At 38.6% G+C, this 113,429-nt stretch overlaps 2 protein-coding genes across 2 annotated transcripts; both read right to left on the minus strand.

Annotated features, from left to right (window-relative positions):
* Positions 1–1,794: 1,794 nt before the first annotated feature.
* Positions 1,795–10,895, minus strand: cidea (cell death inducing DFFA like effector a). The gene is made up of 5 exons (XM_033992355.3): positions 10,698–10,895; positions 7,125–7,269; positions 6,700–6,852; positions 5,580–5,752; positions 1,795–2,739 (listed from the first exon to the last, which is right to left on the minus strand). Exons 1-5 carry the CDS (start codon positions 10,748–10,750, stop codon positions 2,598–2,600), a joined length of 666 nt encoding a protein of 221 aa, XP_033848246.2. The 5' UTR covers positions 10,751–10,895; the 3' UTR covers positions 1,795–2,597.
* A 3,315-nt stretch (positions 10,896–14,210) lies between these two features.
* Positions 14,211–111,313, minus strand: LOC117435610 (collectin-12-like). The gene is made up of 10 exons (XM_034058931.3): positions 110,792–111,313; positions 96,310–96,360; positions 47,245–47,367; positions 24,931–25,029; positions 23,783–24,829; positions 21,949–22,425; positions 21,334–21,470; positions 20,567–20,676; positions 19,810–19,955; positions 14,211–15,151 (listed from the first exon to the last, which is right to left on the minus strand). The coding sequence occupies exons 1-10, from the start codon at positions 110,796–110,798 to the stop codon at positions 15,132–15,134; spliced, it is 2,217 nt and encodes a 738-aa protein (XP_033914822.1). The 5' UTR covers positions 110,799–111,313; the 3' UTR covers positions 14,211–15,131.
* Between the last annotated feature and the right edge of the window lie 2,116 nt (positions 111,314–113,429).

The raw sequence follows: 113,429 nt of genomic DNA on the forward strand, positions 1-113,429 counted from the left end.
GAGGTTGTAACATTTTGACAAATTGTATCATTATGGTATAACTAAAATACACTGGTAATCTGTTGAAAAAATTGACAACATTAAATTAATTTCTGCTATAGAATTGTATTTATTGTCCGGCTTTTTTTTAAAGGCTATTACCAGTTCTGGTGATGTAAAGCTTCATTCATGCAGGGAATGTGACAGGTCAGTGAGACCTGCTGCCAGCAAGCCGCCCCCACTGTCTGCCCACAAAGAATCAGCCGTTTTCATGGACCATTTGGTGAGGCTGCAGCAAAAAGAGGCTGGGCAATGAGGGATTACTCAATGCTGCCCACACAATAAAACTCATTGCTATGTAAAAACATTTTTCTACAGCTTAATATATTTAAATGTTTCACAGTTTACAACAGGACCTGGACTTCAATCTGAACAAAAGTGTACAGCTATTTTCAGAATGTCTTGCTTAAGTTCTTGTAGCCTTACAAAAAAGGGAACAAATTGCATTAGAACACCAGTGTAATATTCTGAAGAAACGCTGGCAGAACCACTAGCACACCTCAGCTTTATTTGTAATTGCAACACAATTGCTGTTATGGATTTAATGTTCCTGATATGGTACTGCAGTGTGATACTATTTGTATGTTAGAATATGTAAATGTTACCCCTAACTATACCACAACCGGACACTGCTCTCCCATGGCTTTCTATGGAAAGATGTGACAGGAGGCTGTGTGGTCCAGTGGTTAAAGAAAAGGGCTTGTAACCAGGAGGTCCCCAGTTCAAATCCCACCTCAGCCACTGACTCATTGTGTAACCCTGAGCAAGTCACTTAACCTCCTTGTGCTTCATCTTTCAGGTGAGACGTAGTTGTAAGTGACTCTGCAGCTGATGCATTGTTCACACACCCTAGTAATAAACAAATAATAATAATTAATGATGCCTTAATACAGATGAACTACAATGATTATTTCAGACAAAACCATGGTAAATAACTTAAAAAAATGATGGGGCTCCCTCATTCAAATAATTATTTATTCAGTTGATGGTTCCGACTTTTACCTAGCAACACACCACAGTAATGCCATTAACCCTTAAGTACAGAACTATTACATTGTTTCACTCTACCTTATTAGAAAGAAGAACTGTTTGTTTATATTGACAAGGCAGGACACAAGCTGCTACTGTGTAGTATCGCTCATATATAATCTCTAAGATAACATTGGAAAATAATGTGTTCACATGGCTTGCAAGTACAGTTTACATTTGACAAGGAGGAGGGGGGATATTTCCTTGGGTGTTTAGATTGAACTGCCCAGGTGTCGCCCAGCTGTCATGGCCAAATGGGAGCGAGGCACAGTGTCCCTGCCCAACGCCGAGATTAAGGTTCTACAACGCTCTCTATGATCTATTGAGAGAGCGTTGTCGCAGGCATGAGCCATTGTAGCTTGTTAGTTAGAGATGCTAATCTGAGTCTCATGATGCATCTGCTATATTATTTACTCTCATGATGTAAAGATGCAATGAAAAAGTCTTACTAGCTTTAAAAAACAAAAATGCGATGGTAGAAGTGGTCTGTATTTAATACCTAGAGATAAAATATTTAAATAAGACTCAAAATGACTGTACCTCTAGTCCTACTCAACAGTAATAATATTGTTTCATATATTCTTCATCCCAAAGTAAGTGAAAAATGAAACTTTATAGTACATGGTTCTGTGCATACCAATTGATTGAAATCACACTCACCCACAAATACAGTTTTGTTTCTTCACAGAAACTACCCAATTGAAATATACTTAAGCAAACCAGAAACAAAATAAAAACTGCTTGTTTTATTGGTAAGCATTTTTCTATACAGAATGGCACAGTACAACAGTTAAACATGGATTCTAACATACTTTTTCAATGATTATTTTATACACACAGCTTTTACTATGAAGTTTACATTGTTATTTTTTTACATTATGATAATCATTCTTTCCATATGAATGCACAAAAGACAGTTTGCAATCATAGTGCATTGTAATTGAAGACTGATATCCATGCAAAAGGAATGGGTATTAACTAATGAGGTAGTGTACATTCATAGATATTCAAGTAATGTCAAGATCAGTCTTGCTTGACTTGTTTTAAATTACTTTTGTAAAATTTTCTACAGATGGTCGTAGAAACACTAAATGTGCTAATAAAAGGGCTAAAAATGACCCCTTCAAACAAAATTAGAGATCTGAAATACCGATTTGTTTGTTAAATAAAAACAGAGCAGCTCCAGAAGGTAAACAAGATGCCAGCCTAAAATGAATGAGAAAACCTGATTGTCACAGCACAAGAACAGACTAATGGGCAGAGTAAAAAAAGGATTTCAGTTCAATAATACATGTCTATATATAATAATTGAATTCCTTTAGATCCAAAAGATAAATACAATCATGGCTAAAAACAGTTATCATGAACATGTTTACTGACTGAAAAAAATTTACCAAAGGCTATAAAGTTACTTTCTAAGTACAGTAGATATTGTGCTAACCCAGTATCATCAAGGGTACACCACTGGACCAACCTATTCACAATGTAGCATACTAGAGAAGGTTCCAGGCACTGGTCCCGTCAGGGATTCAGTCATCAGCAGGGTGCCGTGGGTTTCGGAACGAGCCAGCTTCCTCACCTTCCCCGGTATAATGCAGCACGCAAGTGGAACCATACAGAAGGAACTGGCCAGCAACCTGGGCAGCATATGAGAGGCAACGAAGCATCTTCCTAGAAAACCAAAACGCAAAATAAGAGGTGCAAGGAAGTTACCGTTACACTCTCATGACCCTGCTAACTGTCTCTATTCAACATTTTATTTAGGGGAGAGATTTTGCCCCAGAATATAAGCCAATACATCATGTGTAGGGTGTATCTTATTATTTAGGGGATGTCATCTCATGCAGTTTGGGCGAGAGGACGGCAAAGCTGTGCTCACTGTGTGAAATGATGCATCTTACACAATAACCTTATACACAGTGTATTAACTTATTATAAATCACACAAATGAAGAATGTAGTCAGTAAGAGTGTTAAAATGGTGGTTCAGGCTCTATTACAGTGCATTCATTGTTAAACTAACACACCAACAGATAGCAATGCAAATCCATCCGTCTTAAAATAATCCTGTTTATAAGTCTGAAGAAATAATTTAAAAAGGCCTTCTTTATTAAACAGTCATGTAATGGTATTTTGCATATTTAATAAAATAGAAGTTCCCTACAACATGTATTTTATTTATGGATACCAATGGCTCATTCCACAACAAATGGACCAATGGTCCCCACCTCACCATCTCAGATTCTTTTGAAATTGCACATGGAAGTACTTGGAAGTGTTTTAGGATGAATCCTAAAATTTGAGCTCAACTCTCATTACTTTAAGTTGTGGGCCAATAACAACAGGGTGCCTGTGACTGTGAAAATTATTATTATTATTATTTATTTATTTCTTAGCTGACGCCCTTATCCAGGGCGACTTACAATTGTTACAAGATATCACATTATTTTTACATACAATTACCCATTTATACAGTTGGGTTTTTACTGGAGCAATCTAGGTAAAGTACCTTGCTCAAGGGTACAGCAGCAGTGTCCCCACCGGGATTTGAACCCACGACCCTCCGGTCAAGAGTCCAGAGCCCTAACCACTACTCCACACTGCTGCAGCAGAAAATGAGCACTGAGCATCCACATGCGATATCAAAAGAATCTGAGACGATGAGGTGGGGAAGATCCAGAAGCAACTACTCCCTAGTTTTTGATAACCGTACCCCAGAGCATGCAGCATTGTTCTTAAAATAAAACTCTGTTTCAGTCACTAGCTTGCTTGTGTGTGTGTGTGTGTGGTGTCAGGTGTCTGTGTGTGTGTGCATGTGCATGTGGTTTAAGTGTCAGACCACAATCCCCACATTCAGCCTCCAACAGCAGCTGCACAGGCTAGGCCAGGCTGACTGGGAGTGTCAGGAAGGACGGTGCCGCGGAGATTTGGGGATTTTGGAATGCCATCTGATATTGCCTGGCTTTGTGAACTTGCTAGAACTAGTTGTGGGTTTATTACACACACACACACACACACACACACACACACACATAATTAAACAATATTTCTCATATCATATGTTGTGTATATCCGTATGTTGATGTGTGTGTGTGTGTGTGTGTGTGTGTGTGTGTGTGTGTGTGTGTGTGTGTGTGTGTGTGTCTACGTTCCCTACATAGTGTTTCTACGACCATGTATAGTTTACATTATGGGGAAAGCCCGAAAACCACATGAACCATTATTCTTTGGGTTCAGGTTGGATCCAGGTCTATTATGAGATTTACTTTGGTCCGGGTCTGGTAAAAACGATGATGGTTCTGGTTCGGATCGGGTTTGTTATTTTGGACCCGTGAAGACCTCTAGATCCTGAGCCAAACTGTCTAATAAGTTTATAATAAATGTTATACTATATTCTATAATAAATGTTATACTAATTCTATCAATGTTGTGCTTCAATCATTGAATGATGCTATTGTGTGCTACGCATTATGATCAAACTTGGCTCACGATTGAAAAAACAAAAACGTTAAGTTATTAAATGAGAAGGATTTTGTCTATACTACCAGATATGCAGCAGTGTGCCCAGTAAAAGTAATTTTGCCATAAATAGTTTTCTTCTGAAAACTGCAATACAATCGTTATTATAAGGCACACCATCCAAGACTATGAATACTGACGACCTCTCAAGCCAGTTTAGCCTTCCTGTCACACGACACCCTCCCTAACCAACCCCAAGGGCTGTCACCACTACTTTGAAAAAAAAAAAAAAAAAAACTAGAAATACCAGAGAATCAAGAGGAGCTTGTCAGGAACTGAAGTAAACTAGAAATGGGACTGCAGTGGATTTGCAAAGTCATACAAGCTCCACTTACAGGAATGCTTAACAAGCATAGTAATTACATTCACATATACAGACGAGTGAAAAATAAAACGATTAACGACAACACTGAAAAGTTTCATTAAAGCATGATGGTCCATTTCAGATATGGTCAATAACCCTTAAAGCTGTGTGAATAGGGCCCATATTGTCCAGAGGAAAATAAATGGCCAGACAGATTAAGAACCTATATATATATATAGTTCCCGTTCATCCCAAATATGTTCAATTGGATTGGGATCTGGGGATTTTGCAAGCCAAGGAAGAAGGACTAAAGTCTGACTCATGTGCCTCATGGACAATACCATCAGGGATGGCTGTCTCATCATCTTGAAAGGTGCCCAATTGAATAAGGTAGACATTATTCAAGGGAGTCAAAGGACCCAGCCCAGCTTGCATATGCAAAAATGTGTTAGAGGTCAAATTTGTTTTAATTGTTTAATTGATTTATAACTGACTGGGTGCTACTGTCTTGGCTCAGAATCCTGCTCAGCTTAAATTAGTAAAACTGAGAATTTATTCTTTTACTTTTTTCTGTCCTCCAATTTTAACAATGTGACATCCATGTGAAATATTTCTACTGTTTCTAATATTTCTACTGTTACTATTTCTACCTTACTACTGTATCGGATTCAAACCAGACAAATACTTACTTCAGCACATGTTTTGCTCCCATACATTTAATGTCGTAGGACATTGTATACATCTCGTAAAATGTTGCTTTGATGCTGAGGCACCCAATGAAGTCCTTGGGGTTCAATTTGTACAGGTCAAATGTGACTTTGGCTACTCCTTTTTTGTTAGAACGTCTAACACCCGAGACACCCTAGGTGAAAAAACACAAAAAAATATTTTGCACAAAATTTAATTAGTGTTACATTTAAATGTAATACTCCATAACACCTACAGAAATTGAGACACCTGCATCAAATTTGGATACCAATATCAACTTTTGATTTATTCAAGAACTATACAGAATATTTATTCCAATTTCCACATGGTTTATAAAACTTTTGTTTAAATATGTTATATTTTCACAAGTTGTAAACAGCACACAGGGTGTGTGTAATTACACAATATAACCTGACAAAACTACAGCAGTGAAACATATAAACCTCTAACATTACCTTCATAATAACCAGAACAAATGCACAGAAAACCCCCCAAAATAAAACATAGTAAAACTGTTCAGGCTTTAGTTGAGGATGAAGTTAGTATGGACAGGTCACCAAGGCTCTTAGGTCAACTTAAATGGACCTGCTTGCTTCAGAAGTTGTACTTTCAAATTACATAGCCAAGGCTTTAAGTTAGGCTTGCTGAAGACCAGTCCACCCCAGGCCTCTGTTTTATGTGTATCATTTGCAGTGCTTTATTTATGTATTTATTTTTTAAACATGATGTAATATACAACTCAGGAGCCATTCCTATACTAACTATTAATTTGGCATCTCAACATGAATCTCGGAAAATTGTGTAAAATCTGCTACACCAGAGTGTTGTAACTTTGTATGCACAATGGGAAAGCATTGGCTAAGCTTTCAAATGCGTCGCGAATGCATTAACATACAGGAATTGTAGTCATCTGGAGCCTCCAAGTGGACAAGTTGCACAATGCAACTGATACAAACTCAACAGATGGTGGCTGGTCCATCCTCCCTGCAATGTTAAAACCATTCACTGTTGTTTTGGTTTCATAGAATGAAACATAAGGTTAACAGTACAATAGCTCAACATGAAAAGACGATTACAAGATACACTTAAATCTTGAAATACCTTAGCTTGTGTCCATCTTTGCCCTTCTTCAAGCACCATAAACTGAGTGTTGGTTTCCAGAGACTGAAAGAATTCCTCGTTTTCAACCACAGTGCCATCCTCTTCCAACACCAGTGTGACTACTTCTGAAGCAAGCGAAAGAGCATGCCATGCCTGGGAAAGGACAGCAGACCCCAAAATTGCTCATATGTATTTCAAATAAAGAATGTCCTTAGCAAGTTTCACCTATCCAATTGAGATGTTAAAATGTAAGTGAAACATACAGAGCAACAGACAGACTGACAGGGCGTGCCCGTTGAATGATTTTGATCCTTGGCATATGTTAGTATAAAATTAAGATCAATATCTGAAAAAGTGTTGCACTTCCAGTTTTGGTCCTCATCTGAAAAGTACTGTTTTTTAACTTCACCTAAACAGAGACTTACCTTAGTAAAGAGATCATCCAAAGTCCTGGCCACCACTCCTTTCCTGCTGCTGCGATTGTGGGTACACACCCTGAAGGGGCGCAGCGGCGCTTCAGCAGGGAAGAGGACCCGTCTGCTGATTGAGGAACCCACTGATGAAACGGACCTGGAAAAAAATGGATTGGAAGAAGTGAGTAGGAAAGGGATACAGGGCGCAAGTAGTTGGCCTGGAGTCCAGGAGTGAGGAGCAAAGGTCCGAGTCAGATAGAGGTGTGCAAGTTCAGAATGGGGTGGAGGGAGGGGGGCAGGTGGTCTGGAGAATAGCTTCTGAATGTCATCTACTTTGGAGCAGAAGGAGGAGGCAAAGTCATCAGGTGTAAAGGAGGAGGACGGGAGGGATGGGGGTTTGAGGAGGGAGGAAAAGGGGGAGAAAAGTTGGTTGTTAGTGGAGGACAGTATAGGTTCAGTGGGGATGCCTAATGACACCCAACACAAATAGTAGAAAAGGTCAGGAGGTCACCAATCAACCACATTTTTAACCCTCTAGCTTTTGAACACTTGACCATATCTGGCTGAAAATGTCAACCTGTGCTGGAAACCTGTACATCTCAGCTTTACGTTGCTTTTAAAATGTTATGTTTACAGCAAATTTGTACAAATGTATCTCTTGCCCAGTGCAGGGTTTCTGGTCACATGATAACTTATTTGTAAAACAACTCAGCAACCACAGCCAAAAGCCCATCAATAATTCAGATAAAAACTCTCAATTCGATAATTTTATAGTTTTTATTACATTAATTGGTTGATTCAATAAAGTGGTAAGGAATATTTGATTACAATATGTGGTTGATTAATTTAACCAGTGATTCTATTAGGTGTTTATACTGTACTGAATGTCAATAAAACATTTTAAAAAATCTGATCATAACATTTCATGTGCATAAATACAGCTAAGTTACAGTAAAGGAGTCAGTATCAAATGTTGCCAGTCAAACATTGCTGTAATGCAACAAAACATTACCGGTAGTTTAATTTTGAAATAAATGGCTCTCCATGTGTTACTAATTACTGTAGACTGGCTTGGTCATTCATTTACAAGAAAAACAATGATTTCTTGAAGTGAATTGCCTTTGATACACGAGTCATTCAAAGTGGTCATTACATATGCATTGAATGAGTAGGGGGAGGGAGGAGGCATTGTAGTTGTTGTTGATCTCTTGTTGTATTAGGGGTTAAAGGAAAACATATCAGCAGGGAGACAATCAACACTAGAGGGAGGAATAAAGCCAATACTGCAGATAAACAATAGCATCTGTGAATCAGACACAATCAGCAGGTATACAGGTAGGAAAGTCTTTCACAATAACAATTAGGCACTTAAAAGGGGAATAGTGCTTAGGCAAAGGCATATTTCCTGAAAGTAAAACAAACAAAAAAAAAAAAGTATTGGTATAGGTACAAAACTAAAAAAAGACACATGTTAGTTGCAGGAATTAAACTAATCTTTTAATGTCCTTACCTGTTCTTCCTAGATATATGGTAATTTTGTTGAATTCCTTTGAGAACATGTGCCTTTGCACAGATTTTAAAATCGGGCATGTTGTAACTAAACTATTTCATTGAACAAATCAAACGACAAATCAATACTTAAAATCATAATTCACACAGCAGAAGGTTAAAACTAAGACAGAATCTCAGCCAGTTCAAATTGGGAAGCGATGATTTAATGCTAAAGAAAACACAAATAGAACCATTCAGAAACAGGAAATGTCATTGGAATGGAATAAAAGTCAACTTTTAATGACAAGAAGAGTGAAAACACATACTGTGCTGTGTCATTGAGAGAGAAGCAGACGACAGGTTGTAAATGAGAATGCATTATATGGTTTTCACTAAACCATTTTTTAACACTTAAACAGTTAAGGTTATTAAGTGAATGTTCAATATTAAATGAATGTTCAATATTATTTTCTGCTGCTGGGGAAGTGTTGAATAAAACATGTGTTTCGACATACCTAATTTGTAGTGTTGGTTAAAATTTGAAACAATATACATTAAATGTAATCAGTTGAATAAACTCAAGCTTGTTTTTAAGGATTTCAGTTCAAGAAAGAACATTACCAACAGCAGCTGTAATTAGTTTTATCAGAACAGATTAGGCTTAAGCTCCTTATTGCAGAGATACATATGGTCACTGTCTTCAAAAACGAATTAAAGCAATGCACAATGAAGTACTGTAGTTAAATTACATAAACAAGTACACCACCAGGAACCCTAGATACAGAATCCTGTACCTTGCATGGAAGACAGCGTTACAAAACAGAGAGAAGCCAGTTCGGTATTAGTGTTATCAACGACTGGAATGGCAAGGAAATAATTTATGAAAGAGTACCGCATAATGATGAAGCACTTGAAATAAAAGGATTGGATTTTTTTATACTTCATATCCTTTGAAAATATCTTAATCACATGTTCATTTATAAGGGAGACTTGAGCTGAATTCGTTATTACTAAGGGTGTAAAAGCGCCGCGATCATGATACACGTGGTGGTCTTGATGGGTTACTTGTACTATGCATAAGATCAAATAATCATTTAATGAAGGACTATTTCGCTAAAAGACAGACATTAAATTAGTGAGAGTATGTACTCATACCCACTATAACACTTTTTCTTCATTCAAGAACCACTTGCTGAACTACAATGGGATTTGTTGTGCTTTAGGTCTTGTATCGCCATATACAGGATACTTACCATAAATATATCATATAAATTAATCTTTACACTCCATCTTATTATTTTCCTGAGACACAGAAATAGACAGTAATGCACGTTAGATACATGAACACCGGGAAACAAAACCATTAAGAAGAAGAACTAGATTCACTAAGCTTTTTGTTTGTTTGTTTGTTTTACCCAAATTGTCATTAGCCCATTACATTTCAGAAAGGTACAATGCATCCAAACCACCAGAAAGTATAAATACCACATTGTAACAATACCTTGTGCTAAGAATACTCAGGCTGTAACAAGTTTCATCACGTTACTTTCGATAGGCATCCCCAGATGGGGTAGAATACTCTGTGTATAAATGTTTTTTTGACAAAGAGGTTAGAGACATATGTTTCTATAGGTTTGTGTGGAGACGGTTGTCTCACTATGGTATATTGTGATCTAGATTTTGAAAACATATTTTCCATACTTACTATAAAATAAGTATTCTTATCATAGCTAATTAAATCTTAATTTCACAGCTATAGAACCATGTATTCCCTTTAGAAAGAAAGAAAGAAAGAAAGAAAGAAAGAAAGAAAGAGACACTGAACATACATGCAACAATATACGAAACTTTTACGATTTCCCAACAATGGATTGTAAGGAGATATTGGGCTACAACCACTCTAACAACCCAGTGTTTTGAAAGTCACAATACCAAACCCAACAACCGCTCTACGTGGCATAACGTAACACGTTCCACTGTAGTCTGTCGCCTGACCAACATTTGCCTTCCACTCTTGTGAGATTCTAAATCTTTTCTAACCCATATGGTCGCTTTTAAAACAGTTTTAAAAATGCAAACGTTCAACCCACTCACCTCATTAGAGATCTAGGCGACAGTGCACTGGCATATTCTCTGGCGTACTCCATGACCCAAACAGTAAAATAAGGAATACACGATACAGTAAATGTGATCGCCCTTCTCACACAAAGGAGAGGCTATGTGTCTGCTTACCACTCCAAACCAGTGAAACTGGTATTCAATGCTCAAATGCTGATGTAAATACGATTCGTTTTCTTTTTGTTCTATTGGTCCTGATATGTTTTTGTTCTGCGATTCTGATTGGGTATTGCTGAAGCATGGCGTTCTGTTTCTTGAATCTGATTGGTTATCAACAAATATATTTGACTGACGGGATGTCAGGGTTGTGTGAATTCTGAGTCAAATTTTTCATGTCCTTGTTACAAGACTTTCTGGAAATGGTTACTGACACATACTGTTATATTACCATTACCTACTTATAGGGATATTGTTATGTCGAATTAATTTAAAGGGGAATTGTTATGTCTATAATAAATGCAAGTTCTCACAGCTCTCTAATAATAACTTCAAAAATGCAATTTCTTCTTGTACACGTTCTTCAAATATGTAAAACAGCATGAGCTGAAAACACTTTTGTATCTTATAATATTAGTTGAATCTGTAATATGGTGTTTTGCATTGTATATTGCCTCAAAAAAAGAAGAGACAAAAAAAAAAGGCATGAAAAGCATTCTGACTCTTGTTGCTCTGATCAGTGCTCAAGCGAACAGGAATATTTAATGACATCCAAGAAGAAACCAGTAAATGTGTATTCCTCTGGATGGAAATGCAACCAATTTTCACAGTGAATGTGCAGTTTTCCCATGGTTATACTATGTATTTACCATAGTTTAACAGTTTCCATATACTATCATATCATATCATATAGGAGGCTGTGTTGTCCAGTGGTTAAAGAAAAGGGCTTGTAACCAGGAGGTCTCCAGTTCAAATCCCACCTCAGCCACTGACTCATTGTGTGACCCTGAGCAAGTCACTTAACCTCCTTGTGCTCCGTCTTTCGGGTGAGACGTAATTGTAAGTGACTCTGTAGCTGATGCATAGCTCACACACCCGAGTCTCTGTAAGTCGCCTTGGATAAAGGTGTCTGCTAAATAAACAAATAATAATATTTATTTGTGCTTTACTATGCTTGTCTAGACTGGTGGTATATGCGAATTGGAATCATGAACATTTATTACTTGGCCTCCAGCAGGTACAGTATATCAAATCTAAGGCAAGGTCATTTCTCCAATATCTCTCAGTGTTACCATGTCCTTACTATTCTTTACTGTGTTCTTAATATAGCAAACTTTTCAAACTGGTTAAAACTGCAACAACTTAAAACCTTTTTTTTTTCATTTGTTGATTCATTTTATCGCTACCACTATATAATATAGGCAACAAACTGAAAGGAATGATTTTTTAACATTTTGCTTAATGTCTTGGTAATGTAAGGTGGTAATAATTTCAATGCGAATTGAAGCATTTTGCATTGAAAATAAATCCCTTCCTGCACATTGCATGTGTGTTCCATTTCCCTACTACTCCTGCTCACCACCAGCTCACCCCCAGTTTCTGTGTTCGACAAGCAAGTAAAGTGTTCTATACCCCTCATCACACTGACAAAGCTTCTTTCTTTGACCATTTTTACAGGTTTCAGGAATTAAGCATTAGGGATCTAATGACTGGCCTCCAGTCACACAGACACTAAACACCCCCCACCCATCACCCGAATCTAAATATAGCAAGATGAAATATTTCTTAAATCTTAACTCAGATAGTGTGCTATGGCTGTGAACTATGTTGACAATTATTACGTATGATCTGCCCCCTAGTGCTGAATGGAGGTAAAACTATTAATGCCTAATTTTACAGTCCTAACAGCATTTGGGATTCAAAAACATTTTATTAGAGAATTAAAACAGTTGACTCAGCCAGCGCTGAGAGATGCTGACAAGGTAGAAATTGAGGTGGAAGTAAACTCAATAGCACAGCACAGACTGCAAAGCAATATACTATAGGTATAAATGAACCTGGCTTGAATACTACAGTGTTGTTAACTACCATTGAATGGTGGACATAAATATGAGTGTTAAATCCCATGTCTGTTTGACTTTTGGGGACGGTTGTAGGTTTTGTTTTCAGCCAATCAAATTATTGTTTTTCCAAGTGTATTCAGAGGCTCCTACCAATGTATGCATAGCACTTTTCAAATGTTGCACAGGTGAGTACTTTGCTCACAAGTGTTTGCTTCTTATCTACATGCTTTATCTAAATTGTCTAAAAGTGGTAGTGCTCATTTTATTTGTTGCTGGAGGCATGGGACCAAGAAGTTACCTTTGGTCACTGCAGAAATACCTTGCCATGGGTCCAGGGCTGAATACAACAGTGAAGTGTTCACATGTTTAGTTTTGCTTACCAGACACAGCACTTACATGCAGCTCATGTTCCCTGCTGCCACAGGTAGGAGCAGGAAAGATGGATGTTTTGTTTCAAAATGTGCATTGGTAAGCTGCCAAATGACTGTAAACTTGATACAGATATTGCCTAATTAAAGACCATGCATAGTTGAGAATACACTTTGCAGCCTTGTTGGGTCCTTAGCTCCAACAAGGCCTTTAGCAAACAGGGACTTGTGTAAATGTTGGACAACAAATAATCAGCTTATTATTTTTACTGTTTTGGTTTTTCTGTTTGTGTTGAAATATTGTTCCAAGAGGTTATGTGTTCATTCTTGAGGCGTGGGAAAGATTTTTTTCTGTCCATGCATTGCACTTCAGCTCCAACCTGTTTTGACAAAGATCTTTTTAATTCATTTAAATAATTATATGCAGTTTGTGTTGAGTAGCTTCAGTTTGTGTTATAAATATACTGATACACTTCAAAATACAGATACATCAACTAAAGCATTGTTTATCAGCCATTGGCCCAGCCTCCCTTAGGGGTCCACAGCACACAGGGAGGCAAACAGTACCCTTCTGAACATTTAGGTCTTAAAATGATCGGCACATAGACATTGTTCTGGGGGTTAGACTTGCTAACCTAATAACCATATCGTGGTAATAAGTAAAGTACTGCTGAAAACTATAACCACTTTGCGGTACTTATATCACAATGTACTGTTTTTAACAGCAATTTATTTCTGTAAATTGACTGTCAAAAAATGGTGTTGTGAATATCATAATACGGTAACTACAGTGTACAGTAGCTATATGTAATTAATAATTAGTATCATGAAGTGTACTTAAATATCAACCACATCACAAATGTAGTTGTTTTACAGTAAATCGTTACAAAATGCACACCCTCCAGACAGTTGTTTTTATTTAAAACATTTAAATTTAACAGTGGTTCCCCAACTTGTGTGCTTCCAGCATGTGTTTGCATCAAAGTCAACCTTACTGATGGGTGCAATGGTTCAATGTACTGTACCTCATATTGTTTTGAGGTGTATATTGTGTGTGTATTCACTACAAATCAAACAAGCAATCAAACAGGCAACTGAGTCAGCTGAGACTCGACACATAATGGATTGATAGTACACTTGATTTATTGGTTTGTTTATTAATGCGTGGCATTATAGGCATTTTTATGACCACAGTTAACGGATAATTTACCAGGATTGCTATCATGTATCCCTAATACAGTATCAAATATAGGGAATACAAATTTACCTGAGACTAACGCAAAAAAAAAAGAAAATTGAATATGAACCATGAGTGAGTATTTAACCCATCTCATGAAATTCTATAGGATTTCACAATTAAAACATAACACAAAAAAATCATAAAAATGATAAAACCTATAAAACTATTTTATTTTAAATCAACAAGACCCTAATAGTATTGACCCTCTTCTTTTATTTATGTTTATAATATAGCTAAATAAAGCCAGGACGATTCTTGAGGCTCAACATATCTTTCCCCAAGAATAACACAACATCTTTTTGCCATTGGTTGCAAATTCATTCACAATTCTCAAAGAAGAAAAACAGTTTATAGAATAGTGACGTTAAACAAACAAACAAACAAAAAAAATAGTGCTTTGTCTTGTTCTTTGGCACTGGAAAAGTCACATGAATTGTAATACAAAATTGCAATAAGAAAATATATGTTCTGGCATAAGTACTGAACTACACCGACTTGTAAATATCTGCATAACACAAGGTTTTAGTAAAAAAAGAAAAAAAAATGCATTTAATATGATTGTCTTTTTTTTATATAACTAACAAATATATTCCTCTTAATTCTTGATCTGTGCTTACAGATAATATATATTTCAATACTGGAGTCGGGAATGAATTGCTGTGCATTGAACTGAGATTTCAGATCGGAAAATGGTTATGTATTGTTTTTATTCTCAAAAAGCTTCTTCTGAAACTCCACAACTAAGATGTTTTTGTAGCTTTTCAGATGTCTGACAAGATCCCACGCATCCTCTTCATGTGTGCTATGATCCTTGCATTTTATCTGAAAACAAAACAGTAAAAATGTTGTAAATTCCCAATTAGAGCTATCAGTTTGATGAAAAAGTTGATGACCACGATACAAAAAGTATGTAGAAAAGCATACAGAATAAGAACTAGCAACGAAATGTTTAATCAGAATTTGATTATCCAGACATAAGCAGAAATGTAACTGTGATATACAGTACATCCCCAGAATCTGTGTCTACTAAGAAATAAGAATCTGATATTCTCAATAAGATTATATATTTAATCTGTACTAGTAACATACATTCCTTGCCCCTTCTACAAACACAAGTGTATGTCTGTATCACAGAAATATGGATCCCCATGACACAAGTTTAGACAGGTGGACAGATTCATCCATATATCCCCTGAATTTGATACTACAATAACCTGTGGTAAAGACTGTCAGAACATATTTTTTTCTCAGTAGGTATTATTTAATATCACCAGCAGATGGCAGCAGCCAACAAGCAGAACAATTTTCACACTTCTAAAAATCTTATTGGGAATGTACTGTGGGAGCTATTTCATTAATCATTAATACATAACCATGACGACCAAAAGCAATGAATATTTTTGTTTCCTTGACTTTTTTTTTACTAGCTGGTTATAAATCAAGGTTTATTAACTACATTATTCTTCTTTGAATTGTTGAGATTGTGTATAAATAAACTTTGTAGTCTGGCAGACCAGAATGACACTGATGAAGTCAATTTAACCTGATTCAGATTGATATTCTCTCTCTCTCTCTCTCTCTCTCTCTCTCTCTCTCTCTCTCTCTCTCTCTCTCTCTCTTCTCTCTCTCTCTCTCTCTCTCTCTCTCTCTCTCTCTCTCTCTCTCTCTCTCTATTAGAGGGAAAGCATTAATTGCATTATTACAGAAACGTTATGCAGTCTAATTATTCAAATAGTGCTAAATCCAAAAAGTTAATCTATTCTACTTACTGCATATAAAAGACACAATAACTAGTTTGTACTTGTCTGACTGACAGCAGCAGCAAAAAAAAAAAGAAGACAAAAAATAAACATAAAATGGAAGCAATCTCCTCTTTTTTAAAAAAAAAAAAAACAACTTAAACATCGCTCGAGTCCCAGAATAGCAGTTGCAAACTCAACCGGCATCTTCCTCGGTATAGGGGGCAAACTAAAAAAAAAAAAAAACATACACGGCATTCTGTAATCTTGCTCAACAAAAGACATTAACTTGTTGAATCCAGTATCCCCCACAATTTAAGTTACGATCATCTCACTCATCAACCTAGCACTACTAGCAATACACTTGCATTGTTGTTTGTCTGGGCCTCACCTCCTCTGCGCTAGATCCAGCACCAGTAGTAGAAGCAGGCATCGTATGTAAAGGATACTTTATTTTCATGTCCTTTAACATTGTTCCCGTACTGCCGCTGTAACTAAGGTCTGCAGAGCACAGTCTACATTTGACTTTTTGGTCTCCCTTTTTATCGCAATTGGTCCAGACAGGGCTTCGCTTATTTCAAGCTCCCAAAGTTGACATTGCTAGTTACGTGAGCAAAAACACAACACACTGCAATACAATTTACTTTTATATAGGGCTTTTCATACAAGCATCCCGGAGCACTTTATAATAAAAATAAATAAATAAAAAGGAAGCCAATGGCCTAGCAATCCAGTTAAAAAATAAGCAAACTCAAACAGATATGTTTTTAAAATTGATTTAAAAATGTCAACTGTGCCAGCATTCCAGATCTAATTTGGAATAGAGTTCCAAAGGCAGGGAGCAGAACTACCAAAGCCTTGCCCCTCCTGATTTCAACCAAGGCCAGCATTTGTGACTGTAGGCCTAAGGTACTAACAGTTCCTACAAATATGAAGGCCCTAGGCCATGAATCGTCTTATAAGTAGTAAAAATAATTTTAAAATCAATTCTGGACTTAACTGGGGTAACGTGTTGTGTATGGCAAGTGTGAGTACGCACTCTGGCTGCAGCATTTTGAACCAGCTGGCACCAACGCAGTTTAGAATCAACAGCCAGCTAACAAATCATTACAGTAATCTAGCCGAGAAATAACAAAGGCATGAACCCACATCTCAGCATCTTTATCAGACAGAATGGAGCTCAATTTGGCAATGTTCCTCAAATGACAAAATGAGGCCTTTATAACTGAGCTAATGTGGGTGTCCAAACATAGTTCTGAATCCAGAATGAGTCATACATTTTTCACAGTATGAGATGGAGTCAAAAGATTCCCATTAAAAGATATTTCAAAACTAGCTAAATTGTCCAGAGCCCACTAACAGCACCTCTGTCTTATTGGGACTTATTTTAGACAATCATGATTGGATTTCACTCAGGCACTGAGACAGCACAGAACCCACCATCTCTGTATTAGGAGGAAAAGAACAATATATCTGACTATCAGCTGCATAACAACGAAATCCAAGGTTGTATTCGTTAATAATTGATCCAAGAGGGAGCAATCTGGAGATGAATGGTGACAATAGTAGCAGAAGGCAACTGGGCCCTAATCACTTCGATTTTATCAGTGAAAAATGTTAAAAACAATGCAGCTGGAAGATTTTTACTGGTGGAAATAATATTAGAAAAATGAGATGATTTAGCAGTGGTGAAGGCCAATTTATATTGTTTTGTGTGTGACTTCCAGATATCAAAGTCAACACAGGGCCCAGATGCTTTCCATTTCTGTTCCAGACTGCGACCATTTAGTTTTTAGTTCCTTAAGTTCCTTGGTACACCAGGGAGAAAAGCGTTTCAAGGTGCGGAGTGGTGCTACCTTAATAATAATAATAATACTTGAAAGTGTTACACAAAGCAACTGCCTCATCAACTGGTAATGACAGCCCACTGTTTAGCACTGAGTCAGTAGAGAGGCTAGTCAACTTAACAGGATCTAAAAGGCGACGAGGTCTAAATACACCAGTTTGTGGTGTAAGTCTAAAGTATGCCCCTTGACATGAGTAGGTGCTGAAATGTGCTTAATCAGATTTCAGGAATCTAAGAGGAGCAGAGATATTTTTTAGAGAGGCTATCCAGGCAGCTGTCTATATGGATGTTAAAATCCCCCAAAATCAAAAGTCTAGAATGACAAGTGAAGACGGCAGCTCAGAAACCTCATCAAAAAATAAAGAATGATATTTAGGAGACCGACAGATCAATAGCACAGTGATAGGTAGAGAGCAGCCTAAAGAAAATAATAGGTTCTCAAATGAGCTATAACAATGTTTCCCAAACTTTTTGATTGGCGACCCAAATAAACACAGGAATAATGAACCCACGACTCAAAATTATTCACTATTTTGTATTTTAACTGAAATACTTCTTAACCAATCAAAAAGTGACATTTAATTTATTTGTAACTACACTACACTATATAAGCATTGAGGCTTTGATAGTTTTACAGGTTGCTAAAATGTTTAAAATGACACATGAGGATGCGGATCATCCTCATCACCAATGTAAGAAAAAACAAGTTAATATAAGATGGTAATTGAAGTAATTGAGTTTTTTTTTGTTTCTTTGAGCTGCAAGTAGGATTATAAATTGTTTTGTTTTGCATCCATTTTAAAATCAAAATCCCAAGTAACCGCACATAAAATGTCACCTTATACTTTATTTTTTTGGTTCATATTTAAAGCAGAACACTGGTGATAAAACAATACATTGTTTACATAATTACTGCTAATGATTTGCATGTAAATTATATTTAATTTGAATATAAGCATAAGAAGTTGTACAGTGAAACAAAATCTCAATGTTGAGCTATAAGATGCACTATATAACTAATGAATAGCGAATTTTGTATGGCAAAAGGTAGCAAGTCCCCCATCACATTTATCCACACTGGGTTTGTGTACAAATGAAAACCCAGGCAGGCAGAACTCATTTAAGGGAAGGATATCATTATTGCCCAGCCAGGTTTCTAGCTCTAAGCCCAAAATTTGATCTGCGATTAACAGAGATTTATTAGAAATAGAATGTGCATTTAAAAGGCCTATTCAAATAACAGAGTTTCCTATCCACCATATTGCCTTATAGTCTGGAATTAAAATGTATTAAAATAGTTTTTTTTTTTCATTTAACTGCACATCCTACCCCACAACTTCCAAGTGAAAAAAATATTCTAGAAATGTCTAGATTAAAACCTCTAATATATATAGGGTTCCACCTAACTCAAAGTGAAAACATATGGCAAGTAAGTGTAATTGCGCTGTTACAATAGACAAACCAACACCATCAAGTGCACACCTTTGTATTGTCAGCAATACAAAAGGGATTTGATCCAAAGTATCTGATCACTACATGGTGCTGGCTCGCATTTCTATAAAGACACTTTGGCTGATCTTGCTTGCGATAATTATGTCCTTGACAGACAACTAGAAATAAAGAAAAGAGCCTGGCGTAAGCTGAGGTAAACATAACTATTGACTAATTGCTTTAAGGTAAAAAAAAGGCAAGGGGAAAGTAAGAAAAATGTATGGATACTTACCCTTTAATATTTAAATTGCAGACTGTATTTAGACCCACCACCTGCATTTAGTTGCCCTATTGTGTTTCTTTGGACTATTCTTAAATACTGGGTCTCAAATCATTAATGTCTTGATTTAATTAAATGTATGCAACAAAAAATAATCCATTCCTGGGCTGTAACTTCAGTTTACCTATGTCATTTTCTTTTTCACAAATGACCCTGTTGATATCATCACAGTAGAAGTCATTCCAGAGGCCTGCGTGGATGATCCCAGCACAATCTTCTCCAGGCCCATGGCCGTGCTGCCAGTTATCAGGCTGACCCTCTTTCCAGTTCCTTAAACAACACAGAAAAGCTTGTGTTAAACTAAAAGAAAAGTCAAATTCAGTCACAATGAGCAAGAAAACAGATCTGATAGTTAGTTTGGCTTGTAGGTGCATACATATCCAACATCCAATCATTTCTTAAAAATGATGTGCCATTTTGGAAAACAGCCTTTCCTGAGAATAAGCATCCAAACATCTCTGAAGGAATGGAGGCAGTACCTGCTGAGGAATTCATTGGTAAACTGGGTGACCTAGAACATCAAGAACATCTTTCCTGCTTGCTGTTTGTTTGTTGAACAATAGAAGCTTGCCTGAAGTTAGTTCACCTATGCTGTTTAGCTATTTGGCACAGTTTATATACACCAAATGCTTCATTATCAGAGCAGTGAAACTTATTTTTGAGTGCAGAAGCAATCAAACATGTTAATTGCACTGTGAATATTTTCAGGAAATGTTCTTAATTTGAAGCAAAAGTGTATCTGTTTATCTGTTATCTTGGTTGGCAAAAATAAACGTGGTACTGCATTTGTTATATTTGTCCACTAAGTGGCTGTAGCTGCCAACAAGTTTCTTTGAGTCTTTGCACTAAAAAAAAATATATAATCTGTATGAAACACTCACGTGAATGCAGGCAAGGTTTCATCCACCCATTTCCACACATTCTCCTCCTCTTTGTCTGTTAGACCCAACCAGAAATGACCATTGCCAGCAATTTGATTGCTTAACCAAAGCTGAAGGAAAAAACAGGAAACACACACATTTATTGCATCATACAATCACAATAATAATGTCTGGCAGAATAGCAGGTAACATAAAGCTCTGTTTGCATTTACTTTCTGTTAGTTTTGGTCGTCTCACCCTTATAAAAGTTTACCACACTGAATTTGCACAGTAACTTTGCAGTTTTCCTTTGCTTTTTCCATCATTATACTAAACATTTCCCATAGTTTACCATGGTTTGCCATGTTTGTTAATATTCTTTGCTATATCTCCCTGGGTTTTACAATGCTTACCTATGTTTTACCTTGCTTTCACAATGCTTTTTATACTTATGCTTTTTCTATGGTAAACTTTTATATGGGAATGACTGACATGATTTGTAGGCTGTGGCATTCTTTATAACCACTCTTGAATTCACTTTGACCATGACAGTAACACCTGAAAGTATGACATTTCTTTAATCTGCAGTTGTATTCATTTTTTAAAATGAGTTTGCTGGAACATGTTTTTCCTTCAGAATGTACAATGCTTATCTATGTTTTACCATGCATTCACTATGCTTTATCACATTGTTTGATTTTACTAGGGATTCCCTATTCATTTTGGTACAGAATGAAAATATTTTTTCCCAGTCATTTAAAAATATTCATTCTAGTATTCATCATTACCTGTTCCTCTTTGTCACTGACGATAACCATAGTTGATGACTTCTCTTCACAAAGTTTTTTGGCTTCATCAAAAATATCCCTTTCGGTTGAGAAGTAGTAGCACTTGTTCCTAAAGCTGATCCACTGTGGAGGACAACCTGGTGAAAATACCAGCAGAAAAGATTTTATTAACAGCACTTCATGACAGAAAAAAAGATGTTCCCCTCACTTTATCACATCCTCCATTGCAACTTTCCTCAAACACCTCGCTTGTCCAAACCCCTGCTGTGACGGGGAAGGACTGAAGTAGCTACGATCAGAACTATAAAAACTGCTCACCGTCAAACTCATCTGGATTTAGTATAATCTATCAGATTGATTTATCGATATCAATTAATATGCCTTAGCACTGATTTTATTAGTCCAGATTAGTCCAAACTTCTTAGTCTAGCAGAGCAACGTTTTGACAATAGTCTTTTCCAAAGTCTGTATTTGTTAGCACAAGGTAGCAACTCATGAGGACAACTTAAAATCTACCTTCAGTCACAACATCTGATGCTTTTTATAATAGCACCCACAGTGCAGTCACCTGGCCCAACAGGAATACTAAACCGATACCATAAATAAAAGACTTGCCATTAGGTTTCACTGATGGTGTAGAGGCTTCGCTGTGTAGAGCTTCTGGTCTTGATGAACTTTCTAAGAATGCTGGAGGACCTGGCGGCCCAGTTGGTCCAGGGGGTCCTATAAGACCTCTGGGACCAGCTGGTCCTGGTGTTCCCATCTCCCCTCGCACCCCCTGAGGCCCCTGTGGTCCTGGAGGGCCAGGCAACCCAGGATCCCCCGAGATTCCTGGTAGTCCTGGTTCTCCATTCTGCCCTGGCAAGCCTGGTCTCCCAGACGAGCCCCTGGAGCCCTTAGAACCGGGGTTTCCTCTAGAGCCCGTCAAACCAATATTTCCTGGGGGTCCTGGGGGTCCAGAAGACCCCTTATCTCCCTTGTTCCCGGGCACTCCTGGCTCTCCCTTATCCCCTCTGTCTCCTTTCAATCCTGTCTGTCCAACAGGGCCCTGAGGCCCTTTGTCACCTCTAGGGCCCCTTGGACCTGGTGGGCCTAGAAAATAAAAATTAAAGTAATCAGTGTTCATTACTTACCAAGCATTTGTTTTTACAGTAGATGTACCTTCATCTATAATCTAATTGTCAATTTCTACAAACTAACAGTCATCTGCAACAAACATTTTAATTTAGTACCAATTGCAATGAAAAAAACACATAGAACAAAAGTGTGGAGGGTGGGGGCAGCGAAGTAAAATAAATATGCACATTTTACTTTAACAGTAGCCTAAAACATATTTCAGCACTGAATAGCATGAGACATATTTTACCTACAACACTGATTACAAAGAAATGCAGTGTATAGTACTGAAAAGAAACTTAGTTATCAGATATTAGACAAACGGAAAAGATTTATCATCCAAACATTTTTGTAATTGTATAGATGTTTCTTTTTAGTTCTAATCAATAAAATCCAGCAGACAGCTGTTTTGCAAAAAACATTTAATTAACCTTTTAATCATGTAACATTTTTTTTTTTTTGTTGCTTTTTTTTCTCAAGTTAAGCAGTTACAATGGACAGAAATGTACTTTATTTGATTTTATACTTGTGTAGAATGTTTTAACTTACTGCTTTATTAAATAATAATAACAACAACATTTTAAATACACATCAAATGACTATATTTACATGAATAACAAGTTAGGATGGCACTTAGTCTAAAGAATCACTGGACTAACTTAATACTTAATTTACAATCCTCTAGGGGGCAGACGATTTAAATATTGTTTTTATTGCAATTGAGAACACCTTAAAACCTACCTCCAAATTAATGATTCATTGCAAATTGTAAGTGCCCTGCAAGCTATGATTAGTACTGTTCTCCGTACTAACCACAGGATCATCCACAGCTGTTTAGCTCATAGCAATTGGCCATAAAAGACTAAAGGGCGTAATGGCAAGCATTAACTATATTTAATAACTCATATTTTTTAAGTATAAAATCCTATACAATGCTACAATAAGTGATTAAAAGCCCCTGAATTATATTACTTAGGTATATTCTAGTTTTGTAAAATTAGAGGGGTTTATTAAAGACTGGATTAAACACTTTGAAAATATGCCCCCCCCCCCCTCCCAAATATTAACATGACTGCTGAATTATGCATCAATCAATCTCAATAGCATCAGTTTCTTCTTGAAATGTACAGTATACTGTCATTGCAATATTTGTGGTGCAAACTTCTCGGTTAAGAATACATTTATTTGCAATTGGTACTGTGAGCAAGCAAATCAACAAGATTGAAAGTTAGCAAACCAACAACAATTGTTTTGTAAGTTTGTTTAGTGCCTTCAACTACTAAGCAACCAGCATCAACTGATTATTTGGAATTATAAACTAAACTTAACGTACCTTGCAGAATGGTGAAGTTTCTAATCAGCTGCGAGTGCTTGGTGTCCATAAGCTTCATTTCATTCATGACCATGGAGAGGTTGGCCACCTCGAAGTCCAGCTTGGACCTCAAGACGTCCTGCTGCATCCTAAGGGCTGTGGTGTCCACACGGATATCCACCAGAGTGTTGTTGAGGTTCAGGAGGTTGTCCGAGTGACTGCTCAGAGTCATGGTACAAGAAGTCCTGACGTCATTGAGGCTGGTGGTGAGCACCCTCAGGTGCTGGGCGGTGTAGCTGATGTTGCCGATGATGTTGTCAATGCCTCTCTCTGCAAGGTCCATACGCTGTTCGAATTGGTCAAACTTATCCGCTGTCCTGTTGTCATGGTCCCTCTGGTGATCCATGAGCTCCCGCAGGCTCTGGTCGTGGGTGTCTGCCATAGCCGACATGTTGTACATCTGCCCATTTAGGGTGTTCAGCTGAGTGGTCATGTCATTCAAAGTGTCATTGTTGGATTTGGCCAAGGCGGAGTTGTTGGAAGACAGTGTCTGAAGGGTCTGCACCTTCTCCTTCAGCCAGTCAGTGTCCTTCCTTGCTTGGACCACAGTCTGCTGGAGGCTCTGGAAGTCATTCTTGATCTTCTGGATGGCCTGGCTGGTGTCGTCCACAGACTTCTGCAGCACATTGATGAGAGTCCTCTGCTGTGCCTGGGTCAGGTTCAGGCTGTTAATGTTCACCACCGCCGTGCTCTGAGTCTGAACCTGGTTCTGCAGGCCTGTCTGCATCCGGTTAGTATCTTCCTGCAGACTGGTGATGTAGCCACTATAGGTGAGCAAAGTGCGGTTTACATTTTTAATCATATTGGAGTTGCTGTCGAGCAGGCCCTGTAGGGAGCTGTGGCTGGACTGCATGGACTGCCCAGCGTCTTGCAGTTTATCCAGAATGTCTTTGTTCTTTGTGGCCTTGTCAGCAATATCCCTGAGCTGCTGTTGTAGGGCCTGAATCTCAGATTTGAACCCTGACAACTCGTTGTTGGTGTTCTCTGATTTTGCCCCTGTCTGGTCGTCTGTGGGTCCAGAGAAAAAAATGTAATTCCAACAGATATGGAATAAACACTAACGGTACATCATGCTGTTGTAAATATTTTAAGATGATTCTGTCAATTACCTAGCTTCTTCAAGTCACTCTCCACAGCCGTGAGCTTCTCTGCATAAGACTTGTGCGAAAATTCCATATCTTCTGTCACAGTGTCCATTTTGTGCACCACTAAAAGATAAAGAGAGCAATACTGCAGTACACAATTCTAAACAATGCAAACATGGGTCATGACTGGCCTTGGTGATAATAATTTTGACATACACAGAACTTGTCTCTCGACTAGAGAGCTTGCTCTTTACAACACCTACTTGACGAGGATCTTAGATACTGTAGCACCAGTTAAAACTCAGTGTCTTTTAAAAGCAGCTCGACATGGTTTAACCCTTTGAGTAGTATGAACATACCGGTACGTTCGCTGCTCTCTGGTCCCAAGGAGGCTGTGTGGTCCAGTGGTTAAAGAAAAGGGCTTGTAACCAGGAGGTCCCCGGTTCAGATCCCACCTCAACCACTGACTCATTGTGTGACCCTGAGCAAGTCACTTAACCTCCTTGTGCTCCGTCTTTCGGGTGAGACGTATTTGTAAGTGACTCTGCAGCTAATGCATAGTTCACACACCCTAGTCTCTGTAAGTCGCCTTGGATGAAGGTGTCTGCTAAATAAACTAATAATAATAATTTGCACGTAAGACTTGCGTCTTTGAAGTGTATGGTTTGTAGTTCGCGTCCAGTGCAATTTATTACAATCACCAGTGCATATAGAATTGAAACTAGCAATTTCTCACGTGTTGGTGAACACCCAGGGAGGTTTATTTTTAAATATCCTCACAATTTTACTGTTACTGCTTCTTGTGTTCTATGTATTTTTTTATTTATTTTTATCTCATCGCTAATTTTTATTATTTGTATGTCCCAAGTCATTTGTCAAATGGGGGAAGGTAATTACTGCTTGGGAAGACATTTTTGGAGGGAGATTCTACAACAATCTCACATTTATATAGCCCTGCATATATTGTACATCTTCAAGTCCTTTCAAAATTAAAAAGTATGGGGTGTACAAAGGGTGTGTATACACTTCAGAGCACATGGCAAAGTTGACCGTATACCTTTTTAAAGGGCGTAAGGTCTTATCTACACTCTCCCCTAAACATAGCAATTTTTTCCAGCCTTAAGTCAGAATATCCAATAAACAGTTATATGCTGAATCATGATAAATGTATGTTAATTATAGCTAAAGTACACTTTGTGAACCGTATATTTATTTTCTAAAAGAGTAGCAATTGCTTTAGTTTTTGATTTTACTCTCCTTCTCTCTCCCGTTCTTTCGCCCTGAACACAGCAACCCCAAGTGAAAGATGTGTGCCTCTTTTATGCAGCTGTGTCTGGCTCGATTGCTTGTTAAATCATTCAATTTGAGCAGGCAGTCTGCACGTGAACTAATTGTGCACTCCCCGTGTGCCCATACAAATACCCACTTTAATCTGCACGTGAAGTGATTGTGCAATCCCTGTGCCTAAATACAAATACACATTTTAAATCACTTGTGCTACCTAACCCACACTCCATGCACCAATACATACATACATACGTATAAAATACGCACAGGGGAGGGGCACAGTTGTGAAATGTACAAACTGTCATGTATTGTAAACTATAGCAAAGGACATAGTTAAAGGACATAGGAAACACTTTTTGTTTTTTTTGTAAATGATAAAATAGATGGGAAAGCAATGTAATCTTGGGTTTGTTTTGATTGTTTTTGATCAGCATATGTCAAATGAGATGTTTAAATTCCGCGGCCTATCAAACTGTAATCCGCCATTGCTGGAAATCCCTCCTGTGATGTCTTTGGCTGGAGAAGGCAGCGGGAGAAGTATGTAAAATGTGTGAAGTCAGTGATTTCTCTCATGATGCAAATTGTTTAGAAAATGTCACATTTTAACATGACATTCAGAGCTCTGTAATTGTGACTTACTGATGATGATTCGGTACAATACCATTATAACAAAGTAATTTACATACGATTTATATGTAGCTTTTACATGAGTTGCCCAGTTTCCAAATATCCATAGTATTTAATAGTAATAAATGCACTTGGCATCAGTGACCTGGGTCCGGCTGTGCTAATGGGATCAAAAAACAGGATTGGATCCTGGCTCATTTTTAGCCGGATCATGAATAGGTGTTTGTGTGCAAAGTGGATTTTTTGATCAGATCTTTGAACAGCACTTGCGGTAACTAGGGAGCATGCACGCATATTTAGGCTTCCGCACACAGAGTGACAATAAAGATTCAAAGGTGGACAAAAGGTGGCTTTAGCGGTGTCGTTTCGTGAGAAAGAAACTCTACCCACGGGGAAAAAATTATAAAACTTTCAAAATAATAATAATAAATACAATAATAATAATACATTAACAACTTATTGTTTAATTTAAAATGTTAAAGCTGTTATACAGTATGTATTTTTTAATGCCTATGAAGGGGGGTTATTATCATAATAGTAATAATAATAATGTAATGTGTATGAGAATTATGAAACACATAAATACAAACACAGGCTACCTGCTGGTGATTGGTTGTACAGAGTCAGCTCGGATGTCTGTAAAAAGCAGCAGTGCAGTATCCAGGACCTCAATTTTAAAATTGCCAATTTGCGTGATGCAGGGTGGACCTTGGCCTGACAATTTTTCAGGAATTCTGTGCTGTAGCGAGGAATTTCAAAACAACAAACACACTCCTCACGAGCTGGAATTACTGTGTAGTTACAGCAGCTGCAACACAAATTGTGTGCTGTTCTGTCAGGATCTGGACCTCTCTCACTATCTGGATCAGATTCCCAGGAATCTGAATCCTTTCTTTCAGGTCCAATATGGCCTATTTGGCGTTCTATGACTGGCTCAAATTCCTACAGAAAAGTTTTACCAATAGATTCTAGGTCTTCAAAGTCACTTGGTTCCAGTGCTTTTGTGAGATTTGCCATCTTTGATTACACCCGCCGGTCGAGCGCTGTGACATCACGGGAATACTGTTAATATGGTGGAACACATCACAATTTAAGTGCAGGTTGCCATAGTTTTAAGTCTTTTATTGTGTTATACAATAAATACGAGGGTGTTTTGAGTGGGAAATGTTATCTTTAGCACTTGATGAATAATTTTAACGCACAAAGTTCTGCCGTTTCCCTCCCCCTTTAAGGGTTAAAGCAAGGTAAATATAAGCATGGTAAAAGCATAGTAAACTACTGTGGTAAACTTTAGGAAAGCAGCATTAAAAATTGCCACTGTTAAATACTCCCATTTGTACTGAAACACTGTCAGTCTTATAAATTACTTATTTTCAAATCAAAACACATACTTGTTATTCCATTTGGAATGTCTCAAAGTTTCTAATAATTTAAATATGTAATGTGAAAATGAATACACTTTGGTTGCTTGCTTGATTTTATTTGTTTCTTCTAATGCCTATAATGTGAATGAAGTTTGAGTTGGGGAAAAGAAAGTCAGCAACTACCGTAATTCCTCTGGAATGCTTATAAAAAAAATATTTGAAAGTTTAGCTCAATTCTGCCAATAATGTGTAAACTGACTTTCATCATTTAAATCTCCTTTTTATAACCAGTCATTAAACAGGCAATACATTCTTAATGGTAAGAAATGTCAGCATAGTAACAGGCCACATTCTAGAAAAGGATAGGTACTGTACGTGTTTAACATCCTCTTAACTTCAAGACTTCCAACATTTGTAAAATCGCAGTACGTAATTTAATAAAAAAGATTTTACAATTGGAGGCTATTTAATACTGCAGACCTAGAAACCACCAGCAGAGGGAAGTTCAGTATTTCCTCAAATCTCATCAACCACCAGAATATTTGGTTTGGAACAGATATTAGAATCTGAACCAAAGTATTGGCTGGGTGTTTGCATTTTGTATTTGTGTTTGTGTTTTTTTATTTATTTGTCATTTACTTTTTTGTCATTGTCATTTACTGTAAAATACAATACACCAGAAGGCAATTTTAAAGTGACTGAGGTCAGGAGTCCTAGTTTCTATAGTCCTATTTGTGTTCTGCCAATCATGGAAAATAAGAACTTCACAACGTTCATCAACATACTATTTTTAAAACTGGTTAAAGCAACATTGCAACTGGTAGTTGAGCCTCTCTTTGTCACACATTCCTGTACTTCTGCTGTCAAAAGAGACCTCCTTCTCAAAACCACAAATGCTTGTGTAACATAGTAACAAATTTATTAACACACAATGAATACAATGGATCTTCACTGGCTATAAATAAACACAAGGGCAAATGCCAACCTCTTAAGGCCTGGTCACACAGGCGACTTTTGTCGACGGCAACAAGGGGACAACTGGTGTTGCCGGCTTGTCACCACGTGTGATCACCTGGCAACACACCCGCGACGTGTCTCCCACTTTATTACGATGCTCTATTTTTCAGGCGACATGAGGGCAACATTTTCAATAACATAGGGGCGAACCCAAAACACACTTTTCTTCTTTCTACTCTCCGCCTCTTCCTCATCTATTGCTATTAAAGCAGCAGCAGCAGCCTTCCTTCGCAGCATGTTTACGTCGCGACAAAAACATGCATTATGATTGGTTTGCATTACGTTGTTGCCTGTGTGTTGCCAGCTTATCGACAGCATGCTTGTCTCTCGTGTGACCACCGCAAAATGAAAGGCAACACGCAGGCAACAAATGTGTTCCTCTTGTTGCCGTCAAAAAAAGTCGCCTGTGTGACCAGGCCGTTAATGCAGAGCTGTAACTAAGTTTTATTATACTGTACACAAAACAAAGCCTGGGCTGCCATTGCCCCAATGGACCTTGAACACATACTGAAGCAATGTCCTGCACTTGGGAGTATAGACAAGATTGAAAAACATCTGGTGGTATGTGACAGGGAGAGAAGGAATCCGAGCTGCAAGTCTACTTCTCGATCAGGAAGGGCGCTGAGTAAGGTTAGTGGTACACCGTCTTCGAGATGGGTCAGCTCGATGGTGGGACAAAACCAGAAGTCGGCCAGTGGGGAAAGGGCGTAGCTGTGTGGCTGCAGAACAACTCCATTGTGATCAGCTGTGGTGTGGGCGGTGATTGGAGAGAGCGCGGCGTCGCACTGATTACAGGGAGGAGTTTGGCAGTACAAAGGGGACGCAGCTACGTGAGTACAGCCCCTTATGCTGGCTGAAGTTGTGATTGCAGCCAGAATGCTGCTGTGTTATTGTTTGTTTTGCTTGACTGTGTTGCAGCCAAGGACTAACCCGGGAGCTGCTGCTCATGGAGCCAGCATACACCCCTGCAACACCTACCCTGCACACAGCCGCCACTCGTCACCTACACACAGCCACCACCCATCCCTGCACACAGCCACCACCCGTGCCTGCACACAGCCACCACCCGTCCCTGCACACAGCCACCACCCGTCCCTGCACACAGCCACCACCCTTCCCTACAGACAGCCACCACCCGTCCCTGCACACAGCCACCACCCTTCCCTACAGACAGCCACCACCCGTCCCTGCACACAGCCACCACCCGTCCCTGCACACAGCCACCACCCGTCCCTGCACACAGCCACCACCCGTCCCTGCACACAGCCACCACCCGTCCCTACAGACAGCCACCACCCTTCCCTACAGACAGCCACCACCCGTCCCTGCACACAGCCACCACCCGTCCCTGCACACAGCCACCACCCGTCCCTGCACACAGCCACCACCCGTCCCTGCACACAGCCACCACCCGTCCCTGCACACAGCCACCACCCGTCCCTACAGACAGCCACCACCCTTCCCTACAGACAGCCACCACCCGTCCCTGCACACAGCCACCACCCGTCCCTGCACACAGCCACCACCCGTCCCTGCACACAGCCACCACCCATCCCTGCACACAGCCACCACCCTTCCCTACAGACAGCCACCACCCGTCCCTGCACACAGCCACCACCCGTCCCTGCACACAGCCACCACCCGTCCCTGCACACAGCCATCACCCATCCCTGCACACAGCCACCACCCATCCCTGCACACAGCCACCACCCATCCCTACACACAGCCTTTAATTAATTCTGATTTATTGTTCTGTTTTGTTTGGTACTGCAACCCACCGGCAGACTGTCCCCAATACCATTGTTGGTAGCAGGGATCACATTTATTTATTTCAAGACCGGTATTTTTGGAACATTACTATTGTTTAGACATTCTATTCCTTCACCACATGCACATCCTGAGATGGTACCAAATGATTCCCCTTTCAAAGTTAACTGAAGTGGTAAAAGCACTGCAAAGTGTATGCATGGTATTGTAAAGCATAGTAAAACAAACATGGTAAACTATGACAAACAACAGATAGTATACGTATGGGAAAATACCATACAACTATAACATAGTAAACGTAAAGATCATTGGGCAACATGCAATGCTTTTTTTTTACCTGGCATAAATAAGCATTTAATTGATATGACTGAATTACAGGGGTGGTTGTGTGTATCCCCCATGCGACTGATGTTGAGTATGTTTTCTACGATAAACATCTCGCCATTGCATATTTTTTGGCTTTTTATTAAATCATACTGGACTTTAATAAATGGGCTATTGCAATGTGCAATGTGACTCATGCAAAATGTAGTTCCTGCAACTCCTGGGCACAGGGAACGGGTATAGCTCATGAATATGTTTTATTGGCAAGGGACTTGCAAAAAACAAAGTGGATGTATCCATAACAAAACTATCCACGGTATATTCTTAAAGCGAGTACTGTCTTGTTTTCATATTGATTTTTACACATGGGTTATGTTCATCTATATTTTTAAAAAGCATGGATGCTTAAAAAAATAAATTAAAAAAACCCTTAGCTCTTTAGCCACACGTTTCTTTAAAACTTTGTAATTACTTTTACATAGTACAATTCATTATTTCTTATCCTTTAATGTGGTTGACAACAAAAACAAAACAACCCACATATTTCCAAGAGTAGGAGAAAACACAGAAGAGGCCTGTGTTCCAGGACTAACAAAAACCACAAGAGAAGGTTGCTATTTCAGACTGTTTTGCTCCATCAGCATTATTATTATTATTATTATTATTATTTATTATTATTATTATTATTATTATTATTAGCATTACCCATGATGAATTCTCAGGAACTTGCTATTTTATACTATGTCATTACAGGTGCCTTAAACTGATACTTTGCCTATGCATGGGTGTGTCTGAAAGTGCGCGTGAGTCTGTGTAGGTGTCTGTGTAGGTGCCTGCTAAGGGTACACTAACCTCCAGTAAGTACTTAGGCACCTGTCCCCCAACACTTTGTGAAGACTAGTATACAGAGAAAAACAGTAAACAGTTCTATATCCTCATCAATCACTAGAAATAATAAAGATGAAAAGTAATTGATATATTTAAAACTCACTATTAAATATTAATTTGGATATTCGTTTGTTTTCAAAAAGCAATGAAAGACATTATATTGCTCAGAATGCAGGCAGAGGCAGCATAGCAGCAGGGGCGGCGTGGCTGTGGCCCCTGTGTGTGTGCCTTTATTTTACAGCAAGACCTTACAATATGTAACACATGAAAGTAGAAAAATATTCTAGGAGTAAAGAATATGTTGTGTAGGACTTACTTTACCCCCAGTGAATTAACTACAAAACAAAGGATGCCAAATAGCAGTTGAAGTTAAGTGCTGTTTTGTGTATTCCTGAAATAAATAGTACAGAAAATTGACACCACATTTTATTTATTTTGTACTTTTTTTTAATTCCTTGCCTTTGCCGTTTCTTCAAAGTAAATAGTGGCCAAGCAAACGAAAAATGAAATGTAAAATGCGCACGCAAAATCTGGTTTGTATACTGTTTGCTGTCTAAAACTTTTAAATAGAGGCTCAAGAGCTGCTGTGTTGATCCTGTGTTTTTTTTTTTTTTTTTTTTATATTAATCTCACATATCAGACGGCGCTCTTTTTCATTTGCCATTTTTCAAACTGTCACACAACTTCTGTTAAATAAGTGCAAGGTATTTTTGTCATTTCTAGCGAATAAGAACATCTGATTTTTGTTTGAATATTCAGATATTTGTCCCAGCACTACTATTAATCACATTAATTATATATATATATATATATATATATATATATATATATATATATATATATATATATATATATACATACTGTATATCTTGTTATTAACATGTACTGGTAGTGTAGGTGTAGGTCATGAACTTATGAGAGTGTGTGGAATAAATGTACAGCATGTATTCAAGGGTCTTCAACTACTACTAAACAGCAAGAAAAATGATCATAGTTTCAAAACATATGCAATAAACATGAGATATTGGCCCTGCAGAATGAATATGAATGCTGCCAGTGTTCGGTCAGGAACTGCGGTTGCCATACTGGCCTCCTTGACAGGCGGGAGGTAACTAGGGAGCACCAGACTGCGGTCAGATGTTCCAGTATATTTCCAGAAATTTCCAAATATAAGGGAACATTAATCCCTGCACTGAATTTAGTTCAGTACTATGTCTTTGTTGTTTTAGGCAGATTGTTGTTACTCACCACACTGATACACATACTGTACAGGCCAACCGACTTGCAGCTGGTGTACAGCTGGAAGTGATGAGGGTAATAATCTGCATACCAGCATCCTTCCATGCGTAACATTTCCATATAATTATTTATTTTGACTGTAGGATAACCATATCATTAATATTGTAATAACAGTCAAAAAGCTAGCAGGTTGTAAAGAATACAATGTGTACAAGTTACTAGTCGTTGGAAACCTGGATTTCACTCTTGCACTGAAGCCTGTTTCCCACCACAGAAAATATAATTACCAGAATTCGACAAATAAGGTCTAATATCAGTATAAAAAAATATTTTAAAATGCAGAATGTTTGAAGTAACACTGAAAAATCACTACCCGACACAACACATCAAAGCTTGAATATTATATTTTTTCTTTCTTAAAAACAGTAACACACTGTTCTTTTTATCAGACTATAGTGGAAAACTACTGTACATGTTTAATGTTTCCAATGGTGTCTCTAGCAGGGGGTACCAGAGGGCCTGGCCAAAATCAACCCCACTGTGGACCCTGTTTTCAGGGTTATCGCTTACTTTGCATGTGAAGCACATAAAGTAGTGTGTGAAATTTATTTGTAACCACCATTCCTAAAACTAAACATTTACAGATGCCCACTTAAGTTTTCAACTATAACCCTCAAATATTATAAATAGTTGTTAAAAAATTGCACATACATCACTGTTTGCGGTTGTGTGCTTCAAATGAACTGTAGTTTAACTGAAGTGCTTTTTCATAAAGGTGGTCATAGCTTCATGAGTAAGTGATAAACATAATTTGTATTTGAAGAGTCTAAGCACTCCATCAGCTAGCTAGTCTTGTTAGGGGTCATCCAAAATTATCATTAGATACAGAAAGAGTGCAAAAGTGTGCTCTTTTCTCTTTTTCAAGACCCCCCTCCCAAAAAAAAAGCATACCGGTACATAAAACACCTGAAGCTGTCCTTTTGACTGGTTTACTGTATTATATATTGTGGACAAACACATACCCATTCAGGTAATGCTGATATATTGTGGTGCAGAATTTGAGCACCTGGTCAACATTTGATTATATATACAGTGCCTTGCGAAAGTATTCGGCCCCCTTGAACTTTGCGACCTTTTGCCACATTTCAGGCTTCAAACATAAAGATATGAAACTGTAATTTTTTGTGAAGAATCAACAACAAGTGGGACACAATCATGAAGTGGAACGAAATTTATTGGATATTTCAAACTTTTTTAACAAATAAAAAACTGAAAAATTGGGCGTGCAAAATTATTCAGCCCCCTTAAGTTAATACTTTGTAGCGCCACCTTTTGCTGCGATTACAGCTGTAAGTCGGTTGGGGTATGTCTCTATCAGTTTTGCACATCGAGAGACTGAAATTTTTGCCCATTCCTCCTTGCAAAACAGCTCGAGCTCAGTGAGGTTGGATGGAGAGCATTTGTGAACAGCAGTTTTCAGTTCTTTCCACAGATTCTCGATTGGATTCAGGTCTGGACTTTGACTTGGCCATTCTAACACCTGGATATGTTTATTTGTGAACCATTCCATTGTAGATTTTGCTTTATGTTTTGGATCATTGTCTTGTTGGAAGACAAATCTCCGTCCCAGTCTCAGGTCTTTTGCAGACTCCATCAGGTTTTCTTCCAGAATGGTCCTGTATTTGGCTCCATCCATCTTCCCATCAATTTTAACCATCTTCCCTGTCCCTGCTGAAGAAAAGCAGGCCCAAACCATGATGCTGCCACCACCATGTTTGACAGTGGGGATGGTGTGTTCAGGGTGATGAGCTGTGTTGCTTTTACGCCAAACATAACGTTTTGCATTGTTGCCAAAAAGTTCGATTTTGGTTTCATCTGACCAGAGCACCTTCTTCCACATGTTTGGTGTGTCTCCCAGGTGGCTTGTGGCAAACTGTAAACGACACTTTTTATGGATATCTTTAAGAAATGGCTTTCTTCTTGCCACTCTTCCATAAAGGCCAGATTTGTGCAGTATACGACTGATTGTTGTCCTATGGACAGAGTCTCCCACCTCAGCTGTAGATCTCTGCAGTTCATCCAGAGTGATCATGGGCCTCTTGGCTGCATCTCTGATCAGTCTTCTCCTTGTATGAGCTGAAAGTTTAGAGGGACGGCCAGGTCTTGGTAGATTTGCAGTGGTCTGATACTCCTTCCATTTCAATATTATCGCTTGCACAGTGCTCCTTGGGATGTTTAAAGCTTGAGAAATCTTTTTGTATCCAAATCCGGCTTTAAACTTCTCCACAACAGTATCTCGGACCTGCCTGGTGTGTTCCTTGTTCTTCATGATGCTCTCTGCGCTTTAAACGGACCTCTGAGACTATCACAGTGCAGGTGCATTTATACGGAGACTTGATTACACACAGGTGGATTCTATTTATCATCATTAGTCATTTAGGTCAACATTGGATCATTCAGAGATCCTCACTGAACTTCTGGAGAGAGTTTGCTGCACTGAAAGTAAAGGGGCTGAATAATTTTGCACGCCCAATTTTTCAGTTTTTTATTTGTTAAAAAAGTTTGAAATATCCAATAAATTTCGTTCCACTTCATGATTGTGTCCCACTTGTTGTTGATTCTTCACAAAAAATTACAGTTTCATATCTTTATGTTTGAAGCCTGAAATGTGGCAAAAGGTCGCAAAGTTCAAGGGGGCCGAATAATTTCGCAAGGCACTGTATATATATATATATATATATATATATATATATATATATATATATATATATATTTATTATTATTATTATTTATATATATATAAATGTAGTAATCGCCAATTATTTTATTATTTTCTCCCAATTTGGCATGTCCAATTATTTTTAGGCTCAGCTCACCACTACCATCCCTGTGTTGGCTCGGGAGCGGCAAAGACGAGCTCACGCTGTCCTCCGAAGCGTGTTGTCAGCCGACCGCTTTTTTTCACACTGCAGATTCACCATGCAGCCACCTCAGAGCTACAGCATCGGAGGACAACGCAGCTCTGGGCAGCTTACAGGCGCCCGGCCAGACTACAGGGGTCGCTGGTGTGCGGCCCCCACCCCGGGCGGCGCTCGGCCAATTGTGCGCCGCCCCCTGGGAGCTCCCGTCTACGGTCGTGATAATTATATTTTAATTGGGGAATGGCCACATGTATATAAAGGAAGAACAATCCTTTGTTTAGAAGAGTTCTTAAGGAGTGGAATACAAATGACAAGTGATGGCACTGCTCAGCCTGGACACAAGGAAGCATTCTGACAGCGGGAATTTGTTTTGTATGAACCTTTTATTTTGGTCCCTGTGCCGTATTTGTTTGTTCCTGGTTTTGTTCTGTTCTGTTAATAAATGTGTGCATTAGTCCTTCCCTCCAGCTTTCCAGCCTCAGTCTCATTTCTGACACTATCCTGCTACAGTATGGATGTCACAGTATTAAATGTTGACGGTACTGCTGTATAATGTATTTTTATAATACAGCTATTAAAACCAGTATAAATTAATGTTTTTTAAAGCAGTAATTTAAAGAAATACAATAAAAAAATGAAACTTTTAAATAGCTGTATGTGTTGTATCTTCCTCTTTTCAGTTCTCTCTCCAAAATACAATGAATAGTCCATACAAAATGACGTATTTTGATAAGCTTCCATGACAGTGCAAAGTTTTCAACATTTTTCCAAAAGGAAAAAATAAAGCGTTCAATGTTACAAAACAGAAATAAGCTTGTGTTAATTTAAGTGCTCACATTATCTAAAACTGTTTAATGATTCACTTTTACATTACTGTGCCTTATCTTGTTCTCGTTGTTTTTGGAGGAAGCGCTGTGTAACTGCACAATAACTTGCCATGGCAGAAAAACTGCGACGGTTAAACAAGTACATTGTAACATTGAAGAGATGGGCTTTGTATCAGAAAACTGGTGACGAAGTCGGAAATCGCGTGTGACGGTTAAGTGCATTAATTTGTTACATATATGTAATGGAGATTGATTTTATTCTTAATACAAGGGTGGTAAAACGCGACTGACGTGTATCTGGGTAACGGATATCCGAGTGCTGACTGTATTTGTTTCGGGAATAAACAAAACAACGTGTTTGTAGTTAATTCACTGGGGTAAAGTAAGGCTGTGACGAAGTGCCCGCCCCTGTGTGTATTTTGTGTGTTATGTGTTGTATGTTGCGTGCGTGTGTTAATGTTGGTGTATAGTCATTGGTACACGGGATATAAATGGGTGTGTGCAGCACGAGTATTTAAATTGTATAATTATATTTAGGCACGGGATTGCACTTCACGTGCATTTAAAGTATAATATGTGAGCACGGGATTGCACTTCACGTGCATTTAAAGTATAATATGTGAGCACGGGGTTGCACGTAATTCATTCACGTGCTGGGATTCAAGTGAATAATTAATTAGTAATTGAATCCCAGCACAACAGTATATATAGATGCACATTTCTTTCACTTGGGGTTGTGTGTTCAGTGAGTGGAGAACGGGATAGGAGACAGAGGTAATATTGGTAATAATAATAGTAATAGTGGTTAAATCTGCTCACCGTGTTTTGTCTGTGTAGTCCGTTTTGTTTGTCTATTTATTTTGGCGCATAGTGCCGTGTCCTGTGTTTTGTGTTCAAACCTTTTATTTTCTGTGCTGTTTATTAAATGCTGAGCGAAACCATTCGCTCAGCTCCACCAAACCACACCTCTCTGTCTGTTTATTTCCTGCTTCTGGTCTGACGCCACCCACTCCGGCCGTCTTTGTGACACGTGGTGTCCTGCGTGGGATCTACAGCGCCACCAGGACTCAGGTCAGAGCGGAAACCGCAGTTTTTTTGGGGGAAAAAAAAAACAAAAAAAAAACAAACAAAAAGAAAAACGAGGATGGGGAGAAAGAGCTGCAGGAAGCAGCGGAAGCAGCAGCAGCAACAACAACAGCTGCAGCACTCATCCTGCATGCCGGGCTGGGAGGAGGACAGCCACAACGGGGCAGTAGCCACCCCTCTACCCCCACTGCCACCGGGTTCCCCACCGTCCCGGGAAATATGGGACTGGCTGGTGCACCCCGAGGGGAACTTCGCCAGTGACCTCCCCTGGGTTATTCACACGCTGCAGATGCGAGATGGGAAACGATGGGAGGACTGGGAGCAACAGCACAACCCGGCATCAGTTCGTGACCTCACCATGGTGGTGCTGGGGTACCTAGCTGCAGACATGGGAGGGATGCCTTCCAGTGAGCAAGAGGGAGAGGAGCAGTCGCTGCCCTCTCCAGTACCTGAGTGGGAGGAGCCTGAGCGTCCACAGCCCAAGCGGGAGGAGCCTGAGCGTCCACAGCCCAAGCGGGAGGAGCCCGAGCGTCCTACGCCTGAGTGGGGGGAGCCCGAACGTCCACAGCCCAAAAGGGAGGAGTCGGGGCGTCCACAGCCCAAAAGGGAGGAGGTCGGGGATGATGGATGGGAGGTTTTTTTAAAGAACCTCGCGGCAGAGTTATGCCCTGGCTGTGGGGCTTATGGGCACACGTTAGCCATATGCCCTACCCAGTATGAAGAGGAGGAACTAGCGCCCAGACGGGGGGACCGCGAGTGTCCAGCACCCAGACGAGGGGACCGCGGGAATCCGAAGCCTGAGAGGCAGCTGTTCCCACCTTCACCAGCAGAGCAAGAATGCCTGCTGGTTTCCCCATCACAACCTGCAGAGGAAGAATGCCTGCTGGTTTCCCCAGCACAACCAGCAGAGGAAGAATGCCTGCTGGTTTCCCCATCACAACCAGCAGAGGAAGAATGCCTGCTGGTTTCCCCAGCACAACCAGCAGAGGAAGAATGCCTGCTGGTTTTCCCTTCCGAGGCAGAGCCGCACCAGTCCCCTGCAATAAGGGCAGAGCCGCACCAGTCCCCTGCAAGAAAGGCAGAGCCGCACCAGTCCCCTGCAAGAGAGGCAGAGCCGCACCAGTCCCCTGCAAGAGAGGCAGAGCACCACCAGCAGAGGGTGAATACCTGCTGGGTCCCTTTCCACCAGCAGAGGATGAATACCTGCTGGTATCACTTCCCCCACCAGCAGAGGATGAATGCCTGCTGGTATCACTTTCCCCACCATCACGAGGAGAGGAGCGGGAGCTGCCTCTGCCTCCATCACCATCAGAGGGAGAGGAGCAGGAGCTGCCTCTCCCTTCACCAGAAGGATCAGGATTAGATGCTGGCGGTCCTCAGCAGCCCTTGCATAGGCTGCTGAGGGAAGCACGGGGAAGAACCGCCCAGCCGCAGAGGTCGAGAAGAGGGCCAACACCCGCACCCCAGCTTCGCCCAAGGATGCCTGCCTCGCTTCGCCCAAGGATGCCTGCCTCGCTTCGCCCAAGGATGCCTGCCACGCTTCGCCCAAGGATGCCTGCCACGCTTCGCCCAAGGATGCTTGCCACGCTTCGCCCAAGGATGCCTGTCTGGCATCGCCTGGGGCTGCCCGTCGCTCTGCATCGCCTGGGGCTGCCCGTCGCTCCGCATCGCCTGGGGCTGCCCGTCGCTCCGCATCGCCTGGGGCTGCCCGTCGCTCCGCATCGCCTGGGGTTGCCAGCCGCTCCGCATCGCCTGGGGTTGCCAGCCGCTCCGCATCGCCTGGGGTTGCCAGCCGCTCTGCATCGCCTGGGGCTGCCAGTTGCTCCGCATCGCAGCAGGAAGTACTATGGCCGGAACCCCACCAAAGGGAGCTGCCGGCCACGAAGAAGGTGGGGGAGGTCAGGAGGCCTGCTCCCACTGCAGCAGTTTCGCTGCCGGAGATTGTGGGGGAGGTCAGGAGACCTGCTCCCACTGCAGCAGTTTCGCTGCCGGAGATCGTGGGGGAGGTCCGGAGACCTGCTCCCACTGCAGCAGTTTCGCTGCCGGAGATCGTGGGGGAGGTCCGGAGACCTGCTCCCACTGCAGCAGTTTCGCTGCCGGAGATCGTGGGGGAGGTCCGGAGACCTGCTCCCACTGCAGCTTCTTCGCTGCCGGAAGTACTGTGGTCGGAGCCCCACCAAGGGGAGCTACCGGCTACGAAGAAAGGGGGAGAGGTCAGGAGGCCTGCTCCCACTGCAGCAGTTTCGCTGCCGGAAATCGTGGGGGAGGTCAGGAGACCTGCTCCCACTGCAGCAGTTTCGCTGCCGGAGATCGTGGGGGAGGTCCGGAGACCTGCTCCCACTGCAGCAGTTTCGCTGCCGGAGATCGTGGGGGAGGTCCGGAGACCTGCTCCCAATGCAGCAGTTTCACTGCCGGAGATCGTGGGGGAGGTCCGGAGACCTGCTCCCACTGCAGCTTCTTCGCTGCCGGAAGTACTGTGGTCGGAGCCCCACCAAGGGGAGCTACTGGCTACGAAGAAAGGGGGAGAGGTCAGGAGACCAGCATCCCCCGCAGCAATTTCGCTGCAGGCGTGGACCAGCAGGCTGTCAGCCGTGCCACTACCGGCAGGGGTGCTGACAGCATGGCCAGCCATGGGCCCACTGAAGCCTCCCTTCCCAGCCCGAGACTTTGTTCTGGACTGCTGGATTTTTAAGGGGGGAGGTGGCCATTGAGGCCATGTGTGCTTTGCACAGGGGGGGTATATGTGACGAAGTGCCCGCCCCTGTGTGTATTTTGTGTGTTATGTGTTGTATGTTGCGTGCGTGTGTTAATGTTGGTGTATAGTCATTGGTACACGGGATATAAATGGGTGTGTGCAGCACGAGTATTTAAATTGTATAATTATATTTAGGCACGGGATTGCACTATCACTTCACGTGCATTTAAAGTATAATATGTGAGCACGGGGTTGCACGTAATTCATTCACGTGCTGGGATTCAAGTGAATAATTAATTAGTAATTGAATCCCAGCACAACAGTATATATAGATGCACATTTCTTTCACTCGGGGTTGTGTGTTCGGTGAGTGGAGAACGGGATAGGAGACGGAGGTAATATTGGTAATAATAATAGTAATAGTGGTTAAATCTGCTCACCGTGTTTTGTCTGTGTAGTCCGTTTTGTTTGTCTATTTATTTTGGCGCATAGTGCCGTGTCCTGTGTTTTGTGTTCAAACCTTTTATTTTCTGTGCTGTTTATTAAATGCTGAGCGAAACCATTCGCTCAGCTCCACCAAACCACACCTCTCTGTCTGTTTATTTCCTGCTTCTGGTCTGACGCCACCCACTCCGGCCGTCTTTGTGACAAAGGCCTACACAACTTATTCTTTACTCCTGGGATATTTTTCTATTTTAACATGTTACATATTGTAAGGTCTTGCTGTAAATAAAGGCGCACACACAGGGGCCACGGCCATGCCCCCTCCCCTGCTGCTGTTCTGACTCTGCCTGCGTTCAGAGCAATATAAAGGCTTTTATTATTTTTTGAAAAACGAACAAATATCCAAACAAATATTTAAATTAGGAGCGAATATCTGAACATGAAAATCCTGTGTTCGTCCCAGCACTAATAGTTAAACACAAAAAGGCTTTCACCATCAACCGGGCCCTCCACACAGCAGCAGCCCTGAAGGGACTGGCTGCTCTCTTTATATACCCTGCACCTGGCTCTAATTTACAATAATAGCCAGGTGCAGGTCATAATTAACTAATGAAACAATTAAACTATTATGTTTTTGGCAGGAAGGATATTAACCCCCTCCCTGCCGTGTTACAATATATATATATATATATATATATATATATATATATATATATATATATATATATATATATACAGTGCCTTGCGAAAGTATTCGGCCCCCTTGAACTTTGCGACCTTTTGCCACATTTCAGGCTTCAAACATAAAGATATGAAACTGTAATTTTTTGTGAAGAATCAACAACAAGTGGGACACAATCATGAAGTGGAACGAAATTTATTGGATATTTCAAACTTTTTTAACAAATAAAAAACTGAAAAATTGGGCGTGCAAAATTATTCAGCCCCTTTACTTTCAGTGCAGCAAACTCTCTCCAGAAGTTCAGTGAGGATCTCTGAATGATCCAATGTTGACCTAAATGACTAATGATGATAAATAGAATCCACCTGTGTGTAATCAAGTCTCCGTATAAATGCACCTGCACTGTGATAGTCTCAGAGGTCCGTTTAAAGCGCAGAGAGCATCATGAAGAACAAGGAACACACCAGGCAGGTCCGAGATACTGTTGTGGAGAAGTTTAAAGCCGGATTTGGATACAAAAAGATTTCCCAAACTTTAAACATCCCAAGGAGCACTGTGCAAGCGATAATATTGATATGGAAGGAGTATCAGACCACTGCAAATCTACCAAGACCTGGCCGTCCCTCTAAACTTTCAGCTCATACAAGGAGAAGACTGATCAGAGATGCAGCCAAGAGGCCCATGATCACTCTGGATGAACTGCAGAGATCTACAGCTGAGGTGGGAGACTCTGTCCATAGGACAACAATCAGTCGTATACTGCACAAATCTGGCCTTTATGGAAGAGTGGCAAGAAGAAAGCCATTTCTTAAAGATATCCATAAAAAGTGTCGTTTACAGTTTGCCACAAGCCACCTGGGAGACACACCAAACATGTGGAAGAAGGTGCTCTGGTCAGATGAAACCAAAATCGAACTTTTTGGCAACAATGCAAAACGTTATGTTTGGCGTAAAAGCAACACAGCTCATCACCCTGAACACACCATCCCCACTGTCAAACATGGTGGTGGCAGCATCATGGTTTGGGCCTGCTTTTCTTCAGCAGGGACAGGGAAGATGGTTAAAATTGATGGGAAGATGGATGGAGCCAAATACAGGACCATTCTGGAAGAAAACCTGATGGAGTCTGCAAAAGACCTGAGACTGGGACGGAGATTTGTCTTCCAACAAGACAATGATCCAAAACATAAAGCAAAATCTACAATGGAATGGTTCACAAATAAACATATCCAGGTGTTAGAATGGCCAAGTCAAAGTCCAGACCTGAATCCAATCGAGAATCTGTGGAAAGAACTGAAAACTGCTGTTCACAAATGCTCTCCATCCAACCTCACTGAGCTCGAGCTGTTTTGCAAGGAGGAATGGGCAAAAATTTCAGTCTCTCGATGTGCAAAACTGATAGAGACATACCCCAAGCGACTTACAGCTGTAATCGCAGCAAAAGGTGGCGCTACAAAGTATCAACTTAAGGGGGCTGAATAATTTTGCACGCCCAATTTTTCAGTTTTTTATTTGTTAAAAAAGTTTGAAATATCCAATAAATTTCGTTCCACTTCATGATTGTGTCCCACTTGTTGTTGATTCTTCACAAAAAATTACAGTTTCATATCTTTATGTTTGAAGCCTGAAATGTGGCAAAAGGTCGCAAAGTTCAAGGGGGCCGAATACTTTCGCAAGGCACTGTATATATATATATATATATATATATATATATATATATATATATATATATATATATATATATATACAGACGTGCTCAAATTTGTTGGTACCCTTACAGCTCATTGAAATAATGCTTCATTCCTCCTGAAAAGTGATGAAATTAAAAGCTATTTTATCATGTATACTTGCATGCCTTTGGTATGTCATAGAATAAAGCAAAGAAGCTGTGAAAAGAGATGAATTATTGCTTATTCTACAAAGATATTCTAAAATGGCCTGGACACATTTGTTGGTAGATAATAGATAATAAATAATAGGATTATAGTGTTATTTCAAACTAATTAGTTTCTTTAATTAGTATCACACATGTCTCCAATCTTGTAATCAGTCATTCAGCCTATTTAAATGGAGAAAAGTAGTCACTGTGCTGTTTGGTATCATTGTGTGCACCACACTGAACATGGACCAGAGAAAGCAAAGGAGAGAGTTGTCTGAGGAGATCAGAAAGAAAATAATAGACAAGCGTGGTAAAGGTAAAGGCTACAAGACCATCTCCAAGCAGCTTGATGTTCCTGTGACAACAGTTGCAAATATTATTAAGAAGTTTAAGGTCCATGGAACTGTAGCCAACCTCCCTGGGCGCAGCCGCAAGAGGAAAATCGACCCCAGATTGAACAGAAGGATAGTGCGAATGGTAGAAAAACAACCAAGGATAACTGCCAAAGAGATACAAGCTGAACTCCAAGGTGAAGGTACGTCAGTTTCTGATCGCACCATCCGTCGCTTTTTGAGCGAAAGTGGGCTCCATGGAAGAAGACCCAGGAGGACTCCACTTTTGAAAGAAAAACATAAAAAAACCAGACTGGAATTTGCTAAAATGCATATTGACAAGCCACAATCCTTCTGGGAGAATGTCCTTTGGATAGATGAGTCAAAACTGGAGCTTTTTGGCAAGTCACAGCTCTATGTTCACAGACGAAAAAATGAAGCTTTCAAAGAAAAGAACACCATACCTACAGTGAAACATGGAGGAGGCTCGGTTATGTTTTGGGGCTGCTTTGCTGCGCCTGGCACAGGGTGCCTTGAATCTGTGCAGGGCACAATGAAATCTCAAGACTATCAAGGCATTCTGGAGCGAAACGTACTGCCCAGTGTCAGAAAGCTCTGTCTCAGTCGCAGGTCATGGGTCCTCCAACAGGATAATGACCCAAAACACACAGCTAAAAGCACCCAAGAATGGATAAGAACAAAACATTGGACTATTCTGAAGTGGCCTTCTATGAGTCCTGATCTGAATCCTATCGAACATCTATGGAAAGAGCTGAAACTTGCAGTCTGGAGAAGGCACCCATCAAACCTGAGACAGCTGGAGCAGTTTGCTCAGGAAGAGTGGGCCAAACTACCTGTTAACAGGTGCAGAAGTTACAGAAAACGTTTGATTGCAGTGATTGCCTCTAAAGGTTGTGCAACAAAATATTAGGTTAGCGGTCCCATCATTTTTGTCCATGCCATTTTCATTTGTTTTATTATTTACAATATTGTGTTGAATAAAAAATCAAAAGAAAAGTCTGATTTCTATTAAATGTGGAATAAACAATGGTGGATGCCTATTACTTTTGTCAGTTTCAAGTTATTTCAGAGAAAATTGTGCATTCTTCATTTTTTGTGGAGGGGTACCAACAAATTTGAGCACGTCTGTATATATATATAATGCAATCTTGAGTAAAAGCTCAATATAACCTACTACTATATTGAATATTTTACATGTTTTCTTCCAAATTACATTTGGTGAATATTAAGAAAGGCAAGTTCCAAATTGTAAAACTCTTCCAGCTCAAAGCGGGGTGTTTTGTTGACTGTGAGTTCGTAAGTTTGGTGTGCGTAACTCTGAGGTTCTACTGTACTCAAAAAACATATATTTTGGTTTCCTGGGCAACTAGGGTAGCAGGCGATATCATGTTGATGGTCTCCATACTGTAAGCACTCAAAACCACGACAACAGTATTTATTAGTCTTATCCAAAAAACCCAAGCAAAAACAGATGCAATCACTGTTTACATTTTTGGTACTAAAAGGCAGTTTTTAAAATATGTCAACAGCGTTTTGAACAAAACAAATGATTTATCTGGATGGCTGATTTAAAAAGTAAACATATTTATCATTGATTTATTTCCATACAACTTCACATACAGAAAATATTGACAAACACCATTGGGATACCAGAAGTGTATTATTACTCACAATAAAAGTAACCCGAACAAGACAACAGCATTCAGCAAAAATACACAATACATCTGGAGCTGATATGTTCGAATGGAACATGGTACATAATTCGCAAACATGAGAGGCCAATTCCTGTCTGGATCATAGATGCTAATTAACCCCAACACTTTGTCAAGTCAGGTCCCATTCCAACGATTCAGCATCTACAACTTGGCTTGGCAACCCACTTTATACCCTTCATACAAAAACTCTCCTATCCTAGGATTACTAATACCATTATCATAGTATATGTATCACTCATGGTTTAAGGCTACGATTTTGTGACAGAGGTCACGGAAATCGTGAATTTGAATAGTCAGTGAAATCTTGGAAATGGATGTAAAAACACATTTGATTACGGCCTTCTTTTACTCTGCCAGTATCTGTAAATTGTTTGGTTGTGTATGCACGCAGGATTCACGTGTAGCTATGTAGGTCAGCGAATGAGATTTGTAGGCGAGCAAGCATGTAAATGAGTGGACAGGAAGTTTATGGGGTGAAAATATAATGACAGAAGTGCGAGCAAAGTTGCAAATATCACTACAGTAGAGAAGTGAAAAATATCCAAAGGGGACGTTTCATGAAGTGGTGGCATGATGTTTTGTACACACAAACGAAAAGCAAGCTGTGATAAACATGCTGAAAGTGCTTTACATAAACGGAAGCTACAGGCCATTGAATCTGCAGTAGGAAAGACTGCTAAAATACAAAAAACGGTTAGTGAGCTGTTTTCTGTAAAGACAGAAGAACAAATGCATCGGAGAACAAAAGTTTACCGACTTAGAGGCTTTCTTTACAACATACTGTTTCAGAATTATGGAAAACTCTAACTGTACGTTTTGTACTCTAAAGTAACATTTAAACTTGTCAGTAGTCAAAAGCAATAGTCTTTATATTATTAGTTTTGGTTTACTATATTAAAGCTCTTGTGTATGTTGATGAAGCTAAAACTACATTATTTGGTGACCTTTCCATGAATTCTTGTTTTTTTGCTGCACCTTGTCTGTGAAATGTACTAAAAAATTACCGTGCCAAAATCATAGCCTTACTCATGGTCAGCTAATGGTCTAAATGTTATATAGGCCAAATGTATATATTTTTTGTCTTATCTGCCTTTTCTCCAATGGAACGGTGGCCCCTATATATATACAGTATCCCCGGAGAACTGTTAATGAGGTTTACTGTCTTGGTAAACAATAAATAATATAAGTATTATTAATACAAACTAGTAGGTGGGTTCTCTTACCTTTGTATCCCAGAATGGCTACAGTGATGGTTAATAAGGCACATAGGACATATAGAAGCACAATTGCGCCTTTCAGTGCCCAGTTGTTTTTGCATTTGGTACACTGGGTGCCCTCCTGAATTCCTGTAACAGAAGAAACTCACTTCAGAACATTTCAGAAATTAAGTCAACTTAGAAGACACCAAGAACCAACCAGTCAGCATTCAATTTGGACCAACATTATAGGCATGATATACAGCAGATTAAAACTAGACAATGTCTTTCCTGTTAGAAGCCTATTCTGTATAACAGATAGTAATGGTGTATAACCACTGGTTTCCTACAGTAATTTGTCTATTTTCCCTGGAAACAGGGTTGCTGTTGTTCCTTTTTTCCTTTCATTGATCAATACTGTTTTTATTGTTACAGTTCTCTACCATGGGTTTCACTGGTACTTGTTTGTTAAAAACACTTTTGTTGCAGAAGCCAAGAGAAAGAAAAAAAAAAGTCAGAGCATTACAGCTTTATTTAACTGCACCTCCAGGAAAACAGAGGAGTGAAAGAGGAAACCTGGCCTAAGATTTGTGTGTGGCTACGGCTCTTAAGAAAAGGAATTTCCTTATAGACACCTCTCTGCAGTGTTTTTAAAGTGACACCCCAACACTGAGTAGGAAATGGGGAGCAAAAGCATGTAATGCACACTTGTTTTCTTAGCCTTAGGAAACGTGTTAATTGTTTTCTTGCTGTGGCCTTTAAAGGAATTGAGGAATTGTTTGCACTGCCAGTTATGCCTGTAGAAACTATTAAATCAGCTGAACAAAAACAAAACGGGTCTAGAAAAGTTAGCTTTCTGTCAGAATTCCTGTTGTTCTGTCCTAATTACTTCCAGATCATCTATCACTGTGGATCAATTGTGGCCAGCCCTGACAAATAACTAAAATATTGCAGTGCTTGTCTTCTTTCTATCTCTAAGAAGCATGATTACTATTAGAACATTATCTTCAACAATAATTCAACTCACAAGGATCTACACTCGTCGACGTATGCGCTGGTGTGTCTAATATATTAAACTACTGTACCAGTGACACAATGGGATTACTACAGCCATGGTTATGGCTCACCCAAACTTAACTGTCAACAACCTGATTTATTTGTCATTCAGGTCATGTTGCTGGGTAGAAACACAAAACCACTGTTCTAATTAAAAGTTTAAATGTGTTACTCTCAATACCCTTAGTCATTTTGAATGTTAAACGCAAGCTTTCAGACACTTGACTGACCTCCTCTCGACCTAGACGCGTGCGTACAAGGAGAAAAAAAAATGTTGTTAAACTTATCGATTTTCAGAATATGAAAGCTTCACTGTTAACACAATAGCTAAAAAGTACATTATTGGTTTATGCTATGTGTCAGGAAGACATACCTCTTTGAATTATCTTTCTATCAGGTGTGGTTTTGTAAGATATATGGGTTGGATTAAGTCAAGTCACCTTCAAGTTTAGCTTATCCTGCGCTCTGAGACAACGGCAACGAGTGTGACCACTATTAGTGTGATTGTTAACGTGGAGGTACCAAACAGTGGTAAGGGGAAGCAGCAGTTTGCTTTTTGTGCAGAATTAGGAAATTATGATGAAAATTGTGATGAAAGTGCTGGTGTGTTTGAAAATACGCTTTTGGATGATTATGCACAAAATGAGCTAAGGATTCTGTCTTAGATCGTGGTTATTATTGTTGTACATTAGGAATAGATGCTGATGCACTAATCCTTTGAGCAAAAAATAATATAAAGGAGCGTGGCGTGATAGGAGTAGATGCTGATGCGCTAGGGAGGTTGATGAAAAGGCTGATCCCTGGAGCCAGCATTATAGTCTAATTGAACAGCATAAATATGCAAATAACTGCTTATCCAAGCCAGCTGTTTGAAAACTGGTTCCAAGCCATGTATATAGTTAATTGATACTGTTGTTGTTAAAATTAGTTAACTTTTGTACTAATCCTTTTGCATATTTTTTACATGATTCAATTTTTTTACTAACTATTTTCCATACATTTTATTGTAAAAAGCCCAATGATGACTACCTCCCAATCAATGACGTATGGAAACAGACAAGGAATTATCTTCTTCTGATCTTAGGCACCTAGGAAAGGACTTTCTAAGGGCTTGTTGTTAAAGCAAGAAATTAAGGTCATCAATGTCTAAACGCAAACTTTTTTTCTTCTCCATTGTTGTTTCCATCAGCCCCAAAAAACGCATATGTCCTCGCCGACTCAATTTTGAGGGGCCTGGAGGTACGGATGCCACAACACCTATGGCTACATCCGGGTACCACACTGCAGCGCAGCACACACCAGCATGTGTACCACCTGCAGGCCCTAAAAGAGGACATATTGCTGGTTATCCACATTGGGACAAATAACGTAGCTCGTGGTGACTCTCCTCATGAGATCCATGGCAGTTTGTGGCAGTTAGGAGAGCTTCTCCCCATAAAGTTTTTATTGCTTTGAGCTCTATTTTACCCCGGCCCTGTGATGACACATCGAGGTCTGGAGTTGTGAAAGAAGTCAGTCGTGTTCTTTCACAGCTCCCTAGTCAAATGGATAATGTGCTCTTCCTCAGAAGCAATCGCTTGTTTCTGAGGAACAAGCAACCTGTTGCTAAGTTTTTCAGACCAGATGGCCTTCACCTGAGGGCAAAAAGAACATTTTTTACTTAATTTCAAATTTTCTTCATCATTATTTTAAATCTTTTAAATGTATTTATTTATTTAAGTTGTATTATCTAGGGGTTCAGAACTGCCACCTTTTTATTTGTTTTTATTTTTCTTAATTTATTTATTTTACTTATTTTTTTTCACTCCCTTGTCACATAAAAAGACACTATTTTCATTTAGTCCTGTAATGAAATTTACAGTTGTAGAAAAAGTGCTACAATTTTGCACAACATGTTTTTTAACAGTGTAAATAATGAAAGTATTTTGTATTTATTACGTATCCTAAAACAGTCATATATGTAGGACCATATATCAAAGCCTCCAATCTTTACTTAACTCCTATTTTTTTAAAGGAGAAAAATATATGTTAATGTTACAAAATGAGAAACAATCAGTTTGAAAGTGCATGAGAGATTAAATTACTTGATTGCTTGATTCTAGTTTTGTGAAATTAACATAAGTTTTACCTCTTTCAAAAAATAGGTGTTATTTTAAGATTTTAAAAACAGACCATTATGTCCTGTTATATTTCTTTCTTCCTAAGCGTTGTTGTTTGATACAATTTTGAAAAAGGGTATTCCACATAATTTCAACATAAAGTTATTAGTAGCATTACATATTTATCAGGCATGGATTGTGCAACAGGTAAAAAGAACAGCTGGACCATACAGCATGACGAGCAGATGGCGTGGTTTAATGCTGCTACTTTAAAAAAAAAAAAAAATAGTCTGAATTAATGATTTAATTAATGTTTGAAATTGTTCGTTATTATTATACTGACTTATTATTAAACCATAGAACATGAATAAAGATGAGCTTTATGAAGTCGCCACCTATTTATTTTCTTAGTATATTAGAGATTAACCCCAATTAGCTTGGGAACTGTGAAGGGACATACTATATGTTGATGCACAGAGAAGATCACGTCACTTAACAATTGTAAGCAGATATATATATGACAAATAAAAAAATCTATAATAATATATATTAAGATGCATTGGAATGGCACATATACAGTTTATTTATTGTTTCAGTGGCATTTATGTATCAAACCAATAATGTAAAATGCTGATATTGTGGCATTTTAACACCTAAGATGTATTTAAAAAAAAGAATGCAGCACTGATATATTTTTATTTTCTTAAGTCCAATACATTCTCTTTAATACAGGTCCATAATACTCAGCTTTTGATCTATCGTTAACAAACCACAAGCCTTCAAAATGACTCATGCACAGTTCTGCTGTGTCATTGCCACACCCTCAGCACATTCTGCCCATAGCGAGATTTGCGGTTTTCAAGAGGCTGGCTTGTACACATAAAACACCAATCCTCCAATTTAAAGCAGTTGTTTAGCTTAGAGTAACATTCTTTTATTATTTGTTTATTTAGCAGATGCCTTTATCCAAGAAGACTTACAGAGACTAGGGTGTGTGAACTATGCATCAGCTGCAGAGTCACTTACAACTACGTCTCACCAGAAAGACGGAGCACAAGGAGGTTAAGTGACTTGCTCAAGGTCACACAGTGAGTCAGTGGCTGAGGTGGGATTTGAACTGGGGACCTCCTGGTTACAAGCCCCTTTTCTTTAACCACTGGACCACACAGCCTCCTTAAACATGTTATTCATTCGGTACAAATATATTACAAATTTAAATTACAAAAGCTGAAAGTTGGCAGAGGCATAAAAAAAAATCAAAGATGGCCACCGGATAAATAAAGAAGGTACATTTGATGTGCAAAAAGTTGTTTTTTACCAGTTTAACGTGTTTTTTCAGATAGTCATTTCAGATATGTTTAAGTTATACGACCACTGATTACAAAAACTGATTTGACCTTTTTTTGATTAAAAAATTTAAAATTATGTTTGACCACCCTAATATTAGATGGTGCACTGTTTAGGTCATAGTTTTTTTTTGCTTTTTTAGTTGATGCAAGCAGCACTGTTTAATACTTTTCTTTTAAATTTGAATTAATACAACTAATTTGTAAAAGCCAATGCAGCTGGAACTATTGTCTAAGTATTGTTTTGGAAAAAATGTTAAGAAAAACAAAGAAGATATGTTCTTGAAGTGTATGGGTACTTCATAAGCTAAAATAAAATAGATGTGATGTGGGGTGTATAACTTGATTTTACACTCTGTTCATTTTTACTTTTTAAATCCATTCAATTACCATTTGTCAGTGGTTTACACTGTTACTACTGGAACATACAGGGCTGTAGTAGTATTATATCTAGATGAATTAAAATGTTGCAAACAAGGGTTATTTCAAAACTAAACCTGTGTATCTTTCTTTATTTATTGGTGTTGATCATGTAGGGAGGGAAAAAAAAGTATTTTAAACACAAAAAAGGTGTTTTCCTAAAATTGAAGTCTCAAAAAGGGGGAGTGCGACCTACACCACGATTTTTACAGTAAGTTGTTTAATAGCACATCACAGTTTTTTCAAGCATAACTGTAACCATGGAAACCTCTTTGCCTGGTTCCTGCCAACAAGATTGTGACAGAGCTTGGGTCACTTCCTCATTTGCTTTTTCTATCAATTGTATCAGATTAATAAATACCAGATGCTAAAGACCAATTTACTGCTGGATTAACATCTGGAAAAAACAACCTACCAACCAGAACAAAGGCGCCTGCTGTCACAAGTGTACTGGGACCCAACAGACAAGACTTAACAAAAAAACAAGCATCTCAGCACCCTTGTTATCTGTATCAGTTTTCTTAGTGTCGTCTTCTGAAGACTTGTGTCTTTCACATATGGTGCCCCTGATGTAGTTTAAAATGTAAACACAATTCAAGAAAATGCATTAGTTTTGCTCTGCTTATACAGCTGCTGTCCTTCATGCACAGGTTGTTATGAAAATATTTGAATGCAGTGTTAATTATTAATATTGTATAAAAAGGTTTGTTTATTTAAAAGAAGACCCGTATTAATATACTGTATCCTTTTAGGATCCAAATATCACTTCCTTGAATGGCAAAACCCATTTATGAAATACATACAATGGCAGTCAACATCATTTCACTTTAGTGCCGCTGACGACAGCCCTATTCTTACAGTACCGTTCAATGTGCTCATACCAAGAACCTTGACATGCTATGGTATCGCTTAAAATACAGTTTGTAAACAAGAAAAAGAACAAACAACAAGAAAAAGAACAAACAACAAGAAAAAGAACAAACAACAAGAACATCGGCCACGTTGGGCCCCCACTAGTGACGTGGGTGTCAACTTTAATCTTGTGTCGGAAGTAATCCAGTTATACAAAAGGAGATACAAAATTGTCAGTTCAGAAAACATTCAAATATATAAAACAATATATATTTTACAAAAGGAACCCAAGCAAACCACTCCATAAGCTAATATCTTGCACATGCTGCTAGAAATCTATACGTTTTCACTGTGCCAAACTGTTTTCTTTCAGATGATATCAACATTTCAGTGGAAAACCGTGGCATACCAGCAAGAGTGGTATTCTATTTACTATTTTATTGAAAAACCTCCTATGATCACACTAACATATGTTTCAAATTCTGTTTAATATTGACTGGATAATTCAATTGGCTTTAGCTCTTGTTTTCCACTTTGTGCTTGACACATATAGAAATTAAAATGTTAAAGACAAATTACATTATTCTCTTGTTTCAGAAAGCTTTTCAGTAGTATTTATGCTACAGATAATAAAGGTTGTTCACCCACAATGAATAGCTGTGCCAGCCTTATTGAGCTTCTCCTGGTTCAATAGTTTTGACAGATAGACGCACAAATAACAAAAACCCACATTCCCCCATCCCCATTCTGGAAGCTGTTGTTCTACTGTGAAAATTGTGTGTATTGTATTGTGTCTTATGCAACCCTGCTCCCTCTGCTATTTGTATATTGTTCCTCTCATCAAAAGCACAACTCACAGAGCACTGTCAGAACTAGAATTACACACTTGGCCTACTTAATTGCCTGTTTTATGTAAATTTGTGTTGGTCAAACAGGAACAATAACTCAATGAAAGATGAAATTGTCTGGAATACTGCCTGGAACTGAGGCAGTTCATATAGAGACAATGGGAAAACGTAACGGTCCAGGAGTTCCCTATAAAGACATTTATTTAATCAGCTAAAAAAAAAGCTGGCAAAGGGAAATGAAAAATATGCAATAAATTGCTGACCCACATTTGATGCAGTTTGCAATTATTATACTCTGGAAATAAGAAAATATGTAGAATATCTATATAAGGATTTGCAAAATATATTTCATGGGATGAGACCATATTTGTTTAGTCCCTTTGAAAAGTAACACATATTCATTTCTGTGCTTCACCCAATAAGACCGGAAACATGCGCTGCACTTGGGTCTGTCATAAAAACAAAGTACACAGTACAAGGTAAAGTCAAATTTCACTCTCTCTAATCCTGTTGGATCCCTTTTTGAGAGCATACAGTACCCTGGTAGATAACTCAAAACTATGGTACATAATCACATACGGTACAAAGTACCAGTATGCATTTTTTAAAGATCTGCAGTACCAGATTGTTTCTACTACCAGTACATGTATATGGATTGAAGATACTTGACGATATGTGGTATATACAAAGCTGCTTGTCTTCATACATTCTCAACAGGCAAATGGTGCTGCTTTGACACCTTATGTTTTGCTTCATGAGAGCAAGGTGACAAGTCAGCCTTTTGACAAATGTCACTTTTATTGTAGAATTGAATCTTCCCAATCCGTGCACAGACCAGGATCAAGGCTACAAGGAATGCATTTAAAAAGTGTGTGTGTATATATATATATATATATATATATATATATATATATATATATATATATATATATATATATATATATATATATCAATCCCTTACTATATATATATATATATATATATATATATAGTAAGGGATTGATTGGTCAGTAAAAACTGGGAAAACAATGTAAACAAACTGGTTGGTAAACACTTCTTATTGTGCAGAGACAATACATGGCGGCATTAGAGCCATGTGGAAGCTACTGGAGTCAGGGTTGGCTCCAGTCCAAATTAATTAATAATTAAATTTAATGTTCTGTCAATTGTCTTCAACGATGTAATTGATTAGCATGTAAAAACTCTGTGTTTGTGAGTGTTGGACGAGGGAGAACGTGACTGGTGACTGGTGACTGGTGACTGGTGGAAAATGATTTGTTATTTGGTTTACTGGTAAACGAACACTGAAACCGGTATTTGGATTTCGAGTTTGGAATGTGATTTGGTTTTGATGACGAGGGAACAGGCTTAGCCTGCCTCGTATTTAGTTAGTATCAACACCTGTTTAGATAGGGCCCGAGAACGGGTTAGGCTTTTGTTTTATTTTCATTTATTTTGTGTTTTGTAAATAATAAACACATGCTACGGCGTTTCACCGCATTCTGGCTGTCAAGTCTTTGTTTAAAGGAGAAAAGATCTGTGACTGGAAGGCAATCCATCACTATATATATATATATATATATATATATATATATATATATATATATATATATATATATATATACATACAGTGGTTTGCAGAAGTATTCACCCCCTACCAATAATATCACATTTTGTTGAATTACAAATAATTTATGCACAGTTTTTCAAACAAACTTTTTTTATTCAAAGCCGTAGCAGGAGGTTAAATGTCAGCAAAACTTGCAAAGAAAATGTACAAAATGAAATTTACTGGTTGCATAAGTATTCAGCCCTTAAGTCACCTTTTGCAGCAATTACGTCTAGGTCTAGGATGGTGACATTTTTTGCCCATTCTTCACGGGAAAATTGTTCCAGTTCTGATAAGTTTGTTGGGCATCGTCGATGGACTGCAATCTTCAAGTCTCGCCATAAATTATTGATTGGGTTCAAGTCACCACTCAAGAACATTCATTCTCTTCTTGTTCAACCACTCCAGTGTGGCTTTGGCTTTGTGCTTCAGGTCATAGTCCTGCTGAAATGTGAATTTCCGCCCCAGTTTCAGAGTCTTGGCTGACTCAAATAGGTTTTCCTCAAGGATTCGCCTGTACTTTGCACCATCCATTCTCCCCTCTATCCTGACAAGCTTCCCAGTCCCAGCTGAAGAGAAGCATCCCCGTAACACGTTGCTGCCACCACCATGCTTGACAGTTGGGATGGTGTTGACTGGGTGATGTGCAGTGTTGGGCTTGTGCCAGACGTAACGCTTGGAATTTAGACCAAAAAGTTCAATTTTTGTCTCGTCTGACCACAAAACCTTTTTCACATGTCTGCAGTATCATCTACATGCTTTGTTAGATCACTATGTGAGTTGCAGCTTGAAAGTCTTTATATACCTTAGGAAATGGTCTGCAAGTTAAACCACTGTGAGTACACACAGGCTGAAACCATTTCACAAATTTTGTGACCTTTCAAACATATCATTTGTACCTGAGCTGATTTAGGGCTGCAGTAGCAAAGGGGTTGAATACTTATGCAACTGAGATTAATCTGTTTTTCTCTGTAAATCTTACTTATTTATATTCTATATCCATTTTTTAACTTCATCAATGTGGAGTAGTTTGTGTAGATTCTACATGTAAAGTCTAATTTGAAAGCGTTGTGTAGTACGCTCAGGTGTTACCAAAATGTGAAAACTTTGCAGCGGGGTACTTTATGTTCCCGTTTAAATGCAACGAGAGCCTGTTTTTTCCTAAGAGTGAGCTGTCTGATTTAGTTCATAAGCAGGAAGGACTCCAAAATACACTTGGCACAAGGAGTGTGGCTTGTGATTTCTATATTTACAGTAGGGAGTGATGTTTAGTGTAATTGGCAAATATTTGTTCTGAATGCACATGATTAATGGTGTTTATATGATATAATGCAGCCTGTAAATGATTTGTAGTGAATTTGAGATATCACATCTTATGGGAAACTAGTTATCTAAACAGTTCTGAATAAAATTATAATTTCTCAACAAAACTTCTTACAAGTATACGGTAGCCATTTCCCTCAACCTACAAGATACAGTTGTCCAAAACCACAGGAGATTATTTAGAACCCCAGATTCAAGATATTTTCAAATGTTTCTGAGGATCTATTTTGGAACAGGATTGTGCTGAGTTTTGCCTGGCAGCAGCAACAGCTGCATTTCACTTTTGTACAGGAAGTTTAAAAAATAAGTTTTTCATGTACCTGAAATAAAAAGAGTGAACAAAGTCATACCATCACTAGTGAAAATTATTATTATTTGTTTATTTAGCAGACTCCTTTATCCAAGGCGACATACAGAGACTAGGGTATATGAACTATGCATCAGCTGCACAGTCACTTACAACATCTCACCCAAAAGATGGAGCACAAGGAGGTTAAGTGACTTGCTCAGGGTCACACTGAGTCAGTGAGTGAGCCAGGATTTGAACTGGTGACATCCTCATTTCAAGCCCTTTTCTTTAACAACTGGACCACATAGCCGTCCAAAGCAACCCAAACTGGTCCTTTGCATTCATGCTTACACTCTAGGTTGGAATGAATAAAAACAGTTTTCACTTTTCAATTATTACTAGATTAAAGGTTCTCAACCAGTGGTCTGTGAGTTAATCCCTGGTGTGCCCAAAAATATTCCCCTTAAATATGTCTACCCTGCATCTACCTATTCCCACACACCCAAAATGAATAATCTGCTACAGTATGTATTTATCAAATGTAGCTCTAGTATGGGCAGCAGTGTGGAGTAGTGGTTAGGGCTCTGGACTCTTGACCGGAGGGTCGTGGGTTCAATCCCAGGTTGGGGACACTGCTGCTGTACCCTTGAGCAAGGTACTTTACCTAGATTGCTCCAGAGAAAAAAACAACTGTATAAATGGGTAATTGTATGTAAAAATAATGTGATATCTTGTAACAATTGTAAGTCGCCCTGGATAAGGGCATCTGCTAAGAAATAAATAATAATTAGTGCTTTTTTGGTAATTGTTAAATGCATTAGCCTTGCCTTGCCTTGCCTTCTCTTAATTGTATAACCCTAACAGCGAGAGCTCTGTTTAAAAATAGGGTTTGTAAGTTACACGTACAGTACCTACACATACAGTGAGTCTAACATCTAATACAAACAGTACTGCAACACATTCCGAACCTAGAAATTGTATGATAAACAAAAACTGCAAATGCATTTTAGCAGGTACAGTTCCCATTCAGGTACTCCCATTTCAGTTTAAAGCAGGGTCCAGCTTCCATCCAGCTTAAAAACCAGGCTGCAGTCCCAGACACTAGAGAGTGACACAGGAATAAAACTTTAGTCCTGTCCTGTCAAAAATGTTCCTGTCCTATTCCATCCCATGAAAAAGTCATAATTTTCAATCCTGTCCCATCCTGTCCTGTCCAAATTGTTCCTGTCCCGTCCCGTCCTGTAACTTTGTCTTTTTTAAATTCCTGTCCCATCCTGTCCCGTCAAAAAAAATCCCGTCCCATCCAATCCCGTGATATACAGAGATCAACTATTATTTGAAGGTACAGATATTTCTGTATTCATGTATAAAATTAGGGTTTATAGGGTTTTGCATTAAACACTACCGGTATACTACTAGTAATTTGTTTTTAGTTTTTGTTATTTCAGAAAAAAATACAGTGCAAGCACAGGGTCTTTATAAGCGCAATGAGCAATATAATGACGTAATATATAAATTTGGTAATATAAAAACAACTGTTTAGAGTTTCATGCGACAGTTTTAGTTTCTAAACCGGTTACTAAGCAACCCAGCTCAGAGATTTTAGTATGTCAATGCCACAATAAACTGTCAGTGAAATACAGTATTAAGAACCATTAATTAATTTAAAAAATAATATTTCATAAACGTTCAGGGAGTAGCAATCATTTATTTTATTTATTAAAAATTGTAGTATTATACATACCCCTTCAAGGTAGTGCCATAGCAGAACCTCCAAATTATTAGCTGCTAATGCCAAATCGTAGCCGTTGGCATCTCTGCATTATGATTAGGGATAATAATCATAAAAACCGAAAACGTGCACATCCTTAATATATTGTACATATGTATATAGCGAGAGATATGTTAAATACATGGCAGTAGCAATCCACAGCGTTCAGTTATGATTGCTAGTATCAATAATTCATGTAGCAATATTGTTAACTAAAGGACTGACATAACTATACAATTATGGGTAATATGAATATTTCAAGTATCAATCTATATTAAACGTAAGGGTTTTTATTAACCTTTCCGTTTAGCCAAGATGCTGATTCTCTGCGGACATCTGCTGTCCTACTGGTCCGTCCACATTGGTGTGTCGGAGTCTCTCTCCGAGTTTGAACCTTCTGATTCAGAGGCATACGTCTCGTATTGATACGGGAGACAATCCCTGTTTTCTCTCTCTCTACATCAGATCCATCACTACATGATTCACATTCATAAGAGGTGTCTGAAACTGATAAAATTGGGCTACTCTCTCTTTCACTGATAGTATGCAAGTAGCCTGCGAGTATCTCCCTCTGTGACGTCACAGTCTCCTGGCCCCAAACTAGGAAATGGAGATCTCCCTCTGTGTATTTCCGGGTATTATTTGATTAATTGAGCACGATTAAACATAATTTGGTACAATTAATGTGATAATATGTTTAAGTGAGACCTGCTAATATTATTTTTTTATGTTTTTGGTAAAAGTTAAATTCCATGTCATAGGCTCTTTAATTACTTTAAAGAGCAAAACACTCTTCCTGTCTGCTGGTGGCAGGGTAGTCCCATTCCTCCCCATTCCCGGAAGCTTAAATCCCATTCTTGCCCGTCCTGAGAGCTTTATTTTTTTATTTCCCGGTCCCGCCCATTCCCGTGCGCGTCACTCCTGTACCATCCCACCCCGCAATATTTTTCCCGTACCGCGGGAATCCTGTGGGTCCCGTCTTCATGTCACTCTCTACCGGACACTAAAAGGTCACATATTATATGTAGCCATCAGCAGAGCGGACTATATCCTTCACACTTTCTGCCAACAAATATTTCACAAGGATGCAACTTAAAAAAGCTCCACAAGCCCCTGTGGCTTTTTACAAACATGTATTGTAGGTCTTTACAAACCAGCGATGATGCAAAAAGTCCTTGTGGAGAACTAACTAGATGCATGGTCTAATAATCTTTAGTAGTACATTTTGCTGGGAACCATACTGAACTAAAACTTTTTAAACGTAATTATTACAAACATATATGAAACAAAACAAATTGGAATCTGAATCCAAATACAGTACTCTCTGGCTAAGAGAACACCCCTCGGGAAGCAAGCGAAGTGTTCTCTTAGCCGAAGTGTTTTTTAAGACGGCGTTAGATGACCACCAGACACAATATGAATCAATCAATCGATTAATAAATATTTATTACTTGTCATGACGCACAACGTATGAAATGAACAGAATAAGAGAAAAGCAATAGGCAAGTGTGTGTTAATAAACTATAATAATAAACTAGCAAACAAACTAACGTTAATAAACTGTCAAACTAAATTAACACAGCACCCCTACATATGTTACAAAATGCAGCAACAGCTCCAGATTAATTATGAATACCTGTACAAGAGCAATATTGAAGACATACACACAATTACTTAACAGAATGGTGAAGCAACTCACCAGAACAGAAAACACCAAATTGCTCGGCGACTTGTGTGTCAAAAATTTCCAACTTTTTGTAGCAAGAGAAACAGTTAACCGTTTGTTTACGTGCCATTTTGTAGCAATGAGGTACACTCTGGAAATCAGAATACAAAACGAGGCAATGACATGACGGCGCTTCTGGAAAGATTGAATAAACCAATCAGTGTGTCTCAAGACACTCTCGCGATGACAAGCCACATTTGAAAATATTGAATAAATTTAATATTTAACATTTGAATTTAAGTTTGATGATGATGGGTTAGCAGGTTACAAAATGGTACTGTATCAGTTGTGAATGAATTGCTAGCAGTGCCAAAAAGCTGCTCTTTTAAGCGATGTTCCTGTTCCTTTAGCCGGAGCATTTACAATGGGGAAAAATATGTTTCACCACAAGGGTGTTCCCTTAGGCAAAGTGTTCTCTTAGGAGGTGTTCCTATACACAAAGACTACTGTAACATGCAAGATATGGCTGTGAATTATTATATTTAATTCTTTCCAGGTTATACGTAGAGTATATAATTTATTCTGTACATTTTCCCATTTTTAATGCTGTCACAACATGCTTCATAACAATGTCACGCTTAACCTTAAACACGCTATTTCATGTTTGTTTTTTTAAGGAATTGGTAGCAAAGTGATCCACACACTTATTACAAGGAAAATGGAACACATTTAAAAAATGCAGAGCCTTTTGGGTTTCTTTGTGAGAAGGGTGCTGGATTTTAAAATATATTGTACCACACCAAAAGCCAGGATTTCGGTTTTGGGCCAGTCAAGCTCAAGTGGACCAAATTCTGGGGAGGTGTTCCTCCATTGGAGGTTAATACACATACATAAACCTTACTGAGTAAGAAAACAGCGCTTCAGGAACGAAATATCACCCCTGAGATCATTCAAATTTGACAACCAAGGTTTTTTTTTTTTGTTTGTTTTTTTTAATAAGAAAATCTTGATTTTCACTGGTACCAACAAGATAAAGAAGAGGGTTAAAAAAGTGTATGTTATTCTTAAATCTGAAATATTTAACACATCCCAGACACTTTGCAGGCCAATTCAGAGCTTCGAGAGTTTCTTGATAAAATGCAGTTTTTTGAAACAGGTGGGGGTCTTAGTGGGTTCTACTTCATTTTATGACATGTATCCTTTGGGATTATTTTAATCTTTAGAGATAACAACAAAGCTACAGCCTACAGCCATGTGTCTACCTGCTTTTCGAATGCTGTTTAAACATCTGTTTGCCATTAATGTTTACATCATTGTGTGAGTCACTCGCAAAATCCAAAGCATATGTTTGTGCTATATGGAAGACTGTTTGCCAAAAATCCATTCAAAGTTGCAGGCTGTTACTTTAAAAGAAGGACTAGTCATCCAGATAGTTCCTTTTATAGACTATTGCCACTACCTAGTGACAAATGACAAAGCATGGTGTAGGTACGTGTCAGTGAAAACATTCAGCCATTGACCAAACTGTCTCAAATATACCAGAGTCACTGCCACCCACTTTTAAAACTGTGGTTATGACAGATGTAGGAGATAAAAAAAACACAATAAATGACAGGGTCTCAATGTCTCGTATCTAGAAAGAATTCTTATGTAAAATTTGGTTTGCTCCAATATCCTGCAAATCTACAGGCAGTGTAGTGTAATGAACTGCTGTTAGATTCTGTCTCCAGTCGGTGTGATGAGTTGAGGTGAAAAGCTCTATAGCTGTGAATGCAGAAAAGCCTTGCTCTTTTGCAAAGTGGTTAAGACACTTACTTGTGGTGTGCAAAGTGCTTCTTACACTTTGCCTACAATTTCTGGATTTGTAAAGTGTTAGTGTGCACTCACTACAAGAAAATATTGTGCCTTTCCTATAATTTGGTTTCTGTATTGTTTTTGATGATCACCGTATTGTTGTTTAGATTCATTTTTATGGTACTGTACAGGGTCTTATTCTTATTAAAAAAGTTGCCCAACATACTGCATTATTTATCAGCATTCTGTGAACATAACATATGAATCTTATCATCCCATTTACGCAGACATGGATCCTGTGTAATCACTACCAGGTGAGCCCTGGTCACAGAGGTGTGGCAACAAGCAAAAAAATAAAAATTACATTTCGATGTCTTTCACCTTTTCGATGTTTATGATTGTTCTCGATGTTTGATTTTTCCCCGAAACACATATGAGTTCTTTCAGATTCACAAGTGTTTCTTTGCAAACAGAAAGGTGTATCAGACCTTTAATGGGAGGTGTTAGGAAAGAGGTCCAACATCACCATCCTCTTTGGAAAGCAAATCACATATAAAAAAAAGGATACTCCATTTATTCCATCAAATTTGGTATAAACTAATTCAGTACTAACGATAGTGCGAACATCGACGACTACACAATGCAATGTTGCAATTACTGAAAAAGTCATTAAAAATATTTGTTATACTGACTGACCACAGCATTAGAGAATGGCTTTGATAGTAGTGGGTTGTCCAGTACTGAAGGTTTCTGTGATTTATGCCTTTTTCTCATCACAATGCTTTGCATATATCTGCAGTCTTGACCTGCTTGCAACTGTGCTTTCCGCTGGTGGTTTTCTGCTCTCCCGTCTAGACTACTGCAACTCCCTCCTGGCTGGCCTCCCTGCGTCCGCCACCCGTCCAGCTCATCCAGAACTCCGCCGCTCGCCTGGTGTTCTCTCTGCCTCGCTTCTCCCACGCAAGTCCACTGCTCCGCTCACTCCACTGGCTCCCGATCACCGCTCGCATCCAGTTCAAGACTCTTGTACTAGCCTACAGATGCCTTGACCAGACTGCACCCAGCTACCTCTAGACCCTCATCTCTCCCTACACCCCCACTCGACCTCTCCGCTCCGCCTGCACTAGAAGACTGGCTCTACCTCCTTTACGCTCCCCTGCCTCCAGAGCCCGCTCCTTCTCCACCCTCGCCCTGCAGTGGTGGAATGACCTTCCTATAGATGTCAGGACTGCCCAGTCCCTGACCACCTTCTGGCGCCTCCTCAAGACTCACCTCTTCAGACAGCACCTGTAGAACTCCTCTTTTTCCCCCTGGACACTTATCACTCTTCCTTAAATGCGCTTTACTTGCTCTTATCTGCCCCCTATTTTACTGCATTTAATCCTGTACTTTAGAGTACTGTAATCTGTCAAGTGTCATTTAATCTGTAGTATTTTGTATTTAATTATATCCTGATGTAACTATCACTGACACTGTTATCTGCTCCGTTATTGAATCATATTTTGTCATACTTGTACTTGCTAGAACCAAAGTCATTGTATTTATCTTGCTCTTAATTGTATTATTACTTGTACAGTGATCCTTGAAATGTATTTTTGTTTACGACTGTAAGTCGCCCTGGATAAGGGCGTCTGCTAAGAAATAAATAATAATAATAATAATGTCTTGATGGATAAGTGGTCAATGCAGCCACTGCGATGCTCCTTGTGAAGCCACAGAGACCCTTATGCTTTTCCCTGGTTGTTGCTGCATTGTTAGACACAGTTCTTACACATAATGTCACCACTTAAATGTGTATACATTGCAGACAAGGGGATGTTATTATTATTATTATTATTATTATTATTATTATTATTATTATGTAAGACTACTTTGATGTTTAGCTGTGTGACTGTAAAATAAAATCCACAGAGTGTGTGTTAAAGGTTGACATTTTAACACTATACATTGAGGAGCAGTAATTTTGCAGGGCTTTACGCTACCTTTTTTTCTTAGGCGCACATGTTCACTCAAGTTAAAAAATATAGGTGCACACTGAAAATTTAGGAGCATATTAAAAAACACAAACACACACACACACACACAAACACAAACACAATTTTGCAAAAATAAGTATAACAGTACCAACATTTATGTTGAACATCTATATATTATTTTCCTTCTTTTATCTAGCATATAGTGGAGTTTAATACTTTTTTTATTACAACAAATCTTTCCAGCTTACATTTTCTTTATTTTCAGGTGCTGTTTACAAAAACATAAAATCATTTAAATTCAAGTTTTTATTTTATTTTATTTATGCCACGCATGAGATTATCCGGTGTATTTCTTTAAATAACCATTTAAAAACGGATTACAAAAAAATGACATTATTCCTGCGGTACGACGATAATCGTGCTAGACAAAAAGTTAGAGGGTATGACATCTTCCTCTACTTCTCTGCTATTCAAATATGAAATCAAAACAGAAATAACTTTTACCAATCAAGAGGTACACCTGTTTTAGTAACCGCACCAACTTCTTTCAGTAGGTTACTTCCCACTGTTGAATTAACTGTCATAGAACTTTGAGAAATTTCAAATTATAGCACATTCTAACCATGAGACAATTAGTAAACAATGTGACTTTTGACACAAATCAGCTACTTTGACCACTTTCCTAACAAGTTAGACAAAAAGGTGTATGAAATCTCCCTCTACTTCTCTGCTATTCAAATCTGAAATCAGTTCAAAAATACCTTCTACCAATCAAATGGTACATGTCTGATGAAATGTGTGATCTAACTGCCCCATAGTCCAAAGTAATAAGGTTGATATAGTAGTCTATCAAAGTAATCAGACCAATTATTTTACTAAATTTAACTTTGACTGTATGTAACTGCTTTGCTTTAAAAAGTAAAACTTTTTAAACTTCTTCCACTACCACAAAAATACTTTTAAAGAGCTAAAGCAAGCCCCACAACTTTACTTGTGAAGTTACCATCTAGTTATTATTATTATTATGATGATGATGATGATGATGATGATGATGATGATGATGATGATAAGGGTCTGTTTACTTAGAAATAAAAAAAATAAAAAAATATGAATTCCAGTTTTAAAATAGTTAATCCAGCCATTTTGCTTTCGGATTTTAGGATGTGTTGCATATTTGAAATGTTTGTGGAATGTTCAGTAAACCGTTCAACTGGCCTTGTTCAAAGCTAACACAGTTCGTTGAGAAAGTTCACCTAGTTGAACGCACCTCAGATGTGCTGGTGCTGACGGACACCGACAGCAATGACCGGCGGGCTTACAGGCAACTTTTGCCAAAAGTTGTTTTTAAATTTGAGAGGCATTGTGGCAAATGGCTTGGGCACTTTGGCAATTGCAGTCGCTTATTTTGCTTATTATATGTTTCTAACACGCTTCGCTGCAGCTCCTTGAAAGCTAGGCCATGACGCTAGCCTGTCACACCCCACATATGTTGATATTTTTCCAGTACTTATGTCATCGCTTTGTTTATATGTAGCACTTAAGCTTAAAATGAATCAAATAGTTCTCCTCAGAGAGGGATCACTGACTGAGACAACACAGTGGGGATCCATTAGCAGCAATGTAAACACTTCAATTACTGAAGCTTTACCTCCTACAGACTTCATCTGGACTGTGAAGATCCATCACACAGGACAATTGAAACTCACCATAACTCCATTACACTCAATCGTGATGCAGTAGATTCAGTGACTGAATCTCTGTGAGTCTCAATTATAGTTGTAGCTAGGGATGAATAAACTAATATCCCTCTTTTTGTGAGAATATTTATTCATATATTGCTTTTCTGTTCTTGCACATCGCAGAGTACATGTGTCTGTTTTCCAGGAACCAACTTAAATTGAATTATTACTATTATTGAGGAATTTCACTGAATTGCACTAATGCAACTCAATGGCAAGGGTGTCAGAACTCAACTTTACCTAAATATGAACAAGAAAGAAATGTTATGCCAGATTTATTCTGATTATATTTTATGTAAAAACAGATAATTATTATTATTTTTTTTTTTGTAAAATTAACATTATCCAAGATGTTATCAGTATGTATTAAATAAATAAATAAATAAATATATAAATAAATAAATAAATAAATAATGTCCCAGTTTTCCTGGTAAGTTCACCTGCTTTTATTCTCTGTGAATGCTAACAACTGTCAGAGTGCTATATATATTTATTATTACAACATTGGTATGAACTGAAAATGAAGGGTATACTTAAGTAGTAACAGTTCCATTTACCATATGAGTCTGACTTCAACAGAATCAGTAATTCGATGACAGTTTGCTATAATATGCTGCAAGTGGAAGTCTTACTGAAGTCCCTGAATGTCAGAAGTGGACACTATTATGTATATCACAGGACATACCGATTTGGAATCTTAATGAATTAAAGTCTGTAACAGGGGAGTTATGTTATGTTTGTGGGTATCCACTGATGAACGAGAAATGCTGGTCAGGCGTCCAGGTTTTATTAAACAATTCACACACAGGTGCAGTGGTATATGGCCGCCACTAGGGTACCAACAATGGTAGTCCTAGTGCAGAAGGACTTATACAAAAATAAACACAAAAAGTCCAAATAAAACAGAATGGGTAAAACAGCTAAAAACAAGTTTGCCATCCAGTGGCTCAGCACTGCTCCCAATAAAAGGGCGGTCCTGCACCAAGAACCTTCTGCCTAACACAAATCTAAATATACTGAGATGGGATTAAAATTCCCCTAAATGAATCCCTATCCTAAGCACTGGATCCCCGGTATACACACGGTCGTTCCTTTGTTTGCTCCCCCTGGCTATACATGCAGTCATGCGGCTCCTCCAGCCAAACTCGCCTTCCCAGTCTCTATCCCTGCTTGAAGAACAAAGAAACTGGCTTTTCAGCTCCTTTTTAAACGGCATGTGGCCAGGGTTAATTGATAATAAATTGGTCAATCAATGCCTGGCCACATGCTGCACATGAAGTTCAATTAGACAGGGAGGGAATTCTAACCTATCAGCCCTGCCATATCTAACACAAACGTTGTTTTGTAGAATTAAACAAACTGTATTTATAATCAAAACAAAACACATTATTTACAGGTGCAGGGCCTCAGCCCTGCCACAAAGTCAACATACAATCGTAACACTAACAGTAAGCTGAAGTCACCTTAAAAAAAGTGGTATTTTATTTTATAACAACACATTTAAAAACCATCTTCAGACACCTTTGAACAATTTCAACACACAAGTAATTAGTGCTGGGACAAATATCCAAATATTTTTCACAAGTATTCTGATACAGCAATCAGATATTCGCATTCGCTATAAATGACAAAAATACCTTGCACTTATTTACCGCCTTAACCAGAATTTGAGCAACAGTTTAAAAAATGGCAAATGAAAAAGAGCTCTGTGTGATGTGTGAGATTTAATATATAAAAAAAAACCAAAAAAAAACCACACGCATGCATAGTGATCTCTGTGGAAAGTCAGAATCTCATGGGACAGAAAAAAGGCAAGCACGTCATTCTGAAATGCTTCACTTAAACAGTACCTGAAAATGTTTTGTAGTGATTTTTATATTGATTGTATATAATAGGCGCCAGAGACGGGTGGGCCAACGGGGCACTGCCCACGCACTTTGTTAACAGCGATGGTTTTTAAATGTGTTATTATAAAATAAAATACATGTTTACAAAGCTGTTTTAATGTTTGACCAGTCAGTAGTCACTTAAATATTACATATTTTAAATTATGAGCGAATATCCGAACGTGAAAAGCCTGTGTTCGTCCCAGCACTACGAATACTACAGTACATTAATGACGAAAACATTGAAACTGAAACATCTTAGAAAACTTATGTACTATGCAGGCATAAAGCATGGATGCCTATGCCTACTTAAAACTAGAAAAATAAAAAAAAAAATCCCAGCTTTGCTGATTTTGGCAACACAATGAACTGCTAATTTTCTTGGATATTTTTGCATAGTGCCTGGCCAATTTCTGACATGAAAGCTGTGCTCTACAGAGCACTTTTCTTCTTGTTTAGTATGATGTCATCATAAAATAGTCTAAAACATTTGGTCACCAAGATAAATAGACAATGTTTTTTTTCTTATAAGCAGAAAAAACATGTTTGCTGTTTTTGTCTGAAATCAGAATGATTGCATTTTTCCTTCACTGGGGTTTTTGTGTGTAGGAATTTTTGTACATTTCATCACAATTCTGTTTTAAATCCTCTGTATCTTAATTGTAATACAGCTTTAAATCCCGCTAACAAGCCTCCATCCTGATTGTAATCTTGTTTTAAATCTTGAAAGCAGAGTCTCCAATAGAAATGTAGGAATGCGCTGTCACTCAGTAGTTGGGGCGTTTGTAAAGTAGTCAGAATGAATCAATGATAGATACAAGTCAGGAAGGCGGGACATTGCCCAGCAGCCCTGGGAAATGTATTTATTAATATTTTTGTAGTATGTTTCATTTTATTTAATGTGAAAAGGGTAAAGTCATTGTGAATAGATTAACCATTTCCACAGTTTTTCTGGTGTTTTCCGGTGTTTATTGGCTATCCACCGATTTAATTATTTTTGTATCAGGTGTTTTATCGGTTTTATCGGTTAAAACCGAAAATCAGAAGAACTACAGTATATGCTTTTCATGTCTTCTTAATTCTATGTTCTGTGACATCTCACATGTAACAACACAGGTATACTTACACATTCTTGTGTAGTTCACTAAATAACTTAAGTGTATTACCAACTGAGCCATACTGGTGCCATACAGCTTTATCTTTGATATCAAAGAGAGTTTTCCTTTTACACAAATGTGTGTTATGACACTACAGTGTTTTTGTTTTATATACTGTAGGATGTGTGTTTTTCAAATGCCAACTGAAATATTGAAATTTACTTTTGAGGATTTTGTTTAAAGATAGGTTACAGTGTAGTCATTTATAATGTAGATGTGAACCTATACAGTATTAGTTTAAAAATAAAATAAAAAAAAGACAATTCTTTGGCTTTACAGTTTTCATGGTCTAGTGAGGCTATTCAATTTTACTTGTCTAAACTAACAACGAAACTGTCCTGTTCTTTGCCAATGAGTAACAGCCCATACATTTATCCTTGTGACAGGGTAGCGTTAGCTGTGAGACCAGAACTTCACAGTTTATGCACTCTCGTCCATTTATTTACAAATCAGCATTCATTTCCAAAACACAATTTAACATCAGCAAACACAACAAAACACAACACACCACACCACACCGTACCTTCACCTTCACCTTCACCGTCACTAATCTAAACTAACACCCGTGATCACCCTTTTTATACACCCTGTGGCTTTCGCCCTGTCACAATCCCTCATCCCCATTTGCCTTGTATTGACACACTTAATAGCTGCTCTATCAACTCAAAAGTAATTCCACAAATTGCCTCTGAATACCAGTGGCCATGTTCAGGTAACAGTTCTGTTTGTGATATTGATGCTGGCACTACCTCAGGACAACATGATGGACTTCCATTCATTCCCCTGCATTCCAGGCACCCTGCTATGCTGAGACAGTCCATAACCTTTCTGGGCCTCATAAAGGGCACAGGCTTCCATGCTAAATTTGATAGGCTGGTAATACTTAACTGCACTGGGGGGATTGTATACTTTCCTTTGTACATTCTCCATGGATAACTTTGGGTATTCAATCTTATAGTGTAGGGAACCACACTATCTAGTACAACAGCAAGTAAATGGGGATGTGGCCATTTTATTAATGGCTATTAGGAAATAAAGGCCATGTCATGTGTCACATGATCCAATGTGCCATAATGATGCCTTTACAGGAATATTGTGTTTTGTGATATATAAATGAAAACACTGATATACAGAAAATAGTTGATGTTTTCGTATTGTGATTGCAATGTTCATCAATTAAATGCTGTACCATCTGATTCCTAAACATTTACTTCAACGATTGATGAATTGTACTGCATTCCAAACAGAACAACACATGGAAAAGATAAGTGCTTACTGGTGAAGATATAGCCAAGTTTCTATTATCTTCAATATCACTGCAGTAAAATCTTGGCAGGAAAACAGTAAAAATGGACCCTGCTCATTCACAAAAAATATGAAAAAAAACAACTCCAAAAAACATCAATGAAGATGACTGCTGAACTAGATGTCTTGGCATTGGATATTTCAGAAACAAATGATTACCACTTTCACATTCCAAAATAAGCACTGATACCTGGAACAAAAAATAGAAGCTCACGTGTATTAGTGCCTTTCCATCTTTGGTCGACTATTTGTTAGTGGTTGTTCAGTGATTGAGATCTTAGTTCAAGGGAAGGGTGCAATATCAGTGCATTTCCCATACTTCCATGACTACAAAACCCACTCCTGTAGGACACACATGTACTATATTCCAGTTGTATTAGCCTGGTGTGGGAGACCACCACAATGGTTTGATCCTAAAACTCTCTGGTCTGAAGTCCAAGTAAACAGCATCACAACAAATGAAGGATGACATTTGCTATACTAGCATTTCTAAGGATGAACTCAGCTATAATAATGCAGGGATGGAATAATACTTCTATTGCATAGCAGTTTCACTCGTTCCAGGTTTTAATACAAGCTTGATTAGCCACAGTGTGTAAGCTCAGTAAAACCAGGAAGGGATCAAACTGGTATGCAATCTTATTTCCATCCCTGTAACAATTCAAAACAAACAACTATAGTGTGCTTTCCATCCATTTATCGAGCAAGTTTATAAGTTACTTTGTAAAACTGCTACAAAAATAGTAGCGACATAAGGGCGAAAAAATGGTTTTCCATCCACTGCAAATTCTAGCAATTCAAAGGGAATTCCCTGTGATGTTTTGTGATGTCATAGCCTAATTTGCATGTGTCACTACGTTTTCAGGTTATTCGCAAGAAATATACTCGCCAGATGATTTTCCATACATTTGTTTTACTCGCTCGCTAGTGTAGCCAGTATATTCTACCGAGCTCTTAAAAAAAAAATCAAAAAAAAATCAATGAACCTTGGCCCTGTTCCACATGTGCAGTTCACAAAACCAACAATAAAATGTACATCCGTATGGGAAAACTGAACCTGCAGTGAGTGTCAAAAATGATGTAAGTGCTGCATGCGTAAAAGGTACTTTTAAAGGTATAAAACCTGCAGCATTGTTTTCACATATTTTCCCACTAGTTTAAAGGTTGCTTATTCTATTACTGCTCTTTTGTTAGAAGTCTTCCAATTTTGTGTAGCACAGTATAGGCTACTAGGATGTATACTACTAAACTGCATAAGCAGAAAGAAAAAAAACAGTTGTATTATTATGGAGCCATTTAAAAAGTATGTGTGTGTATACTGTGTTTTTTGTATACGTTTTTTTTTTTGGTAAGTTTTTTTTTTTAATTGAAATGAATAGGTAGAAACTTTGAACTTAAAACGTAAACAAATCAAGTGCAGAGACATCATCATATTTGTTCAGTAATTGTAAAAATAATTGTGTTTCTTTGCTCCACATCTGCCAACTTGTTTTTATCATCAGAGCATGCGCATTAAACAATGTGACGTCACTGGAATGGCGAGGAAGGGCGCTAGGACCAGAAATACACTCGTTACGGTTTCCATGCAAGTGTCGAATAAAATGTCGCTGCGAGTAAAAAATAAAACCACCTCTAGCAAGCGAGCTTGTCATGCGAGTAAAAACTTCTTAAAAGTCGACTTAAACCGTTTTCCACAGCGTTTGTTGCATATATTTTCTTATTCGCATACGTTTTACAGAGCTTAAAAGTTGGATAGAAAAAGGCCTTTTGAGTAATTGTATTCCTTAGCTGAGTTAAAACTTTTTTTTTTCATATAAATGTTTTATACCCTCCCCCCAAGAATCCAAGTCATTTTGAAACTGGTTGCAACAAATGCTGTTTTTTTTTATTATTATTTACTAGTCACCAATTAATTTTTTCCACATTCTTCTCCCAATTTGAAATAGCCAATTGTATTATTTTAGGCTCAGCTTACCGCTACCACCCCCGCGCTGACTCGGGAGCAGCGAAGATGAACACAAGCTGTCCTCCGAAACGTGTGCCATCAGCCAACCGCTTCTTTTTACTCTGTAGGCCCGCCATGCAGCCAACTCAGAGCTACAGGATCCGAGGACAACGCAGCTCTGGGCAGCTTGCAGGTAAGCCCGCAGGCACCCGGCCAGTCTACAGGGGTCGCTGGTGCACAGTGACCCGAGGACACCCTAGCCGACCTAATCCCTCCCCACCTGGGCAACGCCTTTACCGGATGCGCCACTCGGGAGCCCCACAAATGCTGTTTTGCTAACAGAGCTCATTAGTGTATTGTTTTTCCCAATGCTACAAAACATATGACAACACTTGAAACTATTCTGTTTTTTCCTCAACATGTTTATAATGAAGGAAACATGTCCTTCCCTGTGTAAATCACTCAGCAGTGCAGACAGTAAACATAGTCAAGGCTCAGGCATCTCAAGTATCAAACAAAAGGGTCACTTCACTTTGTTTTGTCTATTTTGCGGTTTGTTTGTTATTTAAACATAAACATTGGAATATTCTTAATTGTTAAGAAATCCAGTACATTTGTGCAACAATTTTCTTCTTCTGTGTGTGTTAAAATATTGGTTTCCTCTGAGGTAGCTATTTTTTTTCTCTGTGTATGATTTTAATCATTGTTGACTGTATTGCATTTTAGAACTTTACACCATTAATGTACTGAATGCAGGTTAAAGTGCCTGATACATGTATTGTTGAGAATCCCATGTTGGAGGGCCTGCACACATCTTTTTTTATTTTTAAAGAGAGTGAATAAGAATAAGTGCACATATTAACTAACTGCATGAATTTAACAATGCTGTGACATCACACTTAAACACCTGATTTGCTTGAGACCACTGAACACCCTCAAAGATATTCATAGTAAAGCAGCATAAATCTGCTCACAATGCAAATGTGTAAAGTAATTTAAAACAGCATTGAAAAAGCGCCCACTGCCCTCATGAATCATTTACAGACATCAGTAATAACTAAACACAAAGATATATCCTTGCGACAGTTTGGTTTTCCTTTACAGGAATGAAATAACCTTGATGTAGTCTTGCCCTGTTTAACATCACTGAGAAGCTTGCTAGCAGAAACATGAAATAGTTTATGCAGCATATATAATGAGACATTCCAGTCCATCTGTACTGTTATTTTGCAAGCATAAATAAATGTGTTTAATGGTTTTCATATGCTGTGTTACTAAATAGAGCATGCAGCATCTCTGGGGGCTCCCAGTTAGCGGCCTCTCTCAGAAGACTACAAGCAAGACTTTAAAGTGGTTAAACAAACAAATGGAACTGAAAACTGGTAAGAATGGGAAGAGGAGAGCTTTGTAGGAACTTTTGAAACTTTTGAAAAATTGGCTTCGGGTTACAAAACAAACAGGCAGTCTTTTCAAATTCCTGAAGTGAAAGAAGGGGCTCCCACTGTAAGAAATGTTATCGCGCCAAAGGGGGTAGCCATGGCCCTGTGCCAGGGCACACTGGTGGCTTTTTGAGGAAGGTAAGGGTGATCTAAAGGGATTAATCAGAAACAATACTCACAGGAATCTGTATTAAATCATCCCTAGTGTTGCATTTTTAATGGTTTTACAGTATGCAGATGTCAACCTTCCAATTAGAATCTAGCTTAACAGAAATGTGATTTACAAACCCTGTCTCGTGCACATTATTCACTAGTACAGTACTTGCATTCCCCTTTACTCTGATATCAGTTGAATTTTGACAGAAAACATTACCAGAATAATATCACATACAGTAGGCATTGCCGCTATGACCCAAAGTGGTCATCTTATTGCTCATCACCTGATACATCCATCTGCTAGGTTTCATCAACCATAGACTCAAAGCAAACCCCAAAGACCAACCCTTTGTTGGGAAAGGGTTAATATCACTATGAATAGTGTTTTTTTCACAGTACAGCAATTTATACCAGATACTAATGGCTGGAACAAGGTCAAGTCATGTTTTTGCGTCTCCACATTCAGTCAAATTTTATGAAAGTTAAGATGTTCAGACTTTCTATGCATTTAATGACTTGCATACTGTCATACTGTAAAAAGAAATGTGGAGACCATTAACTTTGTCTGCGCTGGAAAAGCCCACCTAAAACATTTCTAACAATGCTGGCACATCAAAATGAAGTAACTTCTTATAAAATAGTAACTTAAATATGCAGTATCCACTGGTGCAAATTCTGTTTTATATTAGCTTTATAGAGAACATTGCCAATAATACTTAAATAGGTTATAAGGCAGTACTGGAACAGGTTATAAGGCAGTACGGTCATGGCTCCCATTTGCCCCATAATGCCATTGCCATTAACCTGGCTTTGTGGTCCCAGGTCCAGCCTTCTCAAACGTGGCCTGCTCCAGAGCAGTGTCAGCTGGTGGCCAAAATAAATGGGGATGCAGAAAAAAAGCAGAGGGCTAGAGGTCCCCTTGAGCCCCCAGCAGCAGAGGAATCTTATTAACTTAATTTGCTAAAGTTAAATAAATGGCCAATAAAATAATGATATACCGTTCTATACATATGAAACATATCTATTTAACAAAAAGCAAGCAATTCTGCCAAACTTTAATTCTGAAGCAAGGTACATTACAATTCGAAGAAACAAACAGAAACAGTACTTTTAATTATATATATATTTTTAAAATGTATTTAAATTTAAATGAGTCACTCTATAGGCATTCGCGACGTCCTTACTGCACTTCGTTTCTTTTACTCTCGTCATCAATGTGGGAGGGCACTCGTCCGGTGATTGGCTAAAACAGGCAAAGAGGAGAGGCGGCATGCCTCCTTTGGCTATTTTTTTAGATGGCTTTTCTCAGCATTCCATGCAAGCCAGCTGAAGAAATGGACGACTATGATTGGCTAATAGACGTGCTAATCATAACTACAGAGGAGATTGAGTGGAGAATTTGGATAGTGGCTGCCTCTGTGTTAAAACTACGTATTTACTGTTATATTACATATAAATAAATAAATAAAAAAGCGTATTTATTTAAAGATTTTTGAGTAGGCAGTGTCTCCACTGCTTCCACCGAGGAGCTGCCACTGCTCCAGAGGGGGGCTTAATGACGGCTCTGGTCTGTGTTTTCCTCTACTGTGAATGCATCAGTCTCTGAGTCGGCACACGTTTGCCACGTACACTTGTGGGCAACACCCCCATTGTTAGTGTCAAACAGGCACAGACAACAGCAACAGGAAGTTTGAACAGAACCAAAAAATATATTTGACAGAACGCTGAGGGAGACAAGGCAGAGTGTATGTGGTGAATAAACTTGAGTTCTGGGGGGAGAACATAAACAATTGAAAGTTGCTGAGTTTCTTTTTAGCTATTAAACAAATTAATTTTGCTTTTGTTGAATGGCAAAAATAATTATTTTTCATAAACGGCAGTTATTGTTTAAATTTACATATTAGAAGAGTTGTCAGACTGATGTGTAAACGTATACAATAACACCTATTTCTGTAAATATCCACATACCCCTGAAGAAGAGACTTTGAAAGTAGACATTTTAAGAAACAGGCGTTATTTAGGCCTACATATCAAAGGAGTCTGACAAGTAGATGGTACTGATATGAAACTTTACAATGCTTTGCACCATTTCTGATGGCAAAATAAAATCTTTTTTATTAATTTTTTTTATTTAGTGTGCCCAATTATTTTACCCCGGATGTTTCTCCCCAATCTGGAATATCCTCACTGCAGCAATTACTCATACAGTTCAGGAGATCCCTCGACACCTAAGAACTCGAGAGCGGTGGTCAATGAGCTACCGACCTCTGGAGGACAAAGGACAGCCCTGCAGGTGTCCGCTTTAGAGCTCACTGGGCGCCTGGCCAGCAGGGTTCACTGTAACACGATGACTAGAAACAGTCCCTGCCAGTTTTACCTTCCTAACCCACGGCAGCGCCAGAGCCAATGCGACGCTCCCTTCAGAATCCCCAGCGAAGACCGGCTTCTTCACACAGCCAGGACGCAAACCTGTGCTGTATGACTCATCCTGCACACCACTCGGCTGTGCTTTTACCAGATGAGCCACTCAGGGACCCAGAAAAATTTAATTTTAACTAGCACGGAGCGACCACCTTGAAGTAGAAACACACAAGGGACACAAATGCCAGGCTTGTTGTTGATTTAAACACTTCCGCCTCTGTGTTTTGAGAAGCAGAAATGTCTTCACGCAAGGGGTGGTCAATATGACATCATCGGGCACGCACTATAATAAACACGTGGCTCAAATGATAAGAATCTTTTAATTTCATTGACCCTAGGCCAGCTCAGGTCCGAGTTGCAAGTGTAAACACACCTTATGTAAAGCACCAGTCTTCCTCACTGGGGTGATTTTTTGAATCCCTTTAACATGACTGAATATAATAAATGGAAAGAGCTGTCTGTAGCAGAGATTTGCAGCTGTTTTAGATCACTGAAATAGATCATACTGTATGTTTGCTACTGTGTATTATTACATCACCATTTATTTCTTATATTATGTATACAGGCCTCTGGATATACATTTGAACTTTCCTGTATATTTTCCATCTTGGCCCAAACAGAAATGAAGCTTAAACTGTTTTAGTGTGCTTGCCATTGCTGGATAAATTACAATGGAATGGAATTGTATGAGACGATACTGTTGGGTGCATTTTCCAATCAGAGCAACAGCTATGCACACCAGTGTCTGTGTATGGTCAATGTAGCCTATATCTCTGGACAATGGGAAGCTGTTTAGCTGTGTAGGATCCAGATGTGAACATCCACGAATTAACATGAACATTCAGAGCTGGACAGAACACTCCAGATGTGCCATGGTCTTTGACTTGAACTTTTGGGGATATAAATGAAAGACAAACAGCAACCAATGTACATTAGAATAAATGCATACAAATCATCTTCAATGCTTATTTTAATGGTCATCTAAATCAAAGCATACATGCAAAGTATCCACAATTTTAGAAACACAAGTATTTCTATTTTATTTTACTTTTGATCACAAACCATGTACAGTACACGTTTATTACAATGGAATAGGGCTGCAACTAAGGGTACATTTTGACCTTCGAAGGTTCGGAACACATTACCAAAGGAAGGTTCGAAACTTCGATGGTACTCATTTGCATAATTTACTGGTGACGTCACCATAGCTACTTGTTTATATTTGATTGAAATCCTATTATTTTACAGGTAATCCATATAAATGGAATAAAATACTCACATGCAGTTTAAAAATACATTTTACAGAACAGTAATCATGTTTTTATAATTTAAATAAAAATACAAATACACATTGTTTATTTACACGTAATTGATGCTGCTTGCGATACAAACAGTAAGCTTGCATTGAAGCAGCACCAACTGCATCGGACTTAGGAAAACAAAGCTTTATTTAACAGTTACCGTTCCAAGCAGGTTATCAGTCACATTTTACTACAACTACTAATAATAATAATAATAATAATAATAATATGAACTTACGCTTGTCTATGATACGAGTCGCTTGCACAGTTTGTATTCAACTTTATTTTTTTGGTCGTCTGGGCATGTAACAAAAAAAACCCAAAACAGCAGAGGGATTTCGAGACATTTCTTTCAGTACAGCTTACGCTATACAACGCTTTGCTGTCGAGATGGCGAATGAAGAAATGTGCCTCTGGTTAACATGAGCTGGAGGGCGGAGGGGCGGACGGTGCTCAGTTTTTGAAATTAAAATTTTTAGTGTTATCGTATATTTTGTATGTTTCAAACATATTCTACCATAGCACTTCTCTTACACTGTCTTGGGCACTAGATATTCATTACATATTTTACTGAAGCACTACAATCGTACCGCCCCAGTGCTTTGGATACTATACCCTGCTCCATACAGGGCAGCGGCACCATATAGAGTTGCTACGTATAATGATTTGGTAGCGGATTTTAACACAACAACTTTTATACAAAAACTTCCTTCGAATTCCTGGCTAATGAACGAACCTTCAAACCTTCGAACCTTCAAACACAGCCCTACAATGGAATAATTCTAAGAACTAGACAGTACCACGCATCCCTATAGTTCTCATCCCAGATGTGATATCCTGCACAAAACACTTAATCCATAATAATACATTTAAATAAACAATAAATATTTAGTCTGGTTCTGTCATGCACTGAACTGAAAATGTGACAGTGATTAGTGCCTTAACTGTGAGAAGATTAAAATTCCAGGCTTTTTTTATGTGCAGGAAGCATTGTGTTGATTTTGGCTTTCCCTGGAGAAAATGCTCTTTTATTAACATTTAAGGCCATGACCACGCTTTTAAGTTTTCTTTACTCCTTGTTGTTTTATGGAAATGCTTCTGCTTTATCATTAACATCTGTTTTTCTTTCACGCGAGCCAAATTATATATTATTATGCAATAGTTGTGGGATAAAATAATTCACTTTGAATATTTGCCACTCGTGAACAAGGCTCCCTTTGATTTGTGAGAGACAAGTCTGTTGTTGTCATTTGTGAAAATCTATGGTTCAGAGAGGCCCATTCAAATACACAGAACAACGAATTCAAACAGCTTCTCGCTTAACATATATATATATATATATATATATATATACATTTCTACAGTATAGTAATTCTAGCTTCACCTATACTGAAATATAGCAAAAAAACTGTTATTCATCTACTACTGATGGTAATAGATAACCGTTTAACCATCAGTGTATTAGGAACAATGTTCTAAATCAGGGCTTTTCAACCAGGGATATGTGTACCTCTAGGGGTAGTTCTGAGAGTCATAGGGGGTATGCAAGGTTACAAAAAGAAAAATGAAAAAGAAAATAATAATCTTGAATTGATTTTTTAACAGTATTATATATAGGGATCTACCTAAATCGCGATTTCGCGGAAATCGTAAAATTGAGGGGTCAGCACAAAATTCACCTCTTAGGGGCCAATGCATACAAACAAGTACGGAGAGGAAAAAAAAAACTTGTTTAAATGAACTACTGCACAACACAAGCGACGCAAACTACGTATCTTCCTTCTGTAGATAGCCCTATTAATTCCTTCGCCGTCCCGTGTGCATTGCACTTAAGCAAAAAACAAACAAACAAAAAACATCCACAAGTAACATTTACAAAAGAAATTCTCCAAAGCAGTTAACGTTCTTGTTTACTATTCAAATGACAAAGTTTTAATCAGCCTATCAGTGCGTCTTTACTGCTTTTATGTGACCTGTACTGTGCAGGAGGGGGCGGGACAAAGTTGGTGCTGCATTGTTTTGATTTAGGTTGCTAAAATCTAGTTTTCAGCATTGGAGGTAAAATAGTAGAAATGGACGACAAAAAAAAGCAAAGTATATTTCGGCTGATGATCGTTTTAAGATATTTCCCAAAGAAACTGTACATGCAGAGTGAGGTAATTGTTTTGCATCTTAATGTGTCTTTGGAGAAAATATGATCGATCGCTATTTAGCTTCAGAATCACACATTAAAAAAAAGGCTACTACAGAGGCTGCTGAACAGGACGTAAAATAAACAGCTTTCAGAAACCAAACTGGAAAGTCAGCCCAGACAAGAAGTATCTGCCTGCAAGTTAAATCAGTACTAAAACGATCCAGCACAGCCACCTCGCTTCAACCTGCTGCTTACTTTTTCGCAGTTGGAATTTTAGACCCGAATAGCCACGTTTTCTTTGTTTTGACTCGGTACTAATAAAATAAATTATTGGATGGGACAAATAACATGACAACGAAGGTGCTGCATACATTGCCTTTATTAAAGTATGCCAGATGCCCTTGTGTAACCGAGTTTTTGGGCCGTTTCTAATCGATTTCCACATCTGTATAACTTGGCAAAGCTTTGCCTTAACTTCCAACCAATTCAGTGGATGCAGAAAGTGCAGTCTCAATGTATGGGCAAGTCACCTGCTGGGGGATGCTGCATGCGTGCCTTTATTGACAAATGACAACACTCTGTTTTAGTAAGGAAGCAAGTACCACTATTTTTAGGCTTTATAGTGTTCTGAAATACTGTCTACTTAGGTTTATTTAATGTTTAAACAGGTCCACGAAATCCTAATTTTATTCCGCAACATACCTGTGAAAAATACGTAAATTTACCGCGATTTAAGTAGACCCCTAATTATAGTATAGTGTAGGCTCAAAATTATCATCCACTTGTACGCATGCGTGATTTCAATTGAGTGGATTTCTGCTGATATTGGGCGAAGCAGGCATCTGGCAATTCTGTCTATAGAGCCTTCTGTGCAGCTCATGAACTCTGCTGTTTTCACCGCATCGCATAATTGAATACTAATCAGTGGCTGGGTTTCCACACCGGTTAGAATGTCGTTATTCTCCCTGCAGAATTGTTATTTATGTGACGTAGCACGCACATACCCACACGTTATAGGATGTGCGCGTCTAAAACATTGTATGACTTTAAAGGTTGGGTAAATTGCCTTCTCATGCTAAAAAGCCATACAATTGATCAAAAACACTTTTTTTTGCATGGAATCATGTCCAGAAGTCGTACATTATGTTTACGAGACTTCAGCAGTGCACATTCCATTTGTGACGTAAGTCTGAACAATGTTTTGCTATAAATGAAGGCCGTGCCAAGCAATCCTTTATTGGCAAGTTTCTTTGACCAAACAGGGAGAAAAAACCACAGTACGAGGTGTTGAAAGACCTCTTCATTCAGTGTTTTTTTTAAAAAAAATAATCATGGGTACCTAAAAACTCATGTTTGTACCAAAATATGTATTAAATTAGCGTAGCTGTATTATTGCTGCCGTCTAACGACAACATCAGGCTTGAGCAAATTCATTGAGCAAGATTTGTTTTAAGTTCGAAAACATGAAAAAGAAAAAAAATTGGTTCCACGAACTTAAAAGCAGCTTACATAACAAAGTTTCAGAAGTGCACAGCACTGAGAAATGTGTTGAACTCGGGGACTACCAATACACTGGTTCAGCAATAACAACAAGAACAAAATGTATTCATATTATAACCACATCCTACTGGTGAGGATTCAGATTCAGGTATTTCTTGAATATAATAATAATAATAATAATAATAATAATAATAATAATAATAATAATAATAATAATATGTACTGGGAAACACAGCAAGAAGGGCAGCCTGATTTACTACCAACACTTAAAAAATCTACTGTACTAAACATTTTGACTGGATCATTTTTATATCATTAACCTAAAGTGCTGGTATTTTAGCTCAGTGACACTTAGTAGACTATAAGGATCAGATTTGCTGAGGTACGGGTCTGTAGGAAAACTTCTGTGTATATACTGTATATATGTACCTGTGTATATATCCTTTGGATAAGAGATGTGACTCTGCTGTAGCAGTTACACAGATCTCCCCATCTGTCGCTTTGGATAAAAAATTCTGCTAAATGACTAATAATAATACTACTACGACGACTACGACTACGATTACGACTACTACGAATAATAATAATAATAATAATAATAATAATAATAATAATAATAATAGGTTTATATTAAATATATATGAAATCAAAAATGTTTAAAATGTATTGTAATAGTTGCCCAAATGTTACTTATCTCTACTATGCAATGCCTGGTAACTTTTGTTCACATGCCTCTAGCACTCAACAATTGGTTGTTATTTCTGGTTGCTTTAAAGAAGCATTATTAAATCACCCAAGTAGAACATTTCAAACTATGAACTATGTTGGTCTAAGAGCAGGTATTTCCATATAAGTTGTGTTTCCTGCTTACTGTCCACTTACTATGCAAGCATGTCTGATGTTAGGCTTTCCTGTTTCCTGTAGTACACCTCCATCGATATCCGTTATTTGAATGTTAAATAAAAATGACTACATTTATGTCTGTCACAGTTGTACTTTTGTCTGTAACATTTTGCAGACGTACAGTATGATGACACTTCACAGTAGCTGCTTTATGGTATCACTTATTAAATGCTTCACATTTTTTTGTTGGAAACAAAAACTGGACCTTATTTGGATGTGTATGTCACCAAGATTGTAGATTTTTTTTAAGGTGATACTGACTGAGTTGAAAAGATTTCATCTGGGATTCAAGTGCTGATATTGCTGGTTTAAGAAAAATAGCAATTTAGTTCATTTTGAGTATAATTATATAACAGCAATCTCTCTCTTAGTAACTGATGTGAGCTTGGGCTTGGTTTTTATTAACCAACTTGTTTTCTTCAAAGGAAACCAAATATGTGTGTTGGTATTCCCAGTTGGTCTCCTGATCAGTATTTGGTGCTGTAAATTTCACTTTGGTATCAGAAGTATAGCTGTTTTTATTCCAAATGCTAGCACGCCAGCTCTGCTTGAGCTCTGTTTCAATGTGGGCACTACCCATATCATGAATTGGATTTCCTTGAGCTGATAAGGAGTCAAACCTAACACAAGGCAGAAAAACTTATTGGGTGGTGCATTAAATTGTCAGAGAAAATGAAGTACGAGGCAGAGTAAAGGTTTTTATACTAGCGAGGGAGACGGTTACCTCCATGTACATCTCGGGTCCTGGATTTTAATTAGTCAGTTATGTGCCGATTCTGTTCTGACTACAACAGAATCCATCATTTAGCAGCAGCAGGCTTTGCTGTGAATCAATAGGGTCTTTTGTACCATGTCCTGTTATTGCAGGACAACAGGTTTTGGAATCATTATAAAAGTGAATGACTAAACAAGTCCACTTATCATATAATGAACTATAGTACTCTTGTAGAGAGCTTTTTTGGTATGTCAGTAGCAGAGTACAAAGATGTTTATGCTGCACAAGCAGCAATCCTAATTAGGACCTAGACCCGGGAGAATGCTGGAACCTAGCTAACTTGTGCATCTGTATGTTAAAGCACATCACAGACCTCACACCAAGCCAGATTCACATAACAAAACCTTACAAGTTTATGTGAGTTTATATGATGCAACATCTCATTGCATTTTTCCATGTTTACAGCTGGGTGGGATTGAAGCAGAATTTCAAGAAACAACTCAGCTATTACAATAGTAACCAAAAGGCTAAAACCCCTTTCACACTGGCATGCTCCACCCGGGTCAGACCCTTTAGGGTCATGACAAGGTGTCATGCGGGTCGGCTACGGGTTGACCTGGGTGACAGAAGCAAGTACACAATGCGCGTACGTAATGCCCCGGAAGCAATTCACATGACAACTCTTTTATCTGTTAAGGCTTTCAAGATGGCGTGCTTGTTATGGACGTTTCCATGCAAGTTTCTCTTGATTGCATCGTTGGCCCAAATGTTGATTAGAGCAAATGTTTCTTCATTGCTCCACGCCATCCCTGCAGCTATCTGGCTCATGGTGTGTCTCAATCAACAGAAATATGGCTAAACAGAATAAACAGAAATGGCTCACAAGTTCCTTGCGGAACTGAAACCTCCACACGGACGTAACGATAGACTGATCCTAAGATATGAAATGTATCAAGATACACAGGATTTATCAATACACAATGAATCACTACACCCCTAGTAGGCCTATATGTGTCACTCATATGTACCATATGGCTAACAAATGCACCAAACTTTCACCTGCTTTAACAACTTTGTTTAGAAAATATTTTATGCAGAGTATGTTAAAGTTACATGGTCTTGAAATCTTTAAGGTCATGGGTATTTTAAATATACCATATGTGAAGGATATTCACGTGTATATGAAATAGCGGACAGCGAAGCATCGAAAATAAATTAAATTTCAGCTGCTAAAGAAATGGCCTGTTAAAAGCATTTTTTGTGACATACCTAAATGATCCAAACACAGTGGAATGCAAACTGTACAAGTGGCTCTTAACATATGAAGGCACAACCAATTTCTGCAGTACTTGATGTAAGTTCACATTAATATTATTATTATTGTCGGGGACGGATTTCTTACCTGAACATTAGGTAAATCCTAGAACACTTCGCTGCCTCTTTAGACAGCTCTTCTTCCTCCTTTCTTTTTAAATGTTTTTGTGTTAGCATGGTGCTCACAGACAGAAAAATCACAGAGTTACACTGCCAGTGAACATGTGTGATTGAAAATTCCTTGAAGTGCGGTCATATTGAGCTCAGTCTAACAGCGTCCCTCCCTCTGTTTGCCCGTCATTAACCAATGATACAATACATCTGTCTCGTGACTTAGTGCTGGGAGGTGCACAGTAAAAAGAATGGCAACAATAATACATTATGATATTGAATCATTTTTTCGCCGAACAAGATTAGACAGAAATCAATTGAATTGTGAAAGAACGGGCCAGCTGATGCTGAGCAAGTTTGTGAATGGGTTGCAGATCAGATGTGCTGGTGCTGAAGGACACCGGCGGCAATGACGGGCGGGCACGGAGGCAACTTTTGTTGTAAGTTTCTTTTTTAATTTGAGAGGCATTGCGGCAAGTGGCTTGGGCACTGAGGCAACTGCCGCTGGTGCCGTCCATTGTTTCACGCCCTGTTCTAATAAACATAACTGTTACACACTGTCAATGTATGTTTAAAATACAACATTAATATAGCATTTAGATTTCAAGACCATGTAACTTTAACATACTCTGCATAAAATATTTTCTAAACAAAGTTGTTAAAGCAGGTGAAAGTCAGACAAAAAAAAGCACACCCTATTGACTTAATTTGTTAATCTTAATAAATGGCCAACAAAATAATTAGATACCGTTCTGTACATATGAAGCGTATCTGTTTAATATAAAAGTGTTTGTGAAGTACGTTTTGCTCAAAGCATTCACGTTACACACCCTATTATTATTATTATTATTATTATTATTATTATTATTATTATTATTATTATTATTATTTTATTTAGCACATTTATCCAAAGCGAGTTCCAAGTGTATGAGAAGTGCAAGTTATAAATAAATATAACAAATAAACAAACTTTTCTTTTTTATGTTAGTATTAGAAAAAATTACTTGGTTTTATAGTTTTGTATGTACATATACCTGTTTGTAATAGTTTTTTTTTGTAGTTGTGCTGTATGCGCTAATTTTGAAAATAAAGACCTTTATCTTTAATTTTCCATTTAAATAGGTGTTTCTGCTATGCAGATGTTCGATATAATATTCAAGAATAAAACTTTTGAGTTGTATCTGATAGTTTGTCTTTCATTTTCATATCGAAGCTGTTTAAAAATGTACTGGTTAAAATGTCCGGCACGGTGGTTCTAGGTAGTAAGAAAATCCGGCAGTTCTAGTGTAAAACCTGTGCTCAGATGACGCAATCTGCTACTGCGAGTACTGTGTTTCAGACAGACAGGACTTCGCAATTGGAGGCATTGCCTCCTCTGATAAAATAAAACAACAACTCTGGGCTCCTCCAATTAAAACCTGTGCTCAGATCACGCAATCTTCCAGTGCAACTACTGTGCTTAATGGGAGATAGGAGTTTGTCAAGGAGGCACAGCCTCCCCTCATAAAAAAAAAAAAAAAAAGTTCCTCCAGGACCATAAGACCTTCTTCCGCTGCTAATACTCTAAGCGCATCTCTCAGCAGCCAGAATTGCTGTTAATTTAGAAATGTTGAATCTAGGGTTTAGGTTAAAAAAAAAAAGTCTTACCTTTTAGCAAATAATTGTATTTTTTTTTCTTTGAAAAGTTGAGGAGGCTCTGCCTCCCTTGCCTCCTCTAAGGAGCATCCACTGTCAGGGTTCTAACCCAGCCACCTATAGCACTAGACACTACCAAGACAAAGCAGGTTGTAATGACCTCTCTCTGGTACATTTTCTGACTGCAGGGTCAGGGTGTTACCTCTTTACAATCTACAAACCGTCTCTTAAATAATAAATATAGTAATATCAGTGCAGAGCAACAAGTACTAATGAACATTCGTAACGAGTATTGCAATTTTTACGAGTAATTCACAATTAACTTTGCTTTTGTTAAAAAAAAAAAAAATGCATTGAATCATCTCCTGGCTCCAATAGGGCAGTGACGACAAGTACAAGTAATTGGGCTCTCTGCACCCCCATAATATCAATGTACTTTTTTGGCAGGAATTGCAGTATTCTGATTAGCTAGGAGTGAAGGCATGGATTATAGGCTTTGATTTATAGAGGCTGCATTTGATATGGCTACATTTTTCTGGCAACTTTGGCAACATTTTATTAGATATACAGTATTTTCAACTGCCTACAGCTTTTCTCCACAAAATCAGAGTCACTTGCATTTTCTGAAACAGCAACCAAACAAATATATTTACAACATTTGAATCCCTCTAAATAACACATAAATAACACATAATTATAGTTTACCACAGAGCAGCCCACAAGCGTACTTTACAGGACACAAGGGCTGCAGATACTTTAATGTATCTTCCCGTTATCTGGCCATTTAATCCACTCAACAAATGGTAAGGCCTTTGCAAACAAGGCTTGGAATAAAAAAAAGTCATGTCTGCTTTGAATTTCACATGGCTTTCTGCTAATGGTCTATTTGTTTATAGTTTCTTTTTTACGTGACTGAAACCACAGTGGTCGTGGATATCTAATTTTGTTTTAATAAAACTTTTTTGGGAAACCAAATTCCTTTGATTGAGTTATTTTGTTTTATTTTGAAAATGATATACATTGAGAAATAAAACATAATTGCAGACAGATGTTTGTTTTGTTTCTATATCTCTGATGCAGGAAAGTGTAACATTGCACGTATCACTTAAACAATCACACAGTCCATGTCTGTAATCTGAAAAGTAATATAGAAAATAGAAAAGGTGAAAAACAAAAGATGCTAAGAACTGACAAACATTCAAAAGGCGTGATTTCCGAAGCCTAACACATCCTTGCGACCTGAAGTAAAACCACCTGACCTCTGACTGGGCGTCATGTCCTCTATTTAACCCCATGCAACGCACTCTGACACTACCAGTCGACATTAATAAAGAGGTTATTAAAGGTCTAGGCCAGGTTTACTTCTGTATTAACCGAGGTGAAACAAAACTGTTTCATCTGAAAAAAGTGTGAGTACCCATATGTAGATGAAGTGTTTCTGCCCAATATTAGATTTCAATTTACTTTGACATGCAGAGGAGAAGTGCAGCCCACAGAGTTGCTGATCTATGCCATTAACAAAAGAAAAAAAAAAGAAAAGACAAAAAAAATACTTCACCTCTGGACCAGATGTAACTTGAGAGAACATAAGAACATATTTGTGCAAAAATACTCCTGTAGGTATTTAACTAATAGTCACAAAAAATGTGCTAACATGAACACACTGTAGCCTACCATAGCCTATGCACATATGATTTCCGCTTATTTCATATATGATCATGTATAAGAGCCTATAGTATAGTAACATACTGAATTTAAATAATGTATAGTGTTCACGGTGCATGCATTGTAAAGGACACTGGCACCGCCAAAAGGTAGCAGCCAGTTTTGTTAACACACACCTAAGGTAACGTCAATGTTTTTCTGGCATGTTATTCACAAGAATCCACACAGTACCAAATCAATCAACATTTGATATACATACATTTGTGAAATTCTGAGACTCATTAGCGACCTGAAGATGAAGTATCAATAAAACTGAGCACTGCAGTCCTCTGCATTCAGCCTTACCCAGAGCAATTGGAAATAACACAACAAGGTATAGTAAGGGGACGTTAAAATAATTTATTTTATCAGAAATATGAGAGCAAAATATAAATGTAAAATAAAACACTTCCTCTTTATTTTGCTGCCTGACTTACATATGAAATAGATATTGAAAACCGTGAATCAGTGAAAGTATGTGTACAATTCAAAGTCAAAAGGCCTAACCGTGAATTAACCAAAATCATGAATTATCGAATTGTGAAGTATTGAGGGAGAGCTACATTGGTTATTTATTTAATATTAAGTATGTATTCATAGTTTATTCTATATTCTGTAGATGTTACTGTTGTGTACATATGTAGGGCCCTATTCACAAAAATAAAAGAACTGTTTAAAGGAATGTTTTGTTATGGTCTTTTTAAAAATACCTTTTAATTAATTAAATCAAGTTTGCGGTTCACAAAACCCCTTTGAACTGCTGTAGAGAGGGTTTATTAGTTAATTCTCATTTTTCAATGTACTGTTAAACCAAAAAAAAAAAAATGATAAACATTTTTTTAAAAATCAATCCAACAAGCCAAAAATCTTAAACTTTTACACATGTTTAAACATTTAAGAATTTAAGTTACCCCCCCCAAAAAAGTTAATTAAAGACTGGAATAAATGCTCTGAAAATGTATCCCACTGGTTGATGATAAGTACACAATCACCCCTTCCACTTTAATTTATCCAGAACTTTGTAAACAGTGGTTAGCAACTACGTCAGGGAGCATTTCATTTAATGGTAACCCCAGACAAAGTATTCTAACGAGCTTAGTGCACAATGCAAGCCTGTTTCACAAACAATGAGTAAACTCAATTATTTATCAGTGTTTTTTTCTTCTGTCTGTCACAATAAGAATGGTTTCCAAGCCCATAGCTTTTGTTCTCATTTTTGTTTCTACTAACAGCTGAACAATAATGTTAAGCCTAGTGCTTTACAAGGAGTGCATAAGTGAAACCATGCACATGGTCAGGGACTCAGTCTGGGTTAATACCCTAATTCACTCGAAATCTGCTGACTGCATTTTCTGGGAATTGGTCCCATGAGAAGCTCAGAAACTTCAGAAATTCCAGAAGAGTTTCACTTGACAAAAACCCTGCCAACTAAAATCACTGAAACTTAACAGCAGGTTAGGTTAATGTCTTATGTAGGCAGTTTCCATGCAGGAACTATAATAAAACCTCAGTGATAGTACATGGTCAGCAATGATCCACTGAGCTACCCTCGGACATTTTCATAACATTTTCCAGCCTAGAACCTGTATTGGAATTAGGTCAGAATCCCCTGCCTCACCCGTGGTCCTTTTCAATTATTACGTCTTAAAGTAGACATTAACCTGATAATCAATAAAAAAAATAAATAAATAAATAAATAGATAAGTTTTAGGCAACCTTTTTTCTGGAAACCAGTTATAGATGACATTTTCTGGAATGTTCCTCATGTGAAGCATTCAAGCAACAACGTATCAATTTTGCTTCAACAGTTTCCAAGAATTTAAGAAACTAGTTGTAGGGGACATTTTCCCTGTATATTTCAACCGAAAATATCACATCAGTTTCAAATACTTGCTTCAACAGCTTCCAGAAAAAGTTGCCAGAATGTTTCCTGATGTGTCATTGCCTTAGCGGCCATGAAACTCAAGACAAATTTCAGGCAACTTGTTTTCTGTCTACTGAAGCAGCCAGTTGTAGGTGATATTTGAAATAAATGGGGACATTTGTTTGAAAACAACAGATAGTACTGTAGCTTCACAAGTTGCCAGAAAAAAAAAAAGTTTCCTTAAGTTGCTTCAAGTCTCATGGCCTTGAGACAACCTTATCGTGGAATGCAGCAAACAGACTTGCATCTGGCTGGTCTGTGAATAAACAACATAGAGGAAAATTAGAGATGTCTCAGGTGGTCAGGCATGATATTGGCCTCCATTATTGAGTACTAAGTCCATAAAAAAGCTCTCTCACTCTCACTCTCTCTCTCTCTCTCTCTCTCTCTCTCTCTCTCTCTAACTCACTCTCACTCTCTCGCTCTACAGTAGTGCTGGGACAAATATCAGATTATTTGAATGAACATTGGTTGACATGTATTCGATGGCAAAAAACATATCCGTGTTGGTCAACAATTACATAATTGATCATTTGCGCTAGTTTCTAAAATGGCAAGTGAAAAAAGGGCTCTGTGATCAACCCAGATTAGGATGCAAAAGCAACTCAAGCTGCCAAATAGTGACTACCTAAATCACAGATGTTTCTTCAGATTTGGGAAGTGAGTCAGAATAAGGGGATACAGATTTCCAGTTATTTAGAATGTAATAAACATTCCAGTTATGTAGAATGTAATAAACAAGAACCATTTTTTCATTTACATCAACTCTTTTTTCACAATATCAAGAATGTAAAAAAAAAAAAAAAAGGCGATGTCTACAGCTATGGCTAAAAGTTTCACATCACCCGGGGGCTCCCTAGTGGCGTATCCGATAAAGGCGCTCCGCGTGGAGTGCAGGATGCGCCCTATAGCCTGGACGTCGCCGGTTCGAGTCCAGGCTATTCCACTGCCGACCGTGGACGGGAGCTCCCAGAGGGCGGTGCACACTTGGCCGAGCGCTGCCCGGGGCGGGGGGGAAGGGGGCTTACAATTGGCCAACCGCGCACCAGCGACCCCTGTGGTCTGGCCGGGCACCTGCAGGCATGCCTGTAAGCTGCGTTGTCCTCTGCCGCTGTAGCTCTGAGGTGATATATATATATATCAGATTGATATATGGATGTATAATCAATACAGTACATCTTAGTCCTTTTATAACGATTCTCTCATTCATTTGTGTTTAGCAGTCGCCTGCTAAACCCCTGTTTGTTTATTTTGAAAGCCATGCTGGTTTGCTGCTCTGTTTATAGAGGTCTAGAGTTGCGCTGCAGAGAGTCAAATACATGGGGGGCCAGCCCAGCAGCAGACCCCTGTTCTGCTGACACAGCTGTACCAGGATAAAAAGACCAAGTTCTGGATCCCAGGAGCATATAAGGTCGCAGTGAAGAAATCATAACAAAAGCAGGAAACAGATCAGCATTTTACACCATCCCCAAGAGACGTTTTTTTTCCAAATGCAGATGTTTGAAAAAAAGATGTATATTCTGCAAATCCCAGACTTCACTCCAGTTCTCTCAGATTTCATCTCCCCAACAGAGACAAACTGAAACCTAACGGAAAGACAAGACCTGAACCATGATAGGCCACCTCCTGACGATCCCACTGAGCTTTCAAGACGATTCAATAAAATGAAGTGGTATACAGTAGAAAAGCAGAACTTAGATCTAGAATAATTAAAATTGAGGGAAAGCCTGAGTCACAGCTTATCAACAGACCATTTCTGTCTCTAACAAAGGCTGTCTCGGTGCTATGTACAGCACGAAATCCAGACTGAAACTTTTCATATACGTTATTAAAAGCTAAAAACTTGTGTAATTGATTGACAACAACTCCCTCTAAAACCTTAGCTAAAAATGGCAGATCCATTTATATATATATATTTTTTTAATGTGAGTATTAACCCTTTGCTGTCCTATGTCGGACCATATCCGACATTACAATTTTCCCTTTCCAGTCCGATGTCGGACCCTGTCCGACATCATCAAAAAGACGTAAAACACAGGTCTCTAGTCGTTTTTTCTCCAGAAAAAGCAGAGAAAACCATTCAATGGCCGAGTGAGATCTATAGGAGCCGAGAGAAGCCGAAAAAAAGGGGGCAGATCTGAGCAACACACATAGCCCAGGCACCACAGAGATAACATGGACATAATCAAACAAGATAGCTGCTTCTGCATCCAGCGCTCAAAGAACATCACAGACATTTGCAGAGCTTTTTGAGATGTTATAGTAATAAAATAATGACTTGGATCGCATTATTGAGGAGTTTGGTGATAAAACGAGTGATCAGGAGATGATTTATCGGTATGCACGACTATGAAGAGATGTGAAAAATACAGTGAACAAGGGGTGGGGTGGGGCTGGAGATGCAGTACTGAGTGTCCTGTTGATATGCAGTGCCTTTTAAACCTGTTTTACTGTGAAAAAAAAACATTTTAAACAGCGCATCTAAAATAAACTGCGCGTGTGAAAATAAATTGGACCTGACACACCTGCGATGCGCTGAATAAATGGACCGCAAAGGGTTAATAACACAAAAAAACATATTTTATTAATTTTGTAGGAATGGAATCAAGAGCACATGTAGTGGGTCTCAGATGCAGGACTGGCTCTGTCAGTTCTTGTAGGTAATCAATGAAAAAGCCTCCATAGTAGCATTAACAGCTCTAATTCAATTATGGAGGAATCCTCCATAATAGAAGGAGTCTGTAGAATCTGATTTCTGATGTCCAGAATTTTATTTTAAAATAATTGAAGAAGCCATTGCAACTATAAGAGGAGCCAATGCTAATGATGGGAGGATTGGGGGGAGGATTTACTATTGTATCTAGGGAAGCAAAAATAAACCTAGGGTTATTTTTACTGGTTTCGATTAAATTAGAATAATATGATAATCTAACCAACACCAGTGTCTTCCTATATTTTACCTGATGTATCATTAACCCGTTGAGTAGTGAGTTCTAAAATGCACTGCCGGTCCTACAGGAGTGAGTCTTCTGCATGCGCTTGATTATACAGCGTACAAACAAGCTGTTTGTATGTATGTAATGAACATTGATGAAATACAGACAAATCATTGTTACCGTAATTAAATAATACAAATGAATACTTTTTTTTTTATTTAGTCATAGGGAAAGGTTTTAAAATAACATGTAGGCAATAAACAATAAACAACGGGGTGGAACAACCACAATAACACGTCCTAACAAAAAAAAAAGTGCAAGGGAGATGACTAAATCATATCCGGGTAAACAGGTTGTGGGGGCGGAGGGAGTGAGAGTGTCTAATGCTTCAGCGTATGATACCCCTTGAAGCATGGAGCAACACACAGAGATAGGCGCCGCCTCTTCGCTGTCACTTGATGTTGGTGGTAAATATTCTTCGCTTATGTCTTCACTGACACACTCGCTGACATCTGATTCAGTGGAAGAATTGTATGTATTTGAATTTAAATCAGAATCTGAATTCAGTATTATTGCTAATACTTCTTTCTCACTGAGCAATTTTCGCTGGTTTACAAACACTGTTGGCATTTTCTGACTGGGTTTATTATATGTAATTCAGTCAACATCTAGCAGAGGGCACAAAAGACCAATAAAAGGTGTTACAGAAACCTAGTGTTACAATATTATGTGATCAGGGGTTTTGTAGGCTCAGTAATTCAAGTTTAAAGTTGCATAACGTATTATTATTATTTGTTTATTTAGCAGATGCCTTTATCCATGGCGACTTACAGAGACTAGGGTGTGTGAACTATACATCAGCTGCAGAGTCACTTACGTCTTAAGTCACAATTACGTCTCACCCAAAAGACGGAGCACAAGGAGGTTAAGTGACTTGCTCAGGGTCACACAGTGAGTCAGTGGCTGAGGTGGGATCTGAACCGGGGACCTACTGGTTCAAGACCTTTTCTTTAACCACTGGACCACACAGCCTCCTTGGGACCAGAGAGCAGCGAACGTACCGGTATGTTCATACTACTCAAAGGGTTAAACCATGTCGAGCTTCTTTTAAAAGACACTGAGTTTTAACTGGTGCTACAGTATCGAAGATCCTAGTCAAGTAGGTGTTGTAGATGTTAACCAACTCATCTAATGATAAAGACTGAATAAGTGGCGATGAACTTAATGCCTCAGAAAAACTTTATAGCAGATAAAGAATGAACTACTCAGGTTTTAATTAGGGATGGGCATTTTGGAATTATTTCACTATTAGAGTACTCTCATGATATTATTATCAAGTACTTGAGTACTCTTGAGAATATTTAATGAGTGCACATTTATGTAAATTATCCTAACGCCAGCCATGATGTAAGTCTTATTAACCATGACAGATTGTAATGGCTAAGGTTTGCCATTTCATACAGGAGTCAACAAAGAAAACAAGTGCAATTTGAAAATAATTTATTACACATGAGAACGGAGGATCTCTTTGTGTCCTAAGTAACCAGGCTACATTTAGCTTATTGCACAATTAAACCGTTTTTAATGAAACCGTCAAAAGTTAACATAAATAAGTTATTTCAATTAAATGAAATCTGAGCGAAATAAATACTTAGCGTAGGCCTGACGCATTCTTGTGCAAAAGTTTTAAAAAAGTTCACATAGCCTGAATATTTCGCTAGCAAATCAATAATTTTGTTCAAAAAAAACGATCATGTCTACATGATCAGGGGAGAGGCGAGTGTGGAGCCGATTTACAATTAGACCCGCTGTAGAAAAGACCCTCTCCGCTGGAACTGAGGTTGAGGGATTGATAGGTACTGCTTAGACAATGAGTTTGGTGTAATTTTTTTCGTTGATTTTCCACCATTGCAATGGGTTTTGATCGGGTGGGATGCATGGCTCGGTGAAATATTGCTCAATCTCATTCCGATCGGCATCGGAGTCGGCAATGCAATAATCCTCCCCAAAGAGTGTGTTGAGCGCTGCGGCGCTTGTGATGTGGGAGCTTGCTGTGGGTGTGTCATTGCAGCTTGTCACTTCTGTCTGGGCATTAGCTCTGAATAACACGCCGTTGCAAAAACTGCATTAAAAATGTATTGTTAATGTAAGCATTTCAAATTTCATGGTCTATCTTTGTATTTCACAATACCACATTGACATCACGTTTTTATGTTTTATTTTACAAAGCTTATGAAATTAATCCAGCATATTGTTGTAAATCTAAAAAAAAAAAAAACGATTACTCCATATGTTAACGAATACTAACGTCCTTGGCGAGTACTCAGTATCCGAGTAGTCGTGCCCATCCCTAGTTTTAATTGTACGTTCCACACTCTTTTTAGTTAAGGCAGATTAACCTTGAAAAGAATGTCAAGATGATCAGAAACAGTGAGATCATAATTACGACATTTTGAACAACTAAACCACAAGAAATTACCAGATCTAAAGTATGGCCACAGTTATCAATAGGACCTTTAACATGCTGGACATAATCAAGGGAATCCAGCAGCCTCATTCAGAAGAGTTAGAATCATCTTCAATGTTAACATGAAAGTTCAAATCACCCAATAAAAGAATCCTATCACAATTGACAGACAATATAGATAAGAGATCACCAAATGTGGTCAAAAATAGCAAGTATGACCTAGGTGGATGATATATGAACAGGTAATTGGTTATTTAAATTGAAAGTCAACCATTCAAAAGATGAATAACCTTCAACAATTTCCTGTTTGATTTGTTCAGAGCTAGTAGTGGCTAGTAGTGGAAAGTCCACCTCCCCGCCCAGTAGAGCGTGCTTTCTGGAAAAATGAATACTTTGGAGGAGAAGCCTCGATCAAGGAAACATTGTCATCAGTTCCAAGTCAAGTTTCAGTTAAAGAGAAAACATTTATGTTATAATTAGGCTTGCTAGTATTCGATTTTTATTTTTTTGCCAAATCCACAATCAATATCGACGTTTACTTTAGAAAGAATTTACCTTTATTTTTCCATTCAAGCAGAGAATGGTTGAAATCGACCTTTATGCTTTAAAAAAAAAACACAGACTTTTTATGCCATTGAGAAACGTCTTATTTAGCGAGACCCTTTTATCATATTCTACATGCAACAAAACTATGGCTACCAACATTCTAATTGAAATAACATTTGGTCACAGCAGAGCTATACCTTGTATAGATATAAAAATTGTCTCAAATAAACCATACAAAACACAGCGTATAAAAGTGTATTACACATTAGAACATAATTGGCCGTCATGGATTTCTCCTCAAAGTTGATACAGAACAAAAAATAACAATGACAGTTACTGCTTAAAAAACAGTTTTCAACATGTCAAACATTAACAGGGTATAATTAAATACTCTGACTGTACAACAGTTTGAGCCATTTGACAAATTATGCATCTTCTGTACAGGTAATTTACAATTAAGACTCACAGGAAAATGCCTATAATGGGATACTTCAATTATTATCTGATTAATATTAAATAAGACTTTCAGCAGCTGTTTTTAGTTTGGTCCTTTAGGTTTTACTTACAGCTGCCATGTTATTAGGCATTCACCTCTTCCAAAGAGTGTAGTCAGGCCTTCCTTATCAAAGCTCACTTCTGCAGACAAACTATCAGATCTCAAACTAACAGCTTTCCAAGAAGTGTATAGTTTTATGTTTTATTCAAGAAAATAGGTAAGACAGACTCCAAAAACACAATGAAACTGGCTCCACTCCTTTGAGTTATAAGATGTCCTAAATCACACATGAGCTTTATTGCTACTCACCAAATCTCTTGTATCCAAAGGACTGCACCTCTTCCTCCTCAGCGAAATCGTCTGTAAAAACAGTTACCAACACACTTGAAACAGTTCCGCAGACTGCGCCTGTGGGAGCATGTACTGTAGCAGTTTGACATTTGCAGTACTAAAAAGTATTATGAAAAAATTGTGGATTTGTCTTTTTTTCATTTACTTGTTCGGCATAAATTCTTGAATCTTGAGACCTGGAAACTAAGGAAGTCATAACCAGGACAGTCAAGAGTACATAGTGAGGACACCCTTATAAATATTTACCAGTCATTTTGCATAGTAGTTTTTCATTATCTCCATGCTTTTCATAACTTTTGTAAATGCATTTTTCCATAGTTTACCATGTTTTCTTTCTTTTTTTTTTATGCTTTACCATATCTCTCTGGGCTTTATTATGCTTAACTAGGCTTTATTACATTTTGCTATACTAATTACTATGATAACCTTATGAAAGAGCAGGGGTATATTTAATCAAACCAAGGCATTGTCTTTGTTTACCACAAATACTTGGTTGAATGTTTTTTTTATTAAGCATTTAGTTGCAGAATAGGTCAATTTATAGAAAATACAATGAATCGAAACATTTTGACTAAAAAACTTTGAGAGAGACTTAAGTGTTAAAAACTTTGTAACAAGTATTACACTTATAATATCTTCAAAAGCAGAAACAATAATAGATAACACTGTGTAACAAATTTTTTATTTTTTTTGGTTCCTGGGTAGTAAGTGTTATTTCCTAATTGCTTATGCCTCAAAAGTATAGAAAATGGCTATTATTCCCCACAAACTTTGCTTTTGTGACCAGGACAGTGATATTTTGAAATTTACCTATTTTCCAGAACATTCCAGATAGATTCAGTGCTGAGTAAACTTGGAGTAACTTCTAGAACTTTCCAGTAATATAAATAGTAGTATAAATACAGGGGCCTTAAGCCCACCAGTTCAGTTTAGTTCCAGCTGCCTAAGTGGATACATATCTGCATTTTTCTGAGATGGCATCAAGAGGCTGCAAGCATCTGGCAGATGCATTTTGCTATGTGTGATGTGTGAGGCCTACAAGGCATATTTCGGCATGCCTGTCGGGGATCAAGACAAACCCTGGGCACCTCATTTCACCTGCGAGCACTGCAAAAAAACTCTGGAAGGTAAGGACAATTGTTGCTCGGAATTTTATGTTATAAAATTTGTTAAAATTTTTAAAATTGTAAAAGTTTTTAATTTTAAAATGTTTTACAATTTTCAATGTTATTGAAAAAATATATCATATATGAAAAATGTTGCGAGAATCTCTTACACATTAGTCATGGGTGAAATAAATGTATTTTTGTAGGATGGTACAAAGGGGAAAAGAGAGCCATGAAGTTCGCTATCCCAAGAATTTGGCGGGAACCCACTGACCACTCAAGCAACTGCTACTTCTGCATGGTGGACCCTTCCAAGCGGACCGAGTTCTCTGTGGGGAGGAACAATGTCAAGTGGGAGCCACTGGTGGACCCCCAGAAGGTGCTGATGCCACCACTGCACATCAAATTGGGCCTTATGAAACAATTTGTCAGAGCTCTAGATAAGGAGTCGGCAGCCTTCAAGTACCTTCAAGACTTCTTCCCTAAGCTGTCTGAGGCAAAGGTCAAAGCCGGTGTCTTTGTCGGACCACAGATAAAGAAGATCCTGGAGTGCAGTGAATTCCCCAAGAAGCTCACTAGTAAGGAGAAAGCAGCTTGGAACAGCTTTGTCGCAGTGCTTCGGGGCTTCCTGGGCAATCACAAGGCCGAAAACTATGTGGAGCTGGTTGAGACTCTGGTGAAGAACTACGGCACAATGGGCTGTAGGATGTCCCTCAAAGTACATATCCTTGATGCTCATCTTGATAAATTCAAGGAGAACATGGGAGCGTCCTTGCTACCAAGGACAGTATAACGAGAACATGATGGGAGACTACATTTGGGGGCTGATTCGTGAAAGTGATTTACAGTATAATTGTAAATCTCGAAAAACTACTCACTTCTAAATCTTTTGTAGTCATTTTTGTATTACTTTAGTATAAATACATGTTAATTTGGATTCATATGTTGTTTTTTTCTGACTTTATGTGAACGAAAAGACACAAATTCGCCCGTTTTCTCATTGGAAATAGGTAAATTTCAAAATATCACTGTCCTGGTCACAAAAGCAAAGTTTGTGGGGAATAATAGCCATTTTCTATACTTTTGAGGCATAAGCAATTAGGAAATAACACTTACTACCCAGGAACAAAAATTGTGTTACATAGTGACATAACACACATATGATAGCTTTGGAGAGAATAGGATATTAAACAGGAAATTGAATATTAAAAATAGTTGATATAATGCATCCCTGTAACATATTTAGGTAGGATTCCTCTGTAATTACAGCACTGTGGCCATCTGATTGGCATAACCTCTGACAAGGTCATAAGTAAATCTGAAAATTTCAAACTTCTCAGAAGAATGAAATGCTTTCTATGTGCTTAGAAAACACATTTCCTCAACGTTCAGTATCTGCTGAATGATAAAGCTGAGTCTTTATTACCGTATGTAGTTGGGCTTTCTGCCATTACTGGCAGATGAAGCGAATAGCCTCTACAAGTCCGGAAATATTCAATAGTCTTTTTTTTTTTTTTTTTTACAAACAGTAACTGACATTGCTTCCTTTTGAGCTGAGGAACGGAACAAAAAAAAATGGATTATTCATTATTACAGTGGTGCACAATGGGTCACATTTGCTTGTCTAAGTGTAAACCATTTTTTTTTATTCTAAAAGGAATACTGGTACCAAACTGTTAGTGTTTTAAAACTGTGGAAAAAAAGAACTCTATGATTCTAATGGCCCATAAATCAGGTTTTGAAACATGTACCATATGTTTTTCCTTTAGGAACAACTGGTACATGTAAACACGATCATACTGAAGTCTTTCTGGGCCTGTGATCGAGTAAACACTAAAAAAACGCACTTCAAAATTTTGAATTACTAGGCCATCACACTTTGTAGTTTTTTTGGGACAGGAATTTAAATTTGAAATGGCAGAGAAAGTTTACAGCAGAACACAGAAAGAATCATTAGATGAACTTGTTTAGAGACAAGAAAGAAACAGAAAAATATTGTAAATCTGATGCATTTGACTTAACTATATTAGAACATTTATTATGTCTCGTGTGATTTAATTAGTGCAACTCCGTTCTTCCGTGTGAAATCCACGGATAAATGAGGTGTTGTTGCGTGTGACTAGAATGCATGAATAAAATACAGAAACTAGTAATGAAGATGTATGCAATACAATATATTACAAAAACAGAAGAATGTTTTAAAATGTGTTTCCTTTGAGTGTTACTCCTAGCAAGATCAAAATGTGTTTCCCTAGCTTTCTGTTACCAAAATAAATTTAGCTTTTTTTGAGTTTTGCAAAGAAATTGCTGAAATAAATAATTGTAGACATCAATTTCTTGTAACTTTTTTCCTCATCCACAAAAGCAAAAAAGATTTTTCTTAAAATTATTTGTTTTCGAGAATGTTTTGGGGTATGTAAATGTTTGACTACAACTGTGTATATATAAATAGAATAATAGATGGGCTTCAGTGAGCTACAGGAAAATAATTCTGTTTCTGTGACATAAATTGTAAACTGTCACAGAAACCCGATATGGAATTGTTTTCCTGTAACTCACTGAAGAGGCCCATCTATTATTTTTTATAATACATGGATACCCTTGTGATGCTAATATTAAAGAAGACGAGGTTCAGCAGTACAGTTGGGTTTTTTTTAAACGTAGTGTTTCAGTGCTGTACAGACGCTCTATGTCGTTATCCGTTAGTGCTTCAGCTTTATTTGGATGATTGCCTTTACCTTGTTTTAATTTCCCGTTCCTCTCCAGTTTCTCTGCGATACGAATGTACCAGCTTTACATACATTTTTTTTTGTAACATATTCACATTTTGTTGATCATTAACACTAGAACTGCCGAGATTTCGGACTACATACAACCGCCGCACCCGCAAAATGTGCAGCTCCATTTTAAAACACCTTCAATATGAAAATGAAAAACATACAATCGGATACAACTTAATATTTTTATTTATGAACATCATACATAACATATTCAGACCAGAAACACCGTATTTACATTGAAAATTTATCTTTTTTCTTATTTTTTTTCAAAAAGAGCACATATACATAAACATGAAAAACTGTAATAAAATAAACTTTATGCAATAAACCTCTGTGTAAACAGGTGTAGAAAGCTGTATGCACATATAGAATTATAAAACATAAATAACTAGTTATAAAAATAGCATAAAACAAAAATGTAACATACCTTATGCAACGTGAAAGCGCTTTGAGTGAAACAGAGTTCAAAGGCTCTGTCTGTCTGTTCAGCTTTCTAAGTACAATCTATGCAGAAAACACACTTTTCAACTGTACCAGTGCATTTGCCACAGACTGCCTTTTCACAACAGACGCAGACATTAAAAGTTCTGTTTTTATTGCATTTAGCAACCTGGCACTGTCTTTTATTCCATGTGCCAGTGGGCACAGCGCTGGCTGAAGGTTGAGGGGCATTTGCCAGCCAGCTTTCGTGTCTCTTATCAAAATGTTTCTGCCGTAGCTCCAGGGCTAGCTGTAAAATGATATCCCTCCGAGTGATTGTGTTACCAGTGCACTCCTTGTACAAAACCAAAGCGTTGATGGCTGCCAGGTCCAAAACATTATAAAAAACAGCCACAGGCCACCTGTGAGGACCCCCTTTGACAGAATACAGCTGTGCCATTTGATCCAGTATATCCAGACCGTACCTCGTTGTGTTGTAAAATGCAACAGTCTCTGGCTTTCATTTAGCATCAGTCTCGATGGTCACTGATCTGTGCAGAGAGCTTAGAATATGCACATTTTTAATTTCTTTGCAGCTTCACATTCAAGGTGGCACAGTCATTCTGCCTGAGAAATGTAATGTAAATAATAATAATATATGATGTGTAGAATGACTTTCATCAGTGATTCAAGCAATCAACAGGATTATAATACATTATTTCACAATGACGTTGATTTTATTACAAAGCCCAGACTGGATTGTTGGCTATATTGTATTGATTTCAATATGCCACATAAACTGCAGGTCTGGCGGTTGAAGAAGCAAGTGCTTATAACTTATTCATTTTTACGATTCTGCAGCTGAAACACCGTATGGGCATTTAATTCAAATATTTAGTAACACTTAAGAACGGACAGCTGACAGCAGACATTGAGGATCATTCTGGGCGTTGCAAAAAATGTAAATGTGTGTAACAACAACAAATGTTATCTTGCGTGGTTCAGGGGGCGTGGAGCAGGGGTTCTAATCTTCTAATTCCCTGTCAATTAGTATCTATTTTCTATTTAAGCCCTGATCACCTGCACCCTTTCTGTCTAGTGTTTCGTTTTTGTAGCAAACGCTCAGACGCAGTCGTTTCGTGCTCCACCGCTAATATCTAAATTTCGTTGCCTCGCTCACTGCAGGTCATTTCTCTGCACAGCGCTGCCAAGATATTATCAATCATTTTCCTACCTGCTCAGGTGATACTTCTTTTCATTCAGCTTCTCTTCGGGCTCAAGAGCTCCATCGTTAGTCTTTCCTGATTCCATCCAGTTTCCACCTCAGCAACAGCGCCATTCAAAGCGCAGCTTCATTACTCAACTTGTCTGCAACTTTATCAGAAAGACTGGTCCTCTGCTAAACTTTCAAGCTCCTACGACAAGACATCGACATTCCCGTTGTCAGCGATTGCCTTACTTTAGCTCTATTAAATCTACCACGAAGCTTTGTCTGCGGAATCTCTCTTTACTCCTCGCCTGCAATCAGACGCCCCTCCCCCGCTCCCACAGAGCCAGCACAATTCCGTTCCATCAGAAGATCCTGCCCTGGACCTCCATCAGCTACGTTCAACCTTTTAAAAGACGTATCCTGCCCATTACAAACTCAATTTCAACCAGTGGCGGCTCGTGGTTTGACTGGTCACAACATGCTCCAACGATAGTGCCGTACTGCAACTCTTCCACCGGCGCCTCACAGACCATGGTTACCACGGCAACACCCTCATTGACTGACTGCGGGGAGTGGTAAGTTGTCATGGTGACCAAGCTTCGTCAGGCTCTGCGTGTTCTGGCCTGAGTACTGCAATCTTCTGGCTTCCTGTTACCGCGCTTTCACAACTGGCGGAGACGAATTCAACGCGCCGAATCATGACATCTAAATACTGCGTTAACTTATTTATATACATGACTAACTGCCCTAACATGTCTAGAATATTTATTATTCAAATCTAAGGGAATAAGCAAATGTTGTTCTACATAGACAAGGTTTTTAATCGTAATAACCTCATATATTCTACCCTGCTTAACTCAAGTCAATGGTTAATTCCAATTGTAACCTCTGGATGGCAGTATAATACCACAAGTTCTGTCTCCTTTTTAAGCCGGTTTGCTATTATTATTTATTTCTTGGCAGACGCCCTTATCCAGGGCGACTTACAGTCGTAAACAAATACATTTCAAGAATCACAGTACAAGTAGTAATACAATTAAGAGCAAGACAAATACAATGACTTTGTACAAGTACAAGTGTGACAAAATACAATTCAATAATACAGCAGATAACAGTGTCAGTGATAGTTACATCAGGATATAATTAAATACAAAATACTACAGATTAAACACTTGACAGATTATAGTACTCTGAAGTACAGGATTAAATGCAGTAAAATAGGGGGCAGATAAGAGCAAGTAAAGCACATTTAAGGAAGGGTGATATGTGTCCCAGAGGAGTTCTACAGGTGCTTTCTGAAGAGCTTGTTCTCATTCTGATGAATTCTCAGGAGTTCCCCTCCTGCCTCGACCTTTTCGTCTACCTATATCAACTGACATTCTTCAATTTCAACTGTACCTGCCCCTTTGAGGACCTGGTCATGAAGCCACGTACTTATCGGCTTTCTGAGATGCTCAGAATCTACAGTCACATTAACTTCCAGCTTCCCTGCATCAGGCATCCATTCCAGCGACCTCTTCCTGTTCCCGGATTCATGCTTCCTCATCTGGCTCCTCTCCTCCAAACCGACAAATTTCACCAAGACACTTTATTCAGCCTTCAAAGTTATCATTTCATCTACGTGAGCTGCTAGTCAGATACGGAAATCATGTCCTACAACTATCAACATTTCAGTCAAGTGCCCTCCTATCCTGCAATAGACAATACACTCATAGACTGCTCCTGACCAAGTCAATAGGTTTTGCAGCAGCCTCAGAGCAACGCCTTCTTCATCCTCTCAGGTTCTACAGCGGCCTCAGATCTATGCATTCTTCATCTCTGCCCCATCTCTGGCTTCATCTAAATCACCTTAATACTCTGTCCAATATAGACCGCATTCAACAGATCTCTGCTCTTTGCAGCAGACCACCACGCTCTACCAATGGCTGTCCACTGTTCACTATTACAGATCACTGCTTCAGAAGATCTCTGCTCTCTACAGCAGGCCACTGCTCATTATTGACAGCACTTCATTGTTACTTCCTCAGATCTCTGCACTGTTCAGCAGATCCCGTCCTCTTCTGTTAATTGCTCCTCACTACAGCAGATCTCTGCTCCCTCTTCAGATCTACTCACTATTATAGCATGCAAAAGTTGCTTTAGTTTACAGTCTAAATCTGTACCTGCACTACTCCAGAGCTTCCAACGCTTCCGTTTTCCTCCAATAAGCAGATTGTGGAAGCATTCTGCAGTCAAGGCTAATGCTAATCCCCATCTAATCAAAAAATACGAGGTGCTTGACTTTCTCAGCAATCTATTCATATGTCCACACATCCTCTCAAATATTACAGCATTAATACATGGTGAGGGACGCGGTATGAGACTGGAAATCTGTCTTGTTTATGAGTTAAGGAGTTCCACTACTAGGAGAATAACTGGAGTTATGAAACCCAGTCTCTGAATGTGAGTTCACCTTTTCCATTTCAAGCAGACATGATAGTAGCAAACCACTGATCGATCCCGTATTAACTGACACATAGGATGGTCAACATCTCACCTCTGCCCTCGTTTCCAGAAAATGGAGCACAAAGCGTGCTGATCTTCCCCAGCAGTCGATTTACACATGTTCGTTCAGTTCCAGTTGCTCCCTCAACTTTCAGTTCCAGCTCCCCTTCTGCCTCTACATTTAGTATCCAAGCTCCGTCAGCTGGTCCCGTCTGCTGCCCACCCCCCCCCCCAGACTCCCCAGCTTCACCAGCTGCTATTTGACTGAATCCTACTCTCAGTAACCTCCTTCAATTTGCTCAGCATTTCATATCTGCATCCCTCTCCCTCCTTCGAAAGCTTCATATTCTACAGCTTGGTCAGTGTTTTAAACGTTCTGTGCCAGAATCAGATTCATCCTATTCCTTCAATCAAACCAGATCATAGCTTTCATCGTCCAAGCTAGGGATTTTCTCTCTTCCCACCATTCTCTCCATACCAGTAGTTCGTCTGACTCTCCGCGGAATCTTCAAAAGTTCCCCCCCTGCTGCACCTTCCCGTCTGCCCATATCAACAGACATTCTCCATTCACTCATCTCTACTCTTCGGAAAGGTTGCTTCTCCCCCTACAAAGATATCCTCATGGAGACCATCTGCCTAACAGCCTTCTTCGGTTTCCTCAGAGTCTCAGAATTCACAGTTTCTTCAGCTTCTAGTTTCCACGCAGTGGGTATTCGTTTATGTGACCTCTCTCGTATTTCCAATTCCTACTTCATAATCCGGCTGCATACCTCAAAAACAGATCAACTCCAGCACGGTCCATTCATTCAGCTCTCAAGGATTGAATCTTCTATCTGCCCTTTCTCAGCAATGTCAAGATATCTCTCCATCAGGAAACCCTTTCCTCCCCCGGACCCTCTATTCATCGATTCTTCTCATTCCATTATCACTCATCACTGGTTCTCAGCCCACCTCTCCACCCTCCTCTCCAGAACAGGCCTCCCTCCTCAGCTTTATACTCCCCACTCATTTCGTATAGGTGCAGCTACCTCCGCCGCAAGGGCCAGCATCAACCACAGCCTGTTCAAGACCATGGGGCGCTGGTCCTCCTCTGCAGTGGATTCTTATGTTCATTCATCTCCCTCCGATATAGTTGTAGCCCATTTCAAAATCGCTAGTATGCCCGGAGTGGAGGCTACCTGACCGCTGGGGCCACCAGAGGTTTTCCCCTAATTGGCCTCAAGGGGTTTTTTCCTCTCCACTGAGCGGCAGGTATACACATAATCACATCCTACTAATATAGCCACTAACCTCCCTCTGTTCGTCTCGTGTGTCCTTCTGGTCTTGTGTTTATGTTATGCGTTGGCATGGCTGTCTTTGTTTGTCTCACGGTGTGGCAGATTTCGTGAGGTGCCGGGGGTCCATCCTTTGGGGGGCAAGTGAGTCTCACGTCCCCGACCTCAGGGTTAGGCATCTGCCTCCCTTACCTTCAGGGGGGTTCTCACCATGTGAGTCAGAGCGGAATTTATAGTCTTGTGAGATATTAAACCTGGCTGAATAAACCCATGTAATAACATGGAGCTGTAATAGATCATTCACACTACGGTACAGTTCACAAGTCAAGCAACACATATAGCCTCTTTTTGTTTTGCATTAACTTCTATTATTATATGCAGCTAACCTCCCTAAAAATGTATAATATGGAAATAATGTAATAGGGATATTCCTATCCCTGGCAACACTGTAGCACATATTCTGATTTTCATTTTCAACCGATAAAAATCGATAAAACACCCCCGATACAAAAAATGAAAACAGTGGATAGCCAATAAACACCGGAAAAACAGTGGAAATGGTTAATCAATTCACGTTGACCACCCCTTTCCCATTAAAAAATAATACCTACTACAAAAAAATAATAATAATTTTACCAGTGCAGCTGGGCAATGTCCCTTCTTCCTAACTTGTATCTATCATTGATTTGTTCTGAATACTTTAAACCCACCCCAACTACTGAGTGACAGCGCATTCCTACATTTCCAGTGGCACGGGTGGTCTCCAGGATCTGCTCCAGCTGGTGGGGCTCCATGAGTAACAAGTGTTCCCTCAGAGCGGCAGGGGTCACGGCCCATATAAAAGCCTCCTTCACGGACTGGTCATGACTGGGGAATGGCCAGTTGGGGTACGCTCGTTCGCACAGGGCTCTGATGTAATTCCCCAGCGCCCCCAGGGACTCCCTGGGCTGCCTGCGTCTCCCTCAACTGGGTTGATTGCGCTGCCTGTTAGCCTCTCTGTTAGCCTCAAACACACAGTAGAACACCTCCCAGCTGCCCGTGCCATCAAATTTACCCACTTTCACTCTGGGCGGCCCATGGAAGCCACCAGGCTGCGGGTGAGAAACTGTAGTGTCCCAGGTCGGGGCCTGTGACTGCACCGTCTCCCTCTCTATGGCCGGAAGCCTCTCCAAACCTTCTTTGTGGGCTGAACTGGTGTCGACACCCCATAGGTCGGCATCGCCCGGTCGGCGGAGTCGTGGCTGGGCCTTGGCCTCTGGGCCGGGCTTGGAATGGCCTGTGCTTGCCCCCACAGCTGGCAGCCTCCCCGGGCTCTCGCCAGGCCCACCATTGTTGACATCTCTCGGGTCGGCCTCATCATGCCTCATCCCTCCACATCACATCCTCACTACCTAGGCCATCTTCTCCCTTACCAGCTACTCTTACTCTTACCGTCTTACTCCGTCCCCAACTCACCTCCCCGGCCTCCCATGGCCACCTCCAGCTCGGCTTCTTTTACTGCCAGAGCAGACATAATCACTTGCAATTCCAATCTGGCCTCTGCCCACTGAGCTGGAATGGCTGCCGTTACCTCCGTTGTTCCTTGTTGAGGCCCAAGTCTGTGCAGCTGCACTTGGGAACTGCAGTTGCTCAGGAAGCTATGGGAACAGTGAGACTGGTCTGCCATTTTGTAAGCTCCACGCGGTCACCTTGATGCGTCGGCCATTTTGTGTGCTCCCGTCTGCACACGGCTCCCCTCACTTACCTCCCTCATCATTGTCTTGAACCAGGCCGGCTCGCGTTTACCTCCACTGCTCCTCGGCACGATTGTATCGCTGTCCGGCTCCATAATCCCACTACTAACACTAATGTAGCGCTCTCTCAGGTTAGGGTCCTGATGAAATCAGACTGATACAGATCACTGGGGAAAACAACCCATATTTATTGTGAATAAATAGAGGGGGAAAGAGCATGGGGTAAACAGAAGGATGGGAGAAGGATCACAACACACACACACACAGTTCCAAAGGCCGCTCCAACAGAGTCCTTCTCTCAGACTCCAGTCCGGTCTCCCTTCTCTCTCTCTCAGTCGCCCATTTTCCTTGTCTGACTGTCCGTCTTCTCCCTCTCTCTCTCTCTCTCTCTCTCTCTCTCTCTCTCTCTTGCTTTCCTCAGCAGAGACACCAGTGGGGTCACGCAGCAGCTAATGTTGTTGTTATTTTGTTCTTTCGCTTCTTGTTGGTCTCTCCTTACTGGTCAGTTCGTCTGTCATCTCCTTCTGACGCTTTACCGAGCCTGCAGCCCTTATATAGGGTCCCGCCCCCTCTTGCTCCTGAGAATCCGGTTGGCGGAGACCTCCACGTAGTGCTCGCCTCCCGTCCAGTCAGCGCTCACGCTAGCTGTCAGTCACGGAGATCCTCTGAGGATCTTAAAGTGGCCGCCAGCTCTCCCGGGGTCGTTGTACTATAAATTTATATAAACACATCCGTAACAAAAGAAAATAGATATAAAGGGGACAAATGCAGACTACATGCATATCTTATATATAATGTGGTTAAAGCTATTTGTTGTGTTGCTTAGTAATTCATATTGCAGTAGTATTGCGTGTGTTTGTGTAGAAATGGGTTTTTGCAAGAACTGCTTAACCAGATTTTGGGAGTTGTTTGCGGACCACCTGGAGTTTACTCACGGACCACTGTTCTAAACCATGTATTGCGTTTGTTTTTTAACAAAAGGCTCTAAATTCATAAAATCACTCAGGTGAAGAATTTAGTGTATTTTGCCCATATTTTTTAAAAAAATGTCAACAAAACTTTCAGGGAGTTTTGTTGGGTCCTACAGGTAACAGAATCTCTTTGAAACCTCAACATCTACCGAATAATAATTTTAAAAAAACATCAGATTTTTTTGTTTTATTGGAGTGGAAAATCAGTAAAAGTATTTGTTATAGTTACTGAAGTATTGTATAATATTCTCTAGAGTGTCCTGAAAAATATTTTTGATTAATTTAAAAGATAGAAAGTGAAACAATGCTTGTAATTTGCCCAAACATCAATATTTTTCAACACAACTTTCAGGAAGTATTGTAAAGTCTCTCCGGTCATAGAATAACGTGTTTTTATACATACATCTCTTTGAAAACATAAAGCGGAATACATAATGATAAAAATACGTAACATATAATAAATACTAAATATAGCGTCCAAATTTACTTTTTTTTTGGTATGATTTCTGAAGTACTTTATAATGTTCCCCAGTGTTCTGGAAAAAATGACACCAATTCCAAGATGCTACCCTAAAAAGAAAAGTATTGTAGTGAGTTTTTAGAAGAAGAGTCAACTACAGCAAAAAAAAAACCTGGTCCTGGGGAAGCAGCCCACTGAACAATGCTTGGTCCTTAAAGGGTTAACACAGCTGCAGTGCTGGGAACCACAGAAAAGCCAAAAATAAAAGTGTCAACCAAAGTCTGTTTCAGATTTTACTGAAACTGAATTGCACTTAATTCAGACAATATTGAGATTATGTTTTGCTTCCCCTCTTCAAACACCACTTGCCAAAAGTGAAAACATTTGGGAAAGGTGGGATGGGAGCAGATCTACCTACAACCCAACCAATGTTATGACAGTCAAGTGAAATATCTTTGAAAAATCTAAAGATGTCTTACTTGCTTAAATGGAATTGGAGGGCATTTTCTAACAGTAGGATGCAGCTGAAATTAATTAAAAAAAAAAAAAAAGATTACTTCATCCTTTGTCTTCTGTTTTTGCTGCTTAATAGACCCTTTGGGATTTTGTTGACTTAATCATCACCTTATTATTATTTCATTGGAGATGTGTTGTTGTTTTGCTCTAGAAACAAAATGAAGTATTTTATGATTATTTGTGTATTTACTTAAACGTATTTTGTTTAAGCCAAGCATCATTATCATTGTTACTAAGTTACATTTGTATAGCTCAGTCCTGTCAGCAGTACTCATTATTCTACATATACTGATTTTAGTTAACAAAGCTTATAAAATTGCACCCTATCTGTGAAACTTAATTTTTTTACCGGCTGCAGAAATGGACTGGTCAACAGGATCTGATATATGACTTACAGCTAAAATATTTCTAGATTGTTGAAAATCAATGATGTATACCGTACAAATGCATCCCTATAGAAACAAACTTCACTAATTTGTAAGTTTATACACCAAAAGAAAAGTTTTTTTCAGCAACAATAATGGTGTGGACTTCTTAAATTGCGTGTTAGCCAAAGTAACTTCTGTTGTTATAGATTGGCGAGTGCACACGTCGGCAAAGCACATAATAGTAGGGCTTTGAAAAGAACAAAACATTTGCGTATTAAAAGAAAACGAAAAATCAGTTGTAATAGTTCATATATGGTTGTGCAACAGACCACACAAAATGACTTGACTATACAGTTTTGGAACCTGATATCACTACATTACTGAGGCTGGCCCATAAATCACTGCATACATATTTAAAAAATGTTAACAACAAAAAAATGGGTCATATTTACAAAGAGTTTATTCCAATTTACTTTGTTTACTACACTGTTTGGTTAACGTGAGTTAATTAAAGACTAGAGTGGAGTAAACTCTTGAAAACATATACCCCGTGCGTAGTACGGTAACAAAGTAGACAAATTAAGTCGCTATAACAGATATAACACAATTTAACTTTAATACGTGTTTATTATTGAAAAATCCTGTTTTATGTCGAAATATAAAGTTATATACAAGTATATTAAATGTAAATGTAAGAAACTCGTATTATTAGTATAGAATAATTACTACATTTTAAAGAATTATCTGTTATTTGGTACAAATAACGTATACACTTCGCCCAACACACGTGCATACAATTTCTGTTTTATAATCGAGTTGCCAAATGTCCTAAAATAACAAAACCTACCGAAAGATGCCAAACCATTTCAAAACCCAGTTTTACTTCCACTGGCATATAATCGCAACCAGATGTTAGGCACTTTTTGCAAAAAAAAAAAAAAAAAGAAACTTGAACAATTTAAGCAACAACAAAAAAAAAACATACAACACATTTTTTATGTTGCAAAAAAAAAACCCTGCTTAGTCCGTTATTCGTTGTTTATTATATTGTACACTCATTCCCTACTGTACATCAAACTGCACATACATAAGATTAGAAAAAAGCTGATTCAACATACCTTTCATTGTGGCAATAGTGTAAACTTCAAGCAAAAAAGCCAATTAAAACTGTATATTCTATGTTGCTTCTAATGCATTTCTTGTTGAAAAGCTTCTTCAGGTCTATAGGAGTAACGTTCACAAAATGTTCATCAGGTACCGTACACCAAAGTAAATTCAGTGTTTTAGCACAGGCATCCTACCGGTCAAAAACTCCATCCACGAGACAGACTGTATCAGAACTCTTCTCTTGCCCCCTCTGATTTAAATCTTTTTTTATTATTATTTCAGTAAAGTAAGTAGTTGCTGTATTAAAGTACAGGAATATAGATGTTTCCCATCGAATTCCAATGGATACAATCAGAAAGCCACAAAAAAGTCAAATGAGAAAGGAAGTCCTGAGTCTGCAGGCTCTCTGTCAAACCACGTGTTTTCTACATCTGTCTGATCCCTCTGGTCTCGGTTTCTTAAAGGGGAAAAGGTGAAGAGCTCCACAAAGTGGACGTGAAGAATCTGTGAGCCCGGAGATGAGAAAGATTAGACTACTGTCGTGGTGGAACATGCCTTTGGGAAAGAAATCTGGGACTCATTAAAGTCTTAAAAGTCAAAACGTCACAGAACCAGATCCTGGCTGCAAAATCACAAGACAGTGAATCTTTTTTTCCCTTAAAATTTGACACAAACTACAGTCCATACTTCAGTAGAGTCAACCACATAACTGGATACAAAATAAATGCAGAATAAACCTATTTCTGTAAAATAAATTCTAAATACAATTTAAAACAGCACTGGTTTACAAAATAGAGTACATTGCAAGATTATAATATTAATACAAATAATAATGTTTGTGTTTTGGTTTTATATCATTCGTGTTTTTTATATAGGTAAACATTTTTTTTTTTTTTTTTAAATCACTTTTAGGATAAGTTAAATCCATTAATTAACACAGCAACATTTACACTCCCTGTGCATTCCCTGGACCATTGTCTGTATAGGATGTCAAAAGTAAAAAAAAAAAAAAAAACCTGACCTACTGTATAGGCGAACCTCATCACCAAATTCTCTTACTGTAGTTACAAGAACTTCCCTAATGCTTTTTTTTCCTGGTATTTACAACCATATGATTTATTTGATTTATTATGCCAATAGATGACAAACCGAGTTTACTGCATCACAGCTTGTAGAATTTTATTCTGTGTTTTTACACCATACAAACAAATATTAAAAAAAAAAAAAAAAAAAACAGAAATAAAAACTTTTATAATGTGGTTGGAGCTGGCAAGTGTTTTTCTCTGAGGAGAACATAGGGCTGAATTCAGAACTTATTGAAATTCTAAATCAATTCCGCTCAAACACCATTCCAGCTTTATATTGATTCTGGACTAACGTCTGCCTTTGTTTATAAAGCAGTGATTTACGCCAGAGGTTCCCAAACTTTTTTTTTTACCTGAGGTCTCACAGTCTGATTTCAGCCATTCCCAAGGAGGTTTTCTGAAATCACAATAGCTGGGCACTGATCTCATTTTTCCTATGCACTTTTACAAGTACTGGTAAGTTACAAAAAGTGATGACTCAAAAATTGTATCTGACTACTATTGAAAAAAAAAGGAAACTTTTGACATCCAAGCATTTCCTGGAAGTGAAAGGACCATTTAACTGGACTTATTTTATTTTGGAGCTCTGAGATATTCAAATTGAAACTAATGGAGATATCATAATTACTATAACTAGTATATGAAGTTTTGCCAGCTTTTAGACTATAACTATTATACAAGTATTCATTCAGCCATTAGCTTTTTTTCTCATTTAAATGAGCACTCTATGCTTTTAGTTTAGCAAATAGGTATACACTTTTTAATATCCAGGTACATTGATTATGCATAGTTAGCATTTAATTATATTTGCAAACAATTCTCAATTCTGAGACTGCGAAGACTTCAAAGGGATGAATAGCCTATTTGCCCTAAAAGCATTCCTGCTACTAGTATTCCTCGCAAAGGTACTTCAAATGTAATACAGTCACTTGAATGTAGCATGTATTTTTTTGATGACTCAACAAATTAAGTTCTCTCTGGGAACATCCTTTAGTGCACTTCAGTAGAACTTGTCACCAATGAAACTCTCGGCAATTTTACATACAAAACCAGTTTAATTTCTGATATAAATCACTGTGCTGAACTTGAGGGCCACAGTGTAAATCTACTTTTGTAAACTACATCCCTGCATATAGTTCTCCCCAGATAAACCAGCAGCTTGGAAAAATGGAAAATATCTCCCATGGCAGCACCCTGTACACTTTTATATATGTAAGCTCCATTCAGAGGTGCTGTGTAGACAGACCCAATGCCATTTGTCATACCTGCGTCTTTTATCACTCTGAGGCAGGAAGTGTCAGTAGCTGGAAACAGCATGACCAGGATAAACACGACAGTCAGGGAAGTCAAGAAGTGGCTGTTTGAAAAACATTTCCTGGCTAGGTGACAGTTTAGAAATCAGCACCCACGAGGAGAACTGTTAACAGAGGATGATGTTAATGTGGTGCAGCCTGGGATAATAGGAAACAGGCAGACACCCTTAATGGCTTATCACACAAAAGCACAAACAAACAAACAAAAATGCAACCGCTGCTGACATCCTGAATGTTGATTTAGTTACAGA

Source organism: Acipenser ruthenus, chromosome 3 (assembly GCF_902713425.1).
Source record: "Acipenser ruthenus chromosome 3, fAciRut3.2 maternal haplotype, whole genome shotgun sequence".
Classification (NCBI taxonomy): Eukaryota; Metazoa; Chordata; class Actinopteri; order Acipenseriformes; family Acipenseridae; genus Acipenser; species Acipenser ruthenus.

Excerpts from the sequence above, each read along its gene's own strand:
- cidea (XM_033992355.3), bottom strand. The coding sequence starts at position 10,750 with ATGGAGTACGCCAGAGAATATGCCAGTGCACTGTCGCCTAGATCTCTA. Across the intron at positions 6,853-7,124 it reads TGGATGATCTCTTTACTAAG|GCATGGCATGCTCTTTCGCT; the intron begins GTAAGTCTCTGT and ends GTCCTTTCCCAG. Across the intron at positions 2,740-5,579 it reads GGAGCAAAACATGTGCTGAA|GAAGATGCTTCGTTGCCTCT; the intron begins GTAAGTATTTGT and ends TTGGTTTTCTAG.
- LOC117435610 (XM_034058931.3), bottom strand. Across the intron at positions 47,368-96,309 it reads CTTTGGATACAAGAGATTTG|GAATTCAGGAGGGCACCCAG; the intron begins GTGAGTAGCAAT and ends CTTCTGTTACAG. Across the intron at positions 15,152-19,809 it reads TGAAAAAGAAAATGACATAG|ATAAAATGCAAGGATCATAG; the intron begins GTAAACTGAAGT and ends TTTTGTTTTCAG.